The sequence below is a fragment of the Aegilops tauschii genome, chromosome 1 (assembly GCF_002575655.3).
Source record: "Aegilops tauschii subsp. strangulata cultivar AL8/78 chromosome 1, Aet v6.0, whole genome shotgun sequence".
NCBI lineage: Eukaryota > Viridiplantae > Streptophyta > Magnoliopsida > Poales > Poaceae > Aegilops > Aegilops tauschii.
The window spans coordinates 326907379-327051557 of NC_053035.3; the positions used below are offsets into that span (position 1 = coordinate 326907379).

General features: G+C 46.7%; 4 protein-coding genes across 21 annotated transcripts; 1 reads left to right on the forward strand and 3 right to left on the reverse strand.

Moving 5' to 3' along the window:
- Positions 1–11914: 11914 nt before the first annotated feature.
- Positions 11915–12550, reverse strand: LOC109753998 (uncharacterized). The gene has a single exon (XM_020312927.1). The coding sequence runs from the start codon at positions 12548–12550 to the stop codon at positions 11915–11917; it is 636 nt and encodes a 211-aa protein (XP_020168516.1).
- A 3291-nt stretch (positions 12551–15841) lies between these two features.
- LOC109753993 (xylan O-acetyltransferase 5) lies at positions 15842–20515 on the reverse strand. Its single transcript, XM_020312920.4, has 6 exons — positions 19984–20515; positions 19523–19890; positions 18358–18529; positions 17265–17464; positions 16985–17146; positions 15842–16621 (listed from the first exon to the last, which is right to left on the reverse strand). The coding sequence occupies exons 1-6, from the start codon at positions 20143–20145 to the stop codon at positions 16237–16239; spliced, it is 1449 nt and encodes a 482-aa protein (XP_020168509.1). The 5' UTR covers positions 20146–20515; the 3' UTR covers positions 15842–16236.
- Positions 20516–51462: 30947 nt separating this feature from the next.
- LOC109754001 (uncharacterized) lies at positions 51463–64164 on the forward strand. The gene is made up of 10 exons (XM_020312930.2): positions 51463–52165; positions 52815–52932; positions 53289–53385; positions 59679–59785; positions 60441–60563; positions 60698–60851; positions 61181–61241; positions 61389–61753; positions 61961–63524; positions 63645–64164. Exons 1-10 carry the CDS (start codon positions 52035–52037, stop codon positions 63883–63885), a joined length of 2961 nt encoding a protein of 986 aa, XP_020168519.1. The 5' UTR covers positions 51463–52034; the 3' UTR covers positions 63886–64164.
- Positions 64165–65170: 1006 nt separating this feature from the next.
- Positions 65171–95775, reverse strand: LOC109753996 (uncharacterized). Of its 18 annotated transcripts, none has more exons than XM_073497332.1 (9): positions 95081–95770; positions 94940–94999; positions 94247–94333; positions 94093–94125; positions 93877–93953; positions 93667–93745; positions 93485–93586; positions 93221–93262; positions 65171–65449 (listed from the first exon to the last, which is right to left on the reverse strand). In XM_073497332.1, exons 5-9 carry the CDS (start codon positions 93906–93908, stop codon positions 65258–65260), a joined length of 447 nt encoding a protein of 148 aa, XP_073353433.1. In that variant the 5' UTR covers positions 93909–93953; positions 94093–94125; positions 94247–94333; positions 94940–94999; positions 95081–95770; the 3' UTR covers positions 65171–65257. The 18 variants fall into 18 exon arrangements, 11 of the variants coding, with proteins under 11 accessions (XP_073353433.1, XP_073353437.1, XP_073353436.1 ...); XM_073497336.1 differs by having other exon boundaries at positions 95094–95348; XR_012182786.1 differs by lacking the exon at positions 65171–65449 and adding an exon at positions 91832–92174 and having other exon boundaries at positions 93377–93586.
- Positions 95776–144179: the final 48404 nt, after the last annotated feature.

The following is a 144179-nucleotide window of genomic DNA, read 5'->3' on the forward strand; positions in this document are numbered from 1 at the left end:
ACTCACCTTGGCGTGGAAGGCAAGCTTGGCGACCAAATATGGAGATTCCTTTCTTTGTAACCGACCTTATGTAACCCTAGACCCCTCTAGTGTCTATATAAACCGGAGGGCTTAGTCCGTAGAAGAGAGAGATACAATCATAGTCATACAGGCTAGACTTCTAGGGTTTTAGCCATTACGATCTCGTGGTAGATCAACTCTTGTAATACTCATATTCATCAAAATCAATCAAGCAGGAAGTAGGGTATTACCTCCATAGAGAGGGCCCGAACCTGGGTAAACATTGTGTCCCTTGTCTCCTGTTACCATCGACCTTAGACGCACAGTTCGGGACCCCCTACCCGAGATCCGCCGGTTTTGACACTGACATTGGTGCTTTCATTGAGAGTTCCACTGTGCCGTTGTCAAAAGGTTTTGATGGCTCCTTCGATCATCTATAACGATGCTATCCAAGGGGAAGTCTTCCTCCCCGGACAAATCTTCGTATTCGGCGGCTTCGCACTACGGGCCAACTCGATTGGCCATTTGGAGCAGATCGAAAGCTACGCCCCTGGCCATCAAGTCAGATTTGGAAGCTTGAACTATGTCGCGGATATCCGCGGAGACTTGGTCTTCGACGGATTTGATACCACGGCAGCCGCTCCCTGCCACCACGATGAACATGACGTAAATCTATCATCGGACCACACCCTGGAAATTGCGCCTTTAACTGCTCTAGCCTTAGATCCGGAACAGAGCGCGCCATCCGAGGACGGGAAGCTCAACCCCGCCACAGAAGCCGCAGACTCAGCGACGTTGGAGCCACACACAGACCTAACTTCAAGTGACACCTGTGTCACCGGAACCATGGACTCGTCTCCAGCTACAGGTTCCGAACCTTGTGCGTCCGCGTACGTCGAGCTTGATCGGTCATCGATCATTGAATTCAGCTCCGTGGACATCTATACTTAGTGGGGGACTCACAGCCGAATTATATCCGGTTCGAACTAGAGGGTGATGACGGAGAATTTTGTTTCCCACCCACCGCCCACTTCATAGCCACTGTCAAGGACTTAACTGACACGCTCGATTACGGCTCCGAAGACATCGACGATATGGACGACGATGCCGGAGAAGAAGAGGCCAAAAATCCACCGTTTACCGGATGTTGGACTGCCACTTCCTCGTATGATGTATACATGGTGGATGCACCAAAAGAGAATAGCGGCGATGACAAGGAAGATCCAGTTGAGGATAAACCTCCTGAGATACAAACAAAGCGTCGGCGTCAGCGGTGCCGCTCTAAATCACGCCGCAGCAAAGACAGCAACACCGGCACAGGAGACGATAACACTCCGGACGGTGCCGAAGACAGAGAAGATCCCAACGAACAAACTGCCGAACAGGACGATCGGGAAGATGGGCAAGTTAGCCCTGATGAACAGGCCACAAACGAAGACTCGAAGGACAGTAATTATTTTCCGCTCTCCGAGGAGGAGGTGAGCCTCGGCAACGAGGATTTTATCATGCCGGAGGAACCTCTTGAGCAGGAGCGCTTTAAGCGCCGGCTAATAGCCACTGCAAGGAGCCTAAAAAAGAAACAGCAGCAACTTCAAGCTGATCAAGATTTGCTCAAGATAGATGGACTGATGTCCTGGCAGCCGAGGAATGCGGCCTTAAATGCCTAGCCAAAAGTTACCCGAAGCGTAAATTACTACCTCAGTTCGATGGTGAGGCGATGGAGCCTGTACCGTCATCGCGCAATGTGGCTGACCGACCACCACGTGGTCGGGACAAAACGGCAACTCAAGCCGAACACCAGCCCGCTCCACCTCACCGTAAACATAGAGATAAAACAGCTCGGGGACATACCTACGACCTACGGCAGGGCTTGGACAGTAGAGCAGGTCAGAACAGATCGATCTATGGATCACGGGTACGCGCCCCGACACGCGACAACGGCTATCTAGACGGACGCAACAATCATACTCACGCCCGGGCCGAGAACCGCAGACGGACTCCATCCAAGCTACGTTGCGGCGTGGCCCGATACAGAGGTGCCGCACACCCCCTTTACTTCACTGGCGAGGTGATGGATCATGAATTCCCAGAAGGGTTTAAACCCGTAAACATCGAATCATATGATGGGACAATAGAGCCCGCGGTATGGATCGAGGATTATCTTCTCCATATTCATATGGCCCGTGGTGATGATCTCCACGCCATCAAATATCTTGCACTAAAACTCAAAGGACCAGCTCGATACTAGTTGAACAGTCTGCCCGAAAACTCCATTGGTAGCTGGGAAGACTTGGAAGAAGCCTTCCGCGACAACTTCCAGGGTACATATGTCCGGCCACCAGATGCCGATGACTTAAGTCACATCGTCCAACAGCCCGGAGAGTCAGCCAGGAAGCTCTGGACTAGGTTCTTAATTAAAAAGAACCAAATCGTCGATTGTCCAGACGCTGAAGCCCTTGCGGCCTTCAAACACAACGTCGGGACGAATGGCTCGCCCGCCACCTCGTCCAAGAAAAACCAAAATCCATGGCAGCCCTTACCGCTTTAATGAACCGCTTTTGCGTGGGAGAGGACAGCTGGCTCGCTCGTAGAAGCAACAGCGCCAGCGATTCGGGCACTTCAGAAGCCCGAGACGGCAATGGCAAGCCATGACGCGATAAACACAAGCGTCGCAATAATAACGAAATAACACGAGACACGGCGGTTAACGCCGGGTTTAGCGGCTCCAAACCCGGTCAACGGAAAAAGCCATTCAAGGCAAATAGAGATGGACCATCCAATCTAGACAAGATACTGGACCGGCCCTGCCAGATTCACGGCACCCCCGATAAACCAGCTACTCACACAAACAGAAGCTGCTGGGTCTTCAAACAAGCCGACAAACTTAATGCCGAACACAAGGGGAAGCAGCCGCCCAGTGACAGTGATGATGAAGAGACATGCCAGCCGAACACTGGGGTTCAGAAGCAATTTCCCCCCGAAGTAAAAACCGTAAACATGGTATACGTGACACACACACCCCTATAAGGGAGCGCACGCGCACACCACGGGACATATACGCCATAGAGCGGATTCCCCCAAAAATTAGTCATATCCGTCCTGACGGTCTGGCAGCTCTGATCATCGATCCAATTATCGATGGGTTCCATCTCACGAAAATCCTTATGGATGGCGGTAGCAGCCTTAATCTACTCTACCAAGACACTGTCCGCAAAATGGGCATTGATCCTTCAAGAATCAAGCCCACCACAACTATTCTCAAGGGAGCAATACCTGGCGTAGAAACTCACTGCACGGGCTCTATCACTCTGGAAGTCGTTTTCGGTTCGCCGAACGACTCCCGAAGCGAGGGCTTGACCTTTGATATTGCCCTGCTCCACAGTAGCTACCATGCACTTCTGGGGCATACCGCTCTTGCTCGTTCTAATGCGGTCCCACTCTACACCCGCGCGAAACTTAAAACGCCCAGTCCATGCAGCGTCATAACAGTAAATGGAAATACGGAATATTCCCTCCGTATAGATGACCACACTATGTCTATTACGGTCGCAGTACAAAGCGGCCTCATAGAGCCACATAACTCATCGGCCATTAAGTCGCCGGTCTCCCCTAAATGGAACCGATTAATCTCAGAGCTGGATTAGCAGTTCGGCCTCCGCCGTTCGCCCCACACACTCGCGAGGTTTACACCGCGCATGCATAACTATGCACTCAAAATCCCCTGGTCATCAGCGAAGGCACAATACGGAATAGCCTACAAGCACTCCCATTTCCTCCTTTTTCTTTTCTAACCACTTTTTATCTCTTATTACAGGTGGCTCAAACATCGGTCATCTTACGGACTCTTTCCGAGTTCGGCTTCATACTCTCACCCAAAGGTTATTCCTGTGGAGGAATCCTTCCACCGAGGCAAGGCAACGCAGACGTGTGACAGGAGGTCCAAATAATTTTGTGTAGACCGTACTCTCTATTTCGAGCCTGTAAAGTACCTTCTTCCTCAGCCTTCGACCACTGGCATGTTAAATAGCCTGGGTCGTGGCGTTGTTATTTGTACAATGGCAATTGACATATCAATCAAGTTCCAGTGAACATAATCCGTATCCAGTATTTGCTTCTTTTAAAGAGCTAAATTTTTCTGGTTGTTTCACACTCGCACCTCGGCACAATCGCTAGGGGCTCGATATGGGAACAAATGAGTTGTCGACAAAGTCCGAACAACTTTATAGCACACTTCGGCGTCACGAGTTTGGCCTTATATGCACCAGCTCCGAATCATGTATTTGGTCAATAGTTGGGTTGCACGCTCCTGTGCTTACTACCTTACGTTCTGCTATATCGGCTAGGGTAGTAAAGGGAGAACTACTGCGATTGTGTCCCGGTTCATCCGGATGAGGACCTCAGTAGAGAAAGCCGAAAACTGACTGTCATGATATGGCGAGAGCTGGTCAACCACTCGATGACTCACTAGAATCTTTCGTGACTCTTTCCGTACTAAATGAAGGGCCATTCTTAAGGTCACCCATGTAACGCACCGTATTCGGATAAACTGCGTACATACTAGGGGCTATATCGTAGCACCACCATGAAAGTCCTATGGCTAAGTGAAAGTGTTAAAGCCCTATAGTCTGATTGCCTAGTTCGCTGCATTGACACCTCCTTTACGGACCAAGACGTTGGATTAAGAGTGATCAAGCGCTTTTCCGAACACCCCCGCATTTTATGCGAGGGGGCTGAAGCCGACGACTGGAAAACTTTCAAAATAAAAAAATGGCCGCACAGGAGGAGCCAAAATTAAAATATTATAATATTGTTTTTACAACCCCAATACATTTCACTCAAATATCATATCTTTCGAGCACTGACCCTCTATTAAGCAGGCACCCTCTAAGACGTCCTCGAAATAATGCTCTGGCATGTGATGGTCCTTGCCTTTGGGTGGACTCTTCGCTGCAATATCGGTGGCCTTCATCTTCGCCCAGTACGTCTTGACGCGGGCAAATGCCATCTATGCACCTTCAATGCACGTCGATCGCTTAACGGCGTCGATACGCGGCACCGCATCAACAAGTCGCTGCACCAAACCGAAATAACTATTCGGAATTGGCTCAGCCGGCCACAGCCGGACTATGATGTCCTTCATGGCAAAGCTGGATATCTTGTGGAGCTCCGCCCACTGGGCATGCTCGTTCAGTAACAGCGGACGCTTTGGTGCGCCGAATTGTGACCAGAAGAGCTTCTCCGTTGCGCACCCTTCCCGCGCTTGGTAAAATTGCGCCGCATCAGAGGCACTCTTCGGCAAGTCCAAGAATGCGTCTGGGGAGCTCCACATCTGATTAAGCGGGGCATACTTCGGATCGCCGAATTTAGTCTGTAATAAGAAAGGCTTACCGGCCGCTATCTCCCCAGCTTGCCGGATCTCCTCCCGGGCCGCTCTAGACTCGGATCGGGCTTCTTTCGCCTCTCGTAAGGCCTTGTCAAGGTATGCCGCTTTGGCTTTGTTATCCCTCTCGAGGAACTCGCACCGGGCAGTGGTTTCTTTTAGCTCGCACGCCATAATAGAAATTCTCTCCTCACACTGGCGCCGAGCAGCCTGTTCGGCTTTTAACCCATCCGCTGCCTTATTGGCAGCCACATTACTCATCCGGGCTTGCTCCTTGGCTCGGGCAAGTTCAGCCCGAAGGGTCTCCACCGCGGCAGCACCATCTGCAGTTATGCATACCTCAGTATATAACCCTAGCTTTGTGCTCATGTTATCACACATACATATACTGACTGCCCCGAACACATACCTTGTGCCTCGTCGAGCCGCCTGTTGATAAGCGTGATGTCATCATCCACCACATCAAGTTTTTCCTTCAGACATGCAACCTCCGTAGCATGGGCAGTCGTCATGAAGGTAACAGCATGTGTTTCAATTAATTAGACTATCTCCTGGGCATATTTTTCGATCCTCTGATTGCCTCCCTTTGGACGCCAACCAGAGTCTCAGGGGCTACTACCTATACACAGGTGCATTTTGCGTATAGAGCACAACTGAAAATATTATAGTACGTACCTCGAAGCCTCTTAGCAGGCTCATGAAGGCTTTGGTCAACCCGCTTTTCGCGGACAGAATCCTTTCAGCCACCATACTCATTAAGGTACGATGTTCCTCCGAGACGGATGCATGTTGCAGCATGCCCATCATTGTATCCGGCGCCTCCGGATTCCTGGGGGCTGCCGTGGGAGCATAGACTCCCTTTGAAGGGGCGTATTCACTCGACTCCGGAGTCGCCCCGGGCTGTAAACCGGGACCTTCATGGTTGATCCCCGTCGGGGCCACACACCCCAGGCCCTGGGCGACCGAAGTTTCACCTTCGGGCGTTGTCTTCGATGTCCCCGCCACCACTTGTTGATCAGGAAGGATCCTCCGGGACGACACCTCGAAGTCGTCCGCCCTATTGGGCGAGGAAACCTGTGGAGGCGTTTCGCTCTCCATCATCTCCGGAAGCAGATCCCCCGAGGAGGAGGACTGTTGAGGAAGACTACGCGTCGGGCTGCAAATATGTATATTAAATGTCACCCTGGTAACAGGAAGAGGAACAGGATATGTTTAAAACACCTTGATTCACTTACGATTCGGTTGAAGGCTTGTCCTTCTGGGGGAACTGTGCGACAACGTGGCCTTCTGAACCCAAACCGCCTGACAGGGGCGTCTTGCCTCGCTTAGGAGCCTTTGCCTCCCAAACTTCGGAGGCGGCAATTTTCTTACTGTGAGGAGAAAGGATGACAGCTTCTCCTTCTCTTTTGTCTTCGGAAAAAGGAGCCTTAATCTCCCCGGACACGTGTGTTTGGTGTACCTCCGGGGCTACCCTTGACTCCCTCGCTCTCCTTATTGTCCTCCCTCACCGGCACTTGGCATGGCACCGGGACCAGCATCCTTGTTAGCACGGGACTAGCTGAGTCTTCAGGGAGAGCGGCCGAACACCGGATTCGCTCCGCCTTCTTTATCCAGCCCAAGAAAAAAGTGGTTTTCTCAGTATCCTGTCATGAGATGTTTAACTCAAACTGTGTTCGGGAGTCAAGGGCTTACCGAGGTATCCGGATGGTTGCAATCGAGGCCTATGTCCTCTGTTGTATCCGGCCATTGTTTCCGTGTCCCAAAAAATAACTTCCACATTCCTCTGTGCGTCGCACCGAAGAAGTGCTAAAGGGTTTGTGGTCCTTCCGGATTGAACTCCCACATATGCAGCGGTCGTCGTTGGCACGGGAGGACCCGGCGGACTAACATTACTTGAATCACGTTGATGAGTTTGGTGTTCTTCTCAAGGAGACTCCGTATGCGGCTCTGCAGAGTCTGCACTTCATCAATTGATCCCCAGTCCAATCCCTTATTAACCCATGATGCGAGCTGAATTGCAGGGCCAGATCAGAACGCAGGTGTAGCTGCCCACTTGGTACCACGGGGTTCACTGATGTAAAACCACTCCCGATGCCATAAGTCGGAAGATTCTGGGAAGGATCCTTTAAGCCAAGGAGCGTTGATGAGTTTGCTCACTGCAGCACCACTGCACTCCGCTTGTTTCCCGTCGACTACCTGCGGCTTCACATTAAAGGTCTTGAGCCACAAGCCGAAGTGTGGGGTAACACGGAGGAAGGCCTCGCATGTGACAATGCCGAGATATGAAGGAAGGAATCCGGAGTTAGATCGTGAAAATCTAGCCCGTAATAGAACATGAGCCCTCGAACAAAGGGGTGGAGAGCGAACCCTAGCCCTCGGAGGAAGTGGGCAATAAACACGACCCTCTCACTAGATCTGGGAGTGGGAATAACTTGCCCTTGGGCAGGAACCCTGTGGGGGATCTCCGCGGTCAGGTATCTTGCTGCCTGGAGCTTCGCAATATCCTCCTATGTGACAGAAGAAGCCACCCACCAGCCTTGAGGGCTGGGTCCAGACATGACTGGAAAGCTTGAAGCAACTAAGCTGGACCTTGGGTGATGGAACTCGAGGTTGATAAAAGTTTTGGCGCAGAGGGGAAGGACGGGTCTTGGCCCCTTTATAAAGGCGATGAATATCGAACGCCTCCTCCTAAGCCTTAAAACTTTCCTACTCCTAAGGAATCGTGCCAACCGAACGGTTGGGTTACCCACGCTCGTATTGCTGAGAATCCCGCAATAAGGGGACACGATCTCTGCTTCGACAAGACGTACCAATAAAACCGTGTCTCGAAACATGGGGCGTCGGGCCAAAAATGGTTCAAAATAATGACCGGGTGATGACGTGGAGTCACATTGCCAAAAGTTGTCAGCGGATTGTACTTGTGGAATATTATGCTCTCTGCGGTTGTGCGTGGAATTTGTTTTGCAGAACCGGACATGTTCGTTTCGTCCGAAGACTGGGTCGGAGTATTCGAAGAAGGAACCCGCCTTGCAATGCCGAAGACAATCTGCGCGCCGGACACCTCGTCATTGAAGCCTGGTCTAGGGGCTACTGAGGGAGTCCTGGACTAAGGGGTCCTCGGGCGTCCAACATGTTAGACATGGGCCGGACTGATGGGCTGTGAAGATACGAAGACCGAAGACTTTCTCCTGTGTCCGGATGGGACTCACCTTGGCGACCAAATATGGAGATTCATTTCTTTGTAACCGACCTTATGTAACCCTAGACCCCTCCAGTGTCTATATAAACCAGAGGGCTTAGTCCGTAGAAGAGAGAGATACAATCATAGTCATACATGCTAGACTTCTATGGTTTTAGCCATTACGATCTCATGGTAGATCAACTCTTGTAATACTCATATTCATCAAGATCAATCAAGCAGGAAGTAGGGTATTACCTCCATAGAGAGGGCCCGAACCTGGGTAAACATTGTGTCCCTTATCTCCTGTTACCATCGACCTTAGACGCACAGCTCGGGACCCCCTACCCGAGATCCGCCGGTTTTGACACCGACAAGGGGTATTTATAGCCTCCACACAAAATTTAACCGTTACACACAAATCACCAAACTCGGTGGGACCAAATAATGAAACTCGGTCAGACCGACTTAGTTCAAAATGTGAACGTTAGGATTTCCGGTGGAACCGACATGTCAACTCGGTGAGACCGATTTCATTAGGGTTAGGGCATAACATAATCTCGGTGAGACCGATTACACAAACTCGGTGGGACCGATTTTGGTAATAAGTTAACCAGAGAGTTGGTTAGGAAGACTCGGTGGGACCGATTCGCTCATCTCGGCGAGACTGAAACGTTACGAAGGGGAAACAGAGAGTTTGCATTGCAAACTCGGTGGGACCGATCGCTCATTTCGTTTGGACTGAAATGTTATGAAGGGAAACAGAGAGTTTGCAATCCCATCTCGTTGAGACCGAGATCCCTATCGGTGAGACCGAAAAGACTAGGGTTTTGTGGCAGTGGCTATGTCAAGTGAACTCGGTGGCGCCGGATAGAAAGTTTTGGTGGGGCCGAGTTTGACTTTTGGTTTGGGACATATGTGGACATGAGAAAGTGGTTGAGGGTTTTTGGAGCATATCACTAAGCATTTCGAGCAAGTAAGCCATTAAGCAACACCTCATCCCCTTTTAATAATATTGGCTTTTCCTATGGACTCAATGTGATCTTGGATCACTAAAAGTAAAATGTAGAGTCTTGAGCTTTAGAGCTTGAGCCAATCTTTTGTCCTTAGCATTTTGAGGGGTCCACATTTGTAATCCATGCCATGCCAATCATTGAGCTTTCCTGAAATATTTATCTTGAAAAAGTATTAGCTCAATGAGCTATATGTTGTTAGGAATTACCAAAACCACCCAGGGATAGTTGCACTTTCAAGGGGCAAGTATATCAAGTTGGTACTGTATCCTGAGCTGCCACACCGCCAACCCACTCCTCGTCAATAGTGCATGCAAGACATATCTTCTTCTCACATCAAATGCATACCATTCGAACTCTAGTGCTCGTGGTCTGAATCTCTTAATGTCGAGACACCAGATTTGGAACCATGAAGTGGGTAGGATGTTGCTTTGGCTACCATTGGCTATTTGGCTCATGATTGCCTCCTTTGTCCCAGAGCAACCAGATGTAGCCCAGAACCAAGAGAGTAAAAGTTCACAAGAGGCCATATACTGGTTAGGCTGCATAATATCAAATTCAGAATTGAATCATATTTTCATTCCTCTCATTGCATAGAGAGACAAAGAAGATATGGGTATCACTTGTGAATAAATCTTACAAACAAAAGCATCAACATATACAATAGATGACTTGTAAAAAGGTCAACTTTGAGACACAACAAAACACCAAATGTAGAAATGACGGAGAGAGGATAAGGAAAAATCCTAAAACTAGTGTAAAAATATTTCAATAAAGAAGTTCCTTTTACTTTGTCTGCATAATGGTAATGTTTATTAGGTTGCATCAAAATCTCAAAAGCTAGACCGCATTTAAGATATTTAGGTAGGCAGTTGCATAGTCCAAAGATCAAATGATTTCCAAGAAGGGATGGGGAGTCACTAATTTACATGTGAAGGAGTGAGCAATGAGAAATGTACCAAGAGTGATACCAAAGTGCATAAACGTATACCATTCAACCGACTAAAATTGTACTACCACTTTACCTTCTCTCACTACAAAATTTGCTCTATTCAGCAACAAAAACCCTAGTGATGAAATAGGAACCGTCGCCTACAATCATTTTCTATGACGGTCCACCGTCATGAGGTGTTTTCCTCCCAGGGCAACGCCCTAGCCAACTTTGGCGATGTTCTGACCTGATTTTTGTTGACGCATTTGGGCGTCACTACGTATGTCCATTTTCTGGGACGGCTCATCGTGCCACATAACATGTTCGGTGTCACACAAAATGGTCGGCGGGTTAGTAAAATGATTTAAAAAATGGTGAGTTGGTGTTCAGAGTGTAGTACCTTAATTTCTTCCATTGTAGAGTTTATAACATGTTACAATCAAATTTTCAGGGTATTAGAGCATCTATAGGCGGACTTGGCAAATCCTACCCCCAATACGTCCGCGGACGCGCCCGGGCACACTTGCGGGCGCATCCGGACGGGCCCTCATATTTCTCCCCCGGCATCCACATATCTCAAATCCGGACTCTCGAATCCATGCAAATACATGCACGTCGATCATACAAGCCAATGTCACGCGTAAATAGCAAATGTTCATACGAAGCATAGATAGCGTTTACATAAAATTTATTTAAATGCCAAACTCAAGCATTGGCTTCCTAGTTGTCATTGTGGGTCCACATGTGCTCCACAAGATCATTGAGTAGTTGCGTGTGCACCTGTTGATCTCGAAGATTCTGATGCATATGCAGAAAGTTCATAAGCTGAGCCACATCTTGATCTTCCGGTATTTCAATTTGTTCTCCAGGTGCTTCGAAATCATGGGTTTGGGCTACACCATCACCCTTATCCTCGACAATCATATTGTGCAGAATAACACAACATGTCACCATCTGCCACAAAGTTTCTGATTCCCACATCATTGCAGCGCTCTGCACAATTCCGCAACGAGCCTGAAGCACACCAAATGCCCTCTCCACATCCTTCCTAGCCGCTTCCTGCATTGCTGCAAAGTGGCTCTGTTTATTGCCATGCGGTTCGGATATGGTCTTCGCAAACGCTGCCCACTGAGGATAGATACCATCGACAAGATAGTATCCCATGTTGTACTCTCGGCTGTTGACGGTGTAGTTGCGCGGCGGTGATTCCCCATTGCAAAGCCTCCTGAACACCAGAGATCGTTGAAGCACATTGATGTCGTTGCGAGAACCCGGCATTCCAAAGAAAGCATGCCAAATTCATAAGTCATGTGATGCCACCGTTTCTAGTATGATGATGACCTCTCTGGTGTGACCTTGATACATTCCCTGCAAACCTTTGGGGCTGATCTTCCGTTGTCAATGCATGCAATCTATTGATCCGAGCATTCCTGGAAACCCCTTGTCTCTCCAATAGCCAACAAATTCTCCATGTCCTGCGCATTTGGTTCTCTGAGATACTCAGGTCCAAACACCTCCACCACGGCGCGGGAAAACTTGACAGTAGTCTTCAAGCATGCGCTCTCCCCCATCCTGACCATCTCATCAACGACATCTGCAGCAGTACCAAGTGCAAGCATCCTCAGAGCAGTCGTGCACTTCTGCTTGGTCGACAAAGAGAGTTGGCCACAACATTCCCTTGTGAGCTTGAAGTAGTCGTCGTGTGCCTCCACTCCCTCCACAATACGCAAAAACAATGGTTTCCCCATGTGAAAATGGCAACGAAACCATGGATCATCCGGGAAAGTAGGTTTGGGAGCAAAGTAGTCCATGTGCAGTAGTTTTGCTCCGGACACCCTGTCCCGGTTGATCGCTCTTCTTCCTTTGATTGAGCCCTTGAAGTTGAGAATATGCTCCACTTGTTGGTCCATTTCCTCTTGCATGCTCATGAGCATAATCATGTCCACTTCTTCGTCCGAATCTGATGAATCGAAGAACTCATCTTGAATCAATTGGTCAAGCTCCGTCAGTCCATACTCCTCATCAGACAAAGCATCAGAATCCATCATTTTCCCTAACAAAAAAAGGTCGGACAATGTGTCGAACACATCAAACGCAAGGCGGAGGCATAGAGTTGCCGGACGTACCACGATGGAGTCCGGGCCGGCAACGATGTCCCCCACAGCGAGACGGGAGAGAGGAGTGCTCTTCCGGAGCTGGCGGCGGAGAGCCTGGGAACGGCTGCGGAGCGGGCGCGGCGGCGGAGCGCGAGACGGACGCCGCGGAGGAGGAAGAAGAAAGGAGATAGCGAATGGATCCAGCTGGTCTTGGGGTGGATTTGGTGCAATTTGGGGTGGGGTCGGGCTGTCGGGTCCGACATGGCATGCGTGCGCCCCATATTTGGGCTGGATATGAGAGGTGCAGGTCAGCCCGGGCGTTTGAGGGCCGTTTGAGAGGCCCGTCTGGGTCAAAAAATCGTGACCGGACAGTGACCGGGCGGCCCGCCCAGGCGGATTGAGGCGCCCGACTATCGATGCTCTTAGTTGAGATGTTCGGCATGTTGGGAAAGGAAAAAAGTGATGCAGTGGGCTTGAAAACAAAGTTTTGGGTTTATCTAATGGATATTAGTTGAGATGCTTGTAATGAAATCTATTAAAAAATCTGTTTATTCTATCATTTTAGTGGACTATCAGATGCCATACTAATCTTTACCTAATAATAAAGGACGAAGGCTTTCATAGTTCTCCATACGTCACTCTTTATATTCGTTGATATTCGTTGATGGGAGGAAGATTTACGGCTGAGATTTAATTTATTTACCCTAATATTAAAGGGAGGAGGAAAAAAAAGATAGAGTGGCGCAGGGAGTCAAACTCCGGACCTTCAGCTGTATTACAGTGACCGTTGCCAGTTGAGCTAGCTCTCAACTGTGCTATAAAATAGAGTTAGCTTCTTAATATATGTATAGACAAACTCATGGACGCTCTATCCCGCACATGGGTTGATGCTAGGCCTGGTCTGCAGCGAAAAATAGTTACTCCAGCGAGAAGGGCTTACAATTGTGTTAGAAAAACATACGCGTTTCTAAATTAATTAGTCCCACATCGCTCGTTTACATCAATTTTCACCAGTTTATATATACAGTGAGTTGTACCAGAATCATCAAGCAGCAATCAGAGGGTCAGATGTGGATTCGAATTTATCTACAAGGATGAGGAAGACGTTGTGACCTGCATACATACACACGAGCAAAAAAAGCTCAGGCTGGGGGCAGGTGTGTAAGGAGCAATTGAAACGTGGGGAAAAGAAGGAATGAGATTACTCCCGACTGGACAAGAAAACAATAGCAGGTGCGCCAGCCACGCGGGACAACGAACAACGTACATACAAAGAGGCAAAAACAAACAATACTATTATGGCCGTGAAGGTGAAGATATGTGCAAATTAAGAAAATTAAAGAAGTATACCGATGTGGGCCTCGGTACTACACAGTTTATTTCTATCCTAAAACTTATAAAATGAACAAGCATGGAATTATAGGCACACAAGTTTACTGCTGAATATGACGGTTAATTACTAAAATTCTGTACAACATCAGAATAGTTACAGATTTGGCTAATTATTGTGACTTTGTATTCTCACATGAAATGTTCTTTTATCTGATGAACAATAATATATTCCATGCCTAAAATCATAGTTTGGGAATCTATCTCTTTGCCATCTAATTTTCCCTTAGTTTTTTTCCCGCTCTATTGCATGTTTTTCTCATGCACGTTATTACATGAATGTTTAAGTTATATATTTGAGAATTTACGTAGAAACCCATTTTTTTAATGTATGAACTTTGCATACTCTACACCAGGTATGTGGGAATATTTGCATTTCTAAAGGGTCAGTGCATTGTTGTAAATATTCCCATTAAAATGATTGTCAAATTTTATTTTGTACTTCCTCCATCCCAAAATTCTTGTCTTAGATTTGTCTATACGGATGTATCAAGTCAGGTCTTAGCATTAGATACATCCGTATCTAGACAAATTTAAGACAAAAATTTTGAGACAGAGGGAGTATTATAGTGGCTTAAGCTATCTCATAAAGCTATTGTGGATGTGCCTTGGTACTCCTACAATACAGGTTTTTGGAGGTTGCTACCCGGTAGACACGTTTACCAACCAACCTCGTACAAAAAGAAAACTCAAATAATGCAAATTTAAACATTTCTTACAACATGAGGCAACGTCCATCGTTCAATATCCAATCAAGACGAGCAACCCCAGGTAATATGAACCTCTTTAGAGAGTCATCAAAAGATCGCGCGGTAGAGAAAGAGAGTCATTCTAAGATGACGCGAAACACAAAGAGACATATGTAGGGTGGAGGATGGAGTAATTCAATAGTAAAAAAGGAAAACATTATCGCCTGATTTACGTGATATTCAAAAAGATATTTGATACACACACCTGATATTGAACAGTAGAATATGTATCCTAAAGATATGTGTCACGCAAAATTGGTATTGTGCAATAAAATATGTATGCCCCGTCGCAACGCACGGGCATTTGTGCTAGTTCTTAAATAAAGCATGAACAGAAAAATATGATCACGGATAATAATATAGCATTACAAGTTTAGACATGGAACAAACATTTGGTACATCAACTATGTCATTCCCAAAAGTATCACACATCACGAGTAGAAGTGTTCGAGCATCAACATGAAGTCAACAAGAGCATAGAACTACTCTTCATCAAATTACACAGATTGCCCAGGCATTGGTTTGACAAAGAGGATAACCTCATCACCTCCATGGTGGCGTGGTGGATCACGAAGAACAGCCTGTCTCCAACTGCCAATTTGGACAAGGAAAGTAAATCCTTCAGCCATTCATATGAGACGTCCATCTTTTTCTGACGTCGAGTATATCGATCATATATGAGCATTAGGAAACATAATAATTCTCATTTCACCATATGGATTTGATCAGGAAGGACACGACTAGCGAGTCTCTGTTGCAATAAGAAACAAATAAAGTTATTACCAGCAGTTCTTTTTAACGTTGGTCTCGGCCAGAGTGTGCATTAGTATCTTGTACGGTCCAGAACTTAGTTCATGTGCGTACATTCGCACAAGCGTTTCAATATTGTCAACAGAAATGACGACTTGCTCATCTAAGTTGTATCCACTCGATGCCACATGGACCAGATGCTCAACGCCATTGATGTCCAACCTGAATGCCAAGGTGTAGCGCACTGAACAAAAGGTAACTTTCGGGAAGGGGTTATTTTTGGGTCGTTTTAACGCATTCGACACAGAAGATTTTAATGACGGTGATGTAGTAGAGAAGTGCCGGTACGCATCTGTTATCACACATCAGTGCAGTCTATGCTGCGCAAGCTCTTGAATATTGTTACAGCCCAAAAGGTTAAATATTCTCATGAAAAGAGTTTGATGAAAAAAAAATTATGTACAAGTATCAACTGAAATAAGATTCTTTTCAGATGAAAAGCATCGAAGCATTCCTCTTAAATAGTCACACTCAGAGCGAGCAGACGGTATAATAACTCTCAGGCCATCTTGGTTGTTTATAGCTACAGTTTGCTATCCTGCGAGCGTACCTTCGAGCCAATCTCCCCAGGTGAACCAACAGCATAGATTTCTAGACCTAGAAAAAATATATATATTGTATGGCCGCAATTACCATCTTACGTACTAACGGGAACTAGCAGATTTGGAGGAGATATATATATATGCATTGTCATCTTGCAGATTGATTCTCAATCTGCCGCTGTAGAGGGCTCGACACAATGTGGCCGTAAATGAACTCGTTCCATGTGTCCGGCAAGCCAGGGAGGCACCAGTGGATGCAGTCGGCGAACTTGCGTGGGTTGGCCTGCTGCTCCTTTGTCAGGAGCTTACCCTGCCGCAGCGTGTGCACAGATGTGTGTGCGTCCTTGCGGATCTCCGACAATGCGGTTATGTTGATGAAGTGCACGGGCACCTTCTTCATCGCCTTCATCACTTCATGAGATTCCGTGAAAAGATCCCAGTCAGTGCCTACATCCAGTGTTTTTGTGTAATTTAGCACTGGTTGTGTCTCAGAGAAGCATTTTATGTTGTCAGGGCTGCCCCAGCCTTCACTCCTGTAACAAGTCAACCATTGTTCATCAGCCCGGTACCCTTATACTAAGATTCGTGCCGAAACAATAGTACAAGGTCTAAAAGTTAACACAGCATCACATCATGTGCACTACCAACATCTTCGCTTTCATCCTAATAACACTGTTGGGGAATATTTGCAGCAAGAAACAGTCAATGAGTTTTAATTAAATACAGTCAGTTTCATGATGTTCTAGGATTAGCCGAAGAATCTTCATGTATGCAGATAACATGGAATTTTAATTAAAGATGGCCAGCTTCATGATGTTCTAGGATCACCCTAAGAATCTTGATATATGCAGCAGATATGAATTATGTGTGCATTTGCAGGGGCAAAGAAAGCTTACTGCATATGTACTGGTGAAACACTCATGAATAAGACCATTGTCCTTTTGGGATCTACATTCTCTTCTACCCATCCAGACCATGTCTCGAGGATCTGTCGGTATGCAACCACACGATCCAATTCATCGTACTTAACCGGTTTCCTTGTGAAGGATCCATCAGGCCTGTAGTCAAAATAACATGTGTAAGAATACCATGATGTTGCACATTACTCTCAAGGTTGGGTAGGCAAACTGGTTTAATGTTCATAAGGATTGAGACTTGATTATAACAGTTACTCACACAATTTTCATCTTTGGGGTGTTCATCCACCAAATGTAAGTGTTGAAGATCAAATAGTCCACCCCTATCCAATTTGCTGCATGCTTGGCGATCGATGTTGGCGTGATCATTCGGTCGGTGATGCTATGGATGTCTGGATCATCTGAGTTCGACTCAACTAGGAAAGGAGCCCAATAGAACTCAATCGTTGCATTGTACTCCTGAAATATTCCATGTAATTCACGTGTCAAGACATACGATAGAATATTCGAGAGTCAATAGTCATCAGACCACAGTTAGGGGAAGTAGAGATCACAGAAGACAAAATTTTGAGGTGCAACCCTTCAATACGGTTCATTAATTAATCGTGATCTATGAAGGGCTAAATGATTCAGACAATCCAACGAATGTTTCGCTGCATCCTATTTGAAACACTATGCAAATCATAATGAACTTTTTTCAAATAGGCTCACAGTTTTGAAATAACCGGATGGCTCTAGTTCTAGGAGAACATACACAAAGAAAATAGCAGAACGGTACCCAGACTGGGTCAGGACAGTCTCAATTATGTGCCCCGAGGGACCTATTATATAGCAGCCACTATACCCCATAACCCCATTCACATGACTTCCCATAATCCCATAGATTATTTTATATCCTCTACAGTACCAGGCTACACCTTGATTGCAAGAAGTGAAGAAACACACACATCCGTGCACTATGCATCATCATCTAGTCTGCCACCACTTACAAGCTGCTGCGCTCGGTTCAAGCAAACTCCTGCATCTCCCACATGCACAAGAACATTTTTCAAAAACTCATGTTTGTAAGGGTCAAGTATGAATGGATGGAACTGCTAACACGTTTAGGCATTACTATCCTTTTTGGAATACAAAAGAACAACTAACAAAATAATAATATGTAACCACAAAAATATTGACCCAGTGGCTTGGCTGGTTGGGTCACTGGCCGGACTTTAAAAATTATGCTTGTACAATCACTATCATACCAAGCTGCTGCTAGTCAAATCATTAGTACTACTGTTTCCTCAGACCTCTATTGGAAGAAAAACAAAGTGAGGTCAGAGAGAAGTAGATATTGCGCAAATACTTACATTAAGGCGGAACACATTTAGAGATCCATTCTTGACAAGCTTTTTCTTATCCCATGGAGCCACAGACTGGACCAGGCACACCATGGACTCCCACTGGTTCCTGTTCAGTGAATCCCCCACAAACATCATTCTTTTGTTCCTTAGCTTCTCAAGAAGCAACTTAGCATCGAACCTGATAGAAAAAAAATATATAAAAAGATCAATTCAGCACCAAAAACCATCAAATTCTATGAACATTGAAGGATCGCATATAAACCTGCTCTGACGTTTTTCTTAGATATGTTCATTCAACAAGATTGTACAAGATGAACTTGGTTGACCTAACTTTCAATACAAATTTTGCGGAAGGCAGTGTCTTTAGTACACTAACGTTGATACAATTCACTTAAATCGATAGGGCAATACGTTCAGAAAGTGCTATATTAAGTTATTAACTCTAAACTGCTCCAGTTATGTACACAAAATGGTTATAAGTTTGCAAAGCTTACAAGCTGATGTCATGTTAGACAACAACTCCTATTTGCTTTCAGATTCCAAACCACTCTGTACCATACCCCTCTGGCCCTCTCCCCCTCACCCAACAACTTGTTGTAACAAAGGGAACTTCTCTACCAACCATTAAATAGCTTAATGTATTTAAAGAAAGACCATATAGATTATCAATGAGTGCAGCCTCTTCTCTTCTTCCATTATGTCACCTAACCAATTAAAGGACCCCCTATACCAATCTTAGTTAACAAGAAACACCGGTAATGAATCAGGTGCACCAAACGTTTTCTCTGTAATTATAATGTGAACAGCCACATGCCTTGATGAAACTTTGAACTAACTGACAAGGACAAAACCATGGTTTGGTACCACATAATTGTTTCATCGTCATGAACACCCATTATACCATGAGTGTATTTTCGGTAGACTTGGATTAGAAAGGAAGAGAAACATGCCAGAAATGATCTGGCCGCTTCCAGCCGGCCATACGATTATAGGGAGCACGCGTAAACTCTCACTTTCCAGTTAACGAAAGCACACTACCCACCTTTGTCTTTAGAACCAACCAGCGGCCATTGCGTAGCGCGTACACATACACGCATGAACACGTTTTGAATGTATCTAGAAAAGATGGAGAAGGCACAGGGAATACATACAAAGAAACAAATAAGCGTACCTTGGGAGGTCGCAGGCATCAGGCTGCCACCGCCACTTCTGGTACTCGTCGCTGCGGCGGCCGTTGCGCATGCAGGTGACCTGCTCCGTGAGGAACTCGCAGTCGGACTCCTTGTACATGGGCGCGTTCTCCTCGTCGTGCACCCACCTCCCCTTGTACATGTCGCAGGTACCCTGGCCTCCTTCCGCCACCACTTCCTTCAGGACTCCCGTCTCCGGTGAGGACCCGTCCTCTGCCGTCCCGAGGTTAGACTTAGAGACCCCCTCCGCCCCAAGCCGCGGGGGCGGGTCGGTCCGATCCGTGGCCGCCCCCGCTGACTCCACTGCCTGCGCCGGTGTGGCGCGCGGGCCAGCCCCCGCCGGCGCCTCCTGCAGGGTTTATTATTCCCGATTAGGCCGAGCCCGCGAGCAAGGCGCACACAGAGCGGCCGCCGCCCAGCTGGTTACAAGAGTGGTGCTTACCCTGTTGTAGCCGCTGTGGCGGCGCAGCGAGGCGGCGATGTGGGCGCTGTCGTAGAGGACGGAGACGGCGAGCAGCACGGCGAGCGCGAAGACCGCGGCGATCTGCGCCCGCCGGCTGGGCACGCCGAGCGGCACCCCGGCCTTCCGCCGCGGGATCCGCATGGCCGCCGCCGCCGCCGTGGTGGTAGAGACCGCCAAGCCGACCGCTAGCTCCTCGCCCCGCACCGACTCCCCCAATCAGCTCGGCGCCCGCGCGCGCAGCAACCGAATCAATCAGGCGAGGAAGGAAGGACGGCAGGCGAGCAGAGCAGAGCAGAGCAGCGCAGCGCAGAGCGGGCGGGGAATCTGAGGAGAGCGAGCGAGCGAACTCTGCTTTCGTCTCTCCTCCCGCTTCCGAGAGAGAGAGCGGCAGAGCAGAGAGAGACAGGGGGAGATAGAAGGGGAGGAGAACAGGCGGCTGGGCACGTTCTTCTATGGAGCGAGGGGAGGGGAAGATGACAAGCAAGGGACGGGGGCGGGCCCGGCCCTCCGTGTGGGCCTTGACTAGTAGTCCTATAGCTTAGTTAAGGAAAGAGCCATTTCTGAAGGGAAAAAAAAAAAGAGGAAAGAGCCGAAGCAGCAACGGAGGGAGATGGCCCCAAACGCACGGCAGCCTCGAATCTTCCCCCTTTCTCCACCGTGGTTAACCTCGAATTTCTAATCTAATCTTCGCTTTTTTCTCTCACTCTCGTCGGTTGAGCTAGACCGGCCGCGAGCGGCTAACCGACGGACGGACGGACGGTCAAACCAAGCCACGACGGCAGGTGACGGCGAGCTTGTTTTTAGGGAGCTTTGGATGAGCCTGCTTCTGCCTGCCAGCGCCTCCCCCTCCTTCCACGGCGCGTATGACGCGTCGACCCTTGGCACCTTATTACCCACCAGCCATTAGTGGGACGTGCACAAAATCCATTCTCGCTCGCTCTGGGATAATTCTCCATGGTGGTAATTTTCTGAAGTGATTAGGAGCGATAGGGTAGGGTTAGGGTGGTTGGACAGGCTACGGCCATGTTAATGCATGGGCGCAGGAGTCGGTCGGGAGGCGCCTTCTTTCTCGTACCGTCTCGCTCGCTCACGTGGCCGCCGGTGCGCGCGTCGTCGCTAATGGCGATGATCCGCGTTCACGACACGCGCAGAACCGGGAGGAAAGCGTAGCCTGCACGCCTCCCGACGGCCGAAAAGGAGCGGCCGGGTCGCTCTTTGTCTTTGGAGCAGGACAGGTCGCCCTTGCCCCCACCGCTGTGCCTTCATCCTTTGCTCGGTCATCATCTCTCGGATGAGATTTGGGTGGCTGCTAATGCTGGCCAAGCTTGACAGTACGCGGTCATTAACTCGGCCGGGCGGGTACGGTACTGCTGCTACTACTCTAATGGTGGCACTAAAGGCTAGAGCTAGGGTTTATACGGTGGAATCTGACGGACGGCCATGTGGTAATAATACGCGATCACGTTCGTCGTTTAAGTATGTTGGCGGGACCCTTGTCTGATTCCTCTTTACTGTACTGCCCTCGTAGCCGTGGAAAGGTATACGGGCCCTGGTGAACAGCGGCGCCCCCCTGAATCATGCGAGTAATGCTGCGGGCCGCCTACCTACGAGTGACTCTGCTAAACTAGGCCACCGATTGATTACACATAGCCATGGCATGGGGCACGCTGCTGCTCCCTCTGCTCCGCTCAATTGTTTCGCCGATCTGGGGCGCACAAGCAGGGGCGTGCCCATGCCAAATTGCCAATGCAAACCCCATGCCCGTGTTACGGTCGGACGCGGACGCAGGCCACGGCGAGGGTACACCGTACAAGATGTGGGTGGGGAGGATCTACGGACGCGCCAACGAAATAAAGGATTTTACTCGTACGAGCATTATTGGTGCCATAAATTTTGATGAAATCTTAGGCCATCTTCAATGTTAGAAGGGAGAGCGAGGGATTGTTGCGGAATATGATGGATGTATTATTGAGCCTCGAGGGCGGTATATATTGAGTACAAGACTTAGAGGGCAAGACGCCTCTTCTGGAGATAAGGTAGGAGACGGATTACAAATCCTAGACTACCAAATACAAGTATCCCAAATATATCTCTAACATCCCCCCGCAGTCGTAGCGGTAGCGTTGCGAACAACAGGAGCGTCGCGGACGGTCAGACTGGAGAGAATAGCAGCCGACGGACTGACATCCCCCCGCAGTCCTAGCAGGAGCGTCGCGGACGGTGTCGCGTCGCGGACGCGTTGACTGTAGAGGAAGCCGACGAGTGGCTCAAGCAGATGATAGCCCTTTGTGCCGATGTCGATGTAGCCGAGAGCGGAGGGTGGTGTAGCCGTGGTCGAGGTGAGAACGCCGGGGTCGATGTCGAGTCGGGGTAGCCGGTGTCGAGGGAGTCGCCGTGGAGCCGCGGGCGCAAGGGGGCGCCGAGTTAGCATGGGCGCAGTGGTGTCGAAGTAGGGGTGTGCCGGGAAGAAAATGTTGTTGACGACGCATCGCGCCGGGTTTGCCAAACCCGGGGACATATCGTAGACGAAGGCACGCACCGGTGTTGCCAGCACCGGGCATGCGTAGACGGACGAAGACGAAGTTGACGAAGCGTCGCACCAGACTTGCCGGGCCCGTGGACACGTCGTGGATGAAGGCACGCATCGGTGTTGCCATCACCGGGCATGCGTAGACGAGGGACCTGCACGAGCTGTACGCCATGTCGGAGAAGTCGGAGGGGCCAGCAAAGAAGAACTCGACGACGATTGCGGCGTCCATCGGCGTAGGGCCAATGTCACCAACGATGGTCGGAGTAGACGAAGTGGTCGGGGTAGATGACGGCGACGCTGGCGACGGGCTGGTGCTGGACGAAGACGAAGTAGGGTGGACGGGCGGCGGCGGCAGCTATGGAGGTAGCCGCGGCGGCGGCCAAAGAAGAGCGGCGGCGGCGGACTGACGGCGGCGGCGGCGGCTAGGTTAGGAGTGCGGCGGCGGTGCTCGAAGTAGGCGAAGAAGCCTGACAGCGTGACGAAGACCGGCGCGGACGGTGGCGTTCCCGCGCCAAGGAAGACGGCGCGGCGCATAACACGGGAGGTCGACGCGCGGTGACGGCGGAGCGGACCGCGGGCCGCGGCGACGGCCCAAGGGGCGACGCAGCATCGGCAGGCGGGTCGGGGCGACGCAGCATCGGCAGGCGGGTCGGGGCGACGACGGGAAGACCTCGGGGCCGCGGCGGGGACCGCGGGCCGTGACGCTGCAGCCCGAAGGGGCGACACAACGGCGGTTCGCGAGTCGGTGCAACCGCGGGGACGGCCTCGGGGCGGCGGCGGGGACCGCGTATCGCGACACTACGGCCCGAAGGGGCGACGCAGCGCCGACGCATGAGTCGATGCAGCCGCGAGGAGAACCACGGGGCGGCGGCGCTGCGGCCCGACGGGGCGACGCAGCGGCAGCCCGATGTTCGATCGGTGGAGAGGCGCGCTGAACTCGGGGGCGATCTTCACGGGACCTGCGGAGGCGCGCGTAACCGACGGGCCAGGTCGGTCGCGCGGCGTAGATGAGGCGGATCGCAGCGGCGAGCGGGTGATCAAGCCGATCGCGCGCGAGGTCGGGGACGGCGCTCGGTGGAGGTGTGGTGGCAGCGGAGTTCGAGATGAAGCCGGCGACGATGGACGGCGTGGGACGTCGTGCGGACGAGCTTGTCAGCACGGGCACCCAGGCTGCCAAAGCAACGCCGGCGCCTGGGCAGCGAGGCCCGAGCAACCAACGGAGCAGCGGCGCCCAAGTTGAGGCGGCCGACGAGCCTGACGCAGCCGTCCCGACGCAGGCGAGGACAAGGCCGGCGAGGTAGACCGCCCGGCCGCCGTGCAGACGCGGCGGAGGCGGGTAATGTGGATCGATGGGCGGGCCGGCGCGCGAGCGACGGCTATGATTGGCCGTCGCATGGCGCGAGGCCGCCGGGTCGGGGCGATGCAGGTGTCCCGGTCGGAGGAGGGCGGTGACGGCCGGCGCAGGGCAACGGGCGGACCGACGCGCGGACGGCGGCTGGCCCTGACGGGCCGCCTCGGCGCGCGTGGCTGCCGGGTCGGAGGAGAGGCCGGCTGGTCATGCCGGGGTCGGAGTAGAGGCGCACGGGGGTCGACGGCGGCGGCGGGCGACGCAAACCGGTCAAGATTAGATCGGAAAACAAAAAGAAAAACGCCGATCAAAAAACGACCGGCAAGAGAGCGAAAAAAACTCGGAGCAAGGGCTCAGGAAAAAGACTCTCTAGGGCAGCCGGCCAACACGGCCGACGGACGAACCCTAGGTACGGGCGGCGCGGCCCCGGCGGCGATCATGGAGACCGACCGCCCCGGGGGCGGCGCGGAGCGGAAGCGACGGCGCGGCTAGGGTTTGGATCGGTTAGGCTAATACCATGTTAGAAGGAAGAGAGAGGGATTGTCGCGGAATATGATGGATGTATTATTTAGCCTCGAGGGCGAGTATATATTGAGTACAAGACTTGGAGGGCAAGACGCCTCTCCTGAAGATAAGGTAGGAGACGGATTACAAATCCTAGACTACCAAATACAAGTATCCCAAATATATCTCTAACATTCAACGAGAAAGGCGTTTTGGAGGCCGAGCTCCATGATGGCCTTTATTTTTAAAAATTCAAATTTAAACTTTTATGGTTCAAAAAATTCTGGAAAAAAAATATGCGTGTGTGTAAGGATGTAACTCACATGTGTGTAAAAATTCACGATGAAATACCTTGAGTTACGACCTGTACAAATGTTGAGGAACGTAGTAATTTCAAAAAAATTCCTACGAACACGCAAGATCATGGTGATGCATAGCAACGAGAGGGGAGAGTGTTGTCCACGTACCCTCGTAGACCGATAGCGGAAGCATTTAACACAACGCGGTTGATGTAGTCGTACGTCTTCACGATCCGACCGATTAAGTACCGAACGCACGGCACCTCCGAGTTCAGCACACGTTCAGCTCGATGACGCCCCTCGAACTCCGATCCAGCCGAGTGTTGAGGGAGAGTTTTGTCAGCACGATGGCGTGGTGACAATGTTGATGTTCTACCGACGCAGGGCTTCGCCTAAGCACCGCTACGATATTATCGAGGTGTAATATGGTGGAGGGGGGCACCGCACACGGCTAAGAGATCAATGATCAATTGTGTGTTAATGGGGTGCCCCTGCCCCCGTATATAAAGGAGCAAGGGGGAAGGCGGCCGGCCTAGGAGGAGGGCGCGCCAGGGGGGAGTCCTACTCCCACCGGCAGTAGGACTCCTCCTTTCCTTGTTGGAATAGGAGAAGGGAAGGGAGAAGGAGAAAGAAGGAAGGGGGCGCCCCCCTCCCTAGTCCAATTCGGACTAGTCCATGGGAGGGGTGCGGCCACCCTTTGGGGCCTTTCTCTCCTTTCCCGTATGGCCCATTAAGGCCCAATACGAATTCCCGTAACTCTCCGGTACTCCGAAAAATACCCGAATCACTCGGAACCTTTCCGAAGTCCGAATATAGTCGTCCAATATATCGATCTTTACGTCTCGGCCATTTCGAGACTCCTCGTCATGTCCCCGATCTCATCCGGGACTCCGAAATCCTTCGGTACATCAAAACACATAAACTCATAATATAACCGTCATCGTAACGTTAAGCGTGCGGACCCTACGGGTTCGAGAACTATGTAGACATGACCGAGACACCTCTCCGGTCAATAACCAATAGCGGAACCTGGATGCTCATATTGGCTCCCACATATTCTACGAAGATCTTTATCGGTCAGACTGCATAACAACATACGTTGTTCCCTTTGTCATCGGTATGTTACTGGCCCGAGATTCGATCATCGGTATCTCGATACCTAGTTCAATCTCGTTACCGGCAAGTCTCTTTACTCGTTCCGTAATACATCATCCCGCAACTAACTCATTAGTCACAATGCTTGCAAGGCTTATAGTGATGTGTATTACTGAGTGGGCCCAAAGATACCTCTCCGACAATCGGAGTGACAAATCCTAATCTCGAAATACGCCAACCCAACAAGTAACTTTGGAGACACCTGTAGAGCCCCTTTATAATCACCCAGTTACGTTGTGACGTTTGGTAGCACACAAAGTGTTCCTCCGGTAAACAGGAGTTGCATAATCTCATAGTCATTGGAACATGTATAAGTCATGAAGAAAGCAATAGCAACATACTAAACGATCGAGTGCTAAGCTAACGGAATGGGTCAAGTCAATCACATCATTCTCCTAATGATGTGATCCCGTTAATCAAATGACAACTCATGTCTATGGCTAGGAAACATAACCATCTTTGATCAACGAGCTAGTCAAGTAGAGGCATACTAGTGACACTCTGTTTGTCTATGTATTCACACATGTATCATGTTTCCGGTTAATACAATTCTAGCATGAATAATAAACATTTATCATGATATAAGGAAATAAATAATAACTTTATTATTGCCTCTAGGGCATATTTCCTTCAACAAAAAGACAAATCCATGGCCTGGGAGGATGAATAGTATCATGTGTTAAACAGCCTCATATTAGTCTTTTTTGCGCAGTCCTTATTTCAATGATTTTGAACTGGAAATTTACACACATGTGTATTATGCCTTCATGTATATCTATAATTTTTTTCAGAATTTTTTGAAATGTAAAAATACGTATTTCAATGAAATTTCAAATCTGAATTTGGAGACCTCACTAGAGCCCGAGCTCCAAAAGGGATTTCCGATCTTCAACGCCTTTCATTAAGTTAGACACACTGTTTGTTCGTAGACTGGTTGATCAAATCTTAGGGCTTCTTCAAAGCCATCCTCTAAAACGGACACACTATTTGTCTACGGACTGGTCCACACCAGTTCACGGACAGGGATACAGGAGCCGGGGGTGTCGGACACGTAAATGGCGGAGGTCTAGACTGCTATAAAGCCCCCTGATTTGCTTCCGGTATGCGGGGAAACGGACAGGCAGATGCGTCCGCGTTGGATGGCAAAGTGTGCCCTAACAGCTAGATCCGGACAGTTGCGGACGTTTTGAGGGCTCGTGTTGGAGATGCCCTTACATATATACTATTGGCTTACACGGTTAGGGGCATTACCCGTGTATATGATAAAAAAATCACGGATACGTGAAGCTTGCGTATCTTTCATTGATTGAAGCGTAGAAAAATGTTACAAGTTCCCTAACACAGGTCCATGATGAGGAGCCGGGAAGAGAGGGGGGCTAGGTGAGCTACGCTAGAGCTACCACATCCGAACTACTCAGAAAGGATGTTGGCCAAGTCAAAAGCACCAGCCTTAGCCCATAGGCGAGTCTCGTCCTTGATGAGATGAAGAAGTTGATGCACGAAGGGTTGCATGGCGTCGTGAATGCGACCATTGACATCCAAATGAGAGGGGTCGGGATTCCTTTTCTGCATGGAGAGGGAGCAAGCGAACAGGTCTTGATCCACCACGCCTGGAGGAGGGCCTCGGGATGGTGGTGCAACAATGGATCGGCACCATGAGAGCACCTTGTGCCAGAGCTGACGGGATAGCCCATAGCGCGCGATCCTATCAACAGTCCAACATCGGTCCCGAAGAGCCGGCCACAGAAAAACCTTGAAGCGGAGCGGTGCCCACGTCCTCCTAGTAAGCCATCAGCTCGGGGTCGGGCAGCGAGCCAATAAACATGGCGATGTAGCACGAGGCGGCATAGTAGGCTCTGAAGTTCGTCAAGTGTTAGACCAGTTAGTCAGGGGTTGGAGCAAGAGTGTTGTGGTGCACCAGGCGACATAGGTCCACATATTGGATCATGGTGGTAGGTCCTAGGGCGTCGTGGATGTCTTGGACCCAGAATTGGAGGTGCATCCCATCACAAGCTATCTGTAGCTTGCATGTTGTCGAGGAACAAGCATTAAGATAAGCGGCATGAGATCCACGATGCAGTGGCCATCAAACATTCCCTGAAGATGGGACCCACATAACAGACCGCAATAACGTGTTGACTTCCCTCGAGAAGGTCATTCGAGTGAACGAACGTTTTCTACGATAGGCTCTTTTGAGTGAGCGGTGCGATCAGGGAGTGTTCCCTAAAAAACATATCCAACGAAAGCTCGGCAATTACCATGTTATTGTATAAAGAATTGCCATATTGAAAGGAGAAAATTGTTACGCTGGCAGAAAGATTGTCAGGAATTCGCCATGCCGGGGAGTAAATTATCATGCGCATTAGAGATTCACACATGGCTATAAATGGAACTTGCCATCCTATGATAGGACAAAGTTGCCACAAACCCATGATTTGCCATGCTGCAAAGAGGAGAATTTTCATGCTATAGCATGGAGAATTGTCATGTAGTAAAATAGGAAGTTTCCACACATGTCTTTAGAAATTTGCCATGTGCACCAAAAATAAACTACCACGCTACACATAGAAATTTCCATGATGTAAAATATAGGAGAAAAAAATTCCCTCATGAAGGTCGTTCCCCATGTAGCATCAAACAAATGGACGATGGTGTTCTGTCTGGGCGTTCCCTCCCAATGGCCTCCCCAACAAATGCACTGAGATTTGTGCACAACAGTCCAGTGTCCCGCAGAGCATTCACTCGAAAAACCCCTTAGAACTGATGTCAATTCTATAGCGTTTATGAAAAACTAAATGCACCACAATGCATATAGTCAAACTAGTCCATAAGTTCAGCCCCATGTGTAAGAACAACTAAGCCCTTAAACTGTGTGATTGAATTTATGTTTTATTGCTATTCCGGATAATATTATTCTTGTGATTGTGGATTATTTGTAAGCTTAAGGGCTCCCCTTATCCTTTTTTCTTGTGGAAAGCCCCTTACACTGAATATGGACAGTCCATAAGATCATTATTTTCGCTTATGGACAAGTTTCCCCATACACGGTGGATGCCCTTACACCTCTAGTGACTCTAGTCCAAATCCTTTTCACGTCACTTCGCACTTGCATTTCACTCCATCACGAGAGAATCCTAGAATTCATATTATTAACATTAAGATGCGAAAACAGAGTTTGAAATGTTGAATTAAAAAAAATCATTGTAGGTTTCGAATTTGTTGGCAATATTTATTTACTTTTCGGTTGTGTTCTCTTTACGAGTAAACGTAGCTGCACACATACATTGTTGTTCTACAAAATAAAAATGATAATAAGTAGTGTGTTAATATCAAACTAATGCCAAGCACATACATGCAATGGATTAACTTCAAGGGCGAATTAAGACATTGATGATGCACCCACAACTACATTAGTGCAAACTAAAAGGAAAAAGGAAACAATATGTCACACAAATGTCATGCCACAACGATAAACGGTTCCATAATAGTCGTCAACATCAACACCCTCTTTAACAACAACCGGACAATGAGAAATGTTATCTAACAACAACGCTTCCAAGAAAAAGATGACGCCCGTGTGATGTTGTCGTCTGGTCCAACCATTGAAAGCCATATTATGAGTGTTCATCGTTGAGAATATGTCACAAGCAATCTCTAAACAATACCCAAAATAAATAAATGGTACATATACAATCATTGTTATCATACAATCAATGCGCATCAGATTTAGAGTTTTCATTCGATGTTCAAGATCCAATGCTTGAAAAACACCGTTGTGCCACCTTCACATCCTTATCCGAGCCGACATCGCCAACCCTCGAAGGCATAGGGGAAAGTTATGCATGCTTGCCTTCATAGATATGAGTGTACTTGCGTGTATATGAGCATCTATAATTATATTGTGTTAAAAAAACTTAACATTCCTAACATATGAGATCCTGCATTCCAAAGGGGTGCTGAAGTGAGAAATGCAAATCCTTGAGTCATGCCCATTTCCGGCCCTCAAATCACGTACTCCCTCTGTAAAAAGTATATAAGCGTTTAGATCACTATTATGCTCTTATTATATTTCTTTACGGAGAAAGTACGTACTTACGTGTGTGTAACCCCGAGACCTAACCATGTCGATTAATGGTTACTTCAGCACACATGGGAACTTTTAAAATGAAATATAATAAAATAGACCAGGAGGAAAACGCCATGGAATGGAAGATGAGGGTAGCAGCCTAGCAGTAGCAGGTGCTTTCCAACTACCAACCGCACTGCCTCACATGGTCGAATTCCCAAAGCATCCACCATCCGAGGCCACGCAAGTAGCAGCAGCACGTACCAGCCCAACGATTTTCCAATGGATAGTTAAATAACCAACAGGCTAAAGCGATCGAAAAGGATTAGCGACCGAACGGCCTTTCCGTTGGTCACACGTCCAATTATTTGTTTTCCATTATTCATTCATCCAGGCAATGGAGGACAGAGAGATGGGCGCTTCTTCTTCTTCTTCTTTTTGGGAATGGAGAGCGATGCTTCACAGCTTCGCAGAGCAGACGGAGGAAACTATAGTAAGTCGACATTAAAGAGCTCTGTCTCTTAGTTGTTTATTATGTCAATGGGTGAGTTCTTTTTTTTGTCTCTTAAGTGCGGTCAATGAGTGAGATAGAGCAGCATATTTAGTCGGTCACCTGCTAGCTAACTAATAGAGCCCAGTGGGTAGCTAGGGTTCTTATTCAAAAGGTAATTGGTATTTCTGACATTTTTTTGACTTTTCATTTTTCTATTCTGTTTTTCATCCAAGAAAGGTCTCAAATGGATCATGGAACTCTCCAATGTGTAGATGGATAGACTGTGGGAGATGATGGTGGTCGCTATGGAGGATTTTAGGAGACTGGGGCGCGGTTCTCGGACCAGCCGAAGGATGTTTCTTCGAGATAGGATCATGGGTCATGATGGTCTAGTGAGGGATTACTTTACGATATCTCCCTTAGAATATTTTACGTTGATTTCAGATGCACCAGGATCTGTTCAACACTACTGCAAAAGTTGTGGAGAAATATGACCATCGGTTTCTACTGGGAAGGAATGCAGCGGGAATATTAAGTGCAAGTCCATTATTGAAGATTGCATCAGACATGTGAGTCCTTGTTTATGGATGTTAACCGATGACATAGATGGCTATGTCTGTGGGAAGATCTCATCCTCGAGTGTGTGAGACGATTCTGCGTAGCTGAGATCGAGATCAAGTTTATTTGGGTTCTTAGTTTATTTGGACCATATGTTGTGTTTGGATTTGAATTGTTAAGTTTGAAAACATTAAATTTGATACTCCCTCTGTCCCATAATATATGAACATTTTTGAAGCTAAAACAGTTTGAAAAACGTTCTTATACTATGGGACGGAGGGAGTACGCATTTGACTTGTGTGTATTTGAAATGCCAAGTTTTGAATTAATATGTTGTGATAAGTTTAAAAATGGTTGGATGAATTTGCAAAAGAAGGGGAATAAGTTTTAGAAAATTTGCTATATGAAGAAAAATTCAATCACTAAAAATTTAGCTATTTTCAAGGGTAGGGAATATGCTAGAGATGCTCTTATATATGTGTGTGTGTGTGATTGTTGTTTTCTCGAACAATGGTAACTACTCCGTTTGTAAGAAACTATTAGTGATCTAAACGCTCTTATATTTCTTTATAGAGAAAGGATATATAACCCAAGCTTAGTACGCGAGTTCTTCCTCCGTTTTTATTTACTCCGCATATTAGCTTTGACTGAAGTCAAATTTTATAAAGTTTAACCAAGTTTATAAAAAACAATATGAACATTTACAGTAAAAGTTTTATACGATGTGAAAATTATGCAATGATGAATCCAATGATATATATTTTGATAGGGCATATGTTAATATGCGGAGTAAATAAAAATGGAGTGAGTATCCAATTTATCCGATGAGAGATAGATCAATCATAGGGCCATTGTTGAACCAATGAAAGTGCGGTATGAGGATCGATGTTTGACCTCTGGGCCAAAGTATAAGACATGTGTGAGTGCTATTTTTATGAGGTCACCAAACACACATGAGCTACTCTAACTTACTTAATACACCTCCGGAGAAAAACACCTCATCAGTAACAGCAAGCCATATAAAGTATCAGAGACAAGTGTGAGTGCTATTTTTTTTTTTAATGTTTGCCCCGGAACCAGGACGGTCCTTCGGGCAGGCACTTAGACTGACAGAGCACCTACTTCTAACAAACTCGATTTCAATATCAGTTGCTAGCTTGACTTGCTTCTTCGTTATATGAGCATTAATATGGTGCTTTCAAGGACAAATATTACTTCCGATAGAAAAACTTCAGGGGAACAATAGACAAATAGTACTATTACAGGCGTAAGACTAAATGATGCAAAACCACTACATTGAGAAATAGATTTTCAGGGAATACCTTTCTTAAAATTTTGACCAAAAAACATCACGTCTAAGGTCATGTTTTTGCAGAAGACATTTCTGACAAGAAGGGCCTGCTGGACTGGGTGACGTGGCAAAAAAAGCCACTTAAAGCAACTCTAGCAGATACCCTAAAAGGGCTAAAACTGTAAAAGAACCGTTGTTTTACAGTTTTAGGCTAGAAAAAGTCCATTCTAGATCCCGTAAAATAGTCGGTACTGTAAGAAAAATTACAACCCCTAAAAAACACGTACCTTAGATTTTCACTTTTTGCCCTTGTTTACAGCTCGCTCTATCTCACAAAAACGGTTGGTGGTAGTGGAACTTCAGTTGAAACCGCTCCCGCGGCGAACGGTTGTGGTGTCGGAGCTCCAGTGGGAGGAGGCGGACGGCGGCACCTCGTAGCGGACAGTGCAGGAGCTGGTTGCGGCGGTGCCATCCCGTGATTGCCTCGTGGCAGATGGTGCAGGAGCTGGCCACGGCCATCCCGTGGTGGCCGGCGGATGGAGCAGTGAAGGTGGGGAGGAGATGGACGTGGGGCTCCTCGTGGTGGCCGGTGCAGAGTTGGTCGCGGGGCGCCGCGGCGTGGCTCACCGGCGTGCATCGCCGAAGGCGGGCACATGGCGGTAGGGAGAGGCGGCTTGTGATTTTGTGGGTCGCCGGTGGAGTTGGATTGGGATGGGATCAATGTGGGGAAGACGGTGAGAAAAGAAAGACGAAAAAACATGATTAGCGGGGTCCATGTAATTTTGGGGGTCTATTTCGGGTATCTATTCTTCCAACACTCCGTTTTGTACCGTAAGTTGTTTTACGATAATACCCTAAAATGATTTCGCACTACAATACCACATCTTCTAGGGTTGCTGTTAGACACATCGACTAGTCTTCTTCTTCTTGAACCCTCTTTCCTCTCTCTGAAAAAATGTCACACAGACTGATAGGCGTCCAACTCCCGAATCGCCTTGTTGTGTGCCACCAACCACCGGCCGCATGCACGCCGGCCGATGTAACTAACACTGAGGAATGACAATGATTGAAGCGGTGGGGATGCAGACAACTACTGTTGCACGTTCGATACGTCTCAAATGTATCTATAATTTTGCTATGTTCATGCTATTTTTATATCATTATTGCATCACTTTGGAATATTTTTATCGGTTTATTGTACTACCATATTTCTGTGTATTTTTGGACTTTCTAGAAAAACACCATTTTGGGGACAGAAAAAATAAATAAAACTTTTTGGAAGTTTTATATTAGGATGGTGCTAGGAGCATAAGAAGCACGTAGAGAGGCTCCCTAGGAGCTCCACGCGGCCTGAGTGTGGGCCGCGAGGTGGGGCCATGTGGAGGCCCTAGGGAACCTCTCCACCGCGTCTTGACGCCCCTATCGTTATATACTTCGATAACCCTGATATTATTTACCAGGGATTTTTTTACGCCGTCACCCGTTCCGTGATGATTAGAGTGATGATCTAATCTAGAGGAATTTTCTGGTATTCTGCCGGAAAGGGAAATCATTACCTGAGCTATTTTCATCAACCTTTATACCATCGTGCTCATGTGTGAGTAGTCAACCTTGGACTATGTGTCCATAGAAGTAGCTAAATGACATATATCTCTATCTTGCTTCTCAATACAAAGATCACATGAGCGCCCTACATGATTATGATTCACCTAATGTAATTATTTGTGCGTTTGTTGCGGTGTGATAAATTATCACTTTTTGATCAAATATATATGGTTTATTTGACTACTTTGTTGCATGATTTAAAGACATATGTGCTCTCTGGTATATTAGTATTACACTGGCCATGTTTAGATGAAAAATCTCCAAGAGGAATTTTGTATGTTAGTTGGGGTTTAACCTTGCAATTGCAAGTAACTTATCGCAGTGACAAAAAAAACTTGTATTGTGTTATTGCCACTAAGGATAAAAATATAGTTGCCTAGTTGTCTCCATGATGAACTGGAGATAAAGAGAATATGCCATCAGTATTATGCCAATGATTAATGCAATGCTCTATTATGCTTAATACTTTGAGATAAATACTGGATAGCAGTCTTGAGGTGAGGATTAGTTATATATGCAGTGGGACAACAATATATGGATACAAGGACATGTATAATCATACTAACAAAAAATGACTTAATTGATGTGAAACCGTAATTTGTTCATCACACCGGCGTTATGTTCTTTTGAGAGATGTCTCTTGTGAAACTATGGATCCTAGTCCATTTATTCCAGGTAACCACAACCCAAACTATTTTCTCTCTATATAATTTCAATTCTTTTTATTTCTGTTCAAAAATCCAATTCTAAACACTCGATACAGTAATCTTTGTAGCTAGTAAGTCTAGCGAGACTGATATTCTCATTAGTTTGGTTGGGGACCAAGAAAAAGTTTCTTAATTATGTGCATGCACCGATCATTGACTCATAGATAATGATGCATTCAGATTGATTACCATGGTTCTCAACCGAGTAAAAACTTATTGCTTACTGCAGCTAGTAAGTTTGCACGTGCAACGCACATCAATCTTGACTAACAAATTTTATTAAGCATAATAATTTTTACCCAATACATGATAATGTAATGGTATATTTATAATTTTGAAAGTTCCACACAAAGTTCAAGTTCCTGCCTCGTACAAATAATTGGAATATCGTTGTACTAAATGAAAGCCCCTCATGTATCCAAATTCATAAATTGTGTATATATGCGCCCATCAATTCATGTACGAATAGTAGGAAGCAACGCTCTCGGACGCGCTGTCAGCCGACGCCATCCTTCCCGCTCGTGTACAACTGGATGAGCACCTACCGCTCCAAGTAGAGCACGCCACCTCCTGTTCTGCACCACGCCGAGAAACAATACCCAGGCATAGGACAACAATGACAGAAGGAGACCACCAGACACAATCATAGGGCAGCAGTACTCAGGGGTCAAGGATGCCAGGACGAGGTGACGCGAAGGACGCTGGAGTATCCGCGCATAGCGGTGAACATGGTGGCACCATCGAGAAGGTCCCACAAGAAGAAGCGGATGCGGGCCTCGTCGGCCCCAGTGAGCGCGAGTAGGTGGTCCGTTGAAGAAACGCCTAACCAGGAGACGTTACGAGCTGCGATAGCCACCATTCCCCAAAGGTTGTATCTAGCCCGATAAGGAACATCGAACGCGAGAGCCCTCCATGAAAGAGCATGGTGCCTCATGTTTGGTTTTAGTAATTGATGACAATCTCTATGGACTAATGGTTGCCTTGAGTTACATTTGAAGGGTTTGTCCATAGGCTTTGCTTGAAGATCATTCTTTGGTTTCAAGGCTATAAGTAGAAGATTATGTGTTGACCAAGGTGGTATTCAAGGATTTATCCAAGGATTGGTCATGTGAGAGTTGAGCCTATTGCAAGCATATCTTGAAGAAGAAGATTGTGTGAACACTCATGTTTATCTTCAAGACATCATCTTTATGAAGAGAGAACATAACACACAAACCGTAGAAGATGTACTGAGTGGGGTCAAGTGATCTCACGGTATGGTAAACATTGTCCATTACGCTTTCTGTACTAACCCATGGTCTATGTGAGAGTTACTTTGTGGGGTTAGGTATGTTTCCATAGGCATGCATCAAAAGGAAGATATCTTATAACCCATGGAGGATGACATCAAGTGGTGATCGTCATCAAGGTTGCATTGTGCAAGTTCAAGTGGATCATCACGAAGAGATCACATGCTTGAAGCTTGCTGTCCATTGTGGCGACAATGGACTTGTGAAGCTGTGTCGACGAGTGGCTCACCCATAGTGAAGGATGAGGCAACAATATACAAGTCTTCATCGAGCCGACACAATCAAAAAAGGTGGTCCATCTTGAGGAGGACAAGATCGTCATCATCTATCTCAAGTGGACTATGTACAAGGCAAAGGTTTGTTCTTGATAGGTTTTTTATTTTACCGGACTCATGGTGTTAGTTTGGAGACCGGGTTATAGGATCGATAGTCGTACTATCAAGGTGGGCTCTCGAGTGAGTAGCTTGATCGTATCGTTCGTAGAGAGCTCAAACCATTGCATCTTTGGCAGCATCTTTCTCGGTTCTTGTTTGGCTTTCTCTATGTGAGTTTTGGAGCTTGTGGTCATCTTCGTGACAAGCTCAAGTTCATCGAAAACGGATTTCATATGCATCATCCATTGTGTTTTTGATGTTGGAGCTTTTGCCGGTTCTTCACCGATGGAGGTTTCACACCTCTATATCTTAGGCATTTTACTACTGCCACTTCTCCAACAAGCTTGAGTTTGCTGTATTCGGAGCTCATTTGCATAAGTTATGGCAGTTCTGGTTTTCTTGCATCCATCTGTTTTACTTAGGCTATTTTGTTGCTCACTAGCGGTAGTACCGAGTGTCGCAGGCACTACCGCTTGATTTTGGGCTAGTGGACTCTTTATCGCTTCAGCGGTAGTACTGCGGCAGTGGCAAGTGATAGTACCGCTCAAGCAGTAGTAGGGCGGTCGTAGTGGCGAGCGGTAGTACCGCTCAAGCGGCACTATGACTCACTACCGCTGAGGAAGAGTGGTAGTACCGCTTGTGTCGTACAGCCGCATTCTACCTCCACTTGTACTATCGCTTGTTCTTTTACTTCTGTTCTCGCTGGTCTGCATTGTCCTGGCTAAGCGGTAGTACCCGCTCCCCGGAGCGGTGGTACCGCTTGTGCATGTTCAATGCACATATCCGTTAGATTTGGGGGGACCTACTTAAGGGGCCCTTCTTCCCCAATGGTTCTAATCCCTTTGGGCAAGTTTCCCCCACCATTGTTGACTTCTTGGAGCTTACTTTCTCTCTATTTCTTCCATGATTCTTGCTAGTTCTTGAGGAAAAAGAGAGAGGAGATATAGATCCACATTTTCAGCAATCACTTTCTCCTCTATGTGAGGGGAACCCTTGGATCTAGATCTTGGAGTTCTTTGTGTGCTTTGGTGCCCTAGACGGTTGGTGGTGTCGTGGAGCTCAATCATTGTGGTGTAAAGCTCCAGGCAAGCATCGTGGTCTCCAATTAAGTTGTGGAGATTGCCCCAAACAATTTGTACGGGTACCGGTGGCTACCACCAAGGGTTGCCAATTGTACGGGTTCGGTGACCACCCTCAAGGGTCCTTTAGTGGAATCACGACATCTTGCATTGTGCGAGGGAGTGAGGAGATTACGGTGGCCCTAGTGGCATTTTGGGGAGCATTGTGCCTCCACACCGCTTCAACCGGAGATTAGCATCCGCAAGGGTGTGAACTTCGGGATACATCATCTCCACTTGCCTTGGTTATCTCTTGCCCGAACCCTTATGCTTTTTACTTTGTGATAGCCATAATATGACATGTTATATATCGTACTATCACTTAGTTGTTTATCTTGCTTAGCATAAGTTGTTGGTGCATATAGGTGAGCCTAGTCGATTTAGGTTTTATGCTTGACAAATTAAACACTAGTTTTATTCTGCATTTGTTCAACCCAAAACCGGAATTATTTTAAAGCGCCTATTCAACACCCCCCCCCCCCCCCCCCCCCCGCCCCCAAGGCGACATCCACGATCTTTCACTCTAAGCCTCTTCAACGCCAGGTCCGGGGCCAATGCCAACCCGTTGTTTATCAGACAGACGAATCCCCCACCGTCTTCCGCAGGTCCGCAACAGTCATCACCGCGGCACTCCAAGAACAACCTATCTCACCTACCACGCCAAGACGCAAACGCCAGATCGAAGCCGCTCCAACAGCTTGGACTCGAAAAACCTCTCGCAAGTGCCAATAACACCTTGGATGAGTAGGAGCACAAACCAGGAGACCATTATTCCTACGAGCACCATCGACGTCCGTCCACCATGACGTTTAGAGAGGAAATTCGAAAACCTAGAAAACATAGGACTAAAACATACGCACAAACTCGACCCTGGATCTAGGATCCCCTCCTGATCTGGATCGGATCACACTTGAACGCACCGGAAAGGATCGAAACCGACAGCTAGCTCTCCTGCCTCTAACTGAACAACCGTAGTACAGTACTACGTTATGTAATCCATGTTGGAATTGAATAATAGCGAAATGGCACGTGGACGAACAACCGTCTCCCTGCACGCTTTTCCTTTCTGAATTGGACAATTGGGTCGCCTCATCATTCGCATTTTTGCTTGATGATGAAGCCTGGCATGTTTGCTCTGCTCCTGGGGCAGCTAACAGTATTTTATAGCAGATAGCGATCGGCGAGCTAGCGATTTATAACTGAACAGGTCGCTCTAAAGAAAGAAAGAAAAATATTTCAGTACATAGGAGCGAACATTATTCGTTGGTCCTTTCTGCCAAAGCCGTGAGCGTCCGATCATATGAGTAGCACCAACCCGGATGGACGCCGCGCCGGAACGGCACGGGCGAGGGGTCAACGAGGTGGAAGTAGTAGAAACTGCGGCTATACTAGCGGAAGCTGGTAGCTGGGGCCGGGAAGAAATATGGAATCGCGCGCGTCGGTCCAGGCGACGACGAGGGCGACAGGGTACCTGGATTCGTTGCGGGTGTTGAGGCGTGACGCGCCACCTGTTGTGTGTGTGTGCTCGCCAAACTGCGCACTGACCGAGCAAGTGGGAGCTAGAGCTGAAAGGTGCGCCGGTCGGTGTCATGTGACATCACTCGCGTCGACCTGTTCGGGCAGAGCTTCTGGCTCTGGGCTCTGCCTCTGCTCGGCGCCGCCCGCCTGGTATGGTGGCTGCCAGTCGCGTGCGATCGACGCTTTGCTGCCGAACATTCTACCCTAGTTGCCAGCGCCGACATGTTCTTGCTTTACTCCCCAGAAAAAAAAATGCTGCAAAGTTCAAAAATAAAAAACGGTGCAACCTCGGTGGCCCTCGGCAATTATTTTTCAGTGGGCTAGAATCGGGCTGGGTCTACAACTAAATTAAATCAGGCAGTCCAGCGAGCGTCTAGTAAAGGAAATTTCCTATTTGACGCACTTTGCGCCAAATTGTAGGGGAGCACCTTAAGCAACGTCTAGCACAAAGGCGCTCGCCTTGCCTCGCTCGATTCGCTCACCATTCAGAGGAAATCCAGCAATTATGGTTCAGAAAATAAATTGACATCCAGTGTTCTATGATTTATCAAATATATATACTTTGAAAATAGTTAGATTTAAAAAAAATCATGAATTTATAAAAACAATTAGTGAGTTTGGTAAATAAACATTTTTTTAAGGGACGAAAAGGGGGAAAAGGAAAATAAAAGGAAAACCTAACAAAATCAACTAAAAACCAGAAAGCGAAAAGGAATAAAGGACCTGAAGACTCCAAAAATGGCATGGAAGTGTTTTCAGGGATGTATAGAAGCGTCCTAAAACCGGACCTTGTAGCACCTACATGGGCAAGCCGGTAAGGAAACTAAACCCTCGTAGGGTGTAAGCCATGTAGCGTTAGAGTGTTATTCGGCGCTGTAAGCGCCAAATAGGAATTTCTAAATTGTTGTTACATATGATGTGATATGGGCCGGGTACGGTAGTAGTAGCCCAACATATAGTATAGGGAATTTCCAAATTGCTACCCACATGGGATGTGATGTGGTCCGGGTCATCTAGTATAAGGAATTTCCTATTTGACACGATTTGCATCAAATTGTCGGGGAGCGCCTTAAGCATCGTCCATCACAAAGGTGCTCGCCTTGCCTAGCTCAACTTCTCTCCGACTCACTCACTGTTTAGAAGGAAAACCATCAGTTGATGGTTCAGGGAAAAATTGACACCCGATTTTTTGTATCAATTGATGGTTCAAGAAACTATTCACATTTTTAAAATAATAGATTTAATATTTTCATATATTTTTAAAATGGTCATAATTTAGAAAAGTATTCACTCCTTTAAAAACACTTTTTGAGTTAGATAAAAATATTTTTTAAAAGGAAAAAAACAAAGGGAAAAAGGAGAAAACGAAAACCAAACAAAATGAAGCAAAAGCGACTTAAACTAGAAAGAGAAAAAAGATCCAAAAGCCTTAAAATAGTATGGAAGTTTTTTTAGGATGCACAGAAGCTTCCTAAAAACGGACCTGGTAGCACCTACATGGCCCTACCTGTAAAGGAAACTAAGCACTCGCAAGGTGTGCGCCACGCAGCGTTAGGGTGTTATGTGGTGCTATAAGCGCCAAATAGGAATGTCCAAATTGTTGTCATATAGGACAATAAGGGCCGAGCCCATTGGTAGTAGGTATAAGGGATTTCTTATTTTATGCACTCTGTGTCAAATTGTCGGGGAGCGTGAGAGCTATATCTTGCATGACGCGAGATGGAAGCTGCTCACGCAATAGGCGCGGTGTGAGCGGGCTGGCCCATTAGCCTAGGACTCGCTCGCTATAGATTTTCTTTGTGTTTTTTGTTCTTTTTTGTTTCTTTTGTTTTTCTTTCTTCTCTTTTTTCAACACATGTCTACATTTTTCGTACACGTCAAGAACATTTTAATAGACATTTGACATTTTTAAATAAATGATTAACAATGTTTCTCAAATAAATGTCTCGGTGTCTATTGTTTTCGAACACATTGTACCTTTTTAATACATGTTTAAAATTTATCATATATATAATAAAACATTTTTTAAAATATATGTTTTGATGTCTAATTTATTCGTGCACATCGTGCATTTTTATTGTACATCTGATATATTTTTCTATAGATGTTTAACATTTTTTATATACACATTTAACATTTTGCAAATGCATGATTAATATTTTTTTAAATACATATTTTAGGTTGTCTACTTTTTTTTTTCATATGCATTATATATTTTTTGTATACACCAGGAACATTTGTTATATACAAGTTTACCATATTTCAAAAATATGGTTAACATTTTTAAAAACTTATATTTCTTATGTCTACCTTTTTCCATGCACATTGTACTTTTTTAGTATGCATTTTTCTTGTACATCAGATTTATTTTGTATACACATTTAATATTTTTCAAATGCATGATTAACACTTTTCAAAATTCATGTAAGTATTTTCTGTGATATATATATTTAGAATATTTGGGAGTATAAACAAAAAGTAAAAAATAAATAAATTATAAAACGAAGAGGAAAAAAGTAAAAAACGGGGCAGTGGCCTCCTGCACGCTGGGTCGCGCAGTTTAGGCAAGCGGAAAAAATATTTTTGAATTTTAAAAACAACCGACCTTGACTAAAGAACCAAACCAACCTAAGATTGCCAACCATTCGTTGATCCACGACTAGTAGACCAACAAACCCAATATAGCTAGACTAGCAAAAGCGTCGGGGGCAAGAAAGTAGGAAAACATGCACTGTAATGGCCTGAACAACAGTCGACAATGATCCAAACACGACACGAGGGAGGAGGATTAGGGCGCAACACGGCAAGACCTACATGCGTATGTAGTGCAGTCCTATGATATATGTGTGCATGGAAGGGACATGGAGTATGTGAGCTCGAGCTCATATGGTCTCGCGTGAACAGTAAAATTCAAAAATATAGTAAAAAATTTGAAATTTTTTGGCAAGAAATATTGATGTTTTTTCTACATGTGTGCAAATTTTCATGATGGAATTACATTTTGGGAGGTGTGGGCAAAAAAAAACCGATGCTCCAAAAAGGGTGTTTAGAAGCATTTCGGAGCATTACTTTGATTTTTTTTGTGCACACCTCCAAAAATATGATTTCATGGCAATAAGTTGCACGCGTGTAGACAAAAACATCAATGTTTTTTGCCAAAAAAAATCAGAATACTTTAAATTTGTTACTTCTTTTTAGAATTGGACGCCGATAAGTGTCACACGTGTGGGCGTTAGGGGGGCTGCCCACACATTTTGTGTGGTGTATAAGAGGAACAGCTCACACACCCACGTGTGGGCAAAAAAAGTAATGCCCACACACCTCTTTTTTCCCTCCCGATCCCTCTCACACCGTGCGTGTGGGCGAAATAGATAACGCCCACACGCCCCGTACGTCAGGCCTCGTACCTCGTGGTCCCGCATGCCCGCGTGACAGTCACCGCGCGTCCCGCAGTTGCCATGGTCCAGACCCTCATCCATGTTCGTTTAACTGCAGTTGCCATGTCGCTGAACTTCGGTTGCCATTGTTGGAAATATGCCCTAGAGGCAATAATAAAATGGTTATTATTATATTTCTTTGTTCATGATAATTGTCTATTGTTCATGCTGTAATTGTGTTATCCGGAAATCGTAATACATGTGTGAATACATAGACCACAACGTGTCCCTAGTAAGCCTCTAGTTGACTAGCTCGTTGATCAACAGATAGTCATGGTTTCCTGACTATGGACATTGGATGTCATTGATAACGGGAGCACATCATAAGGTGTATGATGTGATGGACAAGACCCAATCCTAAGCATAGCATAAAGATCGTGTAGTTCGTTTGCTAGAGCTTTTCCAATTGTCAAGTATCATTTCCTTAGACCATGAGATTGTGCAACTCCCGGATACCGTAGGAGTGCTTTGGGTGTGCCAAACGTCACAACGTAACTGGGTGGCTATAAAGGTGCACTACGGGTATCTCCGAAAGTGTCTGTTGGGTTGGCACGAATCGAGACTGGGATTTGTCACTCCGTTTGACGGAGAGGTATCTCTGGGCCCACTCGGTAATGCATCATCATAATGAGCTCAATGTGACTAAGGAGTTAGTCACGGGATCATGCATTACGGTACGAGTAAAGAGACTTGCCGGTAACGAGATTGAACAAGGTATTGGGATACCGACGATCGAATCTCGGGCAAGTAACATACCGATTGACAAAGGGAATTGTATACGAGATTGATTGAATCCTCGACATCGTGGTTCATCCGATGAGATCATCATGGAACATGTGGGAGCCAACATGGGTATCCAGATCCCGCTGTTGGTTATTGACCGGAGAGGCGTCTCGGTCATGTCTGCATGTCTCCCGAACCCGTAGGGTCTACACACTTAAGGTTCGGTGATGCTAGGGTTGTAGAGATATTAGTATGCGGAAACCCGAAAGTTGTTTGGAGTCCCGGATGAGATCCCGAACGTCACGAGGAGTTCTGGAATGGTCTGAAGTGGGAAGGGAACCAACCCTTAGTGAGCTGGGGCGCCCCCCTTGGGCCTCCCCCTGCGCCTAGGGTTGGAAACCCTAGGGGTGGGGGGCGCCCCACTTGGCTTGGGGGGGAAGCCACCCCCCTTCCCCCTTGGCCGCCGCCCCCCTTGGAGATCTGATCTCCCAGGGCCGGCGCCCCCCAGGGGACCCTATATATAGTGGGGGGGGGGGAGGGCAGCAAAACAACAGCCCCTGGCGCCTCCCTCTCCCCCTGCAACACCTCTCCCTCCCGCTTGTGCTTGGCGAAGCCCTGCCGGGATCCCGCTACTTCCACCACCACGCCGTCGTGCTGCTGGATCTCCATCAACCTCTCCATCCCCCTTGCTGGATCAAGAAGGAGGAGACGTCGCTGCTCCGTACGTGTGTTGAACGCGGAGGTGCCGTCCGTTCGGCACTCGGTCATCGGTGATTTGGATCACGGCGAGTACAAATCCATCAACCCCGTTCACTTGAACGCTTCCGCTCGCGATCTACAAGGGTATGTAGATGCACTCCTTTCCCCTCGTTGCTAGTATACTCCATAGATGGATCTTGGTGATGCGTAGGAAATTTTAGAATTCTGCTACGATCCCCAACAGTGGCATCATGAGCCAGGCCTATGCGTAGTCACTATGCACGAGTAGAACACAAAGCAGTTGTGGGCGTAGATCATGTCAATTTACTTGCCGCTACTAGTCTTATCTTGATTCGGCGGCATTGTGGGATGAAGCGGCCCGGACCGACCTTACACGTACGCTTACGTGAGACAGGTTCCACCGACTGACATGCACTAGTTGCATAAGGTGGCTAGCGGGTGTCTGTCTCTCCCACTTTAGTCGGATCGGATTCGATGAAAAGGGTCCTTATGAAGGGTAAATAGTAATTGGCATATCACGTTGTGGTTTTACGTAGGTAAGAAACGTTCTTGCTAGAAACCTATAGAAGCCACGTAAAAAACATGCAACAACAATTAGAGGTCGTCTAACTTGTTTTTGCAGCAAGTGTCTTGTGATGTGATATGGCCAGAAGATGTGATGAATGATATATGTGATGTATGAAATTGATCATATTCTTGTAATAGGAATCACGACTTGCATGTCGATGAGTATGACAACCCGCAGGAGCCATAGGAGTTGTCTTTATTTTTGTATGACCTGCGTGTCATTGAATAACGCCATGTAAATTACTTTACTTTATTGCTAAACGCGTTAGCCATAGAAGTAGAAGTAATCGTTGGCGTGACAACTTCATGAAGACACAATGATGGAGATCATGGTGTCATGCCGGTGACAAAGATGATCATGGCGCCCCGAAGATGGAGATCAAAGGAGCAAAATGATATTGGCCATATCATGTCACTATTTGATTACATGTGATGTTTATCATGTTTTGCATCTTATTTGCTTAGAACGACGGTCGTAAGTAAGATGACCCCTTATAATAATTTCAAGAAAGTGTTCCCCCTAACTGTGCACCGTTTGGAAGGTTCGTTGTTTCGAAGCACCACGTGATGATTGGGTGTGATAGATTCTAACGTTCGCATACATCGGGTGTTGACGAGCCTGGCATGTACAGACATGGCCTCGGAACACACGCAATACACTTAGGTTGACTTGACGAGCCTAGCATGTACAGACATGGCCTCGGAACACGGAAAACCGAAAGGTCGAGCATGAGTCGTATAGAAGATACGATCAACATGGAGATGTTCACCGATCTTGACTAGTCCGTCTCACGTGATGATCGGACACGGCCTAGTTAACTCGGATCATGTTTCACTTAGATGACTAGAGGGATGTCTATCTGAGTGGGAGTTCATTGAATAATTTGATTAGATGAACTTAATTATCATGAACTTAGTCTAAAATCTTTACAATATGTCTTGTAGATCAAATGGCCCACGTTGTCCTCAACTTCAACGCGTTCCTAGAGAAAACCAAGCTGAAAGATGATGGCAGCAACTATACGGACTGGGTCCGGAACCTGAGGATCATCCTCATAGCTGCCAAGAAAGATTATGTCCTAGAAGCACCGCTAGGTGATGCACCCATCCCAGAGAACCAAGACATTATGAACGCTTGGCAATCACGTGCTGATGATTACTCCCTCGTTCAGTGCGGCATGCTTTACAGCTTAGAACCGGGGCTCCAAAAGCGTTTTGAGAAACATGGAGCATATGAGATGTTCGAAGAGCTGAAAATGGTTTTCCAAGCTCATGCTCGGGTCGAGAGATATGAAGTCTCCGACAAGTTCTTCAGTTGTAAAATGGAGGAAAATAGTTCTGTCAGTGAGCACATACTCAGAATGTCTGGGTTACACAACTGCTTGTCTCAGCTGGGAGTCAATCTCCCGGATGACGCGGTCATTGACAGAATCCTTCAGTCGCTTCCACCGAGCTACAAGAGCTTTGTGATGAACTTCAATATGCAGGGGATGGAAAAGACCATCCCTGAGGTATATTCAATGCTGAAATCAGCAGAGGTGGAGATCAAAAAGGAACATCAAATGTTGATGGTGAATAAAACCAGTAAGTTTAAGAAAGGCAAGGGTAAGAAGAACTTCAAGAAAGACGGCAAGGGAGTTGCCGCGCCTGGTAAACCAGTTGCCGGGAAGAAGCCAAGGAATGGACCCAAGCCTGAGACTGAGTGCTTTTATTGCAAGGGAAGTGGTCACTGGAAGCGGAACTGCCCCAAATACTTAGCGGACAAGAAGGCCGGCAACACCAAAGGTATATGTGATATACATGTAATTGATGTGTACCTTACCAGTACTCGTAGTAGCTCCTGGGTATTTGATACCGGTGCGGTTGCTCATATTTGTAACTCAAAACAGGAGCTGCGGAATAAGCGGAGACTGGCGAAGGACGAGGTGACGATGCGCGTCGGGAATGGTTCCAAGGTCGATGTGATCGCCGTCGGCACGCTACCTCTGCATTTACCTACGGGATTAGTTTTAAACCTCAATAATTGTTATTTAGTGCCAGCTTTGAGCATGAACGTTGTATCTGGATCTCGTTTAATTCGAGATGGCTACTCATTTAAATCCGAGAATAATGGTTGTTCTATTTATATGAGAGATATGTTTTATGGTCATGCCCCGCTGGTCAATGGTTTATTCTTGATGAATCTCGAACGTGATGTTACACATATTCATAGTGTGAATACAAAAAGATGTAAAGTTGATAACGATAGTCCCACATACTTGTGGCACTGCTGCCTTGGTCACATTGGCGTCAAGCGCATGAAGAAGCTCCATGCAGATGGACTTTTGGAGTCTCTTGATTACGAATCATTTGACACGTGCGAACCATGCCTCATGGGTAAGATGACCAAGACTCCGTTCTCCGGAACAATGGAGCGAGCAACCAACTTATTGGAAATCATACATACCGATGTGTGCGGTCCAATGAGTGTTGAGGCTCGCGGAGGCTATCGTTATGTTCTCACTCTCACTGATGACTTAAGTAGACATGGGTATGTCTACCTAATGAAACACAAGTCTGAGACCTTTGAAAAGTTTAAGGAATTTCAGAGTGAGGTTGAGAATCAACGTGACAGGAAAATAAAGTTCTTACGATCAGATCGTGGAGGAGAATATTTAAGTCACGAATTTGGTACGCACTTAAGGAAATGTGGAATCGTTTCACAACTCACGCCGCCTGGAACACCTCAGCGAAATGGTGTGTCCGAACGTCGTAATCGCACTCTATTAGATATGGTGCGATCTATGATGTCTCTTACCGATCTACCGCTCTCATTTTGGGACTATGCTTTAGAGACTGCTGCATTCACTTTAAACAGGGCTCCGTCGAAATCCGTTGAGACGACACCGTATGAATTATGGTTTGGGAAGAAACCTAAGCTGTCGTTTCTAAAAGTTTGGGGATGCGATGCTTATGTCAAGAAACTTCAACCTGAAAAGCTCGAACCCAAGTCGGAAAAATGCGTCTTCATAGGATACCCTAAGGAAACCATTGGGTATACCTTCTACCTCAGATCCGAAGGCAAGATCTTTGTTGCCAAGAACGGGTCCTTTCTGGAGAAAGAGTTTCTCTCGAAAGAATTAAGTGGGAGGAAAGTGGAACTTGATGAGGTGATAGTCGCCCCTTCCGAACCGGAAAGTAGCGCAGCGCGGGAAGATGTTCCTGTGGTGCCTACACCGACTGGGGAGGAAGTTAATGATGATGATCATGAAGCTTCGGATCAAGTTACTGCTGAACTTCGAAGGTCCACAAGGACACGTTCCGCACCAGAGTGGTACGGCAACCCTGTCTTGGAAATCATGTTGTTAGACAACGGTGAACCTTCGAACTATGAAGAAGCGATGGCGGGCCCGGATTCCGACAAATGGCTAGAAGCCATGAAATCCGAGATAGGATCCATGTATGAAAACGAAGTATGGACTTTGACTGACTTGCCCGATGATCGGCGAGCCATAGAAAATAAATGGATCTTTAAGAAGAAGACAGACTCGGATGGTAATGTGACCATCTATAAGGCTCGACTTGTCGCTAAGGGTTATCGACAAGTTCAAGGGGTTGACTACGATGAGACTTTCTCACCCGTAGCGAAGCTGAAGTCCGTCCGAATCATGTTAGCAATTGCCGCATTCTATGATTATGAGATATGGCAAATGGACGTCAAAACGGCATTCCTTAACGGCTTTCTTAAGGAAGAATTGTATATGATGCAGTCGGAAGGTTTTGTCGATCCTAAGAATGCTAACAAGGTATGCAAGCTCCAGCGCTCCATCTATGGGCTGGTGCAAGCATCTCGGAGTTGGAACATTCGTTTTGATGAGATGATCAAAGCGTTTGGGTTTACACAGTCTTATGGAGAAGCCTGTGTTTACAAGAAAGTGAGTGGGAGCTCTGTAGCATTTCTCTTATTATATGTGGATGACATACTATTGATGGGAAATGATATAGAATTCTTGGAAAGTATAAAGGCCTACTTGAATAAGTGTTTTTCAATGAAGGACCTTGGAGAAGCTGCTTATATATTAGGCATCAAGATCTATAGAGATAGATCAAGACGCCTCATTGGTCTTTCACAGAGTACGTACCTTGACAAGATATTGTAGAAGTTCAATATGGACCAGTCCAAGAAGGGGTTCTTGCCTATATTGCAAGGTGTGCAATTGAGCACGGCTCAATGCCCGACCACGGCAGAAGATAGAGAAAAGATGAATGTCATCCCCTATGCCTCGGCCATAGGGTCTATTATGTATGCCATGCTGTGTACCAGACCTGATGTAAACCTTGCCGTAAGTTTGGTAGGAAGGTACCAAAGTAATCCCGGCATGGAACACTGGACAACGGTCAAGAACATCCTAAAGTACCTGAAAAGGACTAAGGATATGTTTCTCGTATATGGAGGTGACGAAGAGCTCGTCATAAAGGGTTACGTCGACGCTAGCTTCGACACAGATCTGGATGACTCTAAGTCACAAACCGGATACGTGTATATTTTGAATGGAGGGGCAGTAAGCTGGTGCAGTTGCAAGCAAAGCGTCGTGGTGGGATCTACATGTGAAGCGGAGTACATGGCAGCCTCAGAGGCAGCGCAAGAAGCAATCTGGATGAAGGAGTTCATTACCGACCTAGGGGTGATTCCCAATGCGTCGGGCCCGATGACTCTCTTCTGTGACAACACTGGAGCTATTGCCCTTGCCAAGGAGCCCAGATTTCACAGGAAGACCAGGCATATCAAGTGTCGCTTCAACTCCATTCGTGAAAGTGTTCAAAATGGAGACATAGATATTTGTAAAGTACATACGGACCTGAATGTGGCAGATCCGTTGACTAAACCTCTCCCTAGGGCAAAACATGATCAACACCAGAACTCTATGGGTGTTCGATTCATCACAATGTAACTAGATTATTGACTCTAGTGCAAGTGGGAGACTGTTGGAAATATGCCCTAGAGGCAATAATAAAATGGTTATTATTATATTTCTTTGTTCATGATAATTGTCTATTGTTCATGCTGTAATTGTGTTATCCGGAAATCGTAATACATGTGTGAATACATAGACCACAACGTGTCCCTAGTAAGCCTCTAGTTGACTAGCTCGTTGATCAACAGATAGTCATGGTTTCCTGACTATGGACATTGGATGTCATTGATAACGGGATCACATCATAAGGTGTATGATGTGATGGACAAGACACAATTCTAAGCATAGCACAAAGATCGTGTAGTTCGTTTGCTAGAGCTTTTCCAATTGTCAAGTATCATTTCCTTAGACCATGAGATTGTGCAACTCCCGGATACCGTAGGAGTGCTTTGGGTGTGCCAAACATCACAACGTAACTGGGTGGCTATAAAGGTGCACTACGGGTATCTCCGAAAGTGTCTGTTGGGTTGGCACGAATCGAGACTGGGATTTGTCACTCCGTTTGACGGAGAGGTATCTCTGGGCCCACTCGGTAATGCATCATCATAATGAGCTCAATGTGACTAAGGAGTTAGTCACGGGATCATGCATTATGGTACGAGTAAAGAGACTTGCCGGTAACGAGATTGAACAAGGTATTGAGATACCGACATCGAATCTCGGGCAAGTAACATACCGATTGACAAAGGGAATTGTATACGGGATTGATTGAATCCTCGACATCGTGGTTCATCCGATGAGATCATCGTGGAACATGTGGGAGCCAACATGGGTATCCAGATCCCGCTGTTGGTTATTGACCAGAGAGGCGTCTCGGTCATGTCTGCATGTCTCCCGAACCCATAGGGTCTACACACTTAAGGTTCGGTGATGCTAGGGTTGTAGAGATATTAGTATGCGGAAACCCGAAAGTTGTTCGGAGTCCCGGATGAGATCCCGGACGTCACGAGGAGTTCCGGAATGGTCCGGAGGTGAAGAATTGTATATAGGAAGTCCAGTTTCGGCCACCGAGAAAGTTTCGGGGGTTATCGGTATTGTACCGGGACCACCGGAAGGGTCCCGGGCGTCCATCGGGTGGGGCCACCTATCCCGGAGGGCCCCATGGGCTGAAGTGGGAAGGGAACCAGCCCTTAGTGAGCTGGGGCGCCCCCCTTGGGCCTCCCCCTGCGCCTAGGGTTGGAAACCCTAGGGGTGGGGGCGCCCCACTTGGCTTGGGGGGAAGCCACCCCCCTTCCCCCTTGGCCGCCACCCCCCTTGGAGATCTGATCTCCCAGGGCCGGCGCCCCCCCAGGGGACCCTATATATAGTGGGGGGGGGGAGGGCAGCAAAACAACAGCCCCTGGCGCCTCCCTCTCCCCCTGCAACACCTCTCCCTCCCGCTTGTGCTTGGCGAAGCCCTGCCGGGATCCCGCTACTTCCACCACCACGCCGTCGTGCTGCTGGATCTCCATCAACCTCTCCATCCCCCTTGCTGGATCAAGAAGGAGGAGACGTCGCTGCTCCGTACGTGTGTTGAACGCGGAGGTGCCGTCCGTTCGGCACTCGGTCATCGGTGATTTGGATCACGTCGAGTACGACTCCATCAACCCCGTTCACTTGAACGCTTCCGCTCGCGATGTACAAGGGTATGTAGATGCACTTATTTCCCCTCGTTGCTAGTATACTCCATAGATGGATCTTGGTGATGCGTAGGAAATTTTAAAATTCTGCTACGATCCCCAACAGCCATGTCGGACAACTACAGTTGCCATGGTTGCTCAACTGCAGTTGCCATGTATGGTCTGATCTACTGCAATTGCCATGATTTCAAAACTTTGGAGTTGCCACCCACTAAATACTAGCAGTTGCCATGTAGCACTACAAGAAGGCATGACAAAAAAACATGTTCGGGTAAAAGAGAGAGTTGCCATATGCTCACAAGCACGCTAGGGCAGTTGCCATGTAAAAGAAAGAGTTGCCATCTGCTTACGTGCACGCTACGACAGTTGCCATGTACCATACAAAAACACATGACAACTCGGGTAAAAAAGAGTTGCCATCTGCTTACAAGCAAAGCTAGAGTTGTCATATACCTGCAGAAACACATGGCAACTGCCAGCTTTGGGTGTGGGCTAAGAGACGGGCGTGTGGGCGAAGTGATAAACGCCCACACACCAGCCCCCTCTGCGTGCGTGAAACTAGTGTGTGGGCAAATTGCCAAACGCCCACACACCAGGCCCCCGTGTGGTGAAAAAGGACGTGTGGGCGACCGGATGAATGCCCACACACCAGCTTAGTCCTACGTGGCACACAAAAACTGCTAAAACGCGCCAAGATTCGTGCAGAATTGGTTGGACGAGGATCCATACGTGTGAGCGAGTTGCGAGACACCCACACGCGTGGGCGTTAACATTTTCGTTAGAATTTACTGTTCATCTGAGACATGGAAGCCTATAAATAGTCCCTCTCCAATTCCAGACGGCGGCGAAAGCCTTGCTCGGAGACATGCGACAGCTCACGACCACTGAGGAGAGGGCGTGCTTGGAAGGAAGTAGGGCGATGGATGGGTTGGGAATAACTGGATCAGCGCGCGGTGCGCGTATGGATCGATTAGATTAGAAGAGGCGATCCCTTCCAGTCCAGTAGGAAGAGGAACAACTTTTCCTTTTCTATCTTTTCCTCCCCCCTCTCTCCCTCTTTGTTCCTCTCGCCGGGATTAGGATCGGAGTCGCTCCGTCCGCCCGCATTGTCCATCGAGCCAAGCAAAGGAGGGGGAGGACGAGATCGAGCGAGGATGCAGCAGCAGATGGCGGCGACGGTGGAGGAGCAGATGATGGTGAAGGCCATCAGGGACGAGTGCCCTTGGGAGACCCTCCCCAAGCGCATCCAGGCCGCGCTCGTCTCCAAGGACGAGTGGCACCGCAGGTACGTACGATTAACGCGGATCAATCTAATGGCCGCCGATCCTCCGGGGCCCGTTAATGGCCCTCTCGCGCAGTCGATCGCTCCTACTCCATTCATCAGCCTTTTTAATCTGCCTGTTCCAGAACAGAAATCGTTGTTTGTTAAGGCAAGCACGCACGCATGTTGGAATGCTGGTTTGGGCAAACACAAACTGTCGATGCCCATCCAAACTCTAGCCATTCATGTGGATGGTTTGGGAAATTTCAAGGAAGAATTCACGCAGTATAACACCGCAGAGTTCATAATCTGTAAAAATGCCATCCATTCCAATGTGAGCCTGGCAAATCGTACTATCACACATCTTACACGCGGCCGGTTACAATAACGGTATATAACACACACACACGTGTCGACTTATGTCGATTCTACAGGTTTCCAACTGCATCTGTCCATGTAGTAGAATGATTACCTCGTGTTTTCTACATCTATGAACAACTTATGTTGATAACTAAGGCTATCTATATATGTAACACTTTTTTTTGCGGGGAACTATCTAACACTTGTAACGTAGTTGCGGACTAGGTGACGCAGAAATTGCTTTTTGTTTTTGCGAATGGTGAATGATTCTTCAGATGCCTGATCTTCTGCTTCCTGAATAATTTAATGGCAGGATTGTAGATTATTGTATACGAAAACGACTGCCATGGAATAACTGCTTTGCCCGTAAAGTATGCAAAGAGGGGGAATATTACGAGGATTTGTTGCGCTATCTCTGCAGAAATCTAGCAGTATGTTGTTTAGATTTTTCTCATTTCCGTAATTATTACAACAAGATACTGGTTTGTAGAAATCTTGTTAGAACCAGTTTTCAGTAGTTTATTATCATCTTCCACACTTTTGCATTGTCATACCTGCAAGTGAAACACTATGCTTTGGCTGACTGAAAATCAAATCTAAATTCATCGGCCTAATTCTTTTTAAATTTCTCTTGGGTTGCTTTCTCGATCAATAGCTCTTGCAGTTGCATCATGGTTTTATTTTATTTTCCTTGGTTTGTTCAACTAATTCTAGATTTCTGGCATTCTCTAGACTGTAATTTTTTTTAAAGCTTTCATGACTGCTACTTTGACAAAAATAATTGCAGTTATACCCATACCATCTCGCAGACTACATCTGTCGAGTAATGAGGATATCAGCATTCAAATATTACTGTGACGTCCTTTTTGAAGCTATGAAGAATGGTAACCACTTGTGTCAATAAAAGGCAAAGCATTTCCTGTCATCAGATTCTTCGAGTTGTTTTGCTTGCCAGTTGACCTGCATTCATGTCCAGCAGCCTTTATGTGTTCATGGTAGGACTAGGGTTCCTACCGGGCCTCCGGCGTAGATTGTATGGACAAGGGGGAGGAGGATGAGGGCTGGAGCGGGCGCGCCGGCGATGAGGTGCCGTCGCGGCTAGGGTTAGGTGCGGCGGCTAGGGTTCCGGCTCCTTGGGGAGCCGGGCAACAGAAGATTATAATATCTTTATTGCTTGCCTCAAACGGTGTCTTACAACTAGTATTTATAACTTTACTAAGATAACTTGCCTAATATAACTTGCCTAAGATAACTTGTGGGTCAAGCCCCTAATACTAATGCCCGGTGGGCCTCTTTCTGGTATAGACCAAACCGGTCATAACATCTCTCCCCGCCTGCGCAAACAGCTCGTTCTCGAGCTGAAAGTCTGGATAGTGTTGGCGGAATTCGTCACGCTGCTCCCAAGTAGCCTCCTCCTCCGGAAGGCCCGCCCACTGAACGAGGACGAACCAGACGCCACGACGGAGCTGCGCCTGCAACACCTTTGCCGGCTCGGGAAGAATGCGACCATCGGCGAGTGGAGGAAGCGCCGGAGGAGCCGCCGGTGGCTCGCCACGGAAAGGCTTGAGCAGCCCAACATGGAAGACGTCGTGGATGCGAGCGCGGGCTGGAAGCTGAAGACGATAGGCCACCTTCCCAATGCGCTCCAAGATAGGGAAGGGCCCGGCGTAGCGAGGGCCGAGCTTGCGCTTCGCGCGCGGGTCGAGTGACTGCGTAGAGCGGTGGAGGAGACGCAGCCACACCCAATCACCCACCGCGAACTCCGCCTCGCGATGATGATCGTCGTAGTAGTGCTTGGCCAGCTGCTGTGCCTGAAGGAGACGCTGACGAACCTCAGCAAGCATCTCGTCACGAGTGCGGATAAGGTCACCCGCAACCTCCGTCCGAGCCGTCTCCGGGTCCACCGAAAGTATAGGCGGGGGTGGTCGACCATAGACCACCTCAAACGGCGTCGCGCGCAGGGCGGAGTGATAAGAGGTATTATAGCAGTACTCCGCCCAAGAGAGCCAATCCACCCAAGCGCGAGGCCGATCACCTGTCACACAACGCAAATACATGGCAATGACCTTGTTAACCACCTCGGACTGACCATCTGTCTGAGGATGGAACGCCGTACTCAGGCGGAGTTGGACACCCGCCATCCTGAAGAGATCGCGCCAGACATGGCCCGTGAACACTGGGTCCCGATCACTGACGATCGAAGCAGGGAACCCATGGAGACGGACGATGCCGTCGAAGAAGGCCCGGGCCACTGACGCCGCCGTGTACGGATGGCCGAGCGCGATGAAGTGGGCGTACTTGGAGAAGCGGTCGACCACCGTGAGAATGACCGACTTGCCGCCCACCTTGGGAAGGCCCTCGATGAAGTCCATGGAGATATCCGCCCAAACCTGAGACGGCACCTCCAAAGGCTGAAGTAAGCCAGCCGGCCTCAGGGTGTCCGTCTTGTTGCGCTGGCATGTCTGACAAGACCGAACCTAGTCGCGGACCAGGGCGTGATCGCCAGGGATGTAGAAGTCGGCGCGAAGACGATGGAGGGTTTTCTGCATACCCTCATGACCCGCCGAGTGGGCGAGCTGTAACACCTGGTGACGGAGATCATCATGCGCCGGAACAAAGATCCGGCGCCCATGGAGAAGCAGTCCGTCAGAGAAGCGCCAAGGCTCCTCCAGGTCGCCGGCCGTGAGCTGCTGCTGAAGAAGGACGGCGTCGTCGGCCGTCGCAGTGGCGCGGCGAATGTCGGCGAAGAGACCGAACGTCGGCCCGGAGCGGATGCACAGGGCCGCCCCGGCGGACTCGTCGCTGGAGGAAGCAAGGTCGGAGTCGCGACGGGACAGCGCGTCGGCCACGATGTTAAGACGGCCCGGCCGATACTCCACGGAGAAGTCGAAGCCGAAGAGCTTGCTGATCCACTGGTGCTGCGGCACGGTCGACAACCGTTGGTCCAGCAAGAACTTCAGGCTGTAGTGGTCCGTGCGAATGTGGAAGGACCGTCCCCACAAGTACGGCCGCCAATGACGAATGGCCTGTACAAGGCCAATGAGCTCCCGCTCGTATGCCGCCAGCTTAAGATGGCTTGGAGCGAAAGGCCGGCTGAAGAAAGCGAGGGGCCCATCGCCTTGATGAAGCACGGCGCCGAACCCGGCGCCCGAGGCGTCACAGTCCACCACGAACGGGCGGTCGAAGTCGGGCATCTGGAGGACGGGGCCCGTCGTGAGGGCCCCCTTGAGGGCCTCGAACGCCGTCGTCGTCCCAGGCGAAAGCGTCGCGGCGAAGCAACCGCGTGAGGGGCGCCGCGATGACCCCGAACTCCCGGATAAATTTCCGGTAGTAGCCGGCGAGGCCGAGGAACCCGCGGAGAGCCCGCGGCGAGTGAGGCGTCGGCCATGCAGAGACGGCCGCCACCTTGTCGGCGTCCATAGCCACCCCGTCGGCCGAGATGACATGGCCGAGGTAGGCGACGGTAGGTGTCCCGAACGAGCACTTCGAGCGCTTAAGGTGGAGGTGGTGCGCCCGAAGCTCGTTGAAGACGATGGCGACGTGCTTGAGGTGCTCGGCCCAGGTGGCGCTGTAGATAAGAATGTCATCAAAGAAAACAAGCACAAACCGCCGTAAGTAGGGTCGAAGGACGTCGTTCATCAGGGCCTGGAAAGTCGCCGGGGCGTTGGCGAGGCCGAAGGGCATCACCAAGAACTCGAAGTGGCCATGGTGGGTGCGAAACGCCGTCTTGGCGATGTCGTCTGGATGCATGCGCACCTGATGATAGCCCGACCGGAGATCGAGCTTGGTGAAGAAGCGCGCCCCATGGAGCTCATCCAAGAGCTCGTCGACCACCGGTATAGGGAACTTGTCCTTGAGCGTGAGTGCGTTGAGGGCGCGATAGTCGATGCAGAAACGCCACGTGCCGTCCGACTTACGGACGAGAAGCACCGGCGCGGAGAAGGGCGACGTGGAGATCCGGATGATGCCTGCCGCGAGCATAAGGGCACACTGTCGCTCTAACTCATCCTTCTGCAGCTGAGGGTAGCGGTAGGGCCGAACCGCCACGGGGGTGGAGCCCGGTACGAGGTGAATATGATGGTCGTACACCCGGGCGGGTGGAAGACCCCGTGGCTCGTCGAAGAGGTCGCTGTGCTGCTGCAGAAGGGGATCCAGCAGGGGGTGCTCGGCCTCCTGGGACGCGGCAGCCAGCTGGAGGTGTGGCACGGCTGGCGCGGCGCCCCCAAGGCCGTCCCACCGGATGCGGCGGCCCAGCCGCCAGAACGTCATCGAGAGTGCGTCGAAGTCCCACAGGATGGGCCCGAGGGTCCGGAGAAAATCCACCCCGAGGATGAAGTCGAAGCAGCCGAGATCGATGCCTGCACATGTAATGGAGAAGTGCTCGCCACCGATGGAGATGGGAACGTCGCGGGCGAGCCCATGGCACCGGAGGCGATCGCCGTTTGCCACCGTGATCCGCAGGCGCTCCCCGCCCGTGGTCGGCAGTGCTAGCCGACGCATGGTTGCCGCGGGCAGGAAGTTATGGGTGGAGCCAGTATCCAGCAGGGCCACCAGCCGCTCGCCATGGACCGTCACCGGTAACAACATGGTCCGCTCGCCACGGATGCCGGCGAGAGCGTGGAGGGAGACGACGCACGCCGTCGCCGTGGAATCCGCGCGCGTGTCCGCGGCCGCCGCGGTTGGTGGCTCGTCGGTCGAGTCGTCCGCCTCGGTGTAGTCGACCGTCTCCAAGTAAAATAGGCGGGGCAGACATGGGTCGGCGTGTAGGGCTCATCACAGTTGAAGCAGAGGCCCTGACGGCGACGCTCCTGCTGCTCGGCCGGTGACAACCGACGGAAGGTCCGGGTGGTGGCCGGAGGTGCGGTCGGCGTGGCTGGAGGAAGCCGGCCCGGTGATGGTGGAGTCGGCGTTGGTCGACTGGGATGGCGGCCGCCCCGGCCAACCGGTTGCTGCAGCGCCTGAGCCCGCTGTTCGAAGGCCCGGGCGTAGTACATGGCCGTCTGGAGGTCGGGGGGATCCCGGAGCTCGACGTCCACGCGAATATGGTCCGGTAATCCGCCCACAAATAACTCGGCGCGCTGAGTCGCGGAGACGCCCGGCGCATGGCATGCCAGGGCCTGAAAGCGGTCGGCGTAGTCCTGCACTGTGGATGTGAAAGGCAAGCGGCCGAGGGCCGCCAGTCGGCTCCCGCGGATAGGAGGCCCGAACCGGAGGAGACAAAGCTCCCGGAAGCGCTCCCATGGTGGCATGCCGCCCTCGTCCTGCTCGAGGGCGTAGTACCAAGTCTGCGCCGCGCCTCGGAGATGATAGGACGCGAGCCAGGTACGATCCGAAGCGAGCGTCCGCTGCCCTCGAAAGAACTGCTCGCACTGGTTGAGCCAGTTAAGGGGGTCCTCCGTGTCGTCGTAAGTGGCGAAGTCCAGTTTGGCGAAGCGAGGGGGTGTCGGGCCACCGTGCCCGGGAGCTGCAATCAACGGTAGTGCGTGTGCCGGGTCGGGGATCTCTGGGGCGTAGTTCGCCGAGCTGGAGGGACGGTCAAATCGGAGGGAGGGCATCGGGTGTTCCGGCGCCGTAGTATACACCGGGTCCGGAGACGAGCCGGCCGCCCACGCGGGAATCGGCGATGGCGAGGGCGGAAATTGCACCTGGTGAAGGGGCCGGCCAGTAGGTCGGGACGCGGGTGGTGGTGCTGTCGATGGCGGCGGCGCCTGGTGGTGCTGCTGCACCGTCGCCTGCGTCGTGGGGGCCGGCGGTGGCGCTGGGAGGAACTCCTGAGGCGGGCCCCCCAGCGATGCGGTGGCGGTCGGCCACGCTGGCCAAGGCGTTCCCGCGGCCGGGTAGTGCGGCAGCAGGAGCGGCGGCGGAGGCGCCCCTCCGTAGGGCGCCTGGAAGGCCGGGGCGGGCCACTGTAGCGGCGGCGGCCCATAGGCGGTGGTGGCGGCGCTCGGCGGCGGGGGCTGGTTCCCGGCGAGGTAGAGGGTGATGCCCCGGACGGCTTGGACGAGCTCTCGCAGGGTGCCCGACATCTCCGCGGGCGTAAGGAGAGGGGGCGGATCCGTCGTGGTGGTGGTCGGCGCTGGCGCGGTGGTGGTGATGGTCCCGGACGTGATCGCCGTCATCGGCGAGGAGGTGGCCGGCGGCAGCGGTGGTGGGGCGGAGGTGGATGGCAGCTGCGGCGGTGATGGAGGAAGCGACATGATCGGCCTGGTGTCTCTGGATACCAAATTGGTAGGACTGGGGTTCCTACCGGGCCTCCGGCGTAGATTGTATGGACAAGGGGGAGGAGGATGAGGGCTGGAGCGGGCGCGCCGGCGATGAGGCGCCGTCGCGGCTAGGGTTAGGTGCGGCGGCTAGGGTTCCGGCTCCTTGGGGAGCCGGGCAACAGAAGATTATAATATCTTTATTGCTTGCCTCAAACGGTGTCTTACAACTAGTATTTATAACTTTAGCCTAAGATAACTTGCCTAATATAACTTGCCTAAGATAACTTGTGGGTCAAGCCCCTAATACTAATGCCCGGTGGGCCTCTTTCTGGTATAGACCAAACCGGTCATAACAGTTCATTTAAATATTTCTACCAGGAACAGAAAGTTCCATACCTACTATACAACACAGAACTGTCATTTCTTCACAAATCTATATGAATCATTTATCCAGTTAGTACTGCATAGTTTTGGTTTATCGCATCGCATATGACCCGTACTAATTATTATCTGTCCAGCTTGGGCAATAATGAAGCCCGAGGGCTGTATTATATGTTTCTACTAGACTGTCAAATGTGATCATTCCTAAGTATATTAAAACTTCTATCAATGAAAAGAGTTTGCTCGTTCAGTGGTTCAAATATTTTATTTAATTACTAAGTTTTATGCATCCCTTTCGGCTGTTCGCATACGTACTTGGACTAATATTGTGGAATGTAGGGTATGTTTGTTTAATTCCATAACTGAGACTATAATTTGGTTGATTCTGGGATATTATATGAAAATATTTTCAACCGGTGTATTGCATATCTTTGATGTGTGTTTACTGTATACCCCAGTTTTATTATCCTTGCTACTAACATAGATTATTTTATAACTCATATGTAAATATTGTTCCCCAGTTGCATAAACTGGTTTATTTAATATGCTAAATTGTTCTCTTTATAATTCTAACTTGTTGAAAATACTTGCAGAGCAACCATATGACAGTATTCCGAACTTCAGTGCTGCTGATGCCCTGAGGATTACTGGTGTTGGAAGAAACGAATTTATTGATATCATGAATAAATGCAAATCGAAGGTATATTGGCATATTATGTCCTTCATGTGTCCCCGAACAAAGATTCCAATTGGCATAATTATTTGGATTTTACTGATGAGAAATGACTGTAACTGAGGTTACGTTAGACTTATTAAGGATTTTCAGAGTACCTTGAACACAATTCATCAAGATTAAATTTCAGAAAAATAAAAAAACATTGTAGATAATTAAGTTGTACTTCCTTTTTGGAACAACTATCACTCAACTTAAGAGTTAAAATGAGTGAGATGTGATTTTATCAATATTTTTAAGTTATTACTGTAATGAGTTTCTAATATTTTGTGACATGTCATCCACATGCATGGCCTCTCGCCCGGCAGCCACATGGGCCTGAAACATGGGGCCGCTTTTCTGAGGGGGTTCAGTGTTAAATTCTGAAAATGTCGAATAAACCTCTTAAATTGTCTAGCTCAAGGAAATTTTCTTAAATGGGGTAACTGCTGTCACTCGAGCACAAAGAGGGTATAAAGTGAATTTTACTCGAGTATTATTGCTGAGATATATGATTAGATGTGAGGTTATCAATTTAACACACTGATGATTTTCATATGTTCAGAAAAGTGAACATACCCCAACTAGCGTCCTCTTTTCCTCTTGTTATGTAATCCCTTCTTTTCACTTTTTGGTATTTCAGAAGATAATGTGGAAGCTGAGCAAATCAATTGCGAAAGAGTTGCTGCCTGCACAACCCGCAGATTTAGCAATAGAACCTTGGTGGGGAGTCCGTTTCGTCAACTTTACATTGGAAGAGTTTAAGGTAAGATTCATGAGGGGTGATTATTCTTTTTTACTGTGTGATGACATAGGTTTTACTAGAACTTGTTTCATAAGATAAATAATCATAAAGAAAACTTTTTCTTTATGGGAATTGATGTTGTAGTATTACCGCAGAAGCTTTCTGAGGAAGAGACAATAGCAATAGACAAAATATGTAAGGAGGAAGTCAATTCATATGTTCTGTTTGATCCAGAAGTTATAAATTGTCTTTACAGAAGAGGAGGGGTATACTTCGATGTGCCAGTTTATCCAGAGGACCGTTTCAGAGGTATGCAATCAAACCAATTTGTGCTATTGTTTATCTAGAGGACAGTTTCAGAATAATATATAGGATTTCTGTTATTGGGCAGCCCAGCATTAAAGTTTTTTGCGGGAATTGGCCCAGAACTCATTGGTGCAGTTGTCTCATGTCAGCTAGTTTGTGCTGACAAAGACATTATCTGGCAGAGGCTTATAACTTTCACACTGGCATCGATGTGTTGCCAATGTCATTTTATCGCATCAAGTTACAACCTAATTTACCCAAAAGTTAAGATTTATACATGTAAACCTACTACTTGATGATGCTTTAGTTCTAAACTTGTACCATTGATTCAGTTTCAAGACTTGAAGGTTTTGTTTCAAATAAGGATCAGTCGTACGAAGATCCAATTGAAGAGTGAGTAGTTTGCCTTCACTAGTCTTGCACATAATGAGCATGACTGTTTCTTATTCAATTTAATGAGCATGGTTGCTTATTCAACTGATCTGCCTTGCTATCATTTCCTGTTGCTATTGAATTCATTTCATATTTTCTTGACTGCAGGCTACTATATGCTGTATTTGTTGTATCAAGTGAAAATGCCACAGTTGCTGAATTGGCTAAAACTTTACAGGCTGACCTTTATCAACTCCAGGCAGCTGCATCATTTGCCTGCAGACTGGGATGGGCCGTAAAGCTTTTGGATACAGATTCCGCTCTTAGAGATTCAAGTGCTACTGGATTGCCCAGTAACGTTCTTGGTGACGACGAAGAAGGTTCGCGCATGAGCATCAACTCAGAAAGATCCTGTCCAGAATTGCTCAGCAGTGATTGTGATGGACCCAGAAAAATCTCTGGAACTGCTTATGTGGGCTTCATTGTGGATGCTAATGTAACTTCATACTTGATGATGGGCTCTCTATCTCCAGGCTAGATCCCCTTGCCACTCCAACCTTACACTTTCTAAACTTTAAGCAAAAAATATGTTCAACATTCTTTATCTTGAAGGAGCTATAGTCCCAAAGATTCCTATTGATGGTTGTAAAGCTTGTTCTTGAACTGCACTATAACTTTATGATGCAACCTTCCATTGAATTAGCATAGTGTACTGATCTTTCTTCACTAACCTATTGCAGGATTGAAGTCTCACGCTGTTACGCTATATGAGGCTGGAAAACTGGGCTATTCTTGCATTGTTGATCTATGCAATGATCTAGCCAGTTTAGAAGGAAAGAAGTTTGAGGGTGTACTCCAGGAATTCGCAAACCATGCGTTTAGCCTGCGATGCTTCCTTGAGTGTTTGCTGTCCGGTGGAACTTCACCAAATGAATCTAGTGACGGAAACTGTCAGGATGATCTGTCCTCCCCTTTAAGCAAGAAAAGCATTGAGGAGGGCGCTGATAATGTTGTCGGGAATAACGGAAGCCAACATGGTGACACATCACAACAGGAATACCCAACGGTTGATTCAGAGGCGTCGTCGCCTTCAAGTATTATATCAAGAGGGATGGAAAGTGTAGCCGAAAATGATTTTGACAGCAGGCAAATGGTTACTCAAAATGACAATAGCCAGGCTACAGAACTGGATGGCCCAGCTGTGCGCAAGACTAAAAGAAATTACCGAGTCAACATTCTCCGCTGCGAGAGCTTAGCTTCACTGGCGCCATCCACGCTGGAAAGATTACTTCTTAGGGACTATGACATTGTGGTCTCTATGATACCTTTTCCACCTTCATCAGTTCTACCCAGCACTGCAGGACCAGTACATTTCGGTCCGCCTTCTTACTCCTCAATGACACCTTGGATGAAGCTTGCCTTGTATACTTCTGGTAGCTGTGGCCCGCTCTCTGCTGTTTTCATGAAAGGACAGCGTCTGCGGCTGCTTCCCGAGCCATTAGCCGGTTGCGAAAAGGCACTAATATGGTCTTGGGATCACTCTGTGGTGAGTGGACTAGGAGGAAACTTTGAAGAGAACCTGGTAAGGGGAGGCCTTCTTCTGCACTACCTGAACTCAATGACAAGACATTCTGCCGTGATAGTGCAACCACTGGGCATAAAGGACCTTGATGAATCAGGAAACCTCGTAACCATGGATGTCCCATTGCCCCTGAAAAATGCTGATGGGTCAATCACATCCGCGTTAGCCGGAACTGATTTGCCTGAGGGGCAGATGTCAAATTTGACTGCCTTGTTGGAAGATCTATCCAGTAAAGTTGAGTTGAGCACGGTTGGTTACCTTCGCCTAGTAAGGCTTCACAGGGTAAGCGAATCTAGTGAACCTCCAGAGAAGGAAAGTTATGAGTGGATACCTCTGAACTTGGAATTCGGAATTCCTTTGTTCAATCCAAAGCTGTGTGAAAGAATATGTGAAAGGGTCGTCAACTCAAATATGCTTCAGAAAGATGATCTCACCGAACACTATGAGTCTATGCAGACGGTGAGGAAGAGGTTGCGCGAACTTTGCACTGAGTACCAAGCAACCGGTCCAACAGCAAGGCTATTAAATCAGCGGGGAGGCTCGAAGAACTCTCCGCGCCAACTCCAACTCATAAACATTGTGAGTGGAAGATGGAGTCCATTCCATGATCCATCATCGCCTACCCAAGAAGGGACGTCACCCGGTGAACACGTCAGGCTGAAGCTCGGAAGACGGCAGAAGTGCTTTACTGAAGTTCTGAGCTTTGATGGGAGCATCCTCAGGTATTTTCCAACGAAACTTGACAACAACATGGAACTTGTGTTATGTAGTTAATTAACAATGGTACTGTTGCAGCCCTAATTTTGTCGACGGCTCATCGCCATGTGCTTGATTTCTGATAGGTCCCACGCACTCACTCCCGTGTATGAGGCTGCTACAAGATCTGTCACTGAAGATCAACCATCCCCTTCTCCGAAAACTGATTCAGAAGATTCCGATACCAAGGATGTGGTCTTACCAGGAGTCAATCTCATATTTGATGGCGCTGAGCTGCACCCATTCGACATTGGCGCTTGCCTCCACGCCCGCCAACCCTTGTCATTGATAGCTGAGGCGTCGGCCGCGTCATTGGCCATGAAATGACTGATATGCATCTCAGCACGTTGCCATCACAAATTTTGTTCTGTTTAATCTATGCGCGGAATTGATTATTGTGTAGGACGACTCTCAGAATCAGGCTTTTTTAAGAGAAGATTTTGTTATGCCAGGGTAATTTTTCCTTCTCTAGATGACAGACACTTTTTCCAACAGGGGATGAATGCCAGGTGAGTCTCCATGCACGAATCAATCTTACTTTCTACTCCCTCCGTTCCTAAATATTTGTTTTTTTAGAGATTTCAAATGGATTATCACATACAGATGTATATTATAGACATATTTTAGAGTGTAGATTCACTCAGTTTGCTTTGTATGTAGTCACTTGTTGAAATCTCTAAAAAGACAAATATTTAGGAACGGAGGGAGTAGTAGATTGCATGTCCTCTACTTAGATTTTTCTTAGATGTTCTTTAAAAAGTTCATTATTGTGTTTTTTAAGAAGTTAAAAATTCAAAGTGACGGCATCAGCATGCTGCAACCGATAAACACCAACTTTTTTTTGGAGATAATGGGCAGCTGCGCCCTTTCATTCATTCATTCATAAATTGTTCATTACAGATAATAGTCCTGATTAAATCAGGGAACTCGTTAAACCGGAAGGACCAAACATCATGCTCTGCCGATTTAGCGAGAGCATGTGTTTGCCACATGCACCCTTCCCCGGTGATCATGTACCACCACACCAAAGGTTGCTCTTACAGATTGTGAGAAGATCGTTGCATCCACGGTGACGAGCATTGGCCCATGCGGTGGCGGATACCATTTTTGGCTTGACTTCAAGGTCCCACATCTAATGGAAGTGGTCGAGCTGACAAAATGCAGATTGATAAATTCAACATAAGCTATGATTTCCCACCACACGAAGAGGATGACTTAAAGCCTCACCATTTTGGTAAGCATTTCCATTTTCCCATATATGTCATATTGCCAAAGCCATAATGGCAGAGTGAAAAGTAGTGTTTGTTATCCACTCTAAAACCCATTGCCTAATGTGCATGAGACTTTTTAGTTTCAGGCAAATTCCATAATCTTTCTTTAAGTTCTTTTCAGATTTCCTTAACATAGTAGCACTGCAAAAAAAATGTTTAGTTTCCTCCCTATTGCACAACAACAATCATACCTTGTGGGAATTGATCTCACTTGGACTTGAACGCCTGTTGGGAGACAAGACATAGGATTACCCATAGTTCTCTCCACTTCTCATGTCCTCGTCAAATTTTTTCTGATAAAAGGCGCTTATTACTTAAAAGTTTAAGCATTACACCCGGCCTCTGCATAACTGAGATGCACACAACCTCACTATGTCGAAGCTAAAAAAACAAGAATAAAGGCGAAATAAGTCGAGTCTGTATGCCGCCTAAACTGTAGGAGGGCACATCCTAAGATCATGCTGCCATCGATGTTGGGTAAAAGTATCACTCGCCGTGTGCTCCAAGCGTGTACGCACCTCCGTAAACATGTCTTGATTGTCCACATGTTTACATGTCTTGATTGTCCACATGTTGTAGAAACGACGTAAACGGGGTGTACTGGTACACCTGTAGATAATCTGCATAAGAGAAGTACTTTTATTGTTAAAAACCTTAGCATTCCTACATAGCCAAAGCGACCAAATAACTGCAAGCGCTCCCGTCCTAATGAGAATTCTAAACTTGTGACCAATCACATGTAATCAATTGCCAAAAAATGTTAGCAAACAGTACACGGAGGATACAAGCCAGAAGCTATTTGGATGATTGACCATATGGATCAAGCTAATTGCATTGGAAGAACAAGTGTTTCATTGTTTCGTCATGATGGCAAAAAACACATTGCATATTTCCACGTCAAATCCTCTTAATAAGGTTATCTTTGGTAAGAATGACTCCTCAACGAAGATACCACACCAAGATTCAAAGATTTTATTCTTAAGCAATATCTTCATCTTCCATATCTTCTTATTATTGTCAACTGGTACATCAGATTGGATCAGCGCTCTATACATTGAATCTACGGAGCATTTACCACTCACATTTGGATTACATCGAAATTCATCGACTCCATGTGATAAATGTACCATAGCGAGACCATTTATCAAATCATTCCACGATGCAAGTTTGGGGCCTATTAAATCTCGTTTGAACGTCATATTCGGAGGAAAGGATTCCAGAACCGTGGCGATAGTATCACCCTTATGATGAACAATATTATATAGAGCTGGATATTGTTCCCGTAGTGTGGCATTTCCTAGCCACTTGTCCTCCCGGAATCTAATTTCCGATCCATCTTTAATAGAGAAGGATCCATAGCGGAAGAAGAATTTCTTCGTAGCCACTAGACCAGCCCAAAAGTGTGAGTCCCCAGGCTTCCAATATACTTGGGACACTGCCTTTGAGGCTACATATTTTCTCCTTAGGAGGGTTTGCCATACATCATCCTCCGCCAGCAGCTTAAACAACCACTTACCGAGTAGGCTAGTATTCTTAACCTCAAGATCATGAATACCCAACTCTCCCTGGTCTTTGGGACGAAAACCATGCCAAAAGAATCTTGATCGAAAATAATCCAATCTATGCAAGACTCCTTTCGGAAGTTGGAAAAAGGATATCATATACGTTACCATATTACTTAGTACTGAATTTATGAGAACCAACCTTTCACCCAGAGATAGCAGTTTACCTTTCCAACTGCTTAACCTTTTTGTAGTCTCTCCTCGACGTGTTCCCATTCAACATTTGTGAGTCTCCGATAATGTATCGCTATCCTCAAATAGTTAATCGGAAACTGGCCTTGTCTGCACCCAAACAATTTAGCTTACACGTGGGCCTCGTCTTGAGCCTTGCTAAAACAAGACAACTCGCTTTTATGGAAGTTTATCTTAAGACCCGAAAGATGCTCGAATGCTAACAAAATTAATTTCAGATTTCTCATTTTTTTAGGTCATGGTCCATAAATAGAATTGTATCATTGGCATACTGAAGGATAGAAAGTCCACCATCAACCAGATGATTAACCACTCCTTCAATTTGACCATCAATTTTGGCACGCTCTATCATGACAGCTAACATATCAGCCACTATATTAAATATCATGGGCAATAATGAGTCACCATGTCGCAATCCTTTCTTCGTTTGGAAGTAGCGGCCAACATCATCATTGACTTTAATGGCAACACTACCTCCAAACATGAAGCTATGGATCAGAGTACGCCTCTCTGCAGAAAAAGCCTTTCATCCGGAAGTTCGTTGGAGAAAAGACCACTTTACTTTGTCATAAGCTTTCTCGAAGTGTATTTTAAGGACTACCCCATTTAACTTCTTTTGATGTAGTTCGTGTACTGTTTCATGAAGGATGACAACTCCATCTAGGATGTTTCTACCTTGCATAAAAGCAGTCTGAGTTGGATGAACTACATGGTCCACCACCGAGTTAAGCCTAAGCATGGCAACCTTCGTGAAGATTTTAAAACTAATGTTAAGGAGGCATATAGGTCTACAATCATTTCAGCCTCATTAACCTTAGGTAGTAAAATTATCTCACCGAACTTTAAGCGAAACAATTCCATTTATCCGACATGGAGGTAACCAAACAGATCTAGAAGGTCCGGTTTGATGACCTCCCAGAAGGTTTGATAAAACTCAGCGGGAAAACCATCTGGACCCGGGTGCTTTGTTGTGTTCCATTTGGAAAATTGCCTTCTTTACCTCCTCCTCGGAGTAAGGGGCCGTTAGAAGGTATTTTGCTCAACAGAAACCTGCGGGATATCATCTGTTCGGGACTCATCCATCGAGAAGTTGCCTTCTTCTAGGGCTCCGAACAGATTTTTATAATAATTAGCAATGTATGTTTTGAGTTGCTCATGTCCCACAATCGTGCCCTTCTCCTATACAAGAGGATGCATAAGTTTCCTTCGGTGTCTACCATGGGCCACACCACGGAAGTAACTAGTATTCGAAGCCCCTTTCAGAATAAATTGAGAGTTTGAATGTTGGTACCATTTGAGCTCCGCTTCTCTCAGAAGTCGAGCTATCTGCGCATTTGGTTGATTCTTGATCTCAATTTCTTGCACCGATAACGAACGAACCTCAGCCAAGGCTTCTAAGTCTTTGATAATAGACAAGAGACGAATCTTCTCATTCTTGAGAATACCCGCAGTATGCCCATCCACTAAAGAATCTACGTAATGCACATATTTTATTATTCCATTTGTGAATTGGGGTACGCCCAGCGGTAGGTTTGTCCCATAACTCCTTCACCATGTCATGAAAGCCATCATGGTGCAGCCATCCAAGTTCGAATTTTAAACTTGCGTCTACAATTTGGTTGTGGCAGACCAGTAGCTAGAAGGATGGGTGCATGGTCCAATAGAGCCTCAACCCGAGGTAGTGCGTGCACGGACACCATAGGGAATTTGGACTCCCATTTGGTATCCATCAATACGTGCTCTAGTTTTTCGTATGTCAGTTCATGTAGACTATTCACCCATGTGAATTGTCTTCCCATCATGGCCACTTCTCTCCAATCTAGGCTGTCAATAACATCGTTGAAGAGGAAAGGCCAATAATTATCAATCTGACCACGACTTTCCTCATCAAATTATAGGCTGACTTGACTATGTAAATGCCATTTTTTGTGTGGGGTCAGGAAGCAAAATCCGAGCATCCTTCTATGCTCATCAGAATATATTTCTAACGGTTTCTTCATTCCATTGTCACTGAACTCACCATTTCATTATCACTTTTGGAGGAAGCATGCTGTAGAGTTCCAGGGAAAATCTCAGGAATCCAATTATCTTCAAATGTATGTTTTTTGCCAACTCCGGCTCTCCAAAGTAGTCCCTTCTGCAAATTGCCACCCATATATCAGACTATGCCAAGTATAAGAAGATGGACCTTGGGCATTTAGTTGTCCAAAAGTCATCTTCTACATAGTATCTTCCTTTCAATACCTTAGCACGAAATGAGTAAGCATTGGTTACTAGGCGCCAACATTGTTTTCCCAGCATGGCTTGGTTGGATATTGACATGTCTCTAAAACCCAGGTGAGGAGGTTATTTCCCACCAGGTAGTCCCACGATGCAATAAGACCCAGCTAGAGCCCAGGAGGCCCGAGCTCCCATGTGTTATTGCCCAAGGCAACATCAGCAACAGGGGAAGCCTGTTAGTCGGAGTGTGTGTGTTTAACTATCAGTTGGGTTGTGTAGTAGGACAACATCGAGGCACATTAAACCAGGCGTTACAAAGACAACACTACAATGCATTCAAGATGATAGTGTTGATGGCGTCTATTACTACCCATAGTGGATTGTTTATTGCGTGTAATCAGTTTTAGTCATTGGTGGCTAGCTGAAGGACCCCGCTGGTAGCATAATCTATACAAGCTTGCTTAGGGTACATAGCTAAAGGTTTGCAATCTATGTAATCAAACGCTCATACGCAAGAGCAACTCTCAAGAGATATAGGATTAGGGTTTTGACCTTCACCGACGAGGGGCCTGAACCTGTACACATTCTTGTGTCCCCCATTGTGTATCGATAGATCAAGCTCCATTAATTCACATTCCTATCTTACTGTTAGATATAGCACCACTACAATTGGCGCCTACTTTGGGGTTGTGCATCTACCGATCAATGCCGCAGATGGTTTTTCCTTCTTCATCTATTTCCGGCATCGAGCTGATCTTGGGGGAGATCATCTTCTTCGGGTCGATCAAATTCACCACTGATGATTCATCATGGCTTCCTGAGGACCCACTAGATGGCGACTCATTGTCTTCCCATAGAATCACACACTTACGTGCCAACAATTCTGGCATCACTACAAAAAAAGACACATCTGTGACATTTTGGGCCGAACGAATTTCTTTCCTGTCATGCTTATGACACTTCTATGACGATAATTGTGACAAAATCACGTATCATCATAGATGTGGTGGGCTCCTACTTCTATGACAACAAATCATGACAGATAATGGGCTTTTCGTCTTGGGCGAGCCGGGGACGCACTTGCATGACATTCTTTGGGCCGTCCATGACGGAAAAAATCGTGGTAGAAGCGAGGGCGAGGAAAATTTCGAGGAGTTCCCGGTTACGGTGGGTGGTCGGGGCGGAGCGATGCATGGAGGTTTGCGCGTTCCGCTCATACACGTACGCGCGTGTGTGCGAGGCGTTGGGCTCTAACTAAACCCGAGCGATCGATCCCTTGGCTGTTAACTGAACCCGAGCGATTCCTTCACTACTGCTGCTAACTGAAGTTGATCGAACCTGCTGCTGCCTCTTGATGAACAGTGACCGTTGTTGGGGGTTGGATGAACAGTTCCCGGTGGGGGTTGGATGAACAGGATCCCGTGGTAGTAGAGGCCCTTGCCGCTGGATGAACAGGACCCCGATCGAGGAGGTGGGGGTGGATGAACAGGACCTCGTGGAGGGCTGATTGAACAGTAGCCGGTGGAGGCTGGATGAACGGTAGCCCGTGGATGAACAGTAGCTGGTGGAGGCATGAGGAAGGTCGCGGTGGATGAACAGTAGTAGGTGGAGGCTGGAGGAAGTCGTCGGTGGATGAACAGTAGCCCGTGGAGGCTGGAGGAAGTCGGCGGTGGATGAACAGTAGCCCATGGAGGCTGGAGCGAGGCAGTAGACGGTGGATGAATAGTAGCTCGTGGAGTCCTGTTTTGCGGTGCGCCACACCCCTCCCGATGAAAAGGACCCTGTTTCGACCGTAGGCGCTCCAACACAAGTCCGTTTCCTCCGTTTTGCGGTACACCACACCCCTCCCGATCAACAGCACCCCGTCTCGACCGTAGGCGCTCCAACACAAGTCCGTTTCCTCCGTTTTGCGGTACGCCACACCCCTCCTGATCAACAGGACCCCATTTCGACCGTAGGCACTCGAACAGAAGTTCGTTTCCTCCATTCTGCGGTACGCAGACCCCGTTTCGACTGTTCCGTCCAAGCCGGCTGGCTCCCGATGAACAGGACGCGTTCCGACCCAGTGGCTTCGCTCCCGATGAATAAGACACTGTTTCCTCCGTTCCGACCATCCAGTTGGCTGCTGATGAACAGGACGTCATTGCTGCTGTCCGCTGCCGTCCGCTGCCTCTCCATGTACATGAACCCTGGCCGTATGTATGCGCGAGTAGGCGTTCGAGACCCCGCCCGTATGTACGCACGTAGCTGTATTTACTTTCTTGCAACGTGGCTGTATGTACGTGTACACAATATAAACGGGACTGCGTGACACGTCGGCGGTTCTATTACGACATGTGCCACTCCTTACTCTGCCACGGTTCATCATTGCAGAGAGACCGATCGACCACTATATATGTACGTACACGTTCTCGACCAGACAGATAATGCTACGTATGCTTCGATCGGGTGGGTCTGAGCAGTCAGGGAGGGCAAAAAGGCACTTCCTTGTGTGCGAATATTTAACTGACGGGTCCCAACTGTTAGGGGCGGAATAATTTTTTTGCCCGTAATAAGGAGGCACTTCCGCGTGCAAAGATGTTGTTGGTGGGTCCCAGGTGTCAGGGGTAGGAATAAGGAGGCACTTCCTTCCGTCCGAAGATAACCGTGGTGGGTCCCAGCTTTCAGGGGGAGGAATAATTTTATTTTCGCGTAATAAGGAGGCGGTTGCATGCGTGCTCCCATGGACCTGGTGCATCCCCACTGTCAGCGTCTCCACGTACAGTCCTCTTCCGATGACTCTCGTTTGTTGACCACGTTGACCATGCCGCGCCGAGTGCACCAAGGCGGTGGACGACGGCGAGGCCCTGGACGGCAACGAGCCAGAGATGGGAAGATGCGGCAGTGGAGTCGCAGACGGAGAGGTGTACGATGGTTAACTAGTTCTTGTGCGGCATGGTTCTGCAGTCAGCGGAGAATAAAAGGAGGTGTCTGTGGCGGGATAGCGCTTCGCAGTGAAGTGTGCTAAGTAGAGCTGCTAGCAGCCGGAGGCGGGAGTAGGTGGTCCCGGCGGCGCTGGAGGAAAAAGATGAGAGATTGAAGATGGATGCCGGTCGTTGGATGTAAATCCAACGGCTATGGATGTCAGAATCATTTGTTGACTAAGTTGACAATGCCTTGCGTTGGCTTTGACCTATTGGCCCACATTTCAGCCTCCAAAAATGTGGCACATATTCAACCCATTTTTTGAATTTATAATCCATTTGTTGGGCTTGGTGAACAAATAACGTAGCGTCCATGCGACCCATTTTTTCTCTCTAAAAAACTATAGCCCATTTGCATTTTCCTGAAATACACGAATGTGCTGGGCTGGGTGAACAAATAATGTAGCATCCACGCGCCCATGCATTTTTTTTCTAAAAAATTACAACCCATTTGCACTTTCTCGAAATACACGAATTTTCTGGGCTGGTTCAAATTATAATGTTGGGTTGGGCGCAACAATGTTATCAAAAAATAAACAGGGGTTGAGCATTTTGTTATAAATATATTTAAATAGTAAGCGCTTTATTATTACATTGGTCCTTAAATCTTAAAGCTTTTGTACACAATCACCGGGATTTTCGTTGCCATAAAGTAAAAAAAACCAGGATTTTATTAAAAACTTATTGTTATAAGACGTGGGATATTTTTTCTTATATATGTAAGTATCTGTTCAATATATGATGATAATAAAAATAATATATAATAGCAAATAAAATAATATAAATATATACAATATAGTTAGAAGGGAAACATAAGTTGGACCTGGCGTTCCTATTCTTATATAGCAAAATAGAACAGACCTCTGTGTTTTCTTCAAAAAAAACATGAGTTGGGCAGCGGATGTTTAAGAAAAAATAAAACCTAGGATGGGAGGCCCATAGGCCGGTCGATACATGACGACCCTAAAAAAATACAAACCGGCATGTCATGGGCTGCGCATATTAAAAAAGAAAGCCTAGACTGGGCAGCCCACAACCCAGCTGACGTCCAGGCCCCGGATGAGACCGCACCGGAGCCGGGGAAGACATGCTATAGTAGTTGTACAATTCATGCCTATTTTCTATCGAAAGTACTGAAGTAGCCCAATGGCCAAGTTCCACTCCCCAACAGTTGCTCCGCCCGGGTTTGATTCCACCTGATGCAGTGAAAATATCCCCAAATTTTTGCCTCTGCAATTACTGACATGTGGGTCCCCATTGTCATCTACGCACACCACCTCCAACACTTGTCAAAACTGAAGGAAATATGCCCTAGAGGCAATAATAAAGTTGTTATTTATATTTCCTTATATCATGATAAATGTTTATTATTCATGCTAGAATTGTATTAACCGGAAACTTAGTACATGTGTGAATACATAGACAAACAGAGTGTCCCTAGTATGCCTCTACTTGACTAGCTCGTTAATCAAAGATGGTTAAGTTTCCTAGCCATAGACATGTGTTGTCATTTGATGAACGGGATCACATCATTAGAGAATGATGTGATGGACAAGACCCACCCGTTAGCTTAGCATAATGATCATTTAGTTTTATTGCTATTGCTTTCTTCATGAATTATACATGTTCCTCTAACTATGAGATTATGCAACTCCCGAATACCGGAGGAACACCTTGTGTGCTATCAAACATCCCAACGTAACTGGGTTATTATAAAGATGCTCTACAGGTGTCTCTGAAGGTGTTTGTTGGGTTGGCATAGATCAAGATTAGGATTTGTGATAGGTCCATTTTGCATCATGCTTTTATATCAATATTTATTGCATTATGGGCTGTTATTACACATTATGTCACAATACTTATGCCTATTCTCTCTTATTTTACAAGGTTTACATAAGGAGGGAGAATGCCGACAGCTGGAATTCTGGGCTGGAAAAGGAGTAAATATTAGAGACCTATTCTGCACAACTCCAAAAGTCCTGAAACTCCACGAAAGTTATTTTTGGAAATAATAAAAAATATTGAGCGGAAGAAGTACGTCAGGGGGCCCCACCTGGCCACGAGGATGGGGGCGCGCCCTACCCCCTAGGGCGTGCCCCCTGCCTCGTGGGCCCCCTGTTGGCCCTCCGGTGCCCATCTTCTGGTATATGAAGTCCTTCGTCCGGAAAAAAATCATAAGCAAGCTTTCGGGACGAGACTCGGCCGCCACGAGGCGGAACCTTGGCGGAACCAATCTAGGGCTCCGGCAGAGCTGTTCTGCCGGGGACACTTCCCTCCGGGAGGGGGAAATCATCGCCATCGTCATCACCGACGCTCCTCTCATCGGGAGAGGGCAATCTCCATCAACATCTTCACCAGCACCATCTCCTCTCAAACCCTAGTTCATCTCTTGTATCCAATTCTTGTCTTCAAGTCTGGGATTGGTACCTGTAGGTTGCTAGTAGTGTTGATTACTCCTTGTAGTTGATGCTAGTTGGTTTATCTGGTGGAAGATCATATGTTCAGATCCTTTATGCATATTAATACCCCTCTGATTATGAACATGAATATGCATTGTGAGTAGTTACATTTGTTCCTGAGGACATGGGAGAAGTCTTGCTTAGTCATGTGAATTTGGTATTCGTTCGATATTTTGATGAGATGTATGTTGTTTATCCTCTAGTGGTGTTATGTGAACGTCAACTACATAACAGTTCACCATTATTTGGGCCTAGAGGAAGGCATTGGGAAGTAATAAGTAGATGATGGGTTGCTAGAGTGACAGAAGCTTAAACCCTAGTTTATGCGTTGCTTCGTAAGGGGCTGATTTGGATCCATATGTTTCATGCTATGGTTAGGTTTACCTTAATACTTTTGTTGTAGTTGCGGATGCTTGCAATAGAGGTTAATCATAAGTGGGATGCTTGTCCAAGTAAGGTCAGCACCCAAGCACCGGTCCACCCACATATCAAATTATCAAAGTACCGAACGCGAATCATATGAACGTGATGAAAACTAGCTTGACGATAATTCCCATGTGTCCTCGGGAGCGCTTTTCCCTATATAAGAGTTTGTCCAGGCTTGTCCTTTGCTACAAAAAGGATTGGGCCACCTTGCTGCACTTTATTTACTTTTATTACTTGTTGCTCGTTACAAATTATCTTATCACAAAACCATCTGTTACCTATTATTTCAGTGCTTGCCGAGAATACCTTGCTGAAAACCGCTTATCATTTCCTTCTGCTCCTCGTTGGGTTCGACACTCTTACTTATCGAAAGGACTACGATAGATCCCCTATACTTGTGGGTCATCAAGACTCTTTTCTGGCGCCGTTGCCGGGGAGTGAAGCGCCTTTGGTAGGTGGAATTTGGTAAGGAAAAATTTATATAGTGTGCTGAAATTTACTGTTACTTGTTACTATGGAAAGTAATCCTTGTGGGGCTTGTTCGGGGTATCTTCACCCCGACCAGTAGAGCAAAGAGTTGCTCCTTAACCTACTGAACCTACTGAAAATGAAGATGTCCACTTTGAGATTCCTTCGGGTATGTTAGAAAAACTGCTAGCTAATCCTTTTGCAGGAGACGGAACAAAGCATCCTGATGAGCACCTAATCTATGTGGATGAAGTTTGTGGATTATTTAAGCTTGCAGGTATACCCGGTGATGTTATTAAGAAGAAGGTCTTCCCTTTATCTTTGAAGGGAGATGCATCGACATGGCATAGGCTATGTGATGAAATGGGATCATGGAACTACAAACGATTGAAATTGGAATTTCATCAGAAATTTTATCCTATGCATCTTGTTCATCGTGATCGCAATTATATATATAATTTTTGGCCTCGTGAAGGAGAAAGCATCGCTCAAGCTTAGGGGAGGCTTAAATCAATGTTATATTCATGCCCCAATCATGAGCTTCCAAGAGAAATAATTATTCAAAGTTTTTATGCTCGGCTTTCTGAAAACAATCGTACCATGCTCGATACTTCATGTGCTGGCTCTTTTATGATGAAGACTATTGAATTCAAATGGGATTTATTGGACAGAATTAAACGCAACTCTGAAGATTGGGATCTCGACGAAGGTAAGGAGTCAGGTATGACACCTAAGTTTGATTGTGTTAAATCTTTTATGGATACCGATGTTTTCCGTAAGTTTAGCACTAAATATGGACTCTGAGATAGTAGCCTCTTTCTGTGAATCTTTTGCTGCTTATGTTGATCTCCCTAAGGAGAAGTGGTTTAAATACCATCCTCCCATAGAAGTAAAAGTAGCTGCACCTATTAAAGTTGAAGAAAAGACTATCACTTATAATGATCCTATTGTTCCTACTTCTTATGTTGAGAAACCACCTTTCCCTGTTAGGATAAAGGATCATGCTAAAGCTTCAACTGTGGTTCGTAAAAGCAATATTAGAACTTATACACCTCCTGAGCAAGTTAAAGTTGAACCTAATATTGCTATTGTTAAAGATCTCTTGGCTGATAATATTGATGGGCATGTTATTTATTTCTGCGGTGAAACTGCTAGAATTGCCAAACCTTGTGCTAAAGATAAACATAGACCTGTGGTAGGCATGCCTGTTATTTCTGTTAAAATAGGAGATCATTGTTATCATGGCTTGTGTGATATGGGTGCTAGTGTTAGTGCAATACCTTATGACTTATACAAAGAAATTATGCATGATATTGCACCTGCTGAGATAGAAGATATTGATGTCACAATTAAACTTGCCAATAGAGATACTATTTCACCAATGGGAATTGTAAGAGATGTTGAAGTCTTGTGTGGGAAAACTAAATATCCTGCTGATTTTCTTGTTCTTGGTTCCCCACAAGATAGCTTTTGTCCCATTATCTTTGGCAGACCCTTCTTGAACACAGTTAATGCTAGGATAGACTGCGAAAAGGATGTTGTTACTATAGGCTTGGCTGATATGTCTCATGAGTTTAATTTCTCTAAATTTAGTAGATAGCACCGTGAAGAAGAATTGCCTAGTAAGGATGAAATTATTGGTCTTGCTTCTATTGCCGTACCTCCTAGTGATCCTTTAGAACAATATTTGCTAGACCATGAAAATGATATGTTTATGAATGAAAGAAGGGAAATAGATGAAGTATTCTTTAAACAGGAACCTATCCTGAAACACAATTTGCCTGTTGAAATCCTAGGGGATCCTCCTCCACCCAAGGGTGATCCCGTGTTTGAGCTTAAACCGTTGCCTGATACTCTTAAATATGCTTATCTTGATGAGAAAAAGATATATCCTATTATTATTAGTGCTAACCTTTCAGAGCATGAAGAAGAGAGATTATTGAAAACTCCGAGGAAGCACCGTGCTGCTATTGGATATACTCTTGATGATCTTAAGGGCATTAGTCCCACTCTATGTCAACATAAAATAAATTTGGAGGACGATGCCAAACCAGTTCGTGATCATCAACGACGGCTGAATCCTAAAATGAAAGAAGTGGTAAGAAAGGAAATACTAAAGCTCCTTGAGGCAGATATAATTTATCCCGTTACTGATAGTCAGTGGGTAAGTCATGTCCATTGTGTCCCTAAGAAGGGAGGTATTACTGTCGTACCTAACGATAAAGATGAATTGATTCTGCAAAGAATTATTACAGGTTATAGGATGGTAATTGATTTCCGCAAATTAAATAAAGCTACTAAAAAGGATCATTACCCCTTACCTTTTATCAATCAAATGCTAGAAAGATTATCTAAACATACACATTTTTGCTTTCTAGATGGTTATTCTGGTTTCTCTCAAATACCTGTGTCAGCCAATGATCAATCAAAGACTACTTTTACTTGCCCTTTTGGTACTTTTGCTTATAGACGTATGCCTTTTGGTTTATGTAATGCACCTGCTACCTTTCAAAGATGCATGATGGCTATATTCTCTGACTTTTGTGAACATATTTGTGAGGTTTTCATGGACGACTTCTCCGTTTATGGATCCTCTTTTGATGATTGCTTGAGCAACCTTGATCGAGTTTTGCAGAGATGTGAAGAAACTAATCTTGTCTTGAATTGGGGAAAGTGCCACTTTATGGTTAATGAAGGTATTGTCTTGGGGCATAAGGTTTCTGAAAGAGGTATTGAAGTTGATAAAGCCAAGGTCGATGCTATTGAAAAGATGCCATGTCCCAAGGACATCAAAGGTATAAGAAGTTTCCTTGGTCACACCGGTTTTTATAGGAGGTTCATTAAGGACTTCTCAAAAATTTCTCGGCCTCTGACTAATTTATTACAAAAAGATATACCATTTGTCTTTGATGATGACTGTGTAGAAGCATTTGAAATACTTAAGAAAGCATTGATCTCTGCACCTATTGTTCAGCCACCTGATTGGAATTTACCCTTTGAAATTATGTGTGATGCTAGTGATTATGCTGTAGGTGCTGTTCTAGGGCAAAGAGTTGATAAAAAATTAAATGTTATCCAATATGCTAGCAAAACTCTAGATAATGCTCAGAGAAATTATGCTACTACTGAAAAAGAATTGTTAGCAGTCGTATTTGCTTGTGATAAGTTCAGGCCTTATATTGTTGATTCTAAAGTAACTATTCACACGGATCATGCTGCTATTAAATATCTTATGGAAAAGAAAGATGCTAAACCTAGACTTATTAGATGGGTTCTCTTGCTACAAAAATTTGATCTGCATATTGTTGATAGAAAGGGAGCTGAGAACCCCGTTGCAGACAACTTGTCTAGGTTAGAAAATGTTCTTGATGACCCACTACCTATAGATGACAGCTTTCCGGATGAGCAATTAAATGTCATAAATGCTTCTCGTAGTACTTCGTGGTATGCTGATTATGCTAATTACATCGTTGCTAAATTTATACCACCGAGTTTCACATATCAGCAAAAGAAAAAGTTTTTCTATGATTTGAGACATTAATTTTGGGATGACCCACATCTTTATAAAGAAGGAGTAGATGGTGTTATTAGACGTTGTGTACCTGAGCATGAACAGGCACAGATCCTATGCAAGTGTCACTCCGAGGCTTATGGAGGACACCACGCTGGAGATAGAACTGCACATAAGGTATCGCAATCCAGTTTTTATTGGCCTACTCTCTTCAAGGATGCCCGTAAGTTTGTCCTATCTTGTGATGAATGTCAAAGAACTAGTAATATTAGTAGACGTCAAGAAATGCCTATGAATTATTCACTTGTTATTGAACCATTTGATGTTTGGGGCTTTGATTATATGGGACCTTTTCCTGCCTCTAATGGATACACACATATTTTAGTTGCTGTTGATTACGTTACTAAGTGGGTAGAAGCTATTCCAACTAGTAGTGCTGATCATAACACTTCTATTAAAATGCTCAAAGAAGTTATTTTTCCGAGGTTTGGAGTCCCTAGATATTTAATGACTGATGGTGGTTCGCACTTTATTCATGGTGCTTTTCGTAAAATGCTGGCTAAGTATGACGTTAATCATAGAATTGCATCTCCTTATCACCCACAGTCTAGTGGTCAAGTAGAACTGAGTAATAGAGAACTCAGATTAATTTTGCAAAAGACTGTTAATAGATCTAGAAAGAATTGGTCCAAGAAACTTGATGATGCACTATGGGCCTATAGAACTGCATATAAAAATCCTATGGGTATGTCTCCGTATAAAATGGTTTATGGAAAAGCATGCCACTTACCTCTTGAATTAGAACATAAGGCTTGTTGGGCTATTAAAGAGCTCAATTATGATTTCAAACTTGCTGGTGAGAAGAGGTTATTTGATATTAGCTCGCTTGATGAATGGAGAACCCAAGCCTATGAAAATGCCAAGTTGTTTAAAGAAAATGTTAAAAGATGGCATGACAAAAGGATACAAAAGCGTGAGTTTAATGTAGGTGATTATGTATTGCTATACAACTCTCGTTTAAGATTTTTTGCAGGAAAACTTCTCTCTAAATGGGAAGGCCCTTACGTTATCGAGGAGGTCTATCGTTCCGGTGCCATAAAAATCAACAACTTCGAAGGCACAAATCCGAAGGTGGTAAACGGTCAAAGAATCAAACACTATATCTCAGGTAATCCTATAAATGTTGAAACCAATGTTATTTAAACCGTAACCCCGGAGGAATACATAAGGGAAACTTTCTGGAACGTTTCAGACTCCGAAAAGGAATAGGTATGTGGTACGATAAGTAAACCGACTCCAAAACATTTTTTATGGCAATATTTCTCCGTTTTGGAATATTTAGAAAAATAGAAAAATAAGAAGCAGTCCGGGAAGGACACGAGGGTGGAGGGCGCGCCCTACCCTACTGGGCGCGCCCCCTACCTCGTGGGCACCTCGTGTGCTCTCCAGACTCCGTTTTCTTGCACGTTACGTATTTTGGTCGGTAAAAATTCATTATATAATCTCCCAAAGGTTTTGACTCCTGTATCATGCAAATATCCTTTGTTCTTGTTTCGAGCTGTTGCTGCTGCAGATTAGAGCAAGATTTCTCCTCAAGAGTCAGTCGGGGAGAGCCGGGTGTCTCATCCGGCATCGAGACCAAGGACAAACAGCGATGCTGACCACTTTGGGCCAGCAACGGAGGAAGAGATGGAGGCTGATTTGATGAGGATAGATGCCATGGAGGATCAAGAAGTCACTTCTCGCTTCCGAGCTGGGTTCACGATGGGGGAACTACAGAGCTCACCTATTCCAAACTCAGGTATCCCTTCCAATGTTAGATTTCTTTCTTATGAAAATATGAAGAAGAGTGTCACTTGTTCTCCCGCAGCTATGCAACATCCTTGGGTGCAAGGAGCTTTAGCCGTTACAGGGAAGCTTCGTAAGGAGATAATGGATCTCAAGCAGCAACTCAATAAGCTCGAGGAAGAGAATCGTATCCTGAGGGGCATTATCGCCAAGAATATCACATCACCATCCCCGAAGGAGACATAATTACATGGGTATGGGCACTCCCCTTGGCAACTGCCAAGTGTTGAGTCAAGGGCTTGATTATCTTGCTATGATCTTGAGTGAATAAAAGAAAATAGAAAAGAATAAAAATAAACAAAGAGATCATATTGATCTTATGGAGAGTAATGACTTCACATAGAAAGAGTATGATGATTAAAAGTTGTTGAGAGTTGACAAACATAGATTTGGTCATCGTTGCAATTAATAGGAAGTAAAAAAGAAAGAGAGGTTTCACATATAAATATACTATCTTGGACATCTTTTATGATTGGGAGCACTCATTAAAATATGACATGCTAAAGAGTTGATGTTGGACAAGGAAGACAACGTAATGGGTTATGTTTTCTTATATCTGAGATAAAGTATATTGTCATGGATCATCCAACATGTTGAGCTTGCCTTCCCCCCTCATGCTAGCAAAATTCTTTGCACCAAGTAGAGATACTACTTGTGCTTCCAAAAACCCTTAAACCCGTTTTGCCATAAGAGTCCACCATACCTACCTATGGATTGAGTAAGATCCTTCAAGTAAGTTGTCATCGGTGCAAGCAATAAAAATTGCTCTCTAAATATGTATGATTGATTGGTGTGGAGGAAATAAGCTTACGATCTTGTGATGTGGAAGAAATAAAAGCGACGGACTGCATAATAAAGGTTCATATCACAAGTGGCAATATAAAGTGACGTTCTTTCGCATTAAGATTTTGTGCATCCAACCCTGAAAGCGCATGGCAACCTCTGCTTCCCTCTGCGAAGGGCCTATCTTTTACTATTATCTTCTACCTTATGCAAGAGTCATGGTGATCTTCACCTTTCCTTTTTATATTTTATCCTTTGGCAAGCACAGGATGTTGGAAAGATCCTGATACATATATCTAATTGGATGTGGGTTAGCATGAGTTATTATTGCTGACATTACCCCTGAGGTAAAAGGTTGGTAGGCGAAACTATAAGCCCCTATCTTTCTCTGTGTCCGGTTGAAACTCCGTAACCACAAGTATTGCGTGAGTGTTAGCAATTATGAAAGACTAAATGATAGTTGAGTATGTGGACTTGCTAGAAAGCTCTGACATAGACTCTTTCTAATGTTATGATAAATTGCAATTGCTTCAATGACTGAGATTATAGTTTGTTGGTTCTCAATAAAGTTTCTGATTCATACTTTGCATTGTGAATAGATTATTACTTGAGCATAAGAAATCGTATGACAATATCCATATATGTTGCTGTTATGAGAATAATCATGATGCCCTCATGTCCGTATTTTATTTTATCGACACCTCTACCTCTAAACATGTGGACATATTTATCGTTATCGGCTTCCGCTTGAGGACAAGCGAGGTCTAAGCTTGGGGGAGTTGATACGTCCATTTTGCATCATGCTTTTATATCAATATTTATTGCATTATGGGCTGTTATTACACATTATGTCACAATACTTATGCCTATTCTCTCTTATTTTACAAGGTTTACATAAGGAGGGAGAATGCCGGCAGCTGGAATTCTGGGCTGGAAAAGGAGCAATTATTAGAGACCTATTCTGCACAACTCCAAAAGTCCTGAAACTCCATGAAAGTTATTTTTGGAAATAATAAAAAATATTGAGTGGAAGAAGTATGTCAGGGGGCCCCCACCTGGCCACGAGGGTGGGGGGCGCGCCCTACCCCCCAGGGCGCGCCCCCTGCCTCGTGGGCCCCCTGTTGGCCCTCCGGTGCCCATCTTCTGGTATATGAAGTCTTTCGTCCGAAAAAAATCATAAGCAAGCTTTCGGGACGAGATTCGGCCGCCACGAGGCGGAACCTTGGCGGAACCAATCTAGGGCTCCGGCAGAGCTGTTTTGCCGGGGACACTTCCCTCCGGGAGGGGGAAATCATCGCCATCGTCATCACCGACGCTCCTCTCATCGGGAGAGGGCAATCTCCATCAACATCTTCACCAACACCATCTCCTCTCAAACCCTAGTTCATCTATTGTATCCAATTCTTGTCTCCAAGTCTGGGATTGGTACCTGTAGGTTGCTAGTAGTGTTGATTACTCCTTGTAGTTGATGCTAGTTGGTTTATCTGGTGGAAGATCATATGTTCAGATCCTTTATGCATATTAATACCCCTCTGGTTATGAACATGAATATGCTTTGTGAGTAGTTACGTTTGTTCCTGAGGACATGGGAGAAGTCTTGCTATTAGTAGTCATGTGAATTTGGTATTCGTTCGATATTTTGATGAGATGTATGTTGTTTATCCTCTAGTGGTGTCATGTGAACGTCGACTACATAACACTTCACCATTATTTGGGCCTAGAGGAATGCATTGGGAAGTAATAAGTAGATGATGGGTTGCTAGAGTGACAGAAGCTTAAACCCTAGTTTATGCGTTGCTTCGTAAGGGGCTGATTTGGATCCATATGTTTCATGCTATGGTTAGGTTTACCTTAATACTTTTGTTGTAGTTGTGGATGCTTGCAATAGAGGTTAATCATAAGTGGGATGCTTGTCCAAGTAAGGGCAGCACCCAAGCACCGGTCCACCCACATATCAAATTATCAAAGTACCGAACGTGAATCATATGAACGTGATGAAAACTAGCTTGACGATAATTCCCATGTGTCCTCGGGAGCGCTTTTCCCTATATAAGAGTTTGTCCAAGCTTGTCCTTTGCTACAAAAAGGATTGGGCCACCTTGCTGCACTTTATTTACTTTTGTTACTTGTTGCTCGTTACAAATTATCTTATCACAAAACCATCTGTTACCTATTATTTCAGTGCTTGCAGAGAATACCTTGCTGAAAACCGCTTATCATTTCCTTCTGCTCCTCGTTGGGTTCGACACTCTTATTTATCGAAAGGACTACGATAGATCCCCTATACTTGTGGGTCATCAATTTGACACTCCGTGTATCGGAGAGGTATCTCTGGGCCCTCTCGGTAATGCACATCACTATAAGCCTTGCAAGCAATGTGACCAATGAGTTAGTTGTGGGATGATGCATTACGGAATGAGTAAAGAGACTTGCCGGTAATGAGATTGAACTAGGTATGACAAAGGGAACAACGTATGTTGTTATGCGGTTTGACCGATAAAGATCTTCGTAGAATATGTAGGAGCCAATAGGAGCATCCAGGTTCCGCTATTGGTTATTGACCAGAGATGTGTCTCGGTCATGTCTACATAGTTCTCGAACCCGTAGGGTCCGCACGCTTAACGTTCGATGACGATTTGTATTATGAGTTTATGTGATTTGATGACCGAAGGTTGTTCGGAGTCCTGGATGAGATCACGGACATGACGAGGAGTCTCGAAATGGTCGATACAAAAAGATCGATATATTGGACGATGTTATTCAGACACCGGATGAGTTCCGAAAGGTAACGGATAATTATCGGAGTGCCGGAGGGTTATCGGAACCCCCGGGGAAACTAATGGGCCTTGATGGGCCTTAGTGGGGAGAGAGAAAGGGCCACAAGGGGCTGGCTGCGCCCCCTCTTGGGTCCGAATTGTACTAGGGGAAGGGGGCGGGGCCCTCCTTTCCTTCCTTTCCCCCTCTCCCTTCCTTCTTCCCCTTCCCTCCTGGTGGAATCCTACTAGGACTTGGAGTCCTAGTAAGACTCCCTCCTCCTGGCGCGCCCTACAGGGACCGGCCGGCCTCCCCCTCCCCTCCTTTATATACGGGGGCAGGGGGCACCCTAGAATACACAAGTTTCTCTTAACCGTGTGTGGTGCCCCCCTCCACAGTTACACACCTCGGTCATATCGTCGTAGTGCTTAGGCGAAGCCCTGCGCCGGTAACTTCATCATCATCGTCGCCACGCCGTCGAGCTGACGGAACTCTCCCTCGCCCTCAACTGGATCAAGAAGGTCGAGGGACATCATCGAGCTGACCGTGTGCTGAACGCGGAGGTGCCGTACGTTCGGTACTTGGATCGGTTGGATCGCGAAGACGTTCGACTACATCAACCGCGTTACTAAACGCTTCCGCTTTCGATCTACGTGGGTACGTGGACACACTCTCCCCGCTCGTAGTTATACATCTCCTAGATAGATCTTGCGTGATCATAGGTAAAATTTTGAAATACTGCGTTCTTCAACAGTGGCATCTGAGCCAGGTCTATGCGTAGATGTTATATGCACGAGTAGAACACAAAGAGTTGTGGGCAATAATAGTCATACTGCTTACCAGCAACGTCTTACTTTGATTCGGCGGTATTGTTGGATGAAGCGGCCCGGACCGACATTACATGACCGCGTTCATCAGACTGGTTCTACCGACGTGCTTCGCACACAGGTGGCTGGCGGGTGTCTGTTTCTCCAACTTCAGTTGAATCGAATTTGACTATGGTCGGTCCTTGTTGAAGGTTAAAACAACACACTTGACAAAAAATCATTGTGGTTTCGATGCGTAGGTAAGAATGGTTCTTGCTAGAAGCCCGTAGCAGCCACGTAAAACTTGCAACAACAAAGTAGAGGACGTCTAACTTGTTTTTGGAGGGCATGTTGTGATGTGATATGGTCAAGACGTGACGAGATATAAATTTTTGTATGAGATGATCATGTTTTGTAACCGTTATCGGCAACTGGTAGGAGCCTTATGGTTGTCGCTTTATTGTATGAAATGCAATCGCCATGTAATTGCTTTACTTTATCACTAAGCGGTAGCGATAGTCGTAGAAGCAATAGTTGGCGAGACGACAACGATGCTACGATGGAGATCAAGGTGTCAAGCCGATGACGATGGTGATAATGATGGTGCTTTGGAGATGGAGATCAAAGGCACAAGATGATGATGGCCATATCATATCACTTATTTTGATTGCATGTGATGTTTATCTTTTATGCATCTTATCTTGCTTAGTACGGCGGTAGCATTATAAGATGATCCCTCACTAAATTTCAATGTATAAGTGTTCTCCCTGAGTACGCACCGTTGCTACAGTTCGTCGTGCCGAGACACCACGTGATGATTGGGTGTGATAAGCTCTACGTTCACATACAACGGGTGCAAGCCAGTTTTGCACACGCAGAACACTCGAGTTAAACTTGACGAGCCTAGCATATGCAGATATGGCCTCGAAACACTGAGACCGAAAGGTTGAACATGAATCATATAGTAGATATGATCAACATAGTGATGTTCACCATTAAAAACTACTCCATCTCACGTGATGATCGGACATGATTTAGTTGATATGGATCACGTGATCATTTAGATGACTAGAGGGATGTCTATCTAAGTGGGAGTTCTTAAGTAATATGATTAACTGAACTTTAATTTATCATGAACGTAGTACCTGATAGTATTTTGCATGTCTATGTTGTTGTAGATCAATGGCCCGTGCTACCATTCCGTTGAATTTTAATGCGTTCCTAGAGAAAGCTAAGTTGAAAGATGATGGTAGCAATTACACGGAATGCTGCACAGAAGAATTACGTCCTGAAAGCACTGCTAGGTGCAAGACCCGCTGCAGGAGCAACTCCGGACGTTATGAATGTCTGGCAGAGCAAAGCTGATGACTACTCGATAGTTCAGTGTGCCATGCTTTACGGCTTAGAATCGGGACTTCAACGATGTTTTGAACGTCATGAAGCATATGAGATGTTCCAGGAGTTGAAGTTAATATTTCAAGCAAATGCCCGAATTGAGAGATATGAAGTCTCCAATAAGTTCTATACCTGCAAGATGGAGGAGAATAGATCTGTCAGTGAACATATACTCAGAATGTCTGGGTACCACAACCACTTCACTCAATTGGGAGTTAATCTTCCTGATGATAGTGTCATTGACAGAGTTCTTCAATCACCGCTACCAAGCTACAAAAGCTCCGTGATGAACTATAATATGCAAGGGATGGATAAGACAATTCCCGAGTTCTTCGCGATGCTAAAAGCTGCGGTAGTAGAAATCAAGAAGGAGCATCAAGTGTTGATGGTTAACAAGACCACTAGTTTCAAGAAAAAGGGCAATGGGAAGAAGGGGAACTTCAAGAAGAATGGCAAGCAAGTTGCTGCTCAAATGAAGAAGCCCAAGTCTGGACCTAAGCCTGAGACTGAGTGCTTCTACTACAAAGGGAATTGTCACTGGAAGCGGAACTGCCCCAAGTATTTGGCGGATAAGAAGGATGGCAAAGTGAAAGGTATATTTGATAGACATGTTATTGATGTGTACCTTAGTAATGCTCGTAGTAGCGCTTGGGTATTTGATACTGGTTCTGTTGCTCATATTTGCAACTCGAAACAGGGGCTACGGATTAAACGAAGATTGGCTAAGGACGAGGAGACGACGCACGTGGGAAATGGTTCCAAAGTCGATGTGATCGCCGTCGGCACGCTACCTCTACATCTACCGTCGGGATTAGTTTTAGACCTAAATAATTGTTATTTGGTGCTAGCGTTGAGCATGAACATTATATCTGGATCTTGTTTGATGCAAGACTGTTATTCATTTAAATCAGAGAATAATGGTTGTTCTATTTATATGAGTAATATCTTTTATGGTCATGCACCCTTGATGAGTGGTCTATTCTTGTTGAATCTTGATTGTAGTGATACACACATTCATAATATTGAAGCCAAAAGATGCAAGGTTAATAATGATAGTGCAACTTATTTGTGGCACTGCCGTTTAGGTCATATTGGTGTAAAGCGCATGAAGAAACTCCATGCTGATGGGCTTTTGGAATCACTTGATTATGAATCACTTGATGCTTGCGAACCATGCCTCATAGGCAAGATGACTAAGACTCCGTTCTTCGAAACAATGGAGCGAGCAACAGACTTGTTGAAAATAATACATACTAATGTATGCGGTCCGATGAGTGTTGAGGCTCGCGGCGGGTATCGTTATTTTCTGACCTTCACAGATGATTTGAGCAGATATGGGTATATCTACTTGATGAAACATAAGTCTGAAACATTTGAAAAGTTCAAAGAATTTCGGAGTCAAGTGGAAAATCATCGTAACAAGAAAATAAAATTTCTACGATCTGATCATGGAGGAGAATATTTGAGTTATGAGTTTGGTCTTCATTTGAAACAATGTGGAATAGTTTTGCAACTCACGTCACCTGGAACAACACAGCGTAATGGTGTGTCCGAGTGTCATAACTGCACTTTATTAGATATGGTGCGATCTATGATGTCTCTTATTGATTTACCGCTATCGTTTTGGGGTTATGCTTTAGAGACGACTGCATTCACGTTAAATAGGGCACCATCTAAATCCGTTGAGACGACACCATATAAACTGTGGTTTGGCAAGAAACCTAAGCTATCGTTTCTTAAAGTTTGGGGCTGCGATGGTTATGTGAAAAAGCTTCAACCTGATAAGCTCGAACCCAAATCGGAGAAATGTGTCTTCATAGGATACCCAAAGGAGACAGTTGGGTACACCTTCTATCACAGATCCGGAGGCAAGATATTCGTTGCTAAAAATGGATCCTTCCTAGAGAAGGAGTTTCGCTCGAAAGAAGTGAGTGGGAGGAAAGTAGAACTTGATGAGGTAATTGTACCTTCTCCCGAATTGGAAAGTAGTTCATCACAGAAATCAGTTCCAGTGATGCCTACACCAATTAGTGAGCAAGTTAATGATGATGATCATGAAACTTTGGATCAAGTTACTACCGAACCTCGTAGGTCAACTAGAGTAGTTTCCGCACCAGAGTGGTACAGTAATCCTGTTCTGGAGGTCATGTTACTAGACCATGACGAACCTATGAATTATGAGGAAGCGATGATGAGCCCAGATTCCGCGAAATGGCTTAAGGCCATGAAATCTGAGATGGGATCCATGTATGAGAACAAAGTGTGGACTTTGGTTGACTTGCCCGATGACCGGCAAGCCATCGAGAATAAATGGATCTTCAAGAAGAAGACTGACGCTGACGGTAATGTTACTATCTACAAAGCTCGACTTGTTGTGAAAGGTTTTCGACAAGTTCAAGGAGTTGACTACGATGAGACCTTCTCACCCGTAGCGATGCTTAAGTCTGTCCGAATCATGTTAGCAATTGCCACATTTTATGATTATGAAATTTGGCAAATGGATGTCAAAACTGCATTCCTTAATGGATTTCTTAAAGAAGAGTTGTATATGATGCAACCAGAAGGTTTTGTCGATCCTAAAGGTGCTAACAAAGTGTGCAAGCTCCAGCGATCCATTTATGGACTGGTGCAAGCGTCTCCGAGTTGGAATATATGCTTTGATAGTGTGATCAAAGCATATGGTTTTATACAGACTTTTGGAGAAGCATGTATTTACAAGAAAGTGAGTGGGAGCTTTGTAGCATTTCTAATATTATATGTGGATGACATATTGTTGATTGGAAATGAAAATTTCTGAATAGCATAAAAGAATACCCAAATAAGAATTTTTCAATGAAAGACCTCGGTGAAGCTGCTTACATATTGGGCATCAAGATCTATAGAGATAGATCAAGACGCTTAATTGGACTTTCACAAAGCACATACCTTGATAAGATTTTGAAGAAGTTCAAAATGGATCAGTCAAAGAAAGGGTTCTTGCCTATGTTACAAGGTGTGAAATTGAGTGAGACTCAATGCTCGACCACCGCAAAAGATAGAGGGAAAATGAAAGTCATTCCCTATGCTTCAGCCATAGGTTCTATCATGTATGCAATGCTGTGTACCAGACCTGATGTCTGCCTTTCTATAAGTATAGTAGGGAGGTACCAAAGTAATCCAGGAGTGGATCACTGGACAGCGGTCAAGAACATCCTGAAATACCTGAAAAGTACTAAGGATATGTTTCTCATTTATGGAGGTGACAAAGAGCTCATCGTAAATGGTTACGTCGATGCAAGCTTTGAACACTGATCCAGATGACTCTAAGTCGCAAACCGGATACATATTTATATTGAATGGTGGAGCTGTCCGTTGGTGCAGTTCCAAGCAGAGCGTCGTGGTGGGATCGACGTGTGAAGCGGAGTACATAGCTGCTTCGGAAGCATCAACTGAAGGAGTATGGATGAAGGAGTTCATATCCGATCTAGGTGTTATACCTAGTGCATCGGGTCCAATGAAAATCTTTTGTGACAATACTGGAGCAATTACCTTGGCGAAGGAATCCAGATTTCACAAGAGAACCAAGCACATCAAGAGAAGCTTCAATTCTATCCGCGATCTAGTCAAGGAGGGAGACATAGAAGTTTGCAAAATACATACGGATCTGAATGTTGCAGGCCCGTTGACTAAGCCTCTCTCACGAGCAAAACATGATCAGCACCAAGACTCCATGGGTGTTAGAATCATTACAATGTAATCTAGATTATTGACTCTAGTTCAAGTGGGAGACTGAAGGAAATATGCCCTAGAGGCAATAATAAAGTTGTTATTTATATTTCCTTATATCATGATAAATGTTTATTATTCATGCTAGAATTGTATTAAACGGAAACTTAGTACATGTGTGAATACATAGACAAACAGAGTGTCCGTAGTATGCCTCTACTTGACTAGCTCGTTAATCAAAGATGGTTAAGTTTTCTAGCCGTAGACATGTGTTGTCATTTGATGAATGGGATCACATCATTAGAGAATGATGTGATGGACAAGACCCATCTGTTAGCTTAGCATAATGATCGTTTGATCTTATTGCTATTGCTTTCTTCATGACTTATACATGTTCCTCTAACTATGAGATTATGCAACTCCCGAATACCGGAGGAACACCTTGTGTGCTATCAAATGTCACAACGTAACTGGGTGATTATAAAGGATCTCTACAGGTGTCTTCGAAGGTGTTTGTTGGGCTGGCATAGATCAAGATTAGGATTTGTCACTCCGTGTATCGGAGAGGTATCTCTGGGCCCTCTCGGTAATGCACATCACTATAAGCCTTGCAAGCAATGTGACCAATGAGTTAGTTGTGGGATGATGGATTATGGAATGAGTAAAGAGACTTGCCGGTAATGAGATTGAACTAGGTATGACAAAGGGAACAACGTATGTTGTTATGCGGTTTGACCGATAAAGATCTTCGTAGAATATGTAGGAGCCAATAGGAGCATCCAGGTTCCGCTATTGGTTATTGACCAGAGATGTGTCTCGGTCATGTCTACATAGTTCTCGAACCCGTAGGGTCCGCACGCTTAACGTTCGATGACGATTTGTATTATGAGTTTATGTGATACACAACAGAAAACACAATTCACAACCTGCAAATACACAACAGAAAACACAATTCACAACCTGCAAATACTGATAACCCTAAGCTCCACCTTAGACTATTGGGGGGGGGGGGGGCAGTCCCCTCCTATTCCTCAATAACAAATAGTCGTCCCCTGAGACGAGGGGAACGGCGAGGGAGAGGATGGCGGAAAGGCATCGTCGCGCCAACTGTTTTTGTCGTCTTGCAGTTGGGTACGGTCGACGAAGACTCCATCGGCTCACTCTGCCACGGCACCCTCACAAACGAAACCGTGTAGATGCTCGATCCTTTAATCTATGGTGGATGATCTATCTTGGATCGATACTCCCACCACTGCTGCCTCACTATCGGATTCGATGAATCTATTTGCTCCATGGCCCAGAGGAGCAGCTCTATGTACTCCCGCGCGCCGAGTATCACTGCCTTTTCGCTCTGTTCCAGATATTTGGCCATCGCTCTCGCCGTCGCCGCTAATTGCTCCGGGTTGTCAAACCAAGACTATATCTCCAACATCCTGGCTAGCTTCACAGGGTCATCATCTAGGATTCTCACATATTTGTTGTACTCCTCCATCGATCTACTTCTCCAAATCACCTTCACTCGCCGGCGGTGGTTTTTGAATGGAAGTGGAGCGGTGGTGGTTTTGGATTGGAACAGGAGAGGAGCGGCGGTGGTTTTGAAATTGAAGATGAGAGGAGCAGCGATGGTTTTGGATTGGAACATGAGAGGAGCGGCGGTGGTCTTGGAAGTATTTTTTTGTTTGTCAAAGTTTGACCACGTACTGTATTTGACAAGCAAAATGTGAATGCATGTCATCAAAAATTATATAGTTGGATTCATATCTGAATGTACTTTCCAATTATATCAATTTTGCAACGTATAACATATACTAGTGGCTGGGGCGCGCCCTGGCACGCCTCCTGCGTGACTGGGCGTACTAATCTTGTTGTATCATTTGTTAATGTCTTTGTGCAGTCCAAATGAGCGCCAATTTCTTAAAAAGGAATACACTTAACAGAACTGCAATATTAGAGTGTTCAGCCATAAAACATAGCAAGCAGAGCAAGCTAGCGGGTCTATATCAACTGAAGCACATGAGACACGTTCAGCAGTTGAAATCAAAGATGAACATCTTCCAAAAGGTGGGTGATCTTCAAAAGAGATGAAGAGTCTGTCGGATCATCAGAACGCAGGCATATCAAGTCTTAGAGAGAGACTAAACACGACACATGGATCATATGTATAGCCGGTAGCTGCGGTGTACGGTGGTGCGTCTAGAGATAATGCACAGTGAGAGAGGCGGCTTGCACTTTAAATGAAGGCGCAGGTGTCACCTAACAAAGCACCTGTGAGGGTAAGCTTACATCAACATTTATGAAGCAACAAAACTTTGAAGTATATTTGGGGTTTCACTTCTAATTTAGAAAAAAACTAATCCCATGATGCTTTGTTTATAATATTTGTAAGAGATCAAAGCTTGGAACTGGATCATATGATCAACATGATAGGTCCATTCTATTTCATTGTTCTCCCAATATTTGCTCGCTTACTGACAAAAAAAAATCTAGATAAGAAATTGTATGTGCTAGCAAGTGTTGCTTTCTGTCAGTTGAGGTGCAGTTCTAGCTACACACCACATAATGAATTTGAGTTATTAATGGCAAAGAACCTACAAATAAGCTACACGAAGTCAATGGTTAGCCCCAGATCAATTACACAGGCTAAAACTTTCAACCGAGAGCCATTGTAATTAAAATGAACTTGTTTTTTTGGGTCTACAGAACTTGAAGAAACTGACCACACAATATAGGAGAAGGCATCTACAAGGAATGGCTCTATCTACAGGTGAATCAAGCAGTGAGCTACATGCAGAAATAACAAAGTCTTATATAGCTTCAAATTTGGGGCTGGAGCATATTAACTATGGCGGACCACTTTAGAAATAATTCTCCATTCCTATCTATATGACCTACTCAGTTTAAGGAAAAGAGCATTGAGATTAGAACAATATTAGTTCTATGTAAATATAAAAATCTAGCAAAGTCCTTGGTGGTTTGTACATGTTATTAAATGGTACCATGGCATGTGGGTTCAAGGTACACATAATTTATAAATGGTTATAATAATAAGATTCTAATCTTGACACTAATTTGTAAATGCTTGTACATGGTAGCACAACAGATTAGAATCAGGCCTCTTATTATTGAAGGTAGGTGTGAGACAGATCTGATTTTCTCTTTATATTACATCATTCCTTGCAGTTTGAGGGAAATGTATGTCTCCAGTAAAGCAAATTAAGCATATACTACTAAGAAACTAAGAGTCCATGGTGGCATTCAGAATAATAAGAAAAATATAATGAAGAACAAAACTTACTAACCTGAAAGCAGCCACATATGGTAAAATTGTTCCATATCGAATGCTGAAAAAAATCATCTTATTAGCTATGGAAGTTCAACAATTGTTAATATAGTTCATTTTAGTAATGTAATGCCCAGAAAAAAAACACCAGCACTGTCCAAACCCATCATTTCACCTTCTCATTTTCAATGTTAAAAGCATGGACTGCACAAACTGCTGTCTAAATCCAGCTCTCATTGCAAAAGAAAATTAAGAAGAACATGGAGATAGGAGAAGATGTAACCAGTGCATGGTCCATCTCAACCCTCGATGGAGAACCACCAAGCATACTTGAACAACCAAGAAACAACTGAAGCAGAAGCTCGAGGTAGGAATCACTCAAAATCTGCAGCATATGTGATATTAAATGTGTATATCCATGAGGAAATAAGCACCGGCAACAAAAGAGGAATTAATTGAGAGTACCTTGCTTTCATGATTTTCAGTTTTAACACCATTCGTTGATTGAACCATGAAACATTGACCAAAACTTGCTCGACTGCGCCTACAAGCACAACACACACGCCGCACAACACAAGGGGAAACACCAAATTAGCGGTCAACAATCCATCTCACTACAATATATGCATCAAATCAAATCCAATCGGTGCAACGAAAGATTCAGAACCCACTCACCATGTCATCGCCATCAAACCTTTGAGAACCATTTGTAGAATCTTGCGGTGTTGTCGGTTGGCTCACCATCCTCACTCCTATAACAGCGACAACGATAACCATTAACAATTTATAACTATTTTGAATTAGACAAAACGGGTTGGCAGCCCCCAGATTTAGGAGTGCACGTTTAATTAGCGATCATCTCAAACAAAGAAATATTCATGGCTTCCTTACTTGTGCTAGAGTTGCAGATGGAAGTTGATGGTCCTTACGTTGCCAGGAAGAACAAGGCGATGATGTTAGCAAGTTAAGTGCAGCTCTAGAACCCTGTGCATGAAATGTATCATGTATCAAAGCATCAATTAACTGCCAAAAAACATAAATGTACCATGTGAAGATATAATAACTCCACGAGCGAACTCAATGAGTGTGAACTAACAGAGTGTGGATCGCCACAGTTTCTGCAGTCAACAACCTTCAGGACAGAGAGAAAATAGTTTCACATATTCTCAGATGGTCAGCATCAGACAAACATAGGAGATTATACAGATAATTGCATTACAAAATACTCTATAAAGAAGTAAATCACAATATGCTTGCAAGTAATTTTTCTGTAACAGTCATGCCCCTATTTGATTTTTGATGACTAAAGATATGTAAAATGTATGACACAGAAAATAGAGAAATCATGTTGATGAATAAATTTATAGAGTATATAAACACAGTTACTAAAACCCATCAAAATAGTATTGTGTCAAGTTGACCTGAGAAGGTGGTTAAATAGACTAGCATGTCTGTGTACCATTTCTCGTTTCTAATTCTAGCACAAGTCAATTCGTCATGATACAATGGATACACACACACACACACACACATAGTGTGCTCTACCTAGTCTCAGTCATCCAAAACTGAACCAAAATGTGATGCACACATACAGTTTGCTCTAGTTTCTGCCATGGCATCTAAGACAGGAGTTTAACCAAAAAGAGATGTGTACAAACTGAAACAAAGTATAACCAAAATGTACAAACTGTAGTTGATGTTCAGATATGGGAGTAGATGGGGGATAGGGGAAGCTCACCATGTTGGTGTTGCGTGGAAGGTAAAGAGGGATGTTGGTCTACTCCTCTGGCCACTCTACCTGCAGATACGAGACGAGACGAGACGTGGTCATTGAGAGAAGAGATGGCAGATGAGAGGAGATAAGATCATGTCAACGAACAGATCAAACACACGAGTGGCCGCCTGGATCCAGATCTGTCCTCTTCCTCTGTCCACCGCCTCATCCCCACGCGGCCACGCCATCTCCTTCCTCGATCCTCACACACACAAAGAGAAAATGGATTTCATTGTGGGCTGCTCCTCCCATGGCCACTCTCCGCCTGTTGGACATCATCTTGTTCTCGCACCCCGGCCTCGAGCGGTCTGGTTTCGTCGCGATCGGCTCGTCCATGCTGTGCACGCTCAGCCTCGACGGGAGGGGAGGGGGCAGTGGCGACGGCGAAGTCAGGGAAGGAGGGCATCGCGGGGAAGTGCCAGCCCACGCGATCCTTCGCCAGTGGGTGGTTCCCGGCGCCACCCTCTTTCGGCGAGGCCACCCTGCATCTCCTCGTGTTCACCATCTCCCGCAGCGGTGGCGCGGCGCGTCGAGCAGCTGGCCGCCGCGAGGAGGCCGCTGCACGGACCCAACGCTGCAGCTCCTCTTCGTCTTGTTCGGCCACTGCAACCGCGGCGAGGAGATCCGCGACCGACGATGAGAGAAGCAGAGGAGGGAGGCCGGTGGCATGGGGAAGAGGAGGGGCTCGGAGTAGGTGCGGCGGCGCGAGGAGAATTGAGGGAGAGGAGAGGAGGGGGCGGCGTCAAAGGTGAGAAGGGGCTGGTGCGGAGACCCTGGGCTAGGTCTTGCCCAATTGCGTCGCTTCAGTAGCGCCCGCCCCTTTTTACCTTTTCGTTTTTTCTCTCTCTTGCTAGCACAGTAAAAATGACGAGGTGGAACGCGCGAGGAGACGCCATTCACGCGATCCTTATTGTGTTGTATTTACTCCCTTCGTTCTATATCAGTTGTCGCTCAAACGGATGTATCTAGCACTGAATATGTCTAGATACATCCGTTTCAGCGACAACTAATATGAAACGGAGGGAGTATTTATTAAAATCATGGTCAGAATATGACCCAGGATACATACAGGGGAGATTAGTTAATATGGGGCTTCTTAATTGAAGGGTAAATTAACTTTTTTTTGATTCAGTCACAGCGTGCCGCCCCTCTCGTCCAATCCTAAATCGCAGCCGCACGCTCCTCTCCCTCGTCTCCATTGCAAAACCACCCCCTTTCCTCTCCATTTATCCATTCCAAAACAACCATCTTGCCTCTCCATCTTCTCCATTGCAAAACCACCGTCTTGCCTCTCCCTCTTCTCCATTGCCAGACCATCGTCTCTCCTCTCATCTTCCAAAGCCAGCACCGCACCACTCAGAAGCACATCGATGGAGAGGATGCAGAAGCGAATCGTGGAGATCATCGTCGGCGACCAGGCGAAGTTAGCCAGGTTGAAGGAGATCCTTACTTGGTTCGAGAAGGAGTGGGAGATTGCGGGGACGGTGAGGGCATGTGGGAATGTATGAGAAAGAGCAAGACGGAGGCGATGAGGGCGGCGATGTACTCCCCGACGGCAGTCACGCCGCAGTACTTTGAGTTCGTCGAGTATCTCCTCCGGGTGATGGAGCAGACAGATTCGCCCAAGAGAAAAGTCAGGCAGAGGTGGTGGGCATACAGATCGAGGGTCGAGCATCCGGAGGATGACGAATCGATCAAGTACGGTGTACCGTTCGTGAGGGTGCAGCGCAAGCCGGAGCCAGCAGAGTATTCATTCTCCCACCGCAAGAGGAGGTTGGTTGGCGCGACGTCGCTTCCCCGCCATTCTCCACGGTTCTGTCGCCACTCGCCTCGTCTCAACGACCGCGGTAAGGTTTAAGAAAAGCTTTGCACTAGACCTAGTCTTCCATCTGCTCATGCTTACAATCAGTGTGCCGACTAATGGGTAAGTACTGGGTATAACTCTGAGTACTACGCCAATCACCCTAAAAGAGCTCTCGAACTAAAACAAAGTTGTGAAAATGTCTACAAATAAAGATAAATCGATTGATTCTTCTTTCAGAAAAGAGTACTCCCTAGAAAAGTGCCAATATAAGCTACTGCTATTTGATTAGAGGATTTGCTGCAACACTGAAACAAGTAAAGTGTCCCCTAAAAAATAAGTGCAAGCCAAACACCGGCAGATTAAAATATTCTCCAGTGGGTCGGCAAGAAATTGAGGAACCATCCAAGCATTTGTGCTTTTCCAAGCCACATTTATGTTAGATATTGGCACCTAGCACTCTGCATATATGATGGTTCCATCCGTAAATTTGTGCAGTTTCACCAAAATGTAGCTGAATAACTCTGTTTGCATAGATAATGAAAAAGTGTGATTACATTATAGTGGCTCTAGTTGATGATACATACACTAGTAAATAAAAGAAACTTCATTTTCTTAATGGGAAAAGATTGCGGTATAATACATTTAATAAAAAATACACCTTCTGCAAGTGTTGAACATCGGTGTACATCGATAGTACAAGGAGGGGCCTTGGGACATTCCAACCTCTATTTTTGTGTAGTTGAACAAAAATTAAGCACCCCAGTTTGCAGAAACACTTAAACATTAACAATGGGACTACTTGATGAAATATATACTAACAAAGAGAAGCACTTTCTTTATCTACATTGGAAATGAAATGATAGAGAGGACAGTAGCTCTATTTTAACTGTATTATTATTTCATTTTATCAGTGGCACTAGGGTCGAGCAGGTGGCAAGTGAGGCATACCGTGCTTCGCAAGGATGGAGGCCGGTGGTGCTTAGACAGGGATGCTGAAGCTGGCTCTTTCAGTCCCTATCCTCCCCCCAGAAGTTTCTGTGGTAGCTTTTGGGTTGTAATCAAACTTGGTCAAGCTGGGGCTGCGTCCCCCTACCTGCATAGCTTATACGATAGTACTTTAATGGTGCCATTGCTTCATTTTACCAGCAACATTACGTTAACATCTGCTAAAGAGTTGGTATTTGGGCACGGGGGAGTAGGCGGACCAGGACAGCTGCATTTCTAACGAAAATAAGCAACTTATCTTAATGGGAAATTTAGCACGACATGAAAAACAGTGCCATTGATTCATATTACCGGAGGCATTACATTAAAAACACATTGGTTTAACGTGTCCTTACTTTAATAGTGGGACTGCTACATTTTGCCAGTGGCATTACATAAGAGGGGCTCGGGGCAACAAACATCCAAACAGGATATCTGGGTTGGTCCCATTTTTGTTCGGTATAGCCACCTTTTATTGTGTGAGGCTAGCAAATCTAGTGCTGGACCTACTCTGTTGACTTGTCCCCCAGTCCCCACTTCCTTTCCTTTTTCAACAAATAGATCGGTTTATATCGAGTTTGTAATGCGTTTCTCTTTATTTCCCTATTAGACCAAGAGACCAGTTGGATAGCCAGTCTCCGCTACTTTTCGCCCCCATTATTTCCTCTTTCGACCAAGTCCTAGATTCACGTAACAAATCTTCCCCACCCCCACCCCCTTTCTTCCCTGTTTGAACCAAGTAGTACTAGATTCAACTGCATGAAGTAGTACTACTAGAATCGACTACACGAAAGTAGTTTTACCTCTTAATAGTAAAAATTTAGGTGGCTTTCGAACAACCGATCGATCCTATCTACGAGGGGGCCTGAGAAGTAGTAAAAGATACAAATGTAGCGACATGAGGAGCTGGGGCAGTAGAGCAAGGCCGGTTTCAAAGGAAGTTATACTTGAGGGTAGCCGAGATGTCGCTAGGTGGGCGGCGGGAGGCCGGATCTGCCCACACTACGACAGCAAGGAAGAAGGGTCGGCAAGGCACACTGATCGGGACGCGCCGGTAGTGGGTCAGAGGCGTCGCCAAGGACGACCGCATGAACGTTGCATCTTCTCACCTTCCCCGACGGAGGGGATCCGGCCAGATCTGTGACCAGTGACGAGCAGAGAGAGAGTGTGGCCACCGCTGTCATGTTTAGATCTGGAGAGGACGAGAGAGTGTGAAGACAGCAACACTAGCAAGCAAGCGCGGAGGCTCCTGCCTAAGTAGTGGAGTAGTTTTCTTTTTTCTTCCAGAGCCGGCTTGACCTCGTCAATGACTGTCGAGGAGTCTTCATGCACGTGCCCCAGAGGCGCAGTTGTCGTCATTTTGATCTGAAGCACCGGATTAACATATAACACGAAAAAATGCCACATGACAAGAAACCATAACCTCTCTTCTATTAACTCAGGCGACTTGCAGGGACAGGGAAGTGTGCGTGTGCCTATGGACGGTTCTCAATTGTGGTCCCACATGTGTGTGCAAACGCAATATGACGTGACTTCCATTCGGTGAGCGGCATGCCAGACCAACCGACCGTCTGGGGTGCGACGCGAACGCGATATGCATGTTGTATACATTTGTACCACCGTTTTCTTCTAGCTTTGCTCCATGGTGCAATCCATGGATACAAAATTATATTTAAAAGTCGAGGGCGGGGCTTTTCCCGCACGGTTGGCGGGGCAGTTCCGCCTAGTCGGTTCGATAGAGAGGCGAGAAGATGAGGGAGTAGACTGCTGCAAACATAGAGTTGTGTGATTTGACAACTCGTTACTGCTGGACAGGTGGGGCCCTGTGATTTGACTTTCCATTATCATTATTACTGCGACGCTACGACCGGGGTGACTCTCCCGATTCCTGACCACCTCCATGGTATACAGGTGCCAAGTACTACCTTCGTCCTGGTTTATTGGTCCCCATTGTATTTTATGTCAAATTTTGACTATAGATTGAACTAACAAAACGTTCATGCATGTTACCAAAAATTATATCATTGAAAACTATGTTCAAATATGAATCCAACGATATAATTTTTGTTGACATGCATTAACATTTTGTTAGCTAAATCTTTGGTCAAAATTTGGCACAAAAACTACAAAGGTGACCTATAAGGCTGGTCGTAATGGGAGTATCATCAGCGGTATCATGCATGCCAACTAGACTTTTTAGATGATGTTGCACACAATTAAATGAGGAAAGAGAGGATGTGGTATCATATCATGATACAGTATCATATTAAATGTTGTACTACTTTTGTGTCATGCATGCCAATTAATAAGACAATCTAAGATACTAACTTTATGCATGATACTAGTATATGATACTCCCCATTACGACTAGCCTAAACTAGGATGGAGGTAGTACTCTACAGTAATGGGCTTATAGCCCGCTTACATGGCACTTTTGCTTATATGTCGAGGAGGGAAAAAATGGTGGGAGTGGGCTCTTGTGCAACACCCTAGCTACTTACTCCTTGGCAAATGCAATAAATACTACGAAGAAAGAGATAGAGAGAAGTAAAAAATACTCTTATAGCCATCCATATAGCTAACCTTGTTGTATGAGTGACTATAAGTGATGACTATGTATGACATGCCAACATCAGATAGCCTAACGCACCTGGACGGAGGAAGTAGTTTCATGCATGTGAAGTAGGCAAAAAATGCTTATTTATAGCCGTATGAAATCTCCAAAGGCACGACTGCGTTAGCGAGGCGACGGTCGTGGTAGGCGCGACCATGATACGGGCTGCCGACAACCCTTGGATCTAAGATCAAACGGTCGCATGCTAAGTTGCTGAAAATTTGCAGAATGACCCTCCAGGATAGGATATTCACCCATAGGTCTAGAATCACGCCATGCAATCGTTCGATCTGAGATCCAAGGGCTCTCGGAAGCCCGTATCATGGGAGCATGGAAAACTTCATATCACCTGTAATTTTCCCCACGCTTGACGTGCGAACACGCAGATGCTATACTGTCAGGCCTACAAAGAGGGTCTAGTAGACATGACACCTAATTGGGCCCCCATAGTACTGTGCATGAATCCATTTATCCACCGGGTAAGCCACTACCCTGCCGTTCGCATGCCCCACTCAGCATTTTTACAATCGGAAAACCGCTAGTAGTTCGCTCCTACTCGTCCCGACCGTCCTTTAACATTACGGCAGTTCGCTACTAGTCGTCCGTCCTTTCACATTACATCAGTTCCACTAATCCTAACCCTCCTCCAAAATCCATGGCGTCCCAAATCTCCATGATCGGCGGTGATTACAAGGTTAGAACCATCACCAGTGATGAGTTCGATGTCATCTACACCCGTTCTTCCGCGACGGTGAAAGGATGCCTTTCTTGCTTCAAACACATGTTCGAAAAGTCAGATGGTGATGAGTGGGTCGCTGGTCTAGATGTTGAGTACACCACAGTCCTGGGAAAAGAGAAGAATCTAAAGTAGGGAGAGAAGAAGATGCCCGCCGTGATCCAGTTTTGCGTGCATAACTTGTGCTTGGTCTACCACATATGCCATGCCGATGTTAAGTGCGAGGATTTTTAAGAACTTCCTCGTGGACGACAGAGTCAAATTCGTTATTGTAGACTTTCATAACGACGAGGAAGTCCTGGGTCGGATAGGCCTCATTGTAGGCCAGCCCTTCGACCTCCAGAAGAATAGGCTGGTGTCCTCCCGTCAGCCTTCATTGCTGACCCTGGCAGGAACCATGGTTGATACTTCGTATGGCAAACTAACAAAACCTCACCACAAGTTTCATCTTGCATGGGAGTGGAATTTAATAGATAAAGAACACATCCAGTACGCTGCAATGGATGCCTACCTTTGTTTCAATATCTACAAGGGTTGGATGAAGAGCGAGAGCCTAGTGTGCGGTTCAAGCAAAGAAGTATCATCCAAGAGGAAGAGGGACAAGGACGAAGTCGAGGACGTGGACAAGGAGTCCGAGTAAGGTGACAGTGTCGTTGCTCATGGTGTTTCTAATGCAGTGTCTACCGGACTAGTTGCTTAGTTTAATTTCAGGGTGCTTAGTTTTATTTCAGGGGTGTGTTGTGCTGAGCCCCCAGCAGAACTATGTTATGTTCTTTCTCATTACTTTAACTCTTCAGTACGTACATACTTGTATTTCTTACAGTTCATCTTGTAGTTGGTAGTACTACCACTTGTTCCTTCACATTATATACGTACAATATATGATATGGCCAACATCATATAGCCAGCAGTTGGCTATACTATTAACCACGCTCTAAGCATGCCACATACGCAAAACACTTAAATATGATATGTAACTAAAAACAAAACTTAAATGAGAGAAGTTTACCCAAAGCATGAAGGAGTTTAGTTGTCAAAGAATTAAATAGGTATGCTAATTTCTTTAATAGACTTTAGCACCCCATCTAAGCACGTACTAGCTTTTTAAATAATACTATATGCATAATTTGGCGACGAGCGCTCTCTATATGTACCACCTTTTTTCTTTAATTTCATCTTGTTAGTTTTGCTCCATGGCGCAATCCGTCAATACTACTACTGTACAAAAGTACATTTAAAAGGCTAGAGGGCGGGGCAGTCTCGCTTGGTCGGTTTCACGAGAGGCGAGGGCCTTTGTGATTTGACTGCTCATTACTGCTGGAAGGTGGAGCCTTGTGATTTGACTGCTCATATAAATGTTGCCGAGGACCTGAGGTGGAGCAAAAAACCGTGTGGTACACTCAAGTTTTCTAGTGGAGTACTAGTACGACGGAGGAGCGCGAAACACGGCAGCCCAGTGTGATATGGCGATAAAAATGATCTAATTTGCTAGTCATCGATCCCACGGCGCTGCTCATTGTTAGCATTGTTCTATTCGTGCCTAGCAGAGAACGTGACACATGCGATGAAACACCCAAAGCAAAAGAAGAAACACAGGAGAAAAACAAGAAGGAAAATTAACCCGCCAAAAAGAAGGAAGACGCAGACACAAGTCTGGGGTACTGCTCTCTAATTGACGAAGAGTTAACCGTGGAGTCTGAACTGCTTCTTCACCGCCTCCACGACCTTCATCTCCTCACTCATCTCCTCCGCCATCTTCTTCATTCTGTCCATAATGCGGGATCTCTCGAGGTGAGCGTTCATCATCTCTTCCACGGCCGCATTACATACCTTGATAGTAGCCGGGTGCTCGATATGGAGCTTCGCCAACTCCTCCTTCTGTTCCATGATGAGGGCGTGCAACATCTTCACCGAGGAACTGCTCTTCTCATGCAGCTTCTTCCAGCCGGCGTTCTCCTCCTTCAGCAGGTTGAGCTCGTGGCGGAACTTCGCCTTGTCCTCCTGAATTTGCAGGATTTCGCCGGTCGCCTTCTTACCCGAGGCAATGCTCTCCTTCAGCAGCATCACTAAGCCGGCGGTCAACTCCTCCTACTTATTGAGCTCAGCGGGCATGTCGTCGAGGCTCTCCTTCAGCGGCTCTACCAAGCCATCGATCAACTCCTTCTGCTTATTGAGCTGATCGGGCATGTCGTCGAAGGATAACGACTCCAGCACCGCCAGCTCGACATGTTCGCCTCCGCGGCTAGGGCGCTCCGGGAGCCCTCGCCTGCCCGTGAGAGATATTTCGAGGTCTCTGCGAGGCGGCGAGCTCTCTTTTTTTCGCGGCCTTGGTCGCTGCTCCCTTGTTACGAGTAGTTTTCGGCCTAGAGCTCTGCACACCGGCCATGGCAAGGACGGATGAACAAGAAAGACTTATGAGGAAGAAGGTAGAGTAATTTTCGGCTAGGTAGTTCCCCTTTTTATAACCTACTAGCACTAGTACTAAAACCTGCATAGTGGGAACACGTTCAGGTTTGATAGGTGTGAACAGGTTTGCACTTGATTATAGCATGGTAGTAGTACTCCTTTCGTCTAGGTGTACAAATAATCTCAAAACACTTAGGCGCGGTGCATTAACTCATACCTCGTTTCTAGTTTCTTGACATATCAACCAATAAGAGATGTGGGCGCACATGCTTTCAATGACTTAAGACTACCAAACAGGACATGCAGTGGTTAGTTCATTACATGCAATGCTATTAATTAGCAAATAAACATTAAGTTCTTTTTTTCCTCCGCCTTGGTCGTGGAGCACAACTAAGATGACTTATACACCTAGACGGAGGAAGTACTACTACTTTGGAATGTGATGGGAACAAGCTAAAGATTTATTGATGGTTTTGGTTTTGAAGCCCGAAACGGCTCCCGAAGAGTTTCATTGAACACAAATTTCAAGTACTGCTCAAATGCGGTTGCACATGTCAGTGATGTACCTGGTCCTACATGTCAGACCAAGCCGATGAGTGTCCCTTCGGTGAGACGCGGGTCCGACCGACCGTATGTTGGTGCGACCGACTGTCAAGTATTACGCGATGGAGACTTGTGGCTATCGGGTGATTGTCAGGACCAAGCATTCAAAAACTCGTGATAAATCAATTACCATCTTTTTCCAAATGACCAAGTATTTTCACAGAAATACAATACATATAGATGGAGTGATTGTCACGGTTGCAAACCACCATGGCACAACAAGTTCACTGCAGCAGCAACCGAGTAGGTCACTGCATCGCTGGCGGGGAAGGAGGGCATCTCACCTCGCCTATGATGCATGCCCAGTGGCCCGCCGCAGCTGGTCCCGGGATTTGGCTTCTCCTACCGCCCATTTGAACAGTTGCATCGGTTGCTCATGCCATTCCGCAGGCATGCGCGTTCTTTCCTCCGCAGTCGACTATGCTCTCTGCCATTAGCCCAGCTCGAATTCAACATGATGATGCCAGATGCTGACATCCCTCAGCATCTCTCCCCTGAGATCGACTTGCGCATCCGCCTTGTTCTTCGCCAGGCGCAGCTCCTTCGAACTTGTCTCCAATCGATGTGACGCTTCCTCGATCCGATTTGCCCTTGAAGCCCACCACCTGAAACGCAGCCCTGGCATGTCCTCCGGCGCCACCGATCTGTGATTCCAGAGCAATGGATCCCCTCCGAAGCACATGTCGGTTTCGCTCAAAGGAGGCAGTTCTGCGGGCCGCAGCGAGAGGGCAGTCCGCGGGATCCTAGGATCTAAGGGATTATCCATGGTGGGATCCTCCATGGCGGGACCCGGTGGACGAGGCGGGGTGGGGAGCGTAGGCGCTGGGAGAGCCCTACGAGGCTAATATAAAGATAGTACTACTCCACTCCGTCCATATTTAAATACAAAGGCCACCAACAGTAACCCGGGAAAATATTGATCATGTTGCGTGCGTCCTTGTTTATTGGCCCCCTTTTTATTTTGTGCCAATTTTTGACCAAAAATTTAACTAAGAAAATGTTAATGCATGTCACCAAAAATTATATCATTGGAGTCACATTTGAACATAGTTTTCGATGATATTACTTTTTATGACAAGCATAAATACTGTATTACTTAAAATTATGGTCAAAAATTGGCACAAAATACGAAGGAGACCAATGGAAGTAGCAACCCATGATTTAACTACTCGCATGCACGCAGTGGAGTAGTAATGTCTCAACTGCTTCCTCCCTCACGTCCACTCAATTTGCACGCGCTGTATTAATTGACCATCCATTAAGTGAACGACCTTACACGCGTCAAATTACACATGGGGTGGATCTTCGTACAAAATGAATCCCACCGTATACCCGCGTGTGCGTGCGAGGGAATGAGTGTGTGCGTGCACATCTTCGCTTCGTGCACGTACTGCCAGTGTGCATGAGATAGGGCGAGTACATTCTTCTGGAACCAGCAGCATGTCACTGTGATCAATCCACACAAGAAGGTCACGACAACGCCTCCACATGTGCCACGTGGCTTCATGGATGCCCCCCAAATCATTTTAATCATAATATATTAACTGAAAAAGGAAGAGATATTGTGTAGCGTGCCATTGGAATTCTAATTTATGTGTTTTGCACATACAAGTACTTGTAAGGTACACATGCATTGCACGCATGAGATTTGGCAACCAAATTATGAATAAATACCACACTATAGCATGTAAGCTTTGAGTCATATATGCATGATATAGACGTTCGTTTAATTCTTATAGTTTATCTCATTCAAAATCAATTAGTTCTTATAAAAAAGTTAATCTATTTTAAGATTCATCGAATTGTGCATCGTAAAGCATAGAGTAAAAACAAATAATAGCAATTCATCTAGAAAAAAAAGTTTGGGCAATTATGATACGGAACATTCTAGAACAAAGGAGAAGTGCTTCTGTTTTGAGGTTTGTGTATTATGCTTAAGTTCAACCATGGAGTCTTCTAGATTGTACATGTGGCAGAATCTGGTGGAATGTAGATGATAGCCAACGGCTAGTAGTGCTCGGATTTGACATCTCTGCACCGTCCGATTGGCTTCATCCAACGACCATCTTTCAAAGTTATTCGCACACTACATAGGGGTATAGATATAGATATAGAGGTATAGATATAGACTAGTGGCACATCATCTGAACCCTTTCTACACGCTCATTTTTTGTACAAATGTGCTCCACCATGCACCCGCACGTTTGTATGTGGGAACGAGTGTGTGTGTGCACCTCTTCTCTTTCGCACACGTAGCCCGTGTGTGTGAGAGATACTAAGATATGGTGAGGGAATACGTGTCAATGCAATTTGTGTGAAGGAGAGGCCTATATACATACATGTATGTGCATGGGGTCGAGGTGATATACAAGAAGGAGGGGAGGGGTCGACTGTGCGAGATATCGATAGAGACAGATAGAGGGAATAGCTCTACGAGCGTACAAGCACTGGGATATGGGGGGCTAGAAGATGGTGCGAGGGTCCAAGTGGAGGGAGACTGTGAAGGAGTGCGCAAGTGCGAGATCGATATTTAAAGAGAGGGGGCGAGAACGTGCGCGGTTGCGCGCAGTGGCGGAGCCATGAAAATTAAATGAGCTAGGGGGCCAAGCATTGCTAATCCTTTACGGGGAGGGCCAATTCATCAACTTAAACCATTTTACCAGCAATTGATCTACTGATCACATTCATATTAGCCTCAGTATAGTGATGTTAGGGGGGCTAGGGCCCTTGCTGCCCCATGTCTTCGGCACTATATGCGCGTCAGAGAGATGAACCGGAAGGCATGGATGATGAAAGGGGGACGATGGATAGATAATGTGTGTGTATTAGCTATGCAGTCCTATATAGAGAGGTAGATTGATCGATGTGTACGTGGGAAAGAGGGTGAGACCTGACTAGATATATAGATCGATCGGTTTGTGTGGAAAACTGGGAAAGACCTAGCTATATATACACACACATAGAGGACCATCGATCATTGCTCATGCATGTGAGAGATAAAGAATGCCTGAAGTGATGAAGAGGGGGAGGTGTGTTTGTGTGCATCCATGGGAGATCGACCTGAATAAAAAGATTGCGTGTGTGTGATGGATAATGGCAAGTGGTGGTGTGTGTGTGCATGCATGCATGCACGAGAGAAAGTGGTACAACTATAAAGAGAAGACGACTGTGTGGGTGTAAAAGACTAGGTGAGGTCATAATAAATGTAAATTTGAATTCAAATATTTGAATAAGAGATCATGATGTTTGAAACCCATGCATGCATGAATATAACTGAGATATGCGTGGTGTGGTTTGGAAACGAGCATGCTATATTGTATATACATTGAACAAGACGTCAGACTGATTTGAATTTGAGATACTGATGGCATGCATCATTTGGCCACATTGCATCCATGCATGGACACACTATTCAAATTGGAGATGATGGGTGGCTTTCGCACCACATGCATATCTATACCCTATATAGTGTGTCAATATCTTTGAAAGATGGTCGTTGGATGAAGCCAATCTGACGGTGCAGAGATGACAAATCCGAGCACTACTGGCCGTTGGATATCATCTACATTCCACCAGATTCTGCCACATGTACAATCTAGAAGACTCCATGGTTGAACTTAAGCATAATGCACAAACCTCAAAACGGAAGCATTTCTCCTTTGTTCTAGAATCTTCCGTATCATAATTGCCCAATTTTTTTTCTAGATGAATTGCCATTATTCGTTTTTTACTTTATGCTTTACAATGCACAATTCCATGAATCTTAAAATAGATTAACTTTTTTATAAAAACTAATTGATTTTGAATGAGATGAACTATAAGAATTAAACGAACATCTACAATGCATATATGACTCAAAGCTTACATGTTATAGTGTGGTATTTATTCATAATTTGGTTGCCAAATCTCATGCGTGCAATGCACGTGTACCTTACTAGTCTAAATGGTGTGTGTGTGTTGTGCGTGTTAAACACATTGTACATAGTATCATACATGGTTTAGATTCCGAACATCTAGCTAGAGCATACATGTACTATGATTTGAATTCAACATAAAATGGATACATATATTTGAATTCGAGATCGTATGTACATGCAGTTCATATTTATATGGGAATTTACTCATGTCATGCGTTGTGAAGATAATATTTAAATGGTTGTATAACTAACCCGAGTACAATCCCATTCAAACGGGGAAAATGTACTCAAATTTAGTCCATATGCTAGACATCATGAATTGTTTTTTTATTGTTGAGGGAAGTGCAAATTGATTTGGTATTGTACACATTAAGCTTGTTGTCCCGATTTTTTTAGTTTTTTGTTGTTGTATCTGAATGGCATTTCTAGTAATATAGTAAAACGGGACATGGCTCTCTCTAGTGGGGTGAGAATTGTCTTTTTGTTTTTGTTTTTTTGTACACGTTAAGCTTGTTCTCCAGAAATTTCAAGCCGCGCCTTGTTATGCCGAAATTTCAAGCTAGCATCTCTGTCTATCGTGCTGCAAAACTCCTGCCTCTTCAACCCGCGCCTTGTTACCCCGAAATTTTAAGATATCTCTTTGTCTTGTTGTGCTCCGAAAACTCCCTCCATCTCAACCCGCCCCTTGCTATCCCAAAATTACAACGCGCGCGAAAACTCCCACCTCCTGCGAAATCCCGACACGTGAAATTCCCGTGATAGCCCAGAACCGAAGAACCGCCTAGCTCAAATTGGTGGGGGTACTTTCATAACTTACCCCATATTTTGGACAAGCACGTCCCTAAGCCATGGTTCCCCCCTCCCATCCCCTCCGCGCCCCCATTCGTGCACCGAGGCTGCGAAAACCCGCGAAGCCCCACACCCTCCTTCATCTGCCACCCAGCCGGAGCCTCTTCCCCAACAACGTCGTCCACAACAACACCTTGACGTCCCTCATCCACCGCACCGGATGAGGATCCGTCGTCGATCTCGTCGTGCCGCCGGTTCAGCCACACTGTCCTCCACCTCCAAGGAGCCACACTGTCCTCGTCTTTCGCGCCACCTCCATTCCCATAGCACCGTCTTCACCTGCACCACCGAAAGAGCAGCACCATCACTGATTCCTCGGATGAAGCTGAGGCCAAATTGGCGCCACCAAAGAGGTTCTACACTAATCGCTGCATTTTCTTCTTGATTCGATCTCACGGTGCTGCCGGCGCTTGGTCTCGAGCCGCCATGGCGCGGATCCATCTACATCGGTGTCGCCGGCCACTTCCTTTAAGGTGTCGCTCCCTCGGCGGCGATGTCCACATCAGTAGGAGTTGCTGCTGCTTTGGCTCTCGCTCGCGCTGCTGCTTTGCTCTTGCTCTCAGTCGCCTGCCTGGTCTACTCTTGCTCTTGCTCGCGCTGCTGCTCTTTCTCTTGCTCGTGCTTGCACTGCTGCTCTACTCTTGCTCGCGCTGCTGCTGCACAAGCAGCAGATCCTGCTCTCGCTCGAGCCCCTGCAGCTGCTATCCGAGATGCTGCTACACGACCAGCTGCCCCGGCTCTCGCACGCACTGCTGCTCCGGGCGCTGCTGCTTTTCTGCTACTAGTGTGTTCAGTTTCGACTGCAAAATTCAGTTTCGACGGTTAAATTCAGTTTCGACAGTTAAGTTCAGAGATGAGCGGCTGTTGTATTTTACATCTAGCACTTTGTGGTTATGTATTTTACATCATCTATTGGAGATGCTATTAGAATTCCACTCAGGTTAACGTTGTCTCTCTTATCCTGCTTCAGCCTCGTCGTCGTACAACTCATCGGAGCTGCTCCAACGACGAAACCCTCCATCACAGCGGAGCATTAACCTCGGCTCCATCTCCAGACGCCTAAGATCTTCTTCCCCTCCTCCGACAGCCACATCAGCCGGAGCATCCTCACCGACCAACCTAATAATGCTGAGATCGACATGGCTTCGCTAAAGAGGTTGTACACTTGTTGCATCGCTTTTTTACTCTACATGTTATATATACTGTCCACTGAACACGTGTAGTAACGTGAAATACGATTAGTTTCTCCTACTATATGACAAGCAGCAAGGTACCAGGCAACTTAGCTATCCGTGATGGACTCTCTCGAATGCCATCATTATTTATTTCTGTGTGTTTGAGTTGAGCTAGTAGGGCAGTGGCCTAGGTCCAAAGTAGTAGAAGTAGCACAAAACATTTTTGGAGTGTAGGCTTTTCCATGTTCAAGCCTGCCTTCTAGAATCGCCAGTGCTTGAAAGGAAAAGTGAAGGAAAAACATAGGAATAGGAAAGTTTCCTATGGTACTACTATTCATGCATTTGGTTCAAAGGAATGGAGCAAAGGAAAACTATAGGATTTGTTCCTTTAGTGTCTCCTTGAAAGAAAAACTGTACGAATTTTAATATCCACTTGGCCTCCTTTCCAAATTCATATTCATGAAGCACAAGACTAAGAAATAGTAGCATAATAGCATTATAACCGTACATTTTCTTGTGGTTTGACTTAATTTCACCATGCTTCTTTGCATTCCTGTGATCTGCCAGTTCTTGTGAACCAAACACCCAGATTGGCAGAAATCCCGTGTTTTTAAATTCTCTGTTTTGCACGTGTATTCCTATCCTATTCCTGTGTATTTCTTATCCCTGCATTGTTAGAATCCTCCAATTCAAACAGGCCCTTATAGAATTACTTCTGTTACAGATATGTGTCAGAGAAAACCTTGTATGGTTTGTCCCGCTATTGCACTGTGGTCCGCCCCAGCTCAGCTCCAACGACGGAAGAGTTCACCATAGCAGGGATCCACCCTCCAGACTGTCTTTCGCCGCCTCAGATCTTCTTCCCCACCGCTGGCAGCCACGACAACTGCATTACCATTATCAACTGAGCAGATGACCTTGAGGACTACATGGGTCCGCAAGAGAGGTCGCACTATTTCATGTCCGCTTACGTTATGCATTGCTTAATACGATGACATGCTACTTTATCATCCTGTTCACCGATTAGGCTCTGAGTCAGGTCCAAACTAATGCTATGTGCCTACTATCTGGTTAATCTCGGGTGTCTACTATGAGTTTCATGTTGGGTGGAAACAAACATTAAAGGAGCCATTATCTGTATTTTTTTAACTAAAGCTATTATTTGCCTGCTATCATTGGTTTTGGGTCTATCCATAGTTTGCTACCATCACTCTAGATTTGTGCATGCACTCCTTACATAATCTCACTATGTTTTATTCCTATGCATGTCAGTTATTGTACATAATGGTACTGAACATGTAGAGCAAAAGAGAAGAGCCTTGCGTGGCAATAAAATTTCATGCAGATGTCGCTCCATGGTGGGCGCAAAAGCAACCCCCTCCCCCCATTCCAGACGGTAATCAAGAGGAGGATAACTGTTCAGAGGGGGATTCAGAGGGAGCAGACCACTCCTATTTACTCCCTGAGGTCTTTTGCTCTAACTTGGCATGCTGATGTTGGTCATATCATGCATATGGTGCCTTGCATTGCTTACTTTATACATAAAATATGTCATTTGCTTAGTTTAGACATGCATTGTGTGAATGCCATCTGTTTAGTTTCTCTATCATATATGTGACTCATGCAGTGCCATCTTGTTTAGCCAGGCATCATATATGTGAATTTTGCAATGCCATCCTGGTTAGCCAGTCATCTTATATGTGAATTATATCATGCCACCCTTTTTTATTACGTATTAAATTTGTCAACAATGTTAGTACATTCAATTATTCTTTGTGTGCATCAGCCATTCGACACGGTCATGGAAAATCTGGAGTGAAAACAAGGTCTTCAGAGTAGACAATAGTATCTGACGAAGCGCATGTCTTGCTGGTTATGGATAGCTCCTCAGAGGAGGATTCAGAGACAGATGACCAGTCCTATCCCCCCCTGAGGTGCATGCTCTAACTTGGTAGGTTTATATTTCTCATATCGTGCATATGGTGTCTTACATTGGCATGTCATTTGCTTAGTTTAGACATGCTTTGTGTGAATGCCACCTGTTTAGTGTCTAATTACCATATATGTGAATTATGCAATGCCATCTTGTTGCAAGACATTATATATGTGAATTATGCAATGCTATCTTGTTGCAAGGTATTATGTATGTGAATTATGCAATGCCATGCTGTTTAGCCAAGCATCATATATGTGAATTATATCATGCCATACTTTTTTTGTATTACGTAATCCATTTGTCGAAAATGTTTATATATTCAACTACTCTTCCTGTGCATCAGCCATTTGAATTGGTGATGGAAACATTTGGAGTGAAAACAAGGTCTTCAGAGCAGATGATGCTACCTGCTGAAGCAGATATCTTATTGGTTACATATAGCTCCTCAGAGGAGGATTCAGAGACAGATGACCAGTCCTATTTTCCCCTGAGGTGTATGCTCAAACTTGGCAGGGTTATATTACTCATATCATGCATATGTTGTCTTGCAATGCTTAGTTTTTACATCATATACACAATATTGAATGCCATCTGCTTAGTTGACACATCATATATGCAATTGCCCTCTGCTCACTTGCTTAGTATATAAATCATATATTTGAATTATATCATGCCATGATGTTTACATAGACAACATCTATCTGAATTATGGCATGCCAACCCATTTTCTAAAGACATAATATAGTTATATCATCTCATCTTGTTTACATAGTCATAATATTTTGAATTATGTCATTCTATCCGTGAATTATATCGTGCCATCATGTTTCCATTGACGGCATGTATGCGAATTATGGCATGCCACCCACTTCAATAGAAACATCATATAGTTATATCATGTCATCCTGTTTACATAGTCATCATATTTTGAAGTATGTCATTCTATCCTGTTTAGTTAGCCATCATATATGCGAAATTGTGTCATGCTATCATGTTTAATTAGCCATCATATACATGAAATTATGTCATGCTATCCTGTTTGGTTAGGCAACATAAATGTGAATTATTTCATGCCCTGTTTTGTTCCCTACTATCCATTGGACCTGTCTATCATACAATGTATGTACATTCAATTACTTTTCTTGTTTATTAGCCATTTGAATTGGAGGGGGTGATGGCAGTATCTATGGGAGTAAAAACACGGTCTTCACAAAAGATCATGCTACCCGTCGATGCAGATAGAACCACAGTTGTACTTGTCCAAGAACCAGCCCCACCACACATAACCCAGACTCACGCAGATTGTACCCCTACCCAGTTGGACAGAGAACCAACTACACCCCTTCTAACCCCAACCCCAGCAGATAGTAACCCAGTTCCAGTTGACACATCACCGTCTCCACCACAGAGCACCCAAACACGAGCGGATAGTAAGGCAACTGCAGTGCCCAAAGCATGAGGACCACCACTCCGAACCCCAAGTCAACGCTTAAAGCAGAAGAAGAATTGTTCTCAGGTCAGGTTCCGTAGCTATGGTTCATACTCCTTTGCTCTTGCATCACTGTATTTACTCATACCAACTAATTTCAAAATTGAAGGATGCAGCTAATACTCCAATGGCGCAGCAGGTATGTTTTAAACCTGTTTCTTTAACGTGTTTGCTGTTCTAACTTGAGAAGAGTGAGACAACCCAAAAGTCATGTCTTGATGTAGTGTCCGAGTTACTGGCTACTACTGCTGGCACCAGCTCTTTGAACTCGCTGCCTGAATCAGTTCGGCTTCTTGAGTCTCAACTTCGAGTTGAAAGACATCAATCAGATGTGCTGTCACAGGAAGCCGAAGGACCAAGGAAGTCCCTGCAGAATTCAGATGCATACTTTCTGGTGCAACAGCAAGTGCTGGAGGATTTAAGCGCCAAACAAGAGAAAGCTAATAAGCTTGCTAAGCGTCTTGCCTGCATGGTGGATACCCAGGATATTGTTTCTTGAGCTCTTGTGAAGTGGTTCAGTGCTGGACTTGTTTTGCTGTGGCGTTTATTTGCACTGGTCGCCAACTTTGACAACCAGTGTATGTAATATGATGCTTTGTTCCCCATATTTGCACTGGTGGCGAACTTTGATGCCCAGTGGATGTAATATGTGTAATAGCCGTAATAGCCTAGCGTAAGTTGCTTGCTTATTTATTTCCATGTTGTCTTGTTTATTTGTTTGCTTGTAGTCAGTGTAGTTCTTTTTCCGTGGTTTGCTAGTGGCCGCAATAACCTATTTATTAAAACTAGGCCACAATAACCATGGGCTACATACGAACAGTTGCCACCATGGTCCTGCTGTCTGCTGTAGTGACCATGGGCCTCCTACGGGCCTTCTATGGGCCATAGAATCAATGGGCCTTCTACGGGCCCTATGATAGATTGGTCAAACATGGGCCATAACGGACCGCATTATGGCCCGTAAACGGGCTAGAGAGGGAATCGTCTGTTCATGGGCCGACCATAAAGGGCCGTTAATAGGCCGATGAGTATAACGGGCTTGATTCTATCGACATGCATAACGGGTCGTTAAGGGGTCGTATTTGATGATGCTATGAAAACGGCCCAGCGGATTAATGGGCCACAAACGGTCCGACTTTAACCATGGGCTGAATTTTGCCCACAACCAGAGCAGGCCAATAACGGACCGTAAGTAATCAAATGCTGGAAATGAGCCCAAGAATAAATGGGCCCTTAGAAGGCCGAAAGATAACACGAGCTGGAAACGGTCCAATGGAATAATGGGCCATTAATGGGTATAAAGCGATATACTGTTCATTATGGGCCAGTTTCACCCCGGGCAGTTTATGGGCCAAGTGCTACAAAGGGCCTCATATGGGCTAAAAGACGTCATGGGCCACACATGGGACGAAAGTTACAATGGGCTGGAATCATATTGAACGGCCCAGATGACGCTACTGGGCCTAATTCAGATAGGCTATAACGGGCCCTGAGTTAGTGGCTTGTAAATGGGCCATATGCGAACATGCCGTTAACAGGCTTTCCGTGGGTTGGGCCGCTACGTTTTGACCAAGTCAAATGGGCCGGCCTTTTGACCTGAATGGGCCACTATTGGGCCGAGCCACGTGTCGATGTAAATAGGCACGTCCCGTCGATTCGCTGGATGTGTCCCAACGAGGAGCTGACACGTGGTTCCTCCGCGAATGAGAATTTTACACGTGGAAAATCCCCATTGGTCCGGGCTGTTAACGGGTTATCAGATCCAAACCTGAACCCGATAGCTTAATGGCGACCCGTTACAGTGGAAGCCACATGTCGGTTACCCTTGACGAAAACACTTCCATGACGCGTGATTTATCGTCATGGAAGTGGACACTTCCGTGATGATAATTTTGGTATTGTCATGGACACTTCTACGACAGCACAGGTATGACTATCTTGATTATGTCATAAAATCGTCATGGATGTACATGCATGACAGAAAACGTGACCTACTGTGACAAACACGTATCATCACGGAAGTGTTTTTTTTCTAGTGCATGTCGTTCCTTCAGGAGTTGGTTCCATACCGGGCTGCTGGGTCGCTCACTGGTGTCGCTTGAACTACGTCGGTATTTCCCCAAAGAGGAAGGGATGATGCAGCACAACTATGGTAGGTATTTCCCTCAGTGATGAAACCAAGGTTATCAAACCAGTAGGAGAACCAAGCAACACTATGTAAACGGTACCTGCACACAAAGAACAAATACTTGCAACCCGACATGTTAAAGGGGTTGTCAATCCCTTTCGGGTAACGGTGCTAGAAATTGTGAAGTTGACGAGATAAAAATTGTGATAGATTGGATAAAGAGATCTCGATAAAATGCGAATTAAAATAAGTAAATAAAAAGTGCAGCAAGGTATTTTTGGGTTTTTGGAATAATAGATCTAAAAATAAAAGTGGCATATAATAGATCAAAAAGCAAATATGAAAAAGAATAGACCCGGGGGCGTAGATTTCACCAGTGGCTTCTCTTGAGAAAATAGCATACGGTGGGTAAACAAATTACCATTGGGCAATTGATAGAACTTCAAATAATTATGACGGTATCCAAGCAATGATCATTACATAGGCATCACGTCCAAGATTAGTAGACCGACTCCTACCTGCATCTACTACTATTACTCCACACATCGACCCCTATCCAACATGCATCTAGTGTATTGAATTCATGGAGAAATGGAGTAATGCAATAAGAACGATGACATGATGTAGACAAGATCTATTCATGTAGGAATAGACCCCATCTTGTTATCCTTAATTGCAATGATCAATACGTGTCTTGCTGCCCCTTCTGTCACTGGGAAAGAACACGGCACGACCGAACCCATCACAAAGCACCTCTTCCCATGGCAAGAAAAATCGATCTAGACGGCCTAACTAAACCAAAGATTCGAAGAAGAAATACGAGGCTACAAGTAATCATGCATATAAGAGATCAAAAGAAGACTCAAATAACTTTCATGGATAAAATAGATCTGATCATAAACTCAAAGTTCATTAGATCCCAACAAACACACCTCAAAAAGAGTTACATCAAATAGATCTCCAAGAGATCATTGTATTGAGAATCAAAACAGAGAGAGGAAGCCATCTAACTACTACCTACGAACCCGTAGGTCTGCAATGAACTACTCATGCATCATCAGAGAGGCACCAATGAGGATGATGAACCCCTCCGTGATGGTGTCTAGATTGGATCCGGTGGTTTTGGAACTTGCGGCGGCTAGAATTGTGCTTCGTCATTTTTGGATTTTCAGGGTATTTATGGAGCAAAGAGGCGGTGCGGGAGGTGGCCAAGGTGGGCACAACCCACCTGGGCGCGCCCTGGTGGATTGTGCTCCCCTCGGAGCCCCCCTCTGGTACTTCTTTGGCCCAACAGGTGTCTTCTGGTCGAGAAAAAATCTCCAAAAAGTTTCGCTGCGTTTGGACTCCGTTTGGTATTGATTTTCTGTGAAGTAAAAAAGAAGCAAAAAACAACAACTGGCACTGGGCACTATGTCAATAGGTTAGTCCCAAAAAATGATATAAAGTTGCTAAAAAATTATTTTAAAACATCCAAGAATGATAATATAACAGCATGGAACAAGCAAAAATTATAGATACGTTGGAGACGTATCAGCATCCCCAAGCTTAATTCCTGCTCGTCCTCGAGTAGGTAAATGATAAAAACATAATTTTTGATATTGGAATGGTGCCTATCATGTTAATCACATTCTTTTCTTTTGTAGCATGGACATTTGTATTTTTATATGGTTCAAAGAAATAGTCTAGTTTTGACATGAAGATTTCAATACTCAAGCATATCAACAAGCAACCATGTCTTTCAAAATATCAACACTAAAGCAAGTTATCCCTAGCCCATTATGCTCAATCATTGATCCATTCATGAAACACACTCGCATATTAGCTACACCCAATGCTCAAGTTAGATCATAGTGCCCCTTAGTTGGTGATTTTTAAGAGAAGATGGAGACTCAAATAAAAAATAAAAAATGCATAAAGTAAATAGAAAGGCCCTTCGCAGAGGGAAGTAGGGATTTGTAGAGGTGCCAGAGCTCAAAGCCAAAAAGAGAGGTAAAAACATTTTGGGTGGCATACTTTTCCTGTCAACGAAAACGACCGAGTAATTCCCAACACTTTCCATATACCATAGGCGGTTCACAAAACAGAAAATAAAGTTTATTCCTTTTTCCACCATTCTTTCACAATCCATGGCTAGCTGTATCCACGGGTGCCCTCCATACCAACACTTTCCAAGGAATTTATTATTTGACAACATAAATTAATTCATTTTTCATTTCGGGTGTGGGCATCCCTAGTACCTTTGTCGTACTCTCATGCAATGACAAGTGAATAAACACTCATCTTGAGAATAACACATCCAGCATGGAAAATATTGGCCACCCCCTGCCGCTTCATGATCGGTACGATGCTACTTCTTGAGCTTGCGTTGGTTTTTCCCTTGAAGAGGAAAGGGTGATGCAGCAAAGTAGAGATAAGTATTTCCCTCAGTTAGAGAACCAAGGTATCAATCCAGTAGGAGACAACGCACAAATAACCTAATACCTGCACAAACAATCAAACAAGTTGCACCCAACGCGATAAAGGGGTTGTCAATCCCTTCACCGTTACTTGCAAAAGTGAGATCTATTAAATATAGATGAAACTAAACAATATATAATGTAAATATTTTTGGTATTTTTGGTTTATCAATCGGAAAGTAAAAGATTGCAAAATAGTAGATCGGAAACTTATATGACGGAAAATAGAAGATCAGAAACTTATATGATGGAAAATAGACCCGAAGGCCATAGGTTTCACTAGTGGCTTCTTTCTTGATAGCAAATAATACAGTGGGTGAACAAATTACTATTGAGCAATCGATAGAAAAGCGCAAAGTTATGATGATATCTAAGGCAATGATTATGAAATATAGGCATCACGTCCATGTCAAGTAGACCGAAACGATTCTGCATCTACTACTATTACTCCACATATTGAACGACTCCTGCCTGCATCTAGAGTATTAAGTTCATGAAGAACAGAGTAACGCATTAAGTAAGATGACACGATGTAGAGGAATTAACTCAAGCAATATGACGAAAAGCCCATCTTTTTATCCTCGATGGCAACAATACAATACGTGCCTTGCTGCCCTTATTGTCACTGGGAAAGGACACCGCAAGATTGAACCCAAAGCTAAGCACTTCTCCCATTGCAAGAAAAACCAATCTAGTTGGCCAAACTAAACCGATAGTTCGAAGAGAATTATAAAGATACCAAATCATGCATATAAGAATTCAGAGAAGATTCAAATAATATTCATAGATAAGCTGATCATAAATCTACAATTCATTGGATCTCGACAAACACACCGCAGAAGAAGATTACATCGGATAGATCTCCAAGAACATCGAGGAGAACATGGTATTGAGAATCAAAGAGAGAGAATAAGCCATCTAGCTACTAGCTATGGACCCGTAGGTTTGAGGTAAACTACTCACGCTTCATCGGAAAGGCAATAGAGTTGATGTAGAAGCTCTCCGTGATCGAATCCCCCTCCGGCAGGATGACGGAAAAGGCCCCTAGATGGAATCTCACGGGTATAGAAGGTTGCGGCGGTGGAAAAGTATTTTCGTGGATGCTTCTGGTGGTTTGGGGATATATGTGAATATATAGGACGAAGAAGTAGGTTGGTGGAGTCACGTTGTCGATGTACAAAAGTAGGGGCTCTCTTTGTACCCCTTTACTTGTGCACGGGCAGTCAGAGCCGCGCCTGCGACCACACTTAGCAGGGTAGAAGCGGGAAGCAAAGGCACAAGAATACCAGAGCAGCGCTCCAACCAGGGGCGTAGAAGACGGAGCAACAAAACGGGCTTTCCCCCGGCAAGACCCTTGCCGGGGCGGCCTACGCAGCCCCGGCAAGAGCCTTGCCGGGGTAGCTCACCCAGCGCCAACATCACAGCCACCCTTGAGCCTGAGAGTTCCGACACCATCGACAACGTTGGAACCAAGGCTCAGGAAGTGCCTGCGTGGAGGCATGCAGATCTTTGTGAAGACAAAAGGCCTGCGAAGCCTAGAGGAGAACCAGAAGACAAGACAACTGCAAGGCTCCTTGACGAGGATGCCCACGAGGCCCCAACAAGGCTCCTTGCCGAAGACACCCGCAAGGCCCCAGCAAGGCTCTTGCCGAGGGCGCTCACAAGGCCCCGGCAAGGCCCTTGCCGGGAATATATGCAAGACCGCGGCAAGGCCTTGCCGCCCCATCGCTGCCCCACCTCAGCGGCCAACTCACCAACTAAAGCAAGTACCCACATGGCACTACATGGGTACTAATCCAATTAGTCAAGCACCTGCATGGTGGCATGCAGATCTTCGTGAAGACCCTACCACCATGCCAACTTAGCAGCCAGCCAGCCTACGTGGCACTGCATGCCTCGTTGGCCTAGACGCGTGTCGAAGCCAGACGGAGCGGCGGCGGACGGGACGGGCCTCGTTACCATCCCCGATAAAGCAAGGGGACACACCTCAGGGGCGCATTTATTGCATTCTGTCTTGTAATGACAGGCGATAAGCTTGTACACTGTATACCTTTCCGCCTCCTGTGTGCCACTGTGGCAGCCCCTTTTGACTATAAAAGTAGGCCCGCGGCGTACTGAGGGGGACTCGGATCTTTTGGACAGCGCAGACACCGTAGCTAGTTCAAGAACTCAAGAACACTCAAATATACACCAAAAGCAGGACTAGGGTGTTACACATCCTCGCGGCCCGAACCTGGGTAAACGATCCTCGTGCTGGCTCCTAGACGCGCTCTTTGCACAACCCCGCGCCCGCCAACCGTAGAAGGGATCCTAGTGATCCCATAGGTTTCGTTTCCCTCGACATCTTTGGCGCGCCAGGTAGGGGGCGCAGTTGTGAAAATCCGGTCTAGCAGTTAGTTTAGTAGTTCTTCATCGCCATGGATCCCAAGAAGAAGGCGATCACGGCGATCGGTTCATCCGGAGCCGAACGGCCCGTACCAGTGCGGGCGGGCGACGGGGTGGTCGCGGATGGAAGCCGAGGCGTGGCCCGCGAACACCCACATCGCTCTGGTAGCCAAAGCCTGGCGAGCGGCGTTGTTCGTGCACGAGGCAACGAGCTGCACGCCACCAAATCCAAAGACGGAGCTGTGCCCCCCGCAGGCGGCGCGGGGCCCTCCAAGGGCAGCGTCGTGCCATCTACGGGCGGCGCGGCGACCTCCAAGATGCCTACGCCGGCGCCCGCAGCGCGCTCCTCTCAGGTTGAGCGCGACGAGCAGCGCCACCGCGCCAGTGACCCCGGGCGCCGCCGCGGGAAGAGTCCTATGCATCATTCACGGGACGTAGAAGACCAGCATGCACACCGAGGCGCTAGCGAAAATGGCGCATAGCCGCAAGGCCATGATAGAGCTCCTTCTAACATGGTTAGAAGTCAGAGCGTGTCACGATCCACACAGCTTTCGCCACCACTCTCGCCAGCAGAGGCCTAACCGCGCGCGCAGTTGCTCCTCGAGTTCCCTCCTGCTGCGGAAAAGCTCGATGAGTGGAGAGCCACCATCCAGAGCCTCGTCAGCATAACCAACAAGGACGAGCCGCAACCAACGGGGCCCTTAGGCCGACGCTCTGTCGAGCCACCGCATGCCAGTGGTGGAAGGACTGGAGGCGCTGCGGCCCGGTGCATTCACCTCCTCCATGCTAGTTACCGCGGGTGCCGGTCCGTCGGGACGACGCTTGTGATAACATTTCCATAGCGTCGTCCGACCCACGGACCCACCGCGATCAACACCAAGTTCTTGGGGAGCGAGCCCATGAAGACGCTCAAACCACTATCGAGCAGCGGCGCGAAGCGCGCCATCAGTCGGATAGGTGAGCAGGGCCCACTATGGACCACCCAACTCCGGGGGCTCTAGTGGCCTACCTTACGAGGTGGGTTGCCCAGCCTTTACCCATGAGCTGCGGCAGTTCCAGTGGCCCACTCACCGCACGTTCAAGCCTGACGTCGGCGAGAAGTACAACGGCAAGACTCACCCGTCGGAGTTCCTTAGCATCTACACCATCACGATGCAAGGTGCCGGAGCCCGCGACGACAAGGTGCTTGCCAATTACTTCCCGTTGGCGCTTAAACCCAACATCATGTCATGGTTGATGCACTTGCCATTGGATTCTATTTCTTCTTGGTCGGATTTGTGCCATGAGTTTGTTGGCGCCTTTACGGGAGGCCACCAAGCTCATGGCCAGGCAAGTGACTTGCATATCATCCCCTAGAAAGAAGGCGAGAACATGCGCAAGTACATACAGAGGTTCAGCCGGGTGTAGTACAACATCCCTGACGTTCATCCCACTGCTATCATCAGCGCATTCCATCCGAATGTGCGCAACCGCAAGATGCGTGAAGAGCTGGCGATGAACAAGGTGAAGGATGTGGCAGAACTCTACGTTCTGGCCGATAGGTGTACTCGGGCTGAAGAGGGAAGGAAGTACCACATCGAAGACGCCGGTGTGGAAACCGATTCCTCAGACGAAGACTCTGCTGCGCCGGCAAGGAAGGGCCGACGTCGCAACAGGAAGCGCAAGGGCAAGGCCGTGCTTGCCGTCGAGGGATCCGACGACGTCGGCGCTGCCAAGAAGACCAAGGCAGATGACCCCGACAAGGAAGTTGCCAGGTGCGCTGCTTGCTGGGCCTTGACGGCTGCCGACAAGCCAGGAGGCTCCGACAAGCAGTACTGCAAGATCCATCGCAGCAAAGGCCACGACCTCCAGAACTGCCGGCAAGTCGAGCAGCTCGTAGAGAAGCAGAAAGCCGAATATGAGAGGCGAGACAAGGAGAAAGGCCAGGATGGTGCTGAGGTATCCGGCAAGAAGCATGGCAGCCAAGTTGGTCGCCGCGGCAAAGATAATCAACAAGAAAGGCCTGCTCGAGGCTGCGACAAGAAGCAAGAAGACGATGATCATGACGAGGACGACGAGTCCGGCGAGCATGAGTTCCAGAAAGCTACAGAGGCCATGTACGTCAACGGTGGCGCCTCACTGCACACCTCTCACCGCCAGATCAAGCGGTGGGCGCATGAGATCACAGCAGCGGAACCATCATTCGATGCTCAAAAGCCACTGAAGTGGTCCAGCACGCCTATCATTTTTGACACTGAGGACCACCCTGATCGCACAACTGCGGTCGGGTGCTTGCCATTGTTGGTTTCCCCAACAATACGCAACCTCAAGGTGACAAAAATGCTAGTTGACGGCGGGGCCGGTCTGAACTTGATCTCGCCCGTTGTGATCAAAAGGCTGCAGATTCCCGATGGGGACCTCAAAGAGACGGGCACGTTTCAAGGAGTCAACCCAGGAAGAAGTCAGCCGAAGGGTAAGGTCACGCTGCCCATGACATTTGGGGACGAGCTGAACTATAGGACAGAGAGGATTGTTTTTGATGTCGCCGAGATCCCTTGCCCTACAATGGGATCCTCGGCCGCCCAACATTAGCCAAGTTCATGGCGGCGTCACATTACGCCTACAACACGCTGAAGATGCCTGGGCCGATGACCATCATCACCGTCCCCTCCGACAAGAAGGATGCGCTGATTTGCGCTGACCAACTCTACCAGGAGGCAGTTGCAGCAACTGCCGCCAAGGCACTTGCTCCTGCCGCTGAAGCCCCGGGAGGGAAGAAGACCGGTAAGACCTCTCGCACCCACTCCGGCAAGCGCACCTCTTCAGAGTGCTGTGCTCCGTCGAGGATGTGCCAGAGAGCTCCACCGACAAGAGCAAGAAATCCAGAGCTGCACCACCAGAAACCAAGAAGGTGTCCGTCAAGGAGGATGGTACGGGGGGGGGGGGGCTTTTACTATAAGCTCCACCCTCGACAGCAAATAGGAAGGCGTGCTCGTCACCTTCCTGTGGGCGAATGTCGATGTGTTTGCGTGGCAAGCATCCGACATCCCCGGCGTTCCCAGGGAGGTGATTGAGCACCATCTTGCTGTCTGTCCTCACGCGCGACCCGTCAAGCAGAAGGTCAGGAAGCAAGCTTTGGAGCGGCAAGAGTTCATCACAGAGGAGATCAGGAAGTTGGAAGCGGCGGGCTTGGTCAGAGGAGTGCTCCACCCAACGTGGTTAGCCAATCTGGTAGTGGTGCACAAGGCAAATGGGAAATGGAGGCTGTGTATTGATTACACGGACATCACTAAGGCTTGTCCAAAAGATCCTTTCCCTTTGCCGCGCATTAACCAGATTGTGGACTCCACTGCCGGTTGTGACCTTCTGTCATTCCTAGACGCTTACTCAGGATACGACCAGATCTTCATGACAAGGGAACACGAAGAGAAGACTGCGTTCATCACCCCATGTGGTACGTATTGTTTTTTACGAATGCCTTTCGGGTTGAAGAGCGCTGGTTCAACATTTGCAAGAGCAGTCCAAATAGGTTTTGAGCCTCAGCTACATAGAAATATGGAAGCTTATATGGATGACATAGTGGTCAAAACCAAGGACAAGGCAACGCTCATACAAGACTTACAAGAGACGTTTGTGAATTTGCGCAAGATCAACCTCAAGCTGAACCCTGAGAAGTGTGTTTTCGGCGTTCCGTCCGGCAAATTCTCGGGTTCTTTGTGTCACAGCGTGGGATCGAGGCAAATCTAGACAAGATCAAGGCCATTGAGCAGATTGAGGCGCCCAGGCAGATCAAGGATGTGCGTTGGCTTGCTGGCTGTGTTGCCGCCATGAGCAGATTCATCTCAAAGTCTGCTGAGCGTGCCCTCCCCTTTTTCAAAATCTTGAAAAAGGCGGGCCCAATGGAATGGACCCCGGAGGCCGAAGCAGCGCTACAGGATTTGAAGAAATACCTCTCCTCTATGCCAATACTGGTTGCGCCTAAACCACAAGAGCCGTTGCTGCTATATCTAGCGGCAACAAATCAAGTGGTCAGTGTCGCGCTGGTGGCGCAGAGGGAGGTCGATGCGGAAGTGATAGCAACGGCAGGGCTGACCAGTGGCGAGCCAGAGCGCCCGATAGAATCTGACGCCACCGGAGCAGAAGCGACGCAACCAAATGAAGTAGTGCAGAAGAAGAAGATGATGCAACACCCGGTCTACTTTGTCAGCTCCCTTTTGCAGGGGGCTAGATCGAGGTACTCCGGTGTGCAGAAATTGCTCTTCGGCCTCCTTATGGCCTCGAGGAAGCTGCGTCATTACTTCCAAGCACACGAGATCACTGTCGTCACCCGCCTCCCGTTGCAACGGATATTGCATAACCCAGACGCAACCGGGAGGATTGTGGAATGGGCCTTGGAACTGTCAAGCTTTGGTTTGAAGTTTGAAAGCACTTCGACAATCCAGAGTAGAGTCTTGGCAGAGTTCATTGTAGAAAGGACCTCAACGCCCGACGAAGAGATCCAGGAGACCACTCTCCCCGGCAAGGAGACAAGTCGCGACTGGATTATGTACTTTGACGGGGCTTTCTCGCTGCAAGGTGCCGGTGCTGGTGTGCTGCTCGTCGCACCCACCGGAGAGCACCTCAAGTATGTAGTCCAGATGCACTTTCCCAGGGAGATGTCGACAAACAACACTGCTGAATACGAGGTGTTGCTTGCCGGTCTCGGGATCGTGGCAGACCTCGGAATCAAAAAGCTCATCGTTAGGGGTGATTCACAGCTTGTCGTCAAGCAAGTTAACAAGGATTACGAGAGCCCGTTGATAGAGGCCTACGTAGATGAAGTGAGGAAGCTGGAGGAGCGTTTTGATGGTATACAAGCAGAGCATGTTCCCCGAGCGGAGAACGGCATCGCTGACTACTTTTCGAAATGCGCTGCCCTCAAACTACCTGTGGAACCAGGTACCTTTGTGCTTCAACTAACTCAACCATCCGTTGAGCCATCGATGGAGCAGAACAAGTGGAGGAAATCAGGTCCCGACTAGTACTTTCCCGTCGAGCTCCCAGGAGCCGCCGGTAGAAATGTTGCCGGGGACGTAGATCCTGCCATGGGGCAACAGACTCCGGCAGGGCGTCAAGCCCTGGCCGTGGAGACAGCCGCCCCCATGGCAGAGGAGATGCCTTTAGTCCTTGCCGTCGAGCCTCAGGCTCCAGCATGGGCACAACATACCGTTCGTTTTCTCCAAACAGGGGAACTCCCTGAGGAGCAGGAAGAAGCGGAGAAAGTAGCCCGTCGGTCTGCCATGTATTAGTTCGTCAATGATGTTCTGTACAGAAAAAGACCAAACGGTGTGAAATTGAAGTGCATTCCCCGGGAGGAAGGACTGGAGCTGTTGGCAGAGATACACGGAGGCATATGTGGCTCCCACATAGGGTCGAGGGCCCTTGCCGGCATGGCATTCCGGCAAGGTTTCTTCTGGCCCACTACCCTCCAGGATGCAACGACACTAGTAACCAAGTGTGAAGCGTGTCAGTTCCATTCATAGAAGCTTCATCAACCAGCTCAAGCTCTCCAAACAATCCCTTTTTCCTGGCCATTCTCGGTCTGGGGGCTCGACATACTGGGCCCTTCCCCCCGTGCTGTCGGGGGCTTTGAGTACTTGTACGTTGCAATCGACAAGTTCTCAAAGTGGCCAGAAGTGGAAGCAGTGGGAAAGGTGATAGCACAATCAGCCGTCAAGTTCTTCAAGGGGCTAGTCTGCCGTTTTGGTTTACCAAACACAGTCATCACCGACAACGACACGCAGCTCACAAGCCACACCTTCATACAATACATTCAAGACCTCGGCAGCAAGGTCTGTTTTACTTCCATTGCGCATCCTCGGAGCAAAGGCCAGGCAGAGAGGGTGAATGCTGAAGTACTGCGAGGCCTCTGGACAAGGACTTTTGACAGGCTACATAAGTACAGAAGGCGCTGGATTGATGAATTGCGGGCGGTTCTTTGGTCGATCAGAACGACACCGAATCGAGCCACCGGCCAGACACCCTTCTCCCTCGTTTACGGGGCAGAAGTGGTTCTCCCCACGGAACTCACATACGGGTCACCCCGAGTGCTCGCTTACGATGAGCTTGAGCAAGAGCAATTGCGGCAAGATGATGCAACACTCCTTGAGGAAGATCGTCTTCGGGCAGCTGTGCGAGCAGCATGCTACCAGCAAGCCTTGCGTCGCTACCATAGCCGCAAGGTTCATGCCCAGAGCTTTGAGGAAGGCGACCTTGTTATTCGGCGTGTTCAGTCGGCCAAGAATTCCAACAAGTTGACGCCGAAGTGGGAAGGCCCTTATCGGGTAATACGAGTCACCAGGCCCGGCGCAGTCTGCCTGGAGACCGAAGATGGTATTCCAGTAAGCAATTCCTGGAACATTGAACTTCTTCGCAAGTTTTACCCGTAAGGCGCGGTTGCCGGGCGCCCCCGGCAGACCACCCTTTTGTACAAGCCTTGCCGGCAAGGCATGTAACCCTTTGTACAAAGCCAGGCGCAGACCCTGAGCATAAATAAATGAAGCGCTGGCGCACTAAGTTTTAGCATGCATGCTAGGTTGAGTCTCTCTCTCGGTTAGGGTTGATAATGCTTAGCAGTGGCTAACCCCTAGCATAGAGGTCGAGTGTGCGTCTCTCTATTCCTTCCCGTTCTTTTTGGTTTGCAGGGTGCATGGACATTCCTGCAGAGCTGTTTGGAGGAAAGAGAACAGGCCGGTGTCCCGACCCCGGCAAGCCAAGGTTGTCGGGGGCTACAGATCTAAAGATCCGACCACGGCAAGCCAAGATTGCCGGGGGCTGCGAAATCAGATAAGTCTTCCATCCCCCACTCCCTACTTCCGTATGAAACTTGAACGTACGAGACTTCGCTCACTCTTATACCATCATGCTCCCTTTTCCCGTGTCCAAAAACCTTACTTTGGGCCGGAACTTGGTTGTAGCGCGGTGAGAAGGGAACGGGCGAAGGGCCCAATCCTACTTTGCCCCTACCTCCGCCAAGGGCGTGAGTGTAGTCGAGCTATAGAGTAGGAGGACGGCGAGGTCTGTTGCCGGGTTACAATGTTTATCCTAAGATAACGAGACTCGTTCCTTGGTGCGGGCCTCGCCCACGCGCAAAAGAAACCCGGCAAACACCCTTCTCTTCATTAATACGTTGTTAACGAGTACAATTCATACGGAATGCATGCACGAGCAGGGGGGTTACAAGGTTTAAATCTTACAAAGGCCCGTAGGCTTAAAAACTGAAAAGAGATAAGGTGCCCGTAATCCCTTCCTTGTCCCTCTCCTCAGGAAATAGAACAAGAAGGCAGAAGGGAAAAAGGAGTGCCTAGGCGAGGTACGAGCAGCAGAAGACACCAAAAGAACATCCCGACGGCCGTCCAGAAGAGGGCTGGTGATGATGGTGCCGGGGGAAGAGCTGAAAGATGAGGCAGCGGGCCGGCAATACGCGATGAAGGCGTCGGTGCCCGCGTACTCCGACTAGATGGCCCGCCGCCCACCTTCTTCGTCTTCCCCGGCCTTCCCACGCCAACCGCCCAAGGAGGCGACCCCGAGAAGTTCAAGGAGCTGGTGATGCAGATGGTGGTGCCGCCGGCGACGCCCAGGGACGGTGTGCCCGACGCCTAGTCGGACCCGTCATCCTCCCGCCCGCTACCCTCGTCGTCGCTGTCGCTGTCCTCCTCGTCACTCTCGCCATGAGCTTTCGCCATCGGTCGAGCTCTCGACACAACACCCTAGCCTGTGTCCCGAGCACCCGAAGACTTTGACGGAGAGCAGGTCGCTCTCCGCTAGCTTGAAGTAGAGGATGTGCCCATCCATCAAGCAATGGGCACGTGTGATGGTTTTCCAGCCCCGACGAAGAAGCATCACATGAGGGGCAGGGAACCCTGTTTTCACCCGCATGTTGCCATGGCAACACCCCTCCATCTGAAGTCTTAGCCTCGGTGGCTAGTCGATCTCCAGCACCCTCGCAAACGCTTCGGGAAGGCGAAGGCGGCTGCGCGGCGGCCCGCGCAGTTGCAGGATAAATTCGAGTGCCGGATCCCCGACATGACCGCTCAACGAAGCAGGAGGAGATGGCGATGGAGATGATAACGACGCAGGTGTCCCCCATCCACGCCCGCCTCTTCCTCGACCACCTCACCGACCGCGGCCCCGGCCGGCGCCTCTGCCTCTAGCGTGGCCTTCACCTTGGACGTCCGGCTCTTCTTTGACCGCCACCACCTTCTGGCGGGAGGAAGACCTGGTCGCCTCCCCAGGGGCACGGCCACGACCACGCCCTCTCGCCATGACGAAGGAAAGGAAAGGGATCAGACTGAGAGAATATGGGTGCGAGAAGACGATGTCCCTCTCCCCTTTTATAGAGGGACGAGGCCGAACGAGCCCGGGCGCGACCGCCCCAATCAGCGAATCAAACCGCCAGGGGCGCGAGGAGACATGACCGACCCGCTGCCCCAATCAGCGACGCCCGACCCCCCGCCCCAGCGTTAAAACCCATGCCCTCTGTGTCCACCGCCTGCCCTCCCCGATGCATGGAGGACACGTGGTGGGCGAGCCGGAAATCAGATGGCAAGTGGAGCGGCCGTTTCGCGCCCCGTGATCATGGGGCGCTGGCGCCATGATGGCCACGACCCGAGTCTACTTAGTAAATGAGTCGCGCCCTTGCAGCTTCCTCTATTTTTATGAGGAGAACGTGGACCGCCTCTTTACTATTAAAACCGTGGAGTGATGTAGGCACGCTGCGGTCACTCCGCACACGACCCCCACGTCACGCACGACCCCCACGTCACACATTCAACGTGAGTCGTGGGGAAGCGCAACAGACGAGGAAGTTACTACGGTAAAAACTCCGCCCCACATGCCCGTGCACCATTCTGAGCCCAGCCCAACAACGCTTTGCGCTTATGTGTGGCCTAGGCCCGGGGGCTCTTGTCGGTGTACAAAAGTAGGGGCTCTCTTTGTACCCCTTTACTTGTGCACGGGCAATCAGAGCCGCGCCTGCGACCACACTTAGCAGGGCAGAAGAGGGAAGCAGAGGCACAAGAATAGCAGAGCAGCGCTCCAACCAGGGGCGCAGAAGACGGAGCAACAAAACGGGCTTTCCCCCAGCAAGATCCTTGCCGGGGCGGCCTACGCAGCCCCGGCAAGAGCCTTGCCGGGGCAGCTCACCCAACGCCAACATCACAGCCACCCTTGAGCCTGAGAGTTCCGACACCATCGAAAACGTTGGAACCAAGGCTCAGGAAGTGCCTGCATGGAGGCATGCAGATCTTTATGAAGACAAAAGGGGGCCTGCAAAGCGTAGATGAGAACCAGAAGACAAGACAACTGCAAGGCTCCTTGACGAGGATGCCCATGAGGCCCCGACAAGGCTCCTTGCCGAAGACACCTGCAAGGTCCAGGCAAGGCTCTTACCGAGGGCGCTCACAAGGCCCCGGCAAGGCCCTTGCCGAGAATATACGCAAGACAGTGGCAAGGCCTTGCCGCCCCATCGCCGCCCCAGCTCAGCGGCCAACTCACCAACTAAAGCAAGTACCCACGTGGCAGTACGTGGGTACTAATCCAATTAGTCAAGCACCTGCGTGGTGGCATGCAGATCTTCGTGAAGACCCTACCACCACGCCAACTCAGCAGCCAGCCAGCCTATGTGGCGCTGCACGCCTCGTTTTCCTAGATGCGTGTCGAAGCCAGACGGAGCGGCGACGGACGGGACGGGCCTCGTTACCATCCCCGATAAAGCAAGGGGACACCTCAGGGGCGCATTTATTGCGTTCTGTCCCGTAATGACAGGCGATAAGATTGTACACTGTATACCTTTCCACCTCCTGTGTGCCATTGTGGCAGCCCCTTTTGACTATAAAGGAGGCCCGCGGCATACTGAGGGGGGCTTCGGATCTTTTGGACAGCGCAGACACCGTAGCTAGTTCAAGAACTCAAGAACACTCAAATATGCACCAAAAGCAGGACTAGGGTATTACGCATCCTCGCAGCACGAACCTGGGTAAACGATCCTCGTGCTGGCTCCTAGACCCGCTCTTTGCACAACCCCGCGCCCACCAACCGTAGAAGGGATCCCAGTGATCCCACAGGCATCGTTTCCTCCGACACACATGGGGCCCACAAGGCAGGGGTGCGCCCTACCCCCTGGGCGCGCCCTCCCCCCTTGTGGCCGCCTCGTGGCTCTTCCGACTTGATCGCCAAGTCTCCTGGGTGTCTTCTGGTCCAAGAAAAATCATCGCAGAGGTTTTATTCCGTTTGGACTCCATTTGGTATTCCTTCTCTCTGAAGCTCAAAAACAAGGAAAAAATAGAAACTGGCACAGGGCTCTAGGTTAATAGGTTAGTCCAAAAAATAATATAAAATATCATATTAATGCATATAAAACATCCAAAATAGATAATATAATAGCATGGAACAATCAAAAATTATAGATACGTTGGAGACGTATCAAGCAACCCCAAGCTTAATTCCTGGTCGTCCTCGAGTAGGTAAATGATAAAAACAGAACTTTTGATGTGGAATGCTACCTAACATATTTATCCATGTAATTTTCTTTATTGTGGCATGAATGTTCAGATCCATAAGATTCAAAACAAAAGTTTAATATTAACATAAAAACAATAATACTTCAAGCATACTAACAAGGTAATTATGTCTTCTCAAAATAACATGGCCAAAGAAAGCTGATCCCTACAAAATCATATAGTCTGGCTATGCTCCATCTTCACCACACTAAATATTCAAATCATGCACAAGCCCGATGACAAGCCAAGCAATTGTTTCATACTTTTGGCGTTCTCAAACCTTTTCAACTTTCACGCAATACATGAGCGTGAGCCAAGGACATAGCACTATAGGTGGAATAGAATATGGTGGTTGTGGAGAAGACAAAAAGAGGGAGATAGTCTCACAACAGCTAGGCGTATTAACGGGCTATGGAGATGCCCATCAATAGATATTAATGTGAGTGAGTAGGGATTGCCATGCAACGCACTACTAGGAAAAGGGCTATAGATGGAATGGCCACTAATGGCGCACCAGACATGTGGTGCGCCACTACTATATAGCAGTGGCGCACCATGTGCTGGTGCGCCATTAGTGTGAAAGACACTAATGGCGCACCAGACACACGGTGCACCATTAGTAACAATTTTTTTTCCAAACATACTAATGGCGCACCAGGGCACAGTGCGCCATTACTAGTTCTAACTAGTAATGGCGCACCAGCCACATAGTGCGCCACTACTATATTTTTTTATTTTTTATTTTTTTGCAAAACTACTAATGGCGCACCAGGGAAAAGTGCGCCATTACTAAACTAGTAATGGCGCACTGCTCCACGGTGCGCCATTAGTGTATATTTCATGGACACTTGATCTCAACCCCCCTCCATCTCGATCGCTATCCCACCTCGCCAGATCCGGTCCCCCTCGCCGCCGAGCACCCCCCGCACCCTCTACTCCGCTCCACCGGCCGCCGCCGCCGACCCCCCACACCCTCCCCCGCTCCACCGCCGCCGACGACCCACCGCACCCTCCCCCGCTCCACCGTCGCCGACGACCCACCGCACCCTAGCTCCCCTGCTCCACCGCCGCCGACAACCCACCGCACCCTCCCCGGCCTGCTCCACCGTCACAAATGAATGCAACTAAAATTGCAAAAAAAACAAATTTGATTATATTTTCAAATAACAAATTTGATGATATTTTCAAATAATAAATTTGATGATATTTTTTCATATTCATAAATATTTTCAAATAACAAATTTGATGATATTTTTAAAAAAATTATTACTGTTTTTGTAAAAAATATTACTGTTTCATATTCATATTCATTTTCTAAAAAATTATTAGATGCAACAAAAAAAAAATAATAATTACTTATGGCGCACCTCTGGCTGGTGCGCCATTGCTATATAAAAAAAATTACTAATGGCGCACCCATCGTGGGTGCGCCATTGCTATGTAAAAAAAACATTCTAAGGGCGCACCGCTTCGGGGTGCGCCATTAGTAAGTTTCCCCCCTTAGCTAATTCCTCCCTCTCCCTCGCCAGTCCACCCGCGCACTCACCGGCCTGACCCACGACGCCGCCGCCCCGACCCCCGCCGCCCCCCACCACTGCAGCTCCCCCGCGCCGCCGCCCCCGCGTCTACCCGCCGCCCCACCTCGTCTTCCACGCGCCAAATCGAGCGGCGGCCAGGTAAATCCCTCCTGACCCGCCGGCGTCCACCTCGACGTCCCTCCTCCCCTCCATTCCCTCCTGACTCCTCCACCTTCCCTTCTCTATGCAGGATCGGACGAACTCCATCATCGAGCAGAACCGGGGCGAGCTCCAGTCCTACCCACCTGCGTCCAGCGCAGGTATGCTCATCCCCTTCCCGCCCGTCCGGCTGCCGGCGTCCGCCCTCCCTCTCCCCTGTCCCCCATCTCTGATTGGCAGTGGTTATGTTGATGAATATAAGTGGTGGTTATTTCAGTGAATATAAGTGGTTATGTTGCAAAACCTTCTACTTTGTAATAAAGCTCAAGTGTTTCCAACATATATTTTATATGAGGTTGCATCTGTGTCAACTGTCAAGTTCAGCACTTTCATATGGTATCTCCAGTTCTGAAAAGTAGATTCATATTGTATCTCAAGCAAGTCTCATTTCTCATTATCATAAGGAGTATAGGCAATATTTATTGTCCGAATCAGAACCTATAATGCCCACATCAATTTGTTAGTTTATGTTCCAGCTTGACAGTTTGTTTGTTGAAAGCAGTGATGTTGTTAGTTTAAAGGGAGCAAGCTTTGCTGCCCATGAAATCTATTACTCTTTAGGTGCTGGCCATGTTTGGCATGAATAACCTCCAGATAATTAATTATTGTTCGAGTAATAATAAAAAGTAGAAGTGTGACTTAGAGACGAAACCTTCGAGGAGTGACAAACCTTCGAGGTCCCTGCCAAGACCTGCCAAGACACTCAGCAACATAGCATTTAACACCAGACAAAACCTTCGAGGAGTGACAAACATGGCTTGCACTGTTGCACAAGGTGGCAAACACCACTTACTAAAAATATATCAAGCAGAAAACAGATTCATTCAAACAAGACCCTCACTCAAAAATATATCAAGCAGAAAACACTAGAAGAAATTCATGTAGCTCCATTCAAACAAGACCCTCACTCAAAAAAGTTTCAAATGCAGCCTCTCAGATTTGCTGCATTTGTGGCAACGGTTTGGGACACTTCATGGAGTTGTGCTGCACAATTAACTTCATGGAGAACATTAGAATTTGTGTTTAGTGAAGTAGTTAGTGTACTGTACTTGCAATAGTTTGCTTGGTCTTTCTTTGGTTTCAGTTAAGTTATTGTCAGATTTTCCTCTCCATTGCTCTGAGTGGTGCTTGTGTTTCTACTTGCAGAAATGTACCATGAGTGGTACAATCTAATTTACTACTGCTGCTATATACATCAATGCTTTACTACTAGCCCATGAGTGGTGCTTGTGTTTCTACTTGTAGAAATGTACTACTTGGGAATTTTGTCAACTTGTGATGCTGCTGCTGTACCCCGAGAGGCCCTTGAGTTTGCCGAAATTTCGATTAACTTCCGTTCCGGCAAATTCGGGTACTCCATATGTCCTATTTTCAGCAAAGGTCATGCTGAAATTTTCCGTGAATTTTAGCATGACTTTGCTAAAAATAGGACATATGGGGCACTTGCGACTAATGCATGGGCCAGGGTATCTTAGTACTTAATTAAGTAGGATCAACTGCCCCTTTATTCTTGCTGCATTAAACCATAGGTGGCAATAGAGCCAAGTGATTTTAGGCCAACTCCACTGGGATCAACTGCCCCTTAAAGAAAGAAATGTTTTTAGGCCAACTCCACTGGGCCTGGCTGAAAATGCACAAGTGTGCATGACTAACAATATTCTATTGTAAAGCTAAACAGGAAAGAGGAACCACTCATCCTAACCATTAGCTCTCAAAATTACCACTTCACTTCTTACTACTGAAAATCTTAGACCATCTCCATTCACCAATTGCTCAAACCAGTTCGAAGGGCGTGTTTTCACCACACTGTGGATTATCTTATTGGACCCGACAGAGATGATGTAGTTTTGAATTATGAACATAGGAAATGTCGTCATCGGACGACGAAAGTCTCCCGGGGGAGTGCGACTGGTGCCAGGACGGTCGAGGTCTGTGCGACATGCCTCACCTGGACGATGATCGGCGCTTCAGCATTAAGCTCGAGGAGACCTTCCAAGTTGAAACGGTACGCAACGACGACAAGTGTTTTTTTCATAACTAAGCATGACTTCAACTATTTCAACGTGTAATTTCATCTTTTACAATTCGAGTATAGTTTATCCCATGCCATGCAAGACGCTATGTCTTGGAGAGGATGGATTTTGAAGATCGTGAAAATTTTGAAACGAAGAAAATTCACCTAAGGACACATCATGATGTGGATTTTGAAGTAAATCTGTATAATGCTGAGAGCGTAACCCATTTTGGTTGCAAAAATTGGGAAGCATTTTGCAAGATGTATGGTTTTGATGAGGGTATGCTTGTCACCATGGATCTTGGTGATCCCTGGCATCGACCAAGACAATATGGACATTTGGGTCCTTGTTGATACGCCTCCAGTTCTACCGCTATGTGAGTTTCTCAAACATAGTTAATTATTAACTAATTTATATTGTTTATTTCAAAATAGTTGACAACTTATTTCCATTGACAGCTTATTTTGATTGCTCAAAAAATGTGCGGAACATGGTAGACAAAACCCACTACACCGATGGCTCCGAGTTAACTTATCAGGAGAAAAATCATCTGGTCGGATTTTGTACTAATCTTGAGAATTACAATATCTACAATCAAACTCCTCAACATTATGGTCAATACGTGCCACTAGTGCACGTGTTGAACTACGGTAACTACCATGGAGATACCCTGGTAAGATTTTTTACTATTACGACATCCGTGCATCTTTTGCATACTTCTAAAACTAGTACATCATTGCTAACTATGAAGTTATTACTATGTTTTCCAACAGAGAATCCCAGAGGATTGTGTGCCTCATTTGATGTATCAGAATGGCAGCCTTCATGTTTTGAACTTATATCCAGGTCATCCTAGAAATCTCAACTGTCCATACCGGATTTCTAGAAGAAGTGGAGACATGCTAATCAGAGAATGGAAAAAATGTATGGACAGTCGTAAGGAGGTTCTTGGAAGCAAAAGGAAGCGCCGCGCAAGAATTGGAGACAGGATGATCTCCATTCTCCATAATGGAGAGTCAGGGTCTATATTGTTTTATGCTATTTTACCTTAAATAGGGTATTTAGGTCCTGCCTAATACTGATGATCATGTGCTAAGAACAATTAAGTCGGGTTGGTTCGATGACTATCAGGATGATGATCGTATGACTTGTTATTAATAACGAGTAGAAGTTGTATGATGATGATTAGTAGGACTTGTTAGGATTAGTATTACTTTCGACAAACTCGCGGTCTCGAGACTTGTAATGTTCTATCTTTGTTCGGTCTTTTGAATTCGGAGACTAATATGATGAATTGTATTCGGAGACTAATCTTCTATTGTATTCGATGAATCTGTTGTTGCTGTGTGGTGCTGTTTATATTCTGTCCAATAATATATTTTGTAATCTGTGCAAATATCAGAAAAGAAAAAAATCCCTAATATACATACTAATGGCGCATCACCCCAACATGCGCCATTAGTATGCCAAGGGATACTAATGGCACATCACCCAGCAGTGCGCCATTAGTATGGCAAAGCACATGGGTAAATATGGCCCCCTAGGAGGCATACGAATGGCGCACCGTGGCCTATACTAATGGCGCACTGCCTGGTGCGCCATTAGTATACTAATGGCGCACCAGTGGTGCGCCTAGTAAAAAATACTAGTGGCGTGGTACTAGTGGCGCACCAGTAGTGCGCCATTAGTAGGCAAAACTGGTGCGCCACTAGTAGGCCTTTTCCTAGTAGTGACGGATGCACTAGAGCTATAAGTTTATGAAAGCTCAATAAGAAAACTAAGTGGTTGTGCATGCAACTTGCTTGCTCATGAAGACCTAGGGCGATTTGAGGAATCCCATCGTTGGAATATACAAGCCAAGTTCTATAATGAAAAATTCCCACTAGCATATGAAAGTGACAACATAGGAGACTCTCTATCATGAAGATCATGGTGCTACTTGATACGTCTCCAACGTATCTATAATTTATGAACTATTCATGCTAATATATTATAATTCTTGGATATTTTACAGTCATTTTATAGCAACTTTATAACATTTTTAGGACTAACCTATTGACCCAGTGCCCAGTGCCAGTTGCTGTTTTTTGCTTGTTTTTTTACGTCGCAGGAAATCAATATCAAACAGAGTCCAAACACCGCAAAACTTTTTGGATAATTTTTATGGACCAGAACACCCAGGATGGGCCAGAGCAGCACCTGGGGGTGCCCCGAGGGGGGCACAACCCACCAGGGTGCGCCTGGGCCTACTGGCGCGCCCAGGTGGGTTGTTCCCACTTCAGTGGCCTCCCGCACCCCCTCTTCGCTCTATAAATTCACAAATATTCCAAAACCCTTCAGGGAAAACCTAGATCTATAGCCACCGAAAACAATTCTAGACCCTTTCCGGCACCCTGTCGGAGGGGGGAATCATCTCCGGTGGCCATCTTCATCATCCCGGCGGCGACCACGATGAGGAGGGAGTAGTCCACCCTCGGGGCTGAGGGTTTGTACCAGTAGCTATGTGTTTAATCTCTCCCTCTCGTGTTCTTGATATGTCACGATCTTGATGTATCGCGGGCTTTGTTAATATAGTCAGATCATATGGTGTTTTCCCCTCTCTATCTTGTTGTGATGAATTGAGTTTTCCCTTTGAGATTTCGCTTTATCGGATTGAATACTTTTATGGATTTGAGAACACTTCATATATGTCTTGCAATTGAATACTCGTGGTGACAATGGGGTATCGTATTGGTTCACTTGATATAGGTTTTGGCACTCAACTCGCGGATTCTTGTGGTGACATTGGGGTAATCTATGCATAGGGGTTGATGCATGTTCTTATCTTTGTTTCTTCGGTAGAAATATTGGGGCACTATTTGAAGTTCTTTCTGTTGGATTGAGTATTATGAATATGAATTTGCTTTGGTGTTATTTTAGTACAAACTCTAGGATAGATCGAGCGGAAAGAATAGCTTTGTGTTATTTTAGTACGAACTCTTGAATAGATCGAACGGAAAGAATAGCTTTGAGGTGGTTTCGTACCCTATGAGGGAGTCCTGGATTAGGGGGTCCTCGGGCGTCCGGGCTATGCAACATGGGCCGGACTAATAGGCCGCGAAGATACAAGATAGAAGACTTTCCCCCGTGTCCGGACGGGACTCTCCTTTGGATGGATGGCAAGCTTGGCGTTCGGATATGAAGATTCCTTTCTCTGTAAACCGACTCTGTACAACCCTAGCCCCCTCCGGTGTCTATATAAACTGGAGGGTTTAGTCCGTAGAGGCAATCACAACCATACATGCTAGACATCTAGGGTTTAGCCATTACGATCTCGATGTAGATCAACTCTTGTAACCCGTATACTCATCAAAGTCAATCAAGCAGGAAGTAGGGTATTATCTCCATCAAGAGGGCCCAAACCTGGGTAAACATCGTGTCCTTGCCTCCTGTTACCTTCGATCCTTAGACGCACAGTTCGGGACCCCCTACCCGAGATCTGCCGGTTTTGACACCGACATTGGTGCTTTCATTGAGAGTTCCACTGTGCCGTCGTCGAAAGGCTCGATGGCTCCATCGATCATCTAAAACAATGCTGCCGTGAAGGAGATATTTCTCCCCGGCCAGATCTTTGTATTCGGCGGCTTCGCACTGCATGCCAACTCGGTTGGCCACCTAGAGCAGATCGACTGCTATGCCCCTGGTCACCAGATCAGTTTTGGAAATCTGAACTATGTCGCTGATATCCGAGGAGACTTGATCTTCCAAGGGTTCGCGGCTGCAACCGCCGCTCTGGCCTTAGATCCGGAGCGCGTCACCAGGTCCGAAGACGGGAGTCTAGAGCCCGCCGGACTCCCTGCGGCTATAGAGCTCAACACTGGAGAACCGGAGAGAATAGCGTCTCCGGCAGCCATCACAAAGCTGGACTCTCTTCCGGACGCTAGCTCCGAACCCTCCAAGCCCGCGTCATGCGAGCTCAGCCAGGAAACTTCTATCCCTGTCCAAACCTTGCTCTTAAACGAGGCTTTGGACTTAATGCGATCCCTCGCCATCACAGAGGAACCGCTTCCGAATTGCGCTCAGCCCGGACTAGGGGCTGAGAATAGGGAATTTTACTTCCCACCCACCACCCACTTCATAGCCACTGTCGAGGATCTAACCGACATGCTCGATTACGCCTCTGAAGACATCGACGGTATGGACGACGATGCCGGAGAGGAGCAGGCCCAAAACCCGCCGTTCATCGGACGTTGGACGGCCACTTCCTCATACGACGTGTACATGGTGGACACACCTAAAGAAGGCGACGACAATGATGAGAAGGATCCAGTCGAGGACGCACCTCCTCAGATACCACCAAAGCATCGACGTTAGCGGCGCCGCTCTAAATTGCGTCGCGGAAAGGACAGCAATACCGGCACGGGAGACAATGATACTCCGGAGAACGTCGAAGACCCCATCAAACCAACATCTGAACAGGATGATTGTAACACCCCGCATGTAACTTGCCATATTTGTAACTCCGACTCTTGCCATTTTCGGCTATGTGTTATGTTTTTCCCTCCGTTGTCTCGTTTTGTATTTTGTTATGTCATGCATTTTCATATCATGCCATCATGCGCATTGCATTCGCATACGTGTTCGCCTCATGCATCCGAGCATTTTCCCCGTTGTCCGTTTTCCAATCCGGCGCTCCTATCTCCTCCGGTGCACCCCTCTAGTTTTCTTTCGTGCGCGTGTGTCAAACTTTCTCGGAATGGACCGAGGCTTGTCAAGTGGTCTTAATATACCACCCGGAGACTACCGGTCAAGTTTCGTTCCATTCGGAGGTCGTTTGGTACTCCAACGGTTAACCGGGCATCCGCAAAGTCCATTTGAGTGTCCAGCAAAAACCCCCTCCAAAACCAGCCCAAAACCAACCAAACTCTCTTCCATGCTCTAGGTCGTTCGATCATGATCGTGTGGGCGAAAGCCGCACCTCATTTTGAGCCTCCTAGCTCCCTCTACCTATTTATATGTGGGCATCCCGAAAACGAAATCGCAGTCTCCCGTAACCCTAATTTCCCCTCTCCGCGGGCGGACGCGTCCAGCGCCCGCCGGACAAACGCGCCGCCGCTCCCGGCCAGTGGCGTCGCGCCACGTCACCCCGCCGCCGATCTCGTCGCGCCAGGCCCGCCGGGCCCGGATCGGGCCCGCCGGCCAATCCCGCCGCCGCGCGCCCGCGCGTGCCGCCGCCGCCGCCGGTCGCCCGTCCCCGCCGACCCGCCGACCCGCCGGTCTTCCTCGCCGCCGCCGCCGCCCTCGGGTGCGCCGCCGCCGGCCGTGCTCCCCTCCGCCGTACGCCGCTCCGGGCGCCGGCGCCTGCCGGCGCCACTGCCTCCGGCCGGCGCCCCTCCTCCGGCCCCGGTTCCCCTCGCCGTCCGCCGCCCCGACGGCCCCTGCCTCGCCGTCGCCATCGAGCACGAGCTCGGGAGCCCGATCCGATCGGGATCTGGTACAGTGCTCGCGTTGACTTTCTCTCGAACCCCCCGTTATTTCTTCCAAGTCCCAGAATTCCATCAGCAAGTGCTCCTGTTCCCGATGCGATAACTTTGTGCATGTAGCTCCGATTCGCGCGTGTAATATGTCAAATTGTTCGCTTCAATTGCACCATGTTCATTAGAGGTCATCTTGATGCCAAAATCTTCGTTGGAAGAGGGCTAGTTGCTGTTATTCTCTGGTTCTTGACAGAACTTGAAGATTTGTCATTTTTGTATCATTTAATCTGTGCATATTTTGAGCATGAGCTCTACATGTGTTTTGAAGTATGCCATGCCATCTTTCCCGTGGTGTAGTCCATGTATTTTTGTGATCTCTGTGGTGACTAGCACAAGCATGCAAAATAGGCCCCGTAATATTTCTGATTTCAGGGACTTAGTGATTTCTTCGATTTCTCCAAGTCCTTGTCTGCTGTAATTTTGTTGCCATGTAAAATTGATGCTACAGAGAGATCCATGCATATTTTGGGGATGTTCAGTAAGGATGTTTTGTAGCTATAGTTGTATTTGATCCATTCATGCAATTGTTTGCAATTATGGAGTGCCATATCATGACTCAAGCTTGCTCTACTTTTGCTATAAAATATTTCTGGCAGATTCTTAACATGATATGCATATTTGCCAAGCTTATTGTAGTTGATCCATTCATGCTATGCATTTGTTCTTGCCATGGATAGCTTCATAAATATGCCATATGGCTGTAGGTATGCTTGGTTTGTCCTGCTTTGCTCTGTAGTGAGTGCATCAAGCTCAAAAAAAGACCTACATATTAATATTTCTGCCATGCTCTGTTTTCTGCCAAGTCTGAAACCTGATAACGGAACTTGCTATATTTACATGCTTGCCATCATATCTTCTGGTCCTTTTTGGCTTATGGTCAGTAAGGGACTTTTGTCATGTGCATTGAGTAAAACACTACCATGCCTTGTTGTGCTATGTTAAGTTCCTGTAGCATGTTGGTTTCGTGCTCTGAACATTGCTACCTGATGCTGTTTACTGCCATGTCCAGTTTTTCACCAAGTCTGTGAACCTGTAATCTTTTGCACTTTTTCCATGCTTGTTTGAGCTTGATATGTTGTGAACTAGCCGTACCTCAGTGTTCATCTTTTGTCAAGCATCTCCTGTAGATAACTTCCATGTGCTTTGTTGCTATGTTGGGGTGCTGTAGCATTGTTACTTGTTGTATTTTAAGTGCTATCTTGCTGTTTATCGCAGATTAGTGTCATTCTTGTTTTGCTTGCCATTTGCAAACCGTGCATCCGATTCCGGTGATCTTTATATCGATTTCGACCGAAATCATCTCATCTTTCCAGTGGCATGCTTGGTTTGCCAAGTTACTGCCATGTTCATCATTTTCCTTCCGGAGCACGCATATGCATCACATATCATATCTTGCATATCATACATGTTTTGCATCATGTTGCTTGCGCATTTCTCGTTGTTGATTGTGGTTCCGTTTGTTGTGTTCTTGTCTTGGGTAGAGCCGGGAGACGAGTTCGTGAACGAGGAACCTGTCGAGTACGCTTACGAGGATCAAGCTTTCGACAACTCTGAGAATCTTGCAGGCAAGATGACCACCCCTCGAAATCACTTCTATCTTTGCTATGCTAGTTGTTCGCTCTATTGCCATGCTCGCTACCTATCACTTGCTATATCATGTCTCCCATTTTAGCCATGTCAGCCCTAACCTTCCTTTCCTAGCAAACCATTGTTTGGCTAAGTTACCGCTTTTGCTCAGCCCTTCTTATAGCGTTGCTAGTTGCAGGTGAAGTTGAAGTTTGTTCCATGTCGGAACATGGTTATGTTGGGATATCACAATATCTCTTATTTAATTAATGCATCTATATATTTGGTAAAGGGTGGAAGGCTCGGCCTTATGCCTGGTGTTTTGTTCCACTCTTGCCGCCCTAGTTACTGTTATACCGGGATTATGTTCCTTGAGTTTGCGTTCCTTACACGGTCGGGTGATTTATGGGACCCCCTTGACAGTTCGCCTTGAATAAAACTCCTCCAGCAAGGGCCAACTTTGGTTTTACTATTTGCCACCTAAGCCTTTTCCCCCGCGTTTTCGCGAGCCCGAGGGTCATCTTATTTTAACCCCCCCGGGCCAGTGCTCCTTCGAGTGTTGGTCCGAACTGAGCAGACTGCGGGCCCCCTCCTGGAAACTCGAGGTCTCGTTTTACTCGTAGGATGTCTCATCCGGTGTGCCCTGAGAACGAGATATGTGCAGCTCCTATCGGGATTTGTCGGCACATTCGGGTGGCTTTGCTGGTCTTGTTTTACCATTGTCGAGATGTCTTGTAAACCGGGATTCCGAGACTGATCGGGTCTTTCCGGGAGAAGGTTTATCCTTCGTTGACCGTGAGAGCTTATGATGGGCTAAGTTGGGACACCCCTGCAGGGTAATATCTTTCGAAAGCCGTGCCCGCGGTTATGAGGCAGATGGGAATTTGTTAATGTCCGGTTGTAGATAACTTGTCACTTGACCCAATTAAAATACACCAAGTGCGTGTGTAGCCGTGATGGTCTCTTCTCGGCGGAGTCCGGGAAGTGAACACGGTCTGTGTTATGGATGATGTAAGTAGGTGTTCAGGATCACTTCTTGATCATTGCTAGATGACGTCCGTTCCGTTGCTTCTCTTCTCGCTCTCATTTGCGCAAGTTAGCCACCATATATGCTTTTGCCGCTGCAGCTCCACCTCTTTGCACCTTCTTGTCCTACTAGCTTAAATAGTCTTGATCTCGCGGGTGTGAGATTGCTGAGTCCCCGTGACTCACAGATTCTACCAAAACAGTTGCAGGTGCCGACGATGCCAGTGCAGATGACGGCGTCGATCTCAAGTGGGAGTTCGACGAGGAACGTGGTCGTTACTATGTGTCTTTTCCTGATGATCAGTAGTGGAGCCCAGTTGGGACGATCGGGGACCTAGCATTTGGGGTTATCTTATTTTCATCTGGATTTTGACCGTAGTCGGTCTATATGTTTGTATTTTGGATGATGTATGATATTTATTCATGAATTGTGTGAAGTGGCGATTGTAAGCCAACTCTTTATCCCATTCTTGTTCATTACATGGGATTGTGTGAAGATGACCCTTCTTGCGACAAAACCACTATGCGTTTATGCCTCTAAGTCGTGCCTCGACACGTGGGAGATATAGCCGCATCGTGGGCGTTACAAGTTGGTAATCAGAGCCATCCCCGACTTAGGAGCCCCCTGCTTGATCAAATCGCTGGCGTTGTTGAGTATAGAACAAAAATGTTTTGAGTCTTAGGATTATATATATCGGAGAGTAGGATTCTTTTTACTCCTCAGTCCCTTCGTCGCTCTGGTGAGGTCTCCTGACGTAGAAGTTTTGACTATTCTCTCCTCAGATTTCACAAAAAAAAAATTTAGGATCACGCGGGTATCTTGGAATCGTTCCGATCGATTTGTGACGAGAACATTGTTCTTGGTGCCTCCTGACATTTAGGGGTTGTGGCAGTGTCCCGGGGAGTTGAGCTCCGAGGTGTTGTCGTCACAATTTTATCGTTGCAGTTCTGGAATACCTGAGTTTCGCCGACATCGAAATCTCTTTTATGCAGTTGTTGGTGAGATCACCTCGACACCACCCAGTACTGGGGCGGGAGTTCGGGAGTATTGCCATAACTTGTATAACGGATGTTTTTCGAAGGTTGAGGTAAACGATTTCCGAAGGTTTCTTGGTTATGTGTTGACGGATGGATACAGCTGGATCTAGGGATTGTTAGTTTGGGTGATATATTTTGTGTCCCCTGTATCCCCTACACCAGATTGCATAACCAGAAAGTTTCGGGAGTTTATAAGTGGGAATTCTAGTAGCCTTAGGATATCTTTCCGACAGACGCATGATATGAGATTGGGGTTCGACGTCTAGTGGTCCGCCTGTATACGGTTGATTTTACAGTGGTCTCGTTGT

Coding starts and splice junctions, on each gene's coding strand:
- LOC109753996 (XM_073497332.1), bottom strand. CDS start 93,908: ATGGTTCTCAAAGGTTTGATGGCGATGACATG. Junction 93,587..93,666: donor CTGAAAATCATGAAAGCAAG/GTACTCTCAATT, acceptor CATATGCTGCAG/ATTTTGAGTGATTCCTACCT. Junction 65,450..93,220: donor CCATATGTGGCTGCTTTCAG/GTTAGTAAGTTT, acceptor TCTCTTATGCAG/ATTATCTACAGGTGTACCAG.
- LOC109753993 (XM_020312920.4), bottom strand. CDS start 20,145: ATGCGGATCCCGCGGCGGAAGGCCGGGGTGCCGCTCGGCGTGCCCAGC. Junction 19,891..19,983: donor GCCACAGCGGCTACAACAGG/GTAAGCACCACT, acceptor TAAACCCTGCAG/GAGGCGCCGGCGGGGGCTGG. Junction 18,530..19,522: donor GATGCCTGCGACCTCCCAAG/GTACGCTTATTT, acceptor TTTTTCTATCAG/GTTCGATGCTAAGTTGCTTC.
- LOC109753998 (XM_020312927.1), bottom strand. CDS start 12,550: ATGATGGATTCTGATGCTTTGTCTGATGAGGAGTATGGACTGACGGAG.
- LOC109754001 (XM_020312930.2), top strand. CDS start 52,035: ATGCAGCAGCAGATGGCGGCGACGGTGGAGGAGCAGATGATGGTGAAG. Junction 61,242..61,388: donor TACGAAGATCCAATTGAAGA/GTGAGTAGTTTG, acceptor TCTTGACTGCAG/GCTACTATATGCTGTATTTG. Junction 61,754..61,960: donor GATGGGCTCTCTATCTCCAG/GCTAGATCCCCT, acceptor AACCTATTGCAG/GATTGAAGTCTCACGCTGTT.